This window comes from Populus trichocarpa, chromosome 16 (assembly GCF_000002775.5).
Source record: "Populus trichocarpa isolate Nisqually-1 chromosome 16, P.trichocarpa_v4.1, whole genome shotgun sequence".
Classification (NCBI taxonomy): Eukaryota; Viridiplantae; Streptophyta; class Magnoliopsida; order Malpighiales; family Salicaceae; genus Populus; species Populus trichocarpa.
In genome coordinates this window covers 6725595-6869773 of record NC_037300.2, presented here as the reverse complement: position 1 = coordinate 6869773, position 144179 = coordinate 6725595, and the positions used below count along the sequence as shown (strand labels likewise).

The 144179-nt window shown below is 33.2% G+C and overlaps 8 protein-coding genes, 3 long non-coding RNA genes and 1 pseudogene across 15 annotated transcripts; 8 read left to right on the top strand and 4 right to left on the bottom strand.

Moving 5' to 3' along the window:
- The first annotated feature begins 32247 nt into the window (after window positions 1–32247).
- LOC112324516 (uncharacterized) lies at window positions 32248–33608 on the top strand. Its single transcript, XR_002978418.2, has 2 exons — window positions 32248–32628; window positions 32737–33608. It is a non-coding gene; the product is annotated as an uncharacterized LOC112324516 (long non-coding RNA).
- Window positions 33609–51734: 18126 nt separating this feature from the next.
- On the top strand, window positions 51735–54925 carry LOC7467612 (lipid phosphate phosphatase gamma). The gene is made up of 2 exons (XM_002323422.4): window positions 51735–52540; window positions 54546–54925. The coding sequence occupies exon 1, from the start codon at window positions 51844–51846 to the stop codon at window positions 52510–52512; it is 669 nt and encodes a 222-aa protein (XP_002323458.1). The 5' UTR covers window positions 51735–51843; the 3' UTR covers window positions 52513–52540; window positions 54546–54925.
- Window positions 54926–56697: 1772 nt separating this feature from the next.
- On the top strand, window positions 56698–63570 carry LOC7467611 (importin subunit alpha-9). The gene is made up of 11 exons (XM_002323421.4): window positions 56698–56991; window positions 57206–57428; window positions 58236–58389; window positions 58730–58832; window positions 59159–59343; window positions 60283–60362; window positions 61346–61496; window positions 62110–62191; window positions 62271–62329; window positions 62408–62713; window positions 63033–63570. Exons 1-11 carry the CDS (start codon window positions 56940–56942, stop codon window positions 63204–63206), a joined length of 1569 nt encoding a protein of 522 aa, XP_002323457.1. The 5' UTR covers window positions 56698–56939; the 3' UTR covers window positions 63207–63570.
- A 1889-nt stretch (window positions 63571–65459) lies between these two features.
- LOC18106212 (elongation factor 1-alpha-like) lies at window positions 65460–68454 on the top strand (annotated as a pseudogene).
- A 2459-nt stretch (window positions 68455–70913) lies between these two features.
- On the top strand, window positions 70914–73303 carry LOC7467609 (beta-1,4-xylosyltransferase IRX9). Of its 2 annotated transcripts, none has more exons than XM_002323420.3 (3): window positions 70914–71861; window positions 72475–72703; window positions 73020–73303. In XM_002323420.3, exons 1-3 carry the CDS (start codon window positions 71176–71178, stop codon window positions 73176–73178), a joined length of 1074 nt encoding a protein of 357 aa, XP_002323456.1. In that variant the 5' UTR covers window positions 70914–71175; the 3' UTR covers window positions 73179–73303. The 2 variants fall into 2 exon arrangements, with proteins under 2 accessions (XP_002323456.1, XP_024442920.1); XM_024587152.2 differs by having other exon boundaries at window positions 71021–71861; window positions 72448–72703.
- Window positions 73304–87072: 13769 nt separating this feature from the next.
- LOC7465303 (protein IQ-DOMAIN 2) lies at window positions 87073–91031 on the top strand. 3 transcript variants are annotated; one of them, XM_024587877.2, is made up of 6 exons: window positions 87073–87411; window positions 88009–88086; window positions 88185–88496; window positions 88729–88950; window positions 89406–89525; window positions 90025–91031. In XM_024587877.2, the coding sequence occupies exons 2-6, from the start codon at window positions 88012–88014 to the stop codon at window positions 90730–90732; spliced, it is 1437 nt and encodes a 478-aa protein (XP_024443645.1). In that variant the 5' UTR covers window positions 87073–87411; window positions 88009–88011; the 3' UTR covers window positions 90733–91031. The 3 variants fall into 3 exon arrangements, with proteins under 3 accessions (XP_024443645.1, XP_052303956.1, XP_024443644.1); XM_024587876.2 differs by having other exon boundaries at window positions 87074–87411; window positions 87988–88086; XM_052447996.1 differs by having other exon boundaries at window positions 87073–88086.
- On the bottom strand, window positions 89108–90066 carry LOC127904434 (uncharacterized). The gene is made up of 2 exons (XR_008057611.1): window positions 89922–90066; window positions 89108–89627 (listed from the first exon to the last, which is right to left on the bottom strand). It is a non-coding gene; the product is annotated as an uncharacterized LOC127904434 (long non-coding RNA).
- A 3116-nt stretch (window positions 91032–94147) lies between the features above and the next one.
- Window positions 94148–98232, bottom strand: LOC7465302 (uncharacterized). Its single transcript, XM_002322824.4, has 6 exons — window positions 97492–98232; window positions 97100–97291; window positions 96768–97007; window positions 95472–95689; window positions 94884–95138; window positions 94148–94511 (listed from the first exon to the last, which is right to left on the bottom strand). The coding sequence occupies exons 1-6, from the start codon at window positions 97901–97903 to the stop codon at window positions 94254–94256; spliced, it is 1575 nt and encodes a 524-aa protein (XP_002322860.1). The 5' UTR covers window positions 97904–98232; the 3' UTR covers window positions 94148–94253.
- A 746-nt stretch (window positions 98233–98978) lies between these two features.
- LOC7467608 (putative pentatricopeptide repeat-containing protein At1g26500) lies at window positions 98979–102969 on the bottom strand. The gene is made up of 2 exons (XM_024587323.2): window positions 100941–102969; window positions 98979–99582 (listed from the first exon to the last, which is right to left on the bottom strand). Exon 1 carries the CDS (start codon window positions 102508–102510, stop codon window positions 100978–100980), a length of 1533 nt encoding a protein of 510 aa, XP_024443091.1. The 5' UTR covers window positions 102511–102969; the 3' UTR covers window positions 98979–99582; window positions 100941–100977.
- Window positions 102970–105651: 2682 nt separating this feature from the next.
- On the bottom strand, window positions 105652–107682 carry LOC112324508 (uncharacterized). The gene is made up of 2 exons (XR_002978393.2): window positions 106915–107682; window positions 105652–106423 (listed from the first exon to the last, which is right to left on the bottom strand). It is a non-coding gene; the product is annotated as an uncharacterized LOC112324508 (long non-coding RNA).
- Window positions 107683–128079: 20397 nt separating this feature from the next.
- On the top strand, window positions 128080–133503 carry LOC7467606 (interactor of constitutive active ROPs 2, chloroplastic). Of its 2 annotated transcripts, XM_024587833.1 has the most exons (6): window positions 128080–128266; window positions 128697–128761; window positions 129734–129841; window positions 130887–131061; window positions 131328–133014; window positions 133101–133503. In XM_024587833.1, exons 3-5 carry the CDS (start codon window positions 129822–129824, stop codon window positions 132996–132998), a joined length of 1866 nt encoding a protein of 621 aa, XP_024443601.1. In that variant the 5' UTR covers window positions 128080–128266; window positions 128697–128761; window positions 129734–129821; the 3' UTR covers window positions 132999–133014; window positions 133101–133503. The 2 variants fall into 2 exon arrangements, with proteins under 2 accessions (XP_024443601.1, XP_002323453.2); XM_002323417.3 differs by lacking the exon at window positions 128697–128761.
- A 1326-nt stretch (window positions 133504–134829) lies between these two features.
- Window positions 134830–136578, top strand: LOC7465301 (40S ribosomal protein S23). The gene is made up of 4 exons (XM_002323416.4): window positions 134830–134991; window positions 135786–135941; window positions 136052–136178; window positions 136269–136578. Exons 1-4 carry the CDS (start codon window positions 134987–134989, stop codon window positions 136407–136409), a joined length of 429 nt encoding a protein of 142 aa, XP_002323452.1. The 5' UTR covers window positions 134830–134986; the 3' UTR covers window positions 136410–136578.
- The last annotated feature ends 7601 nt before the right edge of the window (window positions 136579–144179 follow it).

Sequence of the window (144179 nt, the reverse complement as noted above, 5' to 3'; positions counted from 1 at the left end):
TTTGAGTTAAATGTTGACTTGGTCTTGTAGTCATTACCCAAATCGTTTTACAATTCATTATGAACTATCCCATAAACAAGTTGGATAGTACATTACCAGAATTGTTTAATATGCTTAAGACTGTTGAAAGGGCACTTAAGAAGGAAAAAGGCCTAGTTCTTCTAGTTTGGTCTTCTAGAATATCTAAGAAGAAGGAAAAGAAGAATAAGGGTGTTGTCTCTCAAGTAAACAAACCTACTAGGGGTATCAAGAAACACAAGGGCATTTGTCATCATTGTGGTAAGGAAGGACATTGGAGGAGGAATTGCAAGGAATATCTTGCAACCATGAAGGCAAAGAAGCTTAATGAAACTTATACTTCAGGAACAAAAAAAAAAGTAAAAGATTAGTTGAAGGCAAAGTGAACCTACAACTCAGTAATGAAGCAAGGGTTACTGCATTAGCTATAGGAACTAGTTATTTTTCTTATTATCTAATGGGCTGATACTAGAAATTTATAATTTTTATTTTATTCTAGTATTTTAAGATATTGTTTTCATTTTATTTAGTATTAAATGGATTTAAATTTATCATTGAGGACAAATGTTGTTCTTTTATAATATTGATGTTTTTATAGATCCAGTAATTATATGAATGATTTGTATATACTTGAATTTAAAATATCTAGGTTCAATATAAATTGTAATATATATTAGAATAAGTATTAAGAAACTTCGATTGGATCGAAGTGGTTAATATTTGACCAAATATTTCAAGGATTATCTAAAAGAGAAGAGATTTTCTACACTTCTTAGAACACTACATCTTTATGAAATATATTCCTAAGGCTAAAACATTGGATGTTTAGTAGGACAAGTCATTCATCAATGAGATAAGGGTCTCTCATAGAAGCTATGACTTATCTCACATAGAAGCTATGAATGACATGTTGCTCCTAATTGATGAGTCTGCCAATTACTTGGAAGTAATATATGATATTTATTCCAAGAAATAACTTAAAGCTATGGACTTCATATACTAACCAAGTTTAGAACTTGGTTGATCCACCAGAAAGGATAAAACTCAATGGATCTAAGTGGGTCTTTAAGAGAAAGACTAATATGAAAAGCAATGTACAAATCTACAATACAAGCTTTAAGGAGAAGGAATATTCAATTTTGATGGTATAATAATCAACAATAGTGGTGGAGCTATCGTAGACAATTAAAGTTGTTGTCTGTTAGATAGAACAACTAAAATAAAAAAAAACAGAATTAGAGTTAGCACTCTAGGCATAACAAACCTTATCTACTAAATAGGGATTTATGAGATTTCTCATGAGTGGTTTGTGTAGATTATCGTTGAAGGCTGGACAATTAGACGGCTTGTGGTTTGCGACAAACTAGCCATTCAGGAATTATTTAAAGCCAAAAAAGATCAGATCTTCATTTAATAAATTCCTAAACAACTTTAGATCTGTCTAACGAGATTCTAGAGACTCTCAAATAATTTTATTTCATAGTTTTCATTGCGTGTATGATATTCAAAAAACCCAAAAAGTCCATTTTTTAACATGAACCTTAAATTTTAATTTTAACTTGTTTGTGTCAAAAAGTAAATTATTTTTGGAAACAAAATCCATAAAAAGTTTAATCTAAGCAATTGAATTGCTTTCATACTAAAAGTTGAAAAATATTTCTTGATATTTGGTGTATATTGAAAACTAATTAATTATTATGAGGAGTATATTTTGTTTCAATAAATATTGTTACATATAATGTACATATTTGTATACAAATATGATTTTCATTATCATAACTACCCACAATACCAAAGTTATTGTTGAGGTGCAGATCTTTTGTTAGGTATGGTCCCTTCTCTTTTGAATTATAACCTATATAAATTAAGAAAAAGAAGGACAAATACTTAAAGTCTCTTATGTCATATAGATGACTAGGTATAAAAGCTAATTTTGACTTATTTTCAAGTTCGTGGCCAACATATATTAAGAGAAAAGGAGAAAAGATGGCAGCTTAAGCAGTCTATGTTCAAACTAGGATAAGCAGTTGATTCACTATTGGATCGAGCTGTAATTTTAACAAGAAGTTTTGCACAAATAACTCTTCATTTAGTATGGTTGAATTGAAGGTTAGAGGTGTTTAAGTTGGTATGTTCTTAATAAAAGTGTAGTTGTCAATTTGTAAGATTTTTCTCAACTTTTTCTCTTAAATTTTGATGTATTCCAATAATATGTTGTTCTTGATGATTTATGTTGTAACCCTTACTCTTTAACTAAGAAAAAACAATTGTGTATCCATTATTGTTATTAATAGTGAAAGTTTTTAAGTGGGCTACGATCTCGTGATTTTTCCCCCATATTGGAGCTTTTCATGTAAAAATCTTGGTGTTGATATTTTTTGTGATGGTTTGTCTAGTTTGTTGATTGGTTAACAATATTTTTAATTGTACAATAACAATAATAATAATAATAATAATAAAAAGAATTAAGACTTGTAGATTGTAAATCTAATTGTATTGGTTCTTTTTCCCAACATCTCTAATAAACTTTAGAATGATTTACAAATAAATTATTCATAATGAAATTTCATAAAAAAAGATATATCAATTGATAAATGAAAAAACATGATCTCATAAATCAAAAATGATTGATCTCATAAAAAAAAGTAATTATCACATATATACAAAAAATAATTTTGTATAACATTACTCTTTGAAAATAATTAAAAACCTCTAGTTCTCTACCCAAACAAAAAAAGAAATGATCTATGGATTTTTTTTTTCTACTTCAACTTTATATTACTGAATTGTAAAAATCATAGTTAATAAAATTGATGAAAACTCCAACACACACATATAAAAGTAATGGGAAAATTTTAATTTGAAGTATGTCAATTGTAATTATTTTCACCAATTTCTTAATTATGTGAAAGTACTGTGGCTTGTATATTAAATTTTTCATATTATTATTTACGTGATATGGATGAATTGCAATTCTAGTGAAGAATTTCAATATTTACTCTACTAATTTTTTTCTTTAATGTTTTTTCATGATATTTCTTTAGTAGATATATTGGTGAGTGGTGGTAATAGTTTCACTTAAAATATTGAAAATGACTTATTTTTAAATAATTTAATATATAATTTTTTAAAAAAAATATTTTATTTTGTAAAATTATTTTTAAGATGATAATCAAAAGTTATTATATGACTGGATAAGAAAATATTATAGGTCCGTATATATTATCCTAATAATCAAGTGTGGAGTTAAGATTCAAATACAAACAAGGGAAAAGAAAACAATTTCATGATAGATATTGCATGTGTGCGGCATCGCAACTATCATCTTCTCAGATCGGGATTATCGAGAATAATATAGGTGGAAAAGACAATGAATTCTTATCTTTTATCAGTAAAAGAAAGGGAATGAGAGTCGTCACGTAGTATTTTGGTCAATAGAAACCCTAAATGATCTCAAAGTCTAGGTAAAGGGACTAATTAGATAAAAATAATATATTAGCACCCCTAGTACGCCTTACCTAAGGTAAGCTACATTATCTATTTGTCTGATCTACTAAGATAATGTTGTGTTTTCTAACCATTGATGTATTTAAGGTTTAAGAAAAGTTTTTCTCAATAAAAATATATTTATCTTATAACATTAAAACCTAACAATTCTAATGCAAAAATATAAAAAATAAAATGAGCTATCTTTTTTAATTAATATCAGGAATACATCTTACGTATAAGTTCATAATCTCTTATATTAAAAGAAACAAAATATTATTTTTTGGTGTTTTTGAAATGTAGCCCAAGTTCTAACGGATAATAATAAACTCATTATGATACCCTTTGACTAATTCTTTTTCTTCAAAACGTGATAAAAATATGATTTTTTAATATAAAAAAATATGCATAAACTTTTTAGAATTTGGCCAAGAAAAAAATAAAATATATATTTTTTAAGGTTTTATTTGGCCAAAAAAAACTTATTTTTCCTTGTAATAAAACTACTAAAATAGATCTAAAGAGTGCTTGTCAAACATACCCTTAAAAAAAAAAACCTTTAACAAAAACTTGGCAAACCAAACGGGGTCTTAAGCCCTTGACTCAATTTTGACCCAACTAGGCCAATCCAACCGGGTTGAACTGGAATTTTTTATTTGACCATAAACCGAATCAAAGATTTTGATTTGACCAAAGAACAACCCAAAAACAAAATCAAAGTAAAAAAAAATAGATTAAACACAAAAATTCTTGAACGCAACGGATTAAACAAAAAAAAATAAAGAACACCAAGAACACTAAAACCCAAACCTAGTAACGTGAAACCCAAATCAGACTAGATATTGTCAAAACAAAGGCACATACATGCTAGAAATCATGCAAAGATCAACAATCTAGCATCTATTGACTACAATTATTACTTAAACATCATAATTTTGTCAAAATAGGTTTTGATTTCAAAACCGAAACTCTAGGATTAACATTCATAAAAACTTGTTATTGATGCAAATAAGCTCTGGATTATTTACTAATCAAGCATAAAGAAGCGTTATGTGCAAAGAAATGAATCATAATTAGCCCGAATCAAGGGTTTAAGACAATGTTCTTCTCAAGAACAAGAAGAACATGCCCAAACTCAACCCAACAACATGAAGTCCTAATTATACTAGATATGGTCAAACAAAAGACACATACATGTTAGAAATCATGCAAGTATCAATAATTTAGCATCCATTTACTTCAATTATCAAATAATAAACACGATTTTATCAAAATGGGTTTCGGTTCAAAACTGAAACCCTATGATTAAATGCCATCAATCCTTTTCTCATTAAAAATCTGTATAGAATCAAATTTTTGCCTCAAGTTAGAATTTATATTTTTCTTGTATGAAAAAAAGCAGGTCGCTACTCATTTATCACTTTGCATGAACGATAAGATTGTTGTTTATCAACTCATGTTGTGTATGCTTGATTAAAAATGATTTTCAAAGGCACATAATGGATTGAAGAAATATATGCTTTTGAGGCTTAAAAAATGTTTAAGGGTTCAAAGCCTTATGATCACTTTTTTCTACCTCTTTTCTTTTATGAAGTCGACTTATGGACTTTATTTGGATAAAATCTCTTTCTTAATGAGAAGTCTTGCTTTGAGATCTTTGTCTTAGTCTTGAAACATCATCAAATCATCATTCTTTTTATTTTACTTCTTTTTTTTCTTCTTTCTTTTATTTTTATTTTTTTACTTCTTGTTTCTTGTCCTTTTTTTTTCTTTTTATGATGATGCCTCCTAGTGTCAGGTTCTGACTTTCATAAATCTATGTGTGTATTTTGGTAGTTTGCTTACATTTCTTTCTTACCCCTAGTGTGGAGTGTGATTCTAGTTAGGGTTTTTTGAAGAAAAACTTATTCAGGCTCAAATAGGGACAACAAGGGATATATTCTTAGAAAGTAAGGGGATAACAAAGATGTCATTTCCTCATTTCAAACACAAATCATTAGTATCGATAAACTTTGTCCTTGTAATTCAGATTCGTTACCAACCATTTATCCATGTAATTCAGAGATAGGTTTTATCTCATAGTTAGCTTTGGTTTGTTTGGTTTGATTACCTTTTATTCGAGAATTGCTTAAACTCCATCTTGAGCCTTTTTTTATGATTCATTTCTCGTGATCATGCACAAAACTAGTTATTTCAAGATTTTTCTTTTAGGAAAAGGATTTCAAATGTTGTGAGATCAAGCAATTTATAAATAAAGGTTCTTTACATGAAGAATTCATTGTCAAACTTCACTTTGTTGATTTGCAAGAACATGAATGCATCATGCATAGTATCCTAAGAAAACCTTCTTCAATACATAGGGACCCTTGTAATTAGGCGCCCCTTTGCTCTAATCTTTTCCTGGTAAGGATATTATTTTCTTCAGCATAAGATCTTTTTTCCAGAACACTCAAACCTTCTTGTCATACACCTTGACCATTCTTTTCTGGTAATGTTGGTGATGACAAATCACAGTTATCCCTTTCTCACTAATCAAGTTTAACTGTTCATATCTCATTTTGGTCCACTTGGCCTCTTTTTGCTCAGAATCTATCAATACTCTCAACGATAAGATTTCCACTTCCAATGATGGGATGCCTTCATTCCATATACCAAAGAGTACAAGGTAACTCCCGTTAAAGTTCTAACTATAGTTTGATATGTGTGAAGGACGAATGACAACATCTCATGCCAATCTTTGTATGTGACCACCATGTTCTGAATAGTCTTCTTGATATTTTTGTTAGAGTCTTCTACAACACCATTCATCCTTGGCTTGTATGATGAGGAATTGGAATGCTTGATTTTCCATTTGGCACAGAGCTCTACTATAATCTTGTTGTTGAAATTCTGAGCATTATTAGTCACTATCTTTTCTAATAGACCATATTTGCAGATCAAGTCCTTTTCTATAAACCTTTTCACCATTTTTTGTGTGTTACATGAGCATATGAACTAGCTTCTATCCATTTTATGAAGTAGTTGATAGCCACAAGGATAAACCTATGCTTGTTGTTGGCTTTTGGGTTAACATGCACAATCACATTAATTCCCCACATCGTGAATGGCCATGGAGATGTTAGATTAAATAGAGGAGCTGGAGGTGTATTGATCTTATTGTTATATACTTGACATATATAACATTTTCTCACATAGTCTATGCAGTCTCTTTCTAATGTTATCATGAAATAACTAGCTCTTTGTATTTTTCCTGCCGTCACGTGCCCACTAGCATGAGTTGATCAGATCCCTTCATGGACTTCTCGCAATGTATTTCTGGCCTTATCCTCATTCAAACACCTTAGTAAGGTTCTGTCGGATGATCTTTTATACAAGACCTCCCCATCTAAGTAGAAATCCATACCCAATCTTCTCAAGATTTTCATATCTATTTTAGATGCTCCCACGAGATATTCCTGGTTTCGTATAAAATTCTTGATATCATAGTATCAAGGGTTTCCATCTATCTCTCTTTCAACTGAGCAACCATAAACTGGGAAATTTTGAATATCAATTTGTACTGGTTGTACCTTATACTCGAAGTCAATTCTAGTCGTGACAACTAATATGGCCACAGCATCAACAAACCAATTCCCTTCTCTTCCTAGATGGGTGAACTCTATCTCTTCAAACATTTTTGCCACTTTGGACAAATATTGTTGGTAGCATCTCAACTTTTCTTTCTTTATTTTTGACCCTCCTTTCACCTGGCAGATAATCAACATTGAATCACCATACACATCTATCTTTTTTATTTTTAGCTTTAATGTAGCTTTTAAACCAATGATGCAAGCCTTTTTCTCAACTGTATTGTTGGTGCATTCAAAATGTAGATTAACCAAAACTGGATACTGCTTCTTATTATGAGATATTATTATTGTGTCAGCTCCATTACCATATACATTTACTGCCCCATCACCATATACATTTACTGCCCCATCTAATTAGATGGTCCATCAATTTTTCTTGTTTTCTTCTTCCTCGATTAACAACATATTTTCATCAGGAAATTCAAAATCCAATGGCTCATAATCTTCAATGGCATTTTCAACCAAATGGTTATCGATCGCGCTCCCTTTCAAAACTTTCCTCATCATATACACTATGTCGTATTCTACTAACATAATTTATCATCTTGTAATTCGACTTGATAGATATGGCTTCTCATAGATGTACCTCAAGATATACCTCAAGGGATACACATTTGAAATCAACCACGTAGTATGATACAAAATATAATGTCATAATTGTTTTCCCACCCACACCAGTGCGTAAAATATTTTTTCTATCATCGTGTATCTAGACTCGCATTCTGTGAACTTCTTACTCAGATAATAAATGACTCTTTTTTTCTTTCTGGTTTCATTATGTTGGCCTAGTACACATCCCATAGGTACTTTAGTCACTATCAGATATAGTATCAAAAGCCTTCCTGATACTAGAGGAACAAGCAGATGCGGGTTCTATAAGTACTGCTTGATTTTATTGAAGGCTTCTTTACACTGCTCATTCCAAGTTCTAGGATATTTTTTCCTCAATAGCTGAAAGATAGGCTCACATGTTGTTGTTAGTTAGGTTATGAACCGGGCAATATATTTCAACCTACCTAAGAATCCTCTGACCTTATTTTTTTTTATCTTAGGAGAAGGGATAGATTAAATGACTTTCTCTTTATTAGCATCCACCTTTATCCATATGTCACTTACCACGAATCCCATTAACTTCCTAGAATTAACTCCAAGTGAACATTTTATAGGGTTGAGCCTCATTTTGTACTTCCTTAATCTCTCGAATAATTTCCTTAAAACTTGGACATGACTCTCTTCTTTCTTGGACTTGGCAATCATATTATCCACACACACACCCCAATTTCTTTGTGCATTATATCATGAAATAGAGTCACCATGTCCCTCTGGTAGGTGGCTCCTGTATTTTTAAACACAAATGGCATAACCTTGTAGCATAATGTTCCTCATAACATGATAATGGTCGTTTTCTCCTTATCTTTTGAAGCCCTTTTTATCTCATTCTACCCCGAAAAGCCATCTATAAAGGAATATATGGAACTGCGTACAACGTTGTCAACCAAAACATATATATGTGGAAAAGAAAAGTCATCTTTAAGGCTAGCCCTGTTCAGATCCTTAAAATCCATGCAGACTCTGATCTTCCTTTTCTTTTTTGGTACGATAATTATATTAGATACCCATTGTGGATATGTAATTGCTTCTAAAAAATCAGTGTTATATTGCTACTTAATTTCTGTCTTGACTTTGATCCAGAATGTCTGAATGGGTTCTCCTCAACTTTTATTTGAGTGGTTTGTGTTCTTCTACTAGTGATACCTTGTGTATTATGATATTTGTATCCAAACCAGGCATATCCTTGTAGGACCAGGCAAAAACTTCTGTATATTATTATAACATGACAATTATTTATACTCTTTCCTCATGAGTAATCAAGGCTCCTATTTTCAGCTCTTTCTTAACTTGGTCATCACATATGTTTATGGTTTCAAGTTCTTTTGTAGCAAGTTTCCAAGCCTGTTCATGCTGCTCTATTAATTTTGCGAATTCCTTGATATTATTTTCATCCTATTCTTCTTCTTCCATAGTTACCACATATTCATTATAGTTTGGCCATTCATTCTCAATGTTAAGTGTTTGTGATGTTGTGGAAGATCTATTTTTAGGATTCTTAAAAGTAGAAAATGTTTGATGTAAATGCACAAGTAAAATAAAGAGACAATTTTAGAAAAATACATGATCTTATTATTCAGAAAAGGTGGTGGGCTCAATAATAAAGATAAAACCTAATTGATATCTTGAGCCTCGATTGTCAACCAGAAAAAGAAAAGGCAAACAAAAGCAATGATAAAAGCATTTTAAGAAAGCAATGCTGGTTTACATTTTAAAAACCATTGGAGCTTTCCATGTCACCTAGTTTTGAAACTTCTCGCCCTTAGTCAGCTTTCATATGAAGGTCTTACTGAAGATTTCTTCTAGAGTATGGATGGTTAACTACGGCAGCACCTTATCCTCATTTCTAGTCTCTATCTTTTGATCATCTCCTTTAACATTATCTTTCTCCAAGGTATTCATGTCCATTATAGATAATTTCTAACCAAGGCTTTCCATTCTTTTGTCAAGTTGCATCAGATATTTAGCCTTTTAAAATGAAACCCTAATCGGAGCGATGACCAAATCTTCTTCTTCAAGCTCTCTTCCATCAATTTTGGTCATTCTCTTTTTTTCTTTTCATACCAGTAGCCCAACGATAATCCTTTTTTTTTTTTTTTTTTGCTTATATCTAAGCCTGAATATCTAATCAACATATTTGACCTTCATCAGATTAAACCTTTTTGGCATTCTGGTGTCAAGGTTATATTAAAATGGAATTTCATGTTCCAAAAAGCATTTAATTGCTATCCTCGATGCTTTTAAAATCTTTAGCCTTCTCAGCACCGTGACCTTAGAAACCCACTCAATGTTTACAATTTTAAAATTATGGATGTTCCCGTCCTTGCATTCTTTTGCCTCAATGAATGGTATAACCATGTTCTTTACCATAGAAAATGTTTCTTCAACCTTGACAGTCACCAATATCCCATTTATGTTGTACTTCAAGCATTGGTGCAATGACGAATTTACTACCCCAACTGTGTGAATTCAAAGCCTTCACAATAACATACTATAGGAAGGGTGGATATCTATCACTTGTAGTGTCACCAAGAACACTTATGGCCTCACATATAGTTCTATTTCTAGGATCCCAATTATCTATCTCGGTGAGCCATCATACGCTCTCACCGTCATGGTACTAGGAATCTCTTTTAGCATATGTTTTGGAAGCACATTAAGAGTCGAGACATTATCAATGAGCACTTTGCCTATAAGGCAATCTTTGCATTTGATAATGATGTATAAGGGGTTTGTTGTGTCTAACTCATCTTTTATGAAATATAGGTAATTGGGCGCATGGATTCTCCCTACCAGATATTCTATAGTTTTATGCTTAATGTTCTAAGGTATATTAGCCTCATTCAGCACCTTTTGTAAAGCATTTTGGTGTGGTTTAGAGCTGAGTATCAATGATATAAAGGAGATGTTGACCAGGTTTTCTTCAATTGATCTATTATGCAGTATTCACTATGTTTTATCAACTCTAGGTATTCATTTAATTTTTTCCCAGTCACAAGTTTGTTAACTTCAAGTCTCTTGTTAAGATTTGTCACTTCCTTGCCTTTAGGTTTTCTTAGATCTTCAAGCATGAAGTAACGACCACTCCGGGTCAACCCACTGATCTCATTTTGGAAGAAGGGAATAAGATTTTTGATGTTGGAGGTACAACCATAATTGTAAGGCATCACATTATGATCTCCTTTATTTGCACAAGAAGGTTTAGTCAAGATCAGTTTGGGTGGCCCATTAACTTTTGGTTGGTTGGACCCTACATACCTCTAACTGTTTCTCTTGACTTTCCATTATTCTTACCTCATTACTACCTTTCATGGCCTCAATCCTTAACTCTTCTAGGGTTAGCATTCTTGTAACCTTTTGGCAAAACTCAATGCACTCCTCAATGTGATGTCCCTTCCTTTCATGAAACTCACAATGGTCACCTCTCTACAGATGATATTAAACATCATTTTTTAAAATTTCTAATTATACCAACATGTCATACAGTCTTTTTATAGATACCTTCAGCACCTCGTTTTTACTGCCAACTTCCACCATACAGATGCCACTATTAACTACAATGTAGGTAGGTAACATATTTGAATTAACATTGGGCGAATCCTTGAAAGTTACCTATCCTATCTTGATGAGTTCCAACAGCCTTTTATTGAAAGCATAACAGGTTTCAATACCTTAGCCAGAATTGCCAACATGATATTCACAAGTCAAATCTGGCTTGTACCAGACAGGAAAAGGTGGTTGTAGTGGTGGCATAAGGATAAGAGATATATGTCTAATACTAAACAATTTAGTATACAAATCTTTCTAGAGCATAGGTAATGGTGGTAGTTATTCTAGGATATTTCTTGTGTTTGGTTTTTGGTAGTTATTCTAGTTATTTGATTGGTTATTTGATTGATTGGTTTTATTTTGGGCAAAACGTTTGGCTAAGTTAATACCAGTAACTTGAGAGGTAGATGTTTGAGGGTTATGGTAGTTTGCTTTTTTGTCCTTATACCAGCCTTCCAGATTGTTCACATCACTCTCCCTTTTCTTCTCGGCAAAACCTTTTTTTCCACCGTCTTATTTATACGTCCAGACTTAATCCCCTGCTTTATTTTTTCAACAATACATATAACATCATAGAAATGCTAAGACGAGTTACCCATTAAATGTTCATAATAAGGGGACTTGAAGTTATTGGAGAACAAATTCACTATCTTTGTTTCTATCAAAGGAGGTTGGATATAAGTGGCCTCATCCTGCCACTTTTATGTATACACCCTCACAAACTCTTGGTTTCCCTTTTCTATTTTCATAAGGTTAGTTCTGGTAGGGGCAATTTACTGGTTAAATTTGTATTGCTTTAGGAAGGCCTCGGCCAAGTCTTTCCACTTCTTGATCCTGGTATTTTCTAGTCTCACATACCAATTTAGGGTGGACCCTTTGAGATTATCCTGGAAGAAATAGATCAATATTTTATCATTATAGATCACTTCAGTCATGTTGTTGTAGTATGATTAGAGATGGGTGTTCAGAAATTCTAGTCTAGTGTACTTGATGAAGTCCGACACTCTAAAATCCTTTGGCACCATAATGTTTGGCACTAAGTATATTTTAGCTCCTCGTATAGGGTTAAACAAATCATTTCCCTAATATGCTCTTAATCTCTCTTCTATAGCAGACAACTTGTTATATTTCATAGGACCAGTAGATTTATCATCATAGGTTTCTTCAGTTGTTAAATTCATAACGACCGGAGCTTGAGCAAGTTGGACGGGGGGGAAAGGGATAAAATGTTGCGTAGTTGCTAAATTTTCCCCCAAGTTCTAAGATGTATAAGAGACGTGAGTTGTTAGTGCTTCTACAGGAGGTTGTGTAGACGTTCCCTCCCCATTCTTGGATCTTAAAAATTGCTCGAGTAGATTGGTTATTCAAGCAACTTCATTCTTTATTGACTCTAACTTATTTTGATTATGTGATTTCAGAAGAGTTCTCTCATTATTCATTCTTTTTTTTAGTCGAGTAGGGGATCTATGTTTCACAATCTGTAATGTATGTGACAATTTATGAGTAAATATGTGATTAAATGCATGACCATGATGCATGTATCAATGTATATTAGATATGGATTAACCTTTCCGAATTGATTCATGACTTTCATAATTCCTTGGGCAATATTTTTTATCCTAATTTGTTGCTATAAAGGAGCATTTGCCAAGCTCTTATCATGGTTGAATCCCAAAACACATTAGAAAAAAAGATGGTGACCTTCTCATAAATAAAAGAGTCTGTACATCGTTTGAAAAATTTCAAAATTGAAAAGCCATATACATCACTACTCATAAAAAGTATCTCCTCTATTAGCTATGTTTCTAATGACAGAAGTGATGTACTCATATGTTCTCGGTACTTCACAACATCATTTCCAATTTGGATGTCATGTTGTTTCAACCTTTCAACATGATGGGCTATTTAGCCAATCTGCTTTGTCATTTATCTTATTTTGTCATGGAACTAAGTATTATCGATGATCAGTACTTCATTATTGGTTACTAAAGCCTCATTGCTTCTTTCCAGCACACGTGTCGTAATTTCCAACTGTGCTACCTTAACCATTACTCTTTGCAGTTCCTCCCTCTCAATGTCAAGCTCGGCTACTTTAGAGTTAATTTGAACCGTAATCTGTCAATATAGTCTTCACATCCTTGATGCTTTTGCTTAGTCCTAATTAACTTTTTCTCTATCTCAAAGTAATGGCTTCTCAATTCTTTTAGCTCCTCCTCTCGGATTTTTAGCTTAGATTGCAATACCATGATCTGTCCTTTTGAAAACTTAGCTCTCTTCTAGTAGTCTTTCATATCAAACTTAGTGGCTTTCCTAGCGCTTCATTCTTCCTCGAACTATGCTATATATTGGGATTAGATTATTTTTTCCTCTTCTATGGCAATCCCAGCTAACCGAATTTTCTATTTCTCAACCTTCAACTTCTTCCTAAAGTTGTCCTTTTTTTTTTCAAGGAATCTATTATTTTCTTATCAGTATTTATCTTGACTTTGGCTGACCTCTTAACTTTGGCCAACTCGTTTTTATTAGTACATGCTTATTAGCCAACTCATCGTATTTGGTCATTTGAGTTCTCAACTCATCTTGGATACCCTTGGCTATTTCTTTGGCTACCTTGACCTTTTTCTATGATTTTTTTACTACCCATTGATCATTTGTCAAAACTATTAGTTGTTTATCCTTTTTTTTCAACTGTTGGTTTAGGTAATTCCTCATCTTATCTTCCTTTTCCAACTGTTTTTCCAAGAGCTATAGTTGTCATTGCTATGGCTGATGACAATTCTGCATTTCTCAACCTGCTTTCTTAACTCTTCCTCGTTATCAATCCTTTTTATTTTTGGTTGCTCCATTTTTAATTATGAATTTCTAGGCTTTGAGAATCCTATCATTCCAGAAAGCTCTTCATTTCTCTAAATCGTGTAATTTTAATTGAATGAGAATTCAACCCCACTGCCTTTTTTCTTCATCACCAATAGAAGTCTTTCTCATCTTGTCTAATAAGTTCCATCTCTTTGAGGGATGATTGATGTCTAAATATACTGGTGAAATCTATTAATCCTAGATTTCTCGGTACATGCTGCATTTTACCCAGTTGTCTTGTTACAAACACAGGTGCATAATTGATGTATCCAATTACACCAATCAGAGGAACCCATATCTTGCTTCCATAGCTCATTATATAGACCATGTTATTCATCTATGGTGCTTTCCACTTGAAGTTTCTTTGTGGTAATGTGTTATATTTCTATATCCATGCTTTCTCATCCAAATTCTTCCAAGTCTCATATATAGTAATATTTAATGGTCAGAAATCAAACCACCAAAAGTTATTGAAAATATCCATTAGTGTTTTGATATGACTGATAATCCATAAATGCAACATCAGGATACAATATCTCATGGCTCCTTTCTCATGCATCTTATAATGGTTGAGTAATGGCATGGTTTTAGCCAAAATTGTAGCAGAATGGTTGACTTGATCATGCTTATAATCTATAAAAGCATTTACAGCTTGTAGACTGATGACTTCAATTTTAGATGGGAACAAAACTAAACCAAATGGCAAAGGCCACAAGCTTGTATCATTTTTCTCCTAATTTGCCTTCCTCGACATTCTTCTTCATTCTAGCTTCGATGATTTTCACCTACACTGGCTGATTTTTCTTAAGCTTAATAAATTGACTACCTCCGAAACTATGTCTTCGGATTTTCACCTAAGGTAGATCTTATGGTTGTTATTTAGAAAATTTAGGATCCTTTCATACTCCTCCAAGATAGGTGTCATATTGATGTTCTCAAAAGTAAAACACCTATAATTGGGATCCTAAAAATTCAATAGGGCTTTTACAACCATTACTTGTACTGAAAGTTTCATTAGTTGTGCAATCCTACCATTTCACCTCTCAAAGAGAGTCTCGTTGATGTACCCCATAATGGGTAGCAATTTCTCCAGGCCATTCATCATGTGATTTATCTTAGTAATGCATGACAATCCACTAACATTGATTATTGGATAGTTTACCTCAGCTACTTATGCCAGCTCAGAATCATAGCCAAATTCTTGAGAAGATTGATACTTTACAAAAGTCAAGATCTCAATTCAAGAATTCTGCAATGCAGGATTAGCATGGTTAGGCTTGCCTTGATGCAAATTATAGGTAGCACATATAAACTAAGGACAAGTTCTATTCATTAAATGAGCATAAGTAGATCTTCTACTTGGTCTAGAAAAGGTCTCAGATCTGCCCAATGATGGTCTTCATAAAGATAGTATGAGGGCGTTGCAAGGAATAATTAAAGGATATATATCCACCATTACTATACAGACACTCAGATATTAGTTGGGTATTTCCTGTATCTAAACCCTAACCAATAGTCATAAGGAAAATTGTTAATCCCCCACCTAACCTAGAAATTTGTGTGTGCTTTTAAAAATTAAAGTAAGTGATGTGTGAGGCATTAATCTATATCCAATATACAAATACATGTGCAATATATATATAAGCATAAGAAGAATACATGTTGATAATAAAAATGGATACAAAGCAGTAAAAATTTAAAGCATAAAATGAATAAAAAAATAGACTAACAAAAAAATAAAACACAACAATCACATAGACAAACAAAACTTAGTTCATGAGACATCCCTAATAGAGTTGCCATTTTGTTGCACATGTGTGGTATTGCGGCGATCATCCTCCCAGATCGGGATTATCAGAAATAATATGAGTGAAAAGAGGGAATGAAAAAAAGAGGGAATGAGAGTTACAACCTAGTGTTTTGGTTATTTGGTTATTAGTAAAATTTTAAAGCATAAAATGAATAAAAAAAATATTTACTAACAAAAAAATAAAACACAACAATTAGATAGACAAACAAAACTTAGTTCATGGGACATCCCTAATGGAGTTGTCATTCTGTCGCATGTGTGTGGTATCGCAGTGATCATTGATTAGTACTTAAAAGTGCATTTTTATCAAGGTTTTATATCATCATTTTGCACTTGAAGTATCAATAACTCCTTAACTAGAGCATGTTTTATAATAACAAGTCTGATAATATAAGATACCTTTAATTTATGGTAAATGTTCATTTAAAATGCAGGCCTATCACATAAATCAAATGATTGATTGATGAGTTTAACTACTGAAATTGAGAAGACAAAGAGAGGATTAAGCTTAGAAAAGAGATGTTGGTTGAATTTAAATTGGAACACCATTCGGTTATTGGATCATAACTGGAGCTGTAGAACTTGGATTTAGGTCTCGTTTATATGGATAAAAAGCTAAGATATAGGCCTAAAATTTTCATGGGAGTACAAGATTCAAAAGGACCGTTTTCAAGTTCAAATTGTAGCAACAACAGAGAAGTCGGAATCTGTCATGCAGCCCAAACACTGTTCATTGTTCAGCCCATATCTCAAGTTCTAGATGTCCAAATGACCTCATTCTTGTTTCGTTGGAAAGCTGAGACAACTTCCCAGAACTTTCATGAGGACTATCTATTCAAATTCTGATGTTAGCAGTGACGTTTTCTGCAGACAAGAAGATAAGGATTGTTACCAAGTCAAGAGGTGGCCACCCACTCAACAATTAGTCATCAAATCGATAGTTCTAAATTTTGGCCTATAAAAGGAGGCATTTGTCATGCATTTAGGCATCTTGGTATTCAGATCAAGATCACTCTTCTTGTATTTTGTAATGTTCAAGTTTTATTCCATGTTATATTTTCCTTAATCTCTTGTTTATGCTTTTCATTTCCTTTACTATACTTGTATAATTATGTTCTTATCTTGTTTATCTATGTTTCTCTTATTTTAATATTCAGCTAAGTTTATTATGTCAAGGTAAAAATGTTACACTAATGGTGTAAGAATAAGTATAGTATAAACTCAACATGGACTTTAATGTTCGATACTAACATGTTTTGTATTTATTATCTTACTCACTCTTAATACATTGCTTGTTAAATGGTTAATCTAGATTGGTGTTGAACAACCCTTGGTACAACAAATACTTGGCACTTTCATAACCCAACTGTTTGGTATAACCGACACCTGTGCTATGAAAGGAACTTGATTTGTTGTTAACATAAGTTATCACCATGAATACTTGACAACATTTATAAGTATTGGCATTATTCAAATAAGATAATTAATATAATCATGTTAATAAATTATAATTCGATTGGAACCTCCTTTGTGTGTGGTTTCCATTTGAATAATAAAAAGAGTTTATATTATACTTATTTGAAATATCATTATTGGATCCTCTAACCTTGACAATTGTTTTATATTTGTAAATCCTTACATCAATATCGCATCTCAAAGCTCTCTTCAACTCCTTTTCTGTTATTATCTATTTCTTTATTTGTAGTTTATACAGTTAACCTCCCTGTGGTTCGACCTCAATCTTGCTGGGTTATTTATTACTTCGACACTGCTACACTTGGGAGAGGACATCAACTCTTTGATCGTGTCAGTAACCTTCTTCCTACCATAACCAGTCGTTCCCATCTTCCTCTCTACTAAACCGAGTCTCCCCACTTCTCTTATTAACACAAACCTTCAACTCCTCACCAGACCATCCCTCTCTACCAAACTAGTCACCACCTGAACCAGCCTCTCCTCTCTCAGCCGACCCACAGCTATCCCCATATTCCCCCTCACTTTCATTTCCCTTCATTTCCTTCCTCCCTTGCAGCAACCTCCCCGCATACACCATTTCTCTTTTTCCCCCTCAGCCAATAGATCTTCCCTCATCAGCAAATACCGTCCTACACTGAAACCTCCCAGCCCACAGACCTCCGTCTCTTCCCTCACCGTCAACCATGAGCTATCCAATCGCCAGATCTGCCACCTGCAAAAGAAGAAAAACAAAACAAACCGAGGAAGAGAGAAGGCAGAGAAAATTAACAGATCTAAGAAAGATTAAAATCAAAAGTTGTTTATGTTTCTTTGTTTTGCAGGTGACGATGGCCCTCACCGCCGGCAGGGAATGGAAGAGGGAAAGAAGTCAATCCAGATCCCCCCTTGTTTCCCGGTTTTTCTCGCGGTGACGCGTGAACCCATACACTGCCAGTGGCAGTGGCGATGGCGAGTGGAGCAAACCCGCCGCCACTGTTCCTGTGACCCGAAAATTTCCAACACTGTTCCCAAGTCCAAACAACTTTTTCCAGATAATTTTTTTACCTTTGAAATGTCTATTTTGTAATTTTTCGATGTTGAAATGTGTATTTAAATTGTTGTTGGATTACTTTGTAAACATGTAATTCTGAACATGTAATTGGTGTGTGAGTAAACGTAGTGAAAAGAGAATGTGTGGGTGTTTGTTTGTTTTTTATGTATGTTTTTAAATGTTAGAACCCAAAAAACAAAAAAGATTAAATGTTTTAATTTGCATATGGCCTGCTCTCTAAAACAAAATATAAAAAAATCACATTGTATTTCACATGAAAATTTAAGAATATGTTTTTGTATATATTTTGTGATTTAATAACCAGTTTATTAAAACCTTGAGAATTTGGCCTATATTTTAAAAAATACCAAAAAAAGATTTTGTTTTCTTTTAGTATCCAAGACTACGAACTTATATGTAAGACGTATTCCTGATTATCATATAAGAAGATAAACTGATAATAAGACAACCCGTCAAAATCTCAAAAACATTTTAAATCATAAAGTAGCTTACCTCAGATGGGGTGCGCTAGAGGTGTAATACTTCCCTAGCCACAACCAGTCTCTTACTTGTGAATTTCTAACAAAGACTAGTACACCCGGGTTTCCTAATAATCCTGAATTAAATACTAGATGGCGACTCTCAAATCAACAAACAACGACGAAACCGTCATCGACGCCACGCGGGCACTGCAACAATCATGGTAGGGTTCAAATTATGCCTGAGCGAAGAGAATTTAATGTTAGGAGGGATGTTATGTGAATTAACATTAATGTGGATAAGTTTGTGGCTGGTAATACGGACATGAGTGATGTTAATTTTGGAGATGTGTCCGTGAGACTTTGGGAATGTTTTGGACAACAACAGAATTGTTAGTTTGTATGGGAAAGATATGGTGATAATTTTGGTCAGATGGGTAATTATAGGTACCAGGACCATAATGTTGAGTTAAGTGGAGATTTAGATACAATTAAGATGAAAATATTGGCTTTTCAAGGGAAGAATAATCTTGAAGTTTATTTAGAATGGGAGAAAAAGGTAGAGTGGATTTTTTAGTGTCACAATTATTCGGAGCTCAAGAAAGTCAAGTTTGTTATGATTATTTTTACTAATTATACTATTGTGTGGTAGGATCAGTTAGTGACAAACCGTATGAGGAATTACAAGAGGCAAGTTGGTACTTGGGATGAGATGAAATCTATTATGAGAAGGAGATTTGTGCCTAACTATTATTATAGATAATTATATTAAAGGTTGCAAAGTTTGAGTAAATGTACAAAAGAGTGTTGATAAGTACTTTAAGCAGATGAAACTTGTTATGATTTGGGTTAATGTTGAGGAGGATAGGGAGGCTATTATGGCTAAATTCATGAATGGATTTAATCATAATATATCTCATATTATGGAGTTGCATCATTAGATGGAATTAGAGGAGATGGTGCATATGGACATGAAGGTGGAGAAACAGCTTAAACAAAAAGGTACCATTTGGTAAAGCTAACCATTAAGCCCTTCAAAACCTTGGAAACCCAATTAAAGGCTAACACACTAGGGATAGTCCATCATATAAGAATGAGGAGGGCAATGTTGAATACCCTAGAGAGAAGAAAGACACCTTGACTGTTGTTAAAGGTAACAATATTACTCCTACTTCTCGTAACCGTGACATTAAATGCTTTCGTTGTCTGGGTTTTGGTAATGTTGCTTCATAGTGTCCAAAAAAAATTCATGGTTATGAAAGCTAATACTAAGGTTGAGACCGATGGGGAGGATGAAGAGAAGAAGATCCATTATTAAAGGATGTTAATGATATTTGTCTTAAGTATTTGGTTGAGAAATAGGCACTTATGGTGAGGAGAGCACTGAATATACATGTCAAGGTGGATGATTTAAAAGGTCAAAAGAAGAACATATTCCACATAAAATGCCATGTTCATAATAAGACATGTAGCTTAATTATAAATGGTGGTAGTTGCACTAATGTAGCTAATACTGAATTGGTGAGAAAGTTGAACTTGCACATTGTCAAATATCTTATACCTTATAAATTACAGTGGTTGAATGATGATGGTTAAATGAAAGTGAATAAGCAGGTTTTTGTTGCTTTTTCCATTGGTAAATATTATGATGAAGTGTTATGTGATGTTGTGCCAATGCAAGCTAGTCACTTGCTGCTTGGTAGACCATGGTAGTATGATAAGAGAGTTATACATGATGAAGTGGCAAATAGGTATTCTTTTGAGATGAATGAAAGACCTATAACTTTTGTATCTTTGACACCTAAGTAAATATATGAGGAGCAATTAAAATCGAATAAGAAGAAGATGGTTGAAAAGGAGACCTTATATATCAGTGAGACCTTCTTTGCAAGAGAGAATGATACAAACCAAGTCAGGTCCGAATTCGGCCTTAAAATGTATGCTGACAAGTTTTACGAGATCAAGCATATCTCTCAAACCGTACATCATAACGAGCTGGCATTTTATATGGAGATACTAAACACATGGAAATATATTTTGGTAACTTTTCAAGACAAATAGAGTTCAAGAACATATTCTTTCAGAGAGTCAAAGTTACTAAATAAATCTTGTCAAATCTGCAAAATTAGACCTTTATGTACTGTTTGAGACATATTGGTAGTTACCAATGACATTTTTCTGCGATTCAAGTTGTTCTTGAAACTAGACATCTTAAGCTTTTCAGCTATATATGGTAGGCTCAATAATTCATCTAGGCAAGAAAGAATGATGTGTTTTAAGTCAGGACTTAAAATTTGCCAAGAATGTACGAAAATTAAAGATTCAGACTACATAAAGAAATTTTAACAAAAAGGATAATAATTGGTTGGTAACATGTGTGGATTATATCAACCAATGACATTCAAGGAGATTGTGCATCTTGAGTAACAACATCCTACCATTGATGTTGATGTTAACATAGATTAATACATGCATATATGCATCATTTTATCACATTTGAATGTGACCATATTTTGGGGCTCTCTTGTATGTGGTACGAACTCCATGCACTGTAGTATAATAAATTGGGATGTATTAGTTCTTTTTTTCAACATAACATTATATATATATATGTATATATATATATATGTTTTATTATGTATTAGGTAGTGTTTTCTCATGATACCACCTATGATGTTGTACACTCCATTAAGGACATTTGGTTTGCATCTTGCTATTTTGAACTAGATGTGATCAGGGGAGGCTTCACATCTTAGATATTGCAATAGTCGAGGATGAGGTAGCTTTGTGAGGACAAGGATATACATGTTTTCCAAGACACAATTCGGATGATACGGACTCGCCTACAAGTAGCATGCAACAAACAACCATGAACTAATTATTAGATGTAGTTAGATATAATTAGACATAATATAATTGGGTTAATGTGATTCTTCATTTATATTTTTCAATGATAAGTTTGTATTTTATTTTATTTATATAGGTATAATTGGTTAGGTTTACACTTGAAAAGATTATAAACACTTAAATTATACCTTAAATATTACCAAATTGGTTGTTTGAAATATAAAAATAAGCATTTTCAAGTGCAAGATTTAAATCAAAGATTATACGCCATGCGAGTATAAGATAAAAAAATAAAATCAATCGAATCTCAATTGATTGCGCACTTTCCATTAACACAACAAACCAATTGAAATCCTGATTGTGTTGCTAGAACAAACATAACCAATAAATTTTTTTATTATTATGTTACTTCCAGTAACACAACCATAGATTTTAGACCCGGTCTGATTCAAGGCCCGGATTTCAGATTTTGACTGGATCACTAGGATGTCCGAGTCAATTCTTTAAAAAAAAATCAAAACGACGTTGTTTTAGTAAAAAAAAAAATCAACGGGTTGCAACCAGGTTTTTGACCAGGTTTTGCCGGGTCAAGCGGGTTGTCGGGTCAACCCGCCAAGTCAGCTGGCTCACACCAGGCTTTTCCTTCCCCTGTTTTTTCTTCAACCCGACCCAATTGCAGCCCCGGATCGGCCGGCTTCCGGATCGACCTGTCGAGTCGGGTTTTAAAACAATGAACACAACCAACAAAATTATTCTATTTTTAAAAAATATATATAATCATGTTTATCATGTTGGGCTAGTTTGCATTTTGCAAGATTATTTTGCCAAATATGAAATTTTCCACAGAACTAATGGAGATTCTCCCGTACAGCCCCAGATGTCTGAATTTATAAAAATAACCATAATTATAGTTTACAAGTTTCAAAAAACTATCTTCATTTCATTTTCCAAGATAAAATAAACAAAAGGTAGTAATTAAAATATTTAATGTGGTGGTAACTAACAATTAATTAACTACGTGGAACCCAACCTTCTCTTCTTCCAGAAACTCAATTCCGGATCAAGCTTCTCACCAGTTCTCGCCGGTTCAGATTTACTTCTTGTGAGTATCAAAGGCCGTACAGCGGAAACCACCTCGGTATTTGACTCTTTCATGTTTGCAGAATTTGCAATTCCCTCCCTGATTGAAGTGATAGAGACTTCAAATTCTTTGAGAAAACTAATCTTTACTTCCATTTCTGGATGCAAACTTGATTCTTTATCAGATTCTTCAGAAACAGGCTCTCTTAACGACGTGGGACTTCCATTTTCTATGTTTTCCTGCTGTGTACTACACTGTTTCTGCTTTGTTTTTCCAATCTCCGATGGTGACCCCCAAGATCTTCCCGCTAAAGAAGAACGGTACGGTGCAGATCTGCATCTAGTCAGTAAAAAAGCATTCCTTGGTGGTGTAATAGCTGTAGAGACATAAATTTTAGCTTCCATTTCTTTTTCTTGTTCACTTTCTTGCTCAAAATCTTCACTTCTGACACCATAGTTTGGTTCAGCCTTTGAAGAATTACAATCCTCGCTAATTTTGCCTTTTCTCTTAAATCCGACACGAAAGAAATGAGCCCATTTAGGCCAAGAAGGTGTAAAAGACTTACGCTTGAGTTTTCTTCTACTTAAATGGTGATGACAAAGTAGGGTTTTTTGGATCCATTTGCACAGGCGTTTTTTGGGCTTTCCGGGCCGGATATTGGCTTGTTTGAACCGCCTGACCCGGACTTGACCCATGCAGGTGACTTTTGGAGAGGAGGGTTCTTGAGTTTCGATTGTTGTATTTTTCTTTCTAACAAACATTGGACTTGAACGTGACCTACGTCTACTTCTGCTACCAACATTGATTCTCAAGAACCTCATCAATGGTGGTGGGTAGTACTTCTCTGTCCGACCCGGACTCGATAATGGTTTCGTAGACAACTTCATGTTTTTAACTATATTTTGTGTGTGCGTGTGTTTAATTTTGTCTAGTTTGAGTTCTAGGGGTTTGCCTGGTTTGCTATGGCTTTTTGAGGTAGGGAAGAAGAAGATACGTGGAGAGAGTTATTGCTTTGGGCTGGTTGTTGAAGCTGGGATCGAAACGAGGAGGAGAGGAGAAGAGAAGACAGTGGTCACCTTGTTGGAGCTTCCTGCTTCCTTTTGATTTTGTGCTGTTTTTTTTTTTTTTTTTTAATCTCTGCACGGATGGGTGAATCTGACTGTAAGATTTTTCTATTTCGAGGTTGTAGGCCTTCTGTTCGGTTTTGTCCTTCGAGGTCAGCCAGTTATTTATTGCTAATTGATAAAATTACTTATTATTAACACCATGGCATGTGCATATGAGGAGTGTATATATATATATACATACACTTGTGTATAATCGTTGGTGATTCGTACCGGTCAATAATAAATTTTAAAAAATATATATAAAAAAAAATATTTAAAATATAGAGAGTGTATTAATTTATTTTTGGGTTGGCGGTAACCCAACTCAATTGAATCCTCTCTGTAGCAAGGCTTAACACTATTGGATCCCATTGAGTAGCAGAATTCAACTCTATTGAAAGAAAAAATATTCAACTAACCCAGCCTCAAATGAAAAAGAATTATCATCACCCAACTTTTATATAATATAAAAAAAAAGTCTCATCATTTTATCTTCTCTTTACCGTATGAAAAAAAAAATTACATAAGAGAAAAGAAAAAATGTAAAGAGGCAAAAAAATAAAATTGGACATATCTGAGTCTGGCTGCGAGTCGGACCCAATATTATTAGATTAGATTGCGAGCCAAGCCCAATATCGTTGGATCTGGCTGCCAAACCGGATCTGGCACCTATTAGAAGTGATTTGGATTGGGTCTGCCTGTCAAGCCAGACTTACTAGCTTTTGATACAGAAAACAGAAAAGACAATGCCCACAACAACATTTTTTGACTAAAAAAACAAAGACAACGCCCTCATAGCGTTGCGGTGTCATCCACAGTGCAAATATTCTATGTTTATAGTGTGGTCCACACTATAGTGCAAAAGAGTCTATGTCCACAAAAAATATACAATGCGTTTCTCATACCTGCCAAGCTAGACCTAGCACCTGTTGAAAGCGATTTAAGTCTGGTTACCAAGCCAGATCCACAAACTTTTGATATAGAAAACAGAAAAGACAACGCCCCCAACAATACTTTTTTAATAAAAATAAACAACAAAAACAACGCTCATACAGCACTAGAATATCGTTTATAATACAATGAATCTATATTCATAGTAAATATATAGTGGTTTTCCCATGCTTTTTAAAGTATAGTGTGTGTTTGTGTGTGTGTCTATATATATATATATATATATATATATATATATATATATATATAGTTCACTTTCCTACCTTATTTTAAAAAATTATAATTTATATCATGAGATTTACATGTTAAATGATAATTTACATCTCAACTTCATTTGTTGAAAAATTATAAAAGTAAATATTTGAGTGTTTAGAAGTTTGTCATTATATTCATTTTAATTACTAAAGAGCACTTGGAGCCTCATAACAATAAAATTATCATTCACAATTCATAATTACAATAATGTTATCCATAATACTCAGAAATAAAAATATTCCATGAACACAAATCCTTTTCAGAAACTTAAGCAAACAAATTCTAAATTCCTTGAGCATAACTCTCTATTTTTATCTCCCCTTATCAGCTCAAAATTCCAGATGGATTGTTAAGAGATATATATTCCCGTGATGGATCATTAACATATCTCTATTCGAAAGCCTTAAATCTTTTTACATAAAAGTTTTCACAGGAGCGTGGAATACAAGATCATTTGTAACCAAGAAAGGAATAAAGATAGTGAATGACAGTGCTGAGTTCTTCTAGTACAATGTTAATTTTTTTCAAGGTTTTCAAAGTTTATGACTTTCTAACTCTAATTAACAAAATTCAACTTGAAGCTCCCTTGTGTTCATGAAGAAACCTATATATGACAACTCTGTTCAACTTACCCCTACAAAGAGAAAATGTCAGGTAGATTTTTCCTCATGTATCCACAAAAAAATTAGAAACTAAGAAATCATCAGGAGTGTGGAAGCCTATGTTGTGATGAAAAATTATTTGCGGTCATAATCCTAATAATGAGCGTTTTTAAAACCAGTACTTATTATTTATGTCCAGCCTCATAATTTTTCCAATCAATGAATTTTTTGTTTTGTGAAAAATTATAAAGATCATCTCTAAAATTTCATTGATCAAGATTTAAAGCTCATAATTTGATAGCAACCTAAGACTCAAAAACCAAGATAAACCCATTAATCAAGACCATATCTTGATCTCCCCCACCAATTATATCGAGAAAAAATAATAAATAAATCTTGAGAGGTGTAGATCAACTAGTCAGACTTTAAGTTTGCTCCTCAGAGGTCACCAGTTCGAGTGTCACAAACCTCATAATCATTAAAGACTTACATAGTCGTTAACTTCAGAGCTCATGAGATTAGTCGAGGTACATGCAAGCTGATCCGGATACCCACGTGAATCTAAAAAAAGAAAATAAACCTTGAATCAATGTTTATTAAATAAGAAAAACCCATACAAACCCCATCTACCCATTAATCCATCAAGAAAAGACTTTAGGATCCTAACCTCAAATTCAAATTGTTTAAAAAGATCCAAGAAACCTTTTGCATCCCAAAACCCTTTAGTTGTAAACAAATTAAATGGATGAGTTCTACCTATCATTTTAACTTGCAAGTTACCAGGAAGAGGAAGCGAAAACAAATGAGGATTTGGTCATTAAAGTGAGCAAATTGCATAAACAAATGGAAAAGAGAGACTATGATCTATGATTTTTTTGGAGAGAGAAAAATGGGACAAGAAAGAGAATGAATGTGTCATATATCATTTCCATACCTTTCTCATATATATTATATATGAGAGAAATTTCATATTTTGATTCTTTTTGAAATTCATGTTTGACCTAAGATATAAAGTATAATTTCTCAAGATATAACAAGAAAATTAAAAAGTAATCAAACTATAGAAAGTTTTTTTTTTTGTAATTATCCCAAGAAAAAATAGCAAATCATCACTGGTAAAAAAAATTATAAATAGCACAATTTGGTAAAATTCACATAGAAACAATAACATTTTAAGAAAATAGTTAAAATTGACTCAAATAAATTCAAGGAAGAAAAGGGAGAGAGAAAAGGAAAGGAAAGGAAAGGAAAGAATGAATGAATGAAACCCCATAGGCATGTTGAATCTTTAATGATGACCCCCTCGGTATCTTAAAAAAGATCTTGCGAGATGAATACAATAATATCAAAAAAGGTTACCAATGGTGACCGGAGTGGAACACATCTGATGTAATGATCTAAATTTCTTAAGTATGTTTTATCTTTCAATTAATTAGATTATTGCAAAATGGATTATAAATTTTTTTCTTGAGTTTTAGTAGAGTTTCTCCTATATAAAAGCTCTACCATCAAAACTCGATAATACCAAGGAAGGTTACCAATAGTAACCGGAGTGGGACACACACATTGTAACAACCAAAATTTCTTAAGCATGTTTTCTCTTTTAATTAATTATATTATTGCAAAATGGACTGTAAGTTATTTTTTTTTCTTGAATTTCAACAAAGTTTCTCCTATATAAAAGCCCTTCCATTTAAACTCAAATCACAACATGTCATCTCAAAAATGATCTAGGCTCACCATTCATCAAATTCATCAAAAACATGTTTATACACTTTTTATATATACAAGATAGCAACCATAACATTTATTTCAAAACATACAATATCATCAACATGTGATAATTCTTCATTTCCCTTCTTCTTTTAGTTTATCATAGAATTCATATGTAATAGATTTAGTTATATAACATAATTTAATTTAGACAAAAGTCTACATAATAAAAAAACCTAAGTTAACCAAAGCCGGGTATCAAAGTTGTTGTGATAGAAGGGATATACCTTTAAAACACATGAAAATATAGAATATATTTTAAATATGTAAATAACAATTCCAACTAGTATCTTTATTAACCTTAAAGAGTAAACATGGGATTAATTTTCCTTTTACAAGCATGTACAAATTATGCTACATGTCTAGTGTAATTCATTCTCTTAATCAAAAGTTAAGCCTCCCCTACTTCTATTACTTATTACTTATTGCACCACCATTTAAATATATAGTTTATGATTGCATCAAATATGAATCCATTTTTGTTGTTGTGACTAGCTTAATCATTCAAAATATCCCCTACTCATATGGCCATCTTAGTTTTTATTTATTTATTTATATTTTGTGCTTTTAATTGGATTCATGTTCCATATTTTACATTGAATCTATGTAAAAATAAATATACAAAACATTTCCTTAACAAGATGAGGTATGGCAATGGATGCATACCCGATGCTCCTGCCATGTGAGCTCTTCTTATAGCAGGTCTCACTTCGGATGTCCCTCCAAATATTCAAAAAGGTATTTAGGTCAATACCTAATTATTTGTAACCCATTATCACAACTACTTATTCACATCATTGATCCATTTTCATAATAACATTCATGAATATTCTACTTTTGTTTACCAATTTCATTCTTTCACATTAGCATGCATCATGTCACTCTTGCATACCAATTCATTTTTTCATACTAAGATTCATTATATCACTCTTGCTTACCAATACATTCATTTCATAATAGCATTCATTATGTCACTCTTACTTACCAAATCATTCATTTTTATAATCCTATTCATTCATAATCTCATTTAATGCCTAAACTTTTTATCATCCATTTTTGCAATCCATTTTAATATCCTAACCTTTCATCATCCATTTCCATAACTCATTTTATTGTCTTAACTTTTCATCATCCATTTCCATAACCTATTTTACATTCTAACCTTTCATCAACCAATTCCATAACTCGTTTTAATATCTTAACCTTTCTTCAACAAAACTCAATGTCTAACATTTCATTAACCTTTTATGAAACAAATGGTAATCTTTCAATTTAAATAATTCTTTATATAGAAATTAAACATACCTAACCTTTTCAAACACATCAACAATGACCCAAACACATCATACACTAATTTTACAATGACCATGATCAAATTTAAACCTATAAATCATCATCATCACATGCAATTTACACAAATTCAAACTTAAAGTTTGGAATTCCCCAAATTTCCCTAGCCATAGTCAACCATCCATGGCTTCGAAATCCACGGTTGACCTCCAACACACCTACTTATCTTATCTAACACAATTTCAAGAACAATTCACCCTAAAAATCCAATCAAACCAACTTTCCGACTAACCCTAACATACCTTTTTTTCTTTAAAACAACCGGACCACTTGAACATCATTTCCTCTTCAATTACAAACGTATAATAATAAATTCAAATGAAGATAAAGCTTTTTACCCCTTCTAATTAACTCAATTTGGTGGTTTTAAATGATGGAGCTCAAGAACATCACTCTTTCTCCAATAAGAAATCCCCCTCTAAACTACACTAACCTCCATGTCTCTCTTTAAATCTTCTAGTTTATGGTGCTATGAAAAATTTAAAACACACTAGTTACACTCATTCCACTAATTTTTCAAGTGAAAACAACAATTTTCTAAGCCTCCTTTCTCTTCCAAAATTGCAAGCCTTAATTGTAGAAAAAAAAAGATATTTTTGCTCTCTAATTTACTTTTTTACCCTTAAATTCATATCACATATGTTTAATTTCTCCATTTACAAATTTACCCCTTTAGTTTTATACCACACATGTCTAATTTTCATCAAATTTCCAATCATAAGTATTTTTATATAATTGTTTATTATTATTATTATTATTACTACTACTACTACTATTACTATTATTATTATTATTGATTAAGGTTTTACACTATTAAACATGGGGTTTACACACGCCTCCCAAAGATGACGAGTGGCTCACTTGTCTTTAGAGGACGCTTGTAGCCCTCTCCAGCCTCCATTGTTAACTTTTCTAGATGTCGTTGAATTCTTCTCTTCAAAATATTTTTTATGGTACTAGATATATTGTCATCAAAGCTTCAGTGTGCCTCCAAGAATTTATTTATTTTTCCTTTTCTCTCTCCTCTCTTCTTTTTGAATTAATGTTAGCCCGTTTTAACCATTTCTTTAGTATATTGCTATTCCTAACTATGATTTTTACCAAACTGTGCTACTTTCTAAAAAAACTTTGATTAATACTAGTTTGCTAATTTTTTTCCAAACTATGCTAGTTTTGTTCTTTTTAAAAAATCATTTGGAGTTGGAAAGTTGTAGTAGTGATGATATGTGTTAGATGTTGGATAAAAAAACAACTAAAATAGAAAGAAATTTCACGGTATCCATACAAACATTTTCCTATTCATCGCTATAGTGAAATGAAACTTTTACCCTTAACAAAAAAAAATCATAAGCCTTGGATTTAGGGTTATTTTGGTCTTTTTATACGGTCCATCATTGGTCATTTAATAATTGTATAGGGGTATTTATGTCTTTTATATAATTTTTAAATAGTTAAATTACTTAATTACCCCTAATTTCAAAAAGTTTAAAACGGTTAGCTAAAGGTATTTTTGCTTTTTTCTTTTTCTTTGTACAGTTAAAAACCATCTTTTTCCTTGCAATCAAGGAGAGATGAATCATTGATCAAAAGTTACTTGGGTCTTTTCAAATAGGTTTGATGGTGAATATCATATGCATGGGGAGTAATTTGGCCTTTTCTCTCTTGAAATATTATATTTTTTATTCAATAAAGTTGATGACATGTGGTGGGAAGCTTCGTGCCTTTTAGGCGGTACACATAAAAAAGATCAGACCAGGTCAAAGGGTTTTTAGTAGGTTTGTCAAGGGCTAAATAGATTTAGATTAACCCTATTTTTTTACTAGATCAGACCAGGTCAATTGTCCCTCTATTTTTATTGGAACCCAGCACGGTCTAGGCATCGAATCACCTGGGTCACGGGTCAAACTGTTGGGTCAGGTTTTATATAGGTCATCTATCAAGTTATCCCAATCTCATTAGTAGGGCTATAGGTTTCGAGGGTTAAATCAAGTTTGCTCGCACCTTATTACCCAACTTACATATTTATCATGCAGTCTCGGGTTTGCTAGAGTCAATTTTTTTGGCTCTTTTTTACCTAATCACATGCTTCTTAAGGTTTTTATTCTGGGGTTATCATTGTAATTTTATTTAAAAAAAAACCCATTTACCATTGTTGCCAATTTTGTTTATCGTCTCATTAAAATAAACCAGCTTATTCAACTCGTTCAAGACTATAATTTGGTGCTCATTCTTCTTATTTTTTGTCCTTTTGTTAATTGTTTTATTTCAATTTAACTCTCCGGTCAAATATTTGTTCTCGACCGCTAATTTATTTTTTATTTCGATTTTCACCATTATTCTTTTAATTATTTTTTTTTTTAGTTTTAGGTCCTTCGATATTTTATTTATTGAGGATTGGACTTCTCTGTTTTTTCATGTATGGTGTTTTCGTTCTAATGAATCGTGTAACAGGTTTTAAAAGTTATCTATCGGACAATTTTCAAGCCAAACCCAAGGATCAACTCGTAGCAAGTCCTGAATCATGAGTTAGGTTGGTAGACTTAAATTAACTCGGGTTAACTCTTTTTTTATATATATAAAATGTAAGAATGATACTGTTCTTTTTTAAAAAAATAAAAAAATATCAACGAGTTTTGACTAGGTTTTTCCATAGATAATTAGTATCAATATTATAACTCGGGTTATTAGATTTTTGTTATTTATTTTAAAAAAAACACACTTACAACATTTAAATATTTTATAAAAAAATAATTTATACCCGTGACATACCGCAGTCTCGGCAGCGTGTTTGGAAGTGTGGTTGCGGTTGCTTTTCAAAGTGTTTTTCACTCGGAAAAGCATAAAAAAAAAGTATTTTTTTTATTTTTTAAAAATTATTTTTAACATCAACGCATCAAAATGATAAGAAAACAACAACAAAAAATATTATTTTAAAAAAAATATTAATTTTTTTCAAAAAAAAATTAGAACAAAAAATCAAAGATGATCTTGGAGAGCTAAATATGAGTGGTTTTTGTTAAGTTCTATTGTTAGGATTGAACAGGTGAAGGTCGGTGGAGTGAGTGTGTGAAGGGTAGTCCACTCATTCAGTCACTCCATGATTGGTAGGTGATTAAATTATAGCGAGATGTTAAATTACTTCATTTATTTATTACTCAAACAAACAGGATTCTTTTACTTTAATCAAGTAGCATTCAAGAAAATGGGGTCGTTACAAATGATACTACCCTTGAAGCCTTCAACCTGGATTGTTGATTGATCGATCCTACCAATTCACTCAACAACCATTCTTGCTGAAGCTTAAAACTTGGTGGAGCTCCTGATTTCTTAGGAAACATGGCTGTTCCCTTTTGATATTTTATTCGGGGGAATAAAGCCATGCCTGTGTGATTCTCCTACTGCTTCACACGTCATGGACATGGTATGGGCCTCACTCAACTCTCAGCAAATTCTACATCACTAGATTGTCAAACTTTTCTTAGACTTTACTCCACGCTGATGTTCGATCACGGGTTGTTCGAGCAGATGAAACATTCCCTTTTTAAATGCTTTTATATGCACAGGCTGCAACTGTGGAGGGGGGCAAGAAGTTAAAACGGGAATTCCAACCCTAATTTTGCTAGATTAGCACAGCAGTTTTTTACACAATATAATAGCAGTTCATATAGTTCCATTGCTAGTTCTTTCTTGGTGATTAATATCACTGTTAAGCAAAGACATGGTCAGTAATCTTCTCGTCGGTGATGTAAAGCATCTCCTTACTATCTACCGTAAATTTTGTTTCCCAGGCTTTTCTTTTCAACTTATCTCAAAATCCATGTTTTTCTAGGTTTGAGACTTTTGAAATCTTGGGGCCTTTCAACTTGTCAGTGGCAGTGCTCTCCATATTTCAACTTGACAAGATCATTTCAATGAAGAGGGTGGTGGGCACAGTGAAAAGTGAGGTGCTTTTTAATCAAGTAGGGAAGATGAAAATTCACAGGTCGCGTATGTGCTAGCTGTCCAAAAACATGTAATGGGGTCATCTCCCTATCTTCATAGGACCAGCAAAGGCAAACCCACCATGGCTCCACCAATCTATAATGTCTCTGCACAAGCAACCACCACTGAACCATGAATTTATCTTATCTCATGCTTTTCCAGTCTTATCCTGAAGTACCCAAATAAGAACAGGAGCTTCAAGTGCAATCAAGTAATTCGGCAATGTGAAACAAACTGCTGAGCAATGATCTTTCCCAAGAAGAGAACAAAAAGTCATCTGAAGTTTCAGGTTTCCTTTCTGGGGGGGGAGAGAGAGAGAGAGAAAGAGAGTTTTAACCAACAAGCTAGCTGGCAGTATAGCTAGCAAAAGTCAATCAAGAAGCACTCATTTTAGTGAAAGCTAGTTGATTTCTAGACTCTAGGCAGAAGATTAAAGGTATCATAATAAAAGAAAAATAAATGAATGAACAAACAGAAAGCAAAGTTAACATTAAATTGAATGAAATTTCAATTTAATGAGGGTCGACGCACGAATATTGATTACTGAGTTCTAGTTCACTTGTCCCACTAATTCTTCGGGCTGCTCTCCTTTCTCTTCCTGCCTTGTATCCTGCCTGATTCTTTTCTCTCCTAGTCCTACGTCAGCATACCTGTAACTTTGGCAAGTACTGAGGATCTATTGTCTTTGCATGAATCTGGTTTGCAAACTGTTTACCCCGACTGTTGTTGCACATGACTGGGTATGTTTTTTCCAACATGGAAATTTAAGTTAATAATTGAACCTTTCTAATGATAGCAGAACCCAGTGCATGGTAAGAATGATTTGAAAGCCAAGACGTGATGGAGATTAATAGAACATAGACAAAAGAAGGAGGACTTCTGCTGCAACTTTAATTACCTCACAAATATACAAGTTCCAGGCAAAGGATATCGTAGCTGTAGCAAATGAAACAAACCCTAGCATTTCATAATAAAAAATGTTAAGGTGAAATACATAAATTAAAAAAAAAATAACTTCATGGAAATGGCAAAACGCTAAGTGAAATTTTGATAGAATTAATTTGGTAAAACAAGAAGAAGAAGAATAACAGAGTGGAAAGAATGTTTAAATGCTTGATTGATTCTCTTATTCCTCTTCTTTGCTGCCTAAATAGGCCAGCAACATTACAACTGACAAAGCACGAAAATAGCAATAAAACAGGAAATCCTAACAGATTGGCTCCTAACAGAATAGCTCTGAAGACATGGAGCACCCACTAACAGCCTTTTATTTATTTGACCGATTCTAGTGCAACAGACACCTTACTCACAATTACTGAAATAATCCTCCTGACCTGACTTGGTCCACTTCACATGTAGCTCCAGGTGTGATTCAACTTGTACTCCACGTGTGATTCATATCATTCCCCCTCCCTTGGAGCGACCTTGTCCTCAAGGTCAAAATCTGGATATGATTTGGAAAGTCGCCATAAGTTCTCCCATGTTGCATCGTCACGGCAAGCACCCTTCCATTGAACCAATACTTCAGTTTTTGGTCTATACTTGCCTTTCTGAACCACCCTTCGATCCAAAATAACTTCAGGTTCTGGTAAAATTTGGACATCAGCCGAAACAGGAGGTAATGACACGATAGGTAATTCGAGCGGACCAAAATGTTTCCTGAGTAAACTCACATGGAACACGTTGTGAATTTGTGCGCCCGCGGGCAAGTCCAACCGATATGCCACAGTCCCTACCTTGGCCATAATTTTGAAGGGACCAAAGAATCGAGGAGACAATTTCAACGAACTCCGGAACGCAACAGATGTTTGACGATACGGCTGGAGACGTAAATAAACATAGTCTCCTACCTCAAAGGAAACCTCTCGTCTGTGACGATCAGCCTGACACTTCATCCGAACTTGGGCAGCAACCAAATTCTTTCGAAGATCACGAAGAATGTCGTCCCTTGAACGCAACATATCATCCACGTCCTGAACCTTGGCAGTACCTGGTATATACGAAATCATAGAAGGCGGAGACACACCATATACAGCTTCGAAAGGAGACATTTTTGTTGATGAATGGACTGATGTATTGTAACTGTACTCAGCCCATGGCAGCCACTCCAACCATTTTTTTGGATTATCATATGTGTAGCAGCGAAGATACTGCTCAAGGATACGATTTATTACCTCGGTCTGGCCATCCGACTGAGGATGATAGCTGGAGCTGTAACAAAGAGCAGTGCCGTGCAACTGGAAAAGGGACCGCCAGAAATTGCTGAGAAAGACTCTGTCACGATCACTGACAATTGAGAGAGGCATACCATGTAACCGCACAATGTTAGCAACGAAGGCCTTGGCAACCGATAATGCGTTTGTACAGTATTGTGTAGTCATATCCCATAAGTTTGGGCAGCCATCTAGCTTGAGAAGGAGTAGAAATACGTTGCTCCAGTAAGTATTTTAAACTTTGATGATCGGTTTTGATGACGAACGGCTTGCCCAACAAATACGGTCGCCACTTGCGCACAGCTTTCACCACTGCCAACATTTCCTTATCGTAAGTTGAGAGTGCCTTTGCCGACCCTTTCAAGGCTTCACTAAAGAACGCAATTGGTTGATCATTTTGTGACAATATAGCCCCAAGACCTGTCCCGCTTGCATCACATTCGACAACAAAGGGCTGCTCAAAATCTGGAAGTCGCAAAACCGGAGGAGTAATAAGCGTTGTCTTCAATTTCAAAAATGCTTCCTGAGATTCAGTTGTCCACCGAAACCCATCCTTGGTTAAGAGCTGTGTTAGAGGTGCAGCAATTGAACCAAAATCACGAACGAATTTCCTGTAGTATCCTGCCAAACCGAGGAATCCGCGAACCCCTTTTGCTGAAGTCGGCACAGGCCATTGTTGGACTGAATTGATTTTATTGGGGTCTACCGCAACCCCCTCCCATGAAATTCGGTGGCCTAAGTAGTCAACCATTAAAACCCCAAATTGGCACTTGGATGCTTTGACAAACAACTGATGAGTGGTTAGAAGTTGGAGGACCACTTTAAGATGTTGTAAATGCTCGTCCCAAGACTTGCTGTACACTAGAATATCATCAAAAAAAACCAAGACAAACCTCCGTAAATGAGGTCGAAAAATGTCATTCATTAAGTTCTGGAATGTTGCGGGAGCGTTAGTCAAACCGAAAGGCATCACAAGGAACTCGTAATGACCGTCATGAGTGCGGAAGGCAGTTTTGGAGATGTCGTCGTCACAAACCCTTATTTGATGATAGCCAGACCTCAAATCTAACTTCGAAAAATATTTTGCACCTTGCAATTCATCCAATAACTCGTCAATAACTGGAATTGGAAACTTATCTTTAATTGTGATGTCGTTGAGAGCACGATAATCCACGCAAAACCGCCACGAGCCATCAGATTTTTTTATCAACAGAACTGGTGACGAAAATGGACTCCTGCTAGGACGGATGATGCCGGATTCAAGGAATTCACTCACCAATTTTTCTATCTCATTTTTCTGATAATGGGGGTATCGATAGGGCCGCGTGCTGACCGGTGGCTGATTTGGAAGTAAAGAAATATGGTGATCATGACTTCGTACTGACGGCAACCCGGATGGCTCCTTGAACAAATGATCGAACTCTGTTAACAACCGCTGCAGGTCAACTGGAATGTGCGTGGGTGGTTCCAGCGGGGCTGTTGTTGATATCATATGAATAAAAAATCTGGGGCCTGAGTGGTACAGCAACTCCTTTTCTGTCATGGGAGCTAATTCAGACCGGTGTAATCCTAGAATGGTGTGTGACTTCCCTGCATGACAGAAGGACATGCTAAGTTGTTTGTAATCTGTCTCAATCGGACCCAATGTTTCCAGCCATTGCACTCCCAAAACGGCTTGACATGCAGCAACGGGCAACACATAAAAATCAGCTCGAATTAGCAACCCCTGGATAGTGAGTAGAAGCCCCATACAGCGCCCGGTACACTCAATGATTTCTTTGTTTCCAACAGTTACCCGAAACACCTTGTCACGGATTACTGGTAACGCCAGTTTGGTGACAACCGCTTGATCGATGAAGTTATGAGTACTTCCTCCATCAATTAGGACCGTGACCTCTTTGTTTCCTACTTTTCCAATCACCCGAAAGGTTTGAGGGTGATTTGTTCCGGCCAGAGCATGGAAAGAAATTTCTGGAATGGCCTCTTCTCCATTATTCTCAATGTCCATGTCTACATCGGCTGGACAATCTTCAAAGAGTATGTCTTCCATCATGAACAATTGTGGCCTGATGCACCTGTTTCCAGGAGCGAATTTGTCATCACAATAGAAACATAACCCCTTCTCTCGTCTCTCCTTGGCTTCCTGACTGGTGATGCGTCGAATAGGACCTGGAAACTTGTTTCCGGTTGGTTGGGTGGCAGGTTGCATTGGAGGTGGTCCCAGAAGACCCACTGTTGTTGTTGGTTGTGCCCTATGATTGTAGTTTGGCATTGCCGAACGAAAATTGGAGCTGGGCTTCCGCTGCAACAGATTCCTTTCTTCAATGAGATGGGCTACACTGATGGTTTCTGAGAGAGTTTTCGGTTGTTTGACTCGTACATCTATCCGGATGTCATCCTTTAAACCTGCAATAAAAGAACCGATTAAAAAATTCTCAGGCAGCCCGTCCACCTTATGTGAGAGTCGCTCGAAGACTTCTTGGTAGGCTATAACGCTGGTAGTTTGCTTGAGCCTAGACAAAGCTTCTGACGGATCATCGTAGTCTGTAGGTCCAAAGCGTTTAAGAATAACTTTGGTGAATTCCGCCCAATTCATTGGACCTCAATCCCTTGTGAACCAGCGATACCATTGTAAGGCAAGCTTTTCAAGATGGAATGACGCCAATTGCACTTGCTGCGTGAGTTCGATTCCTTTGAACTCGAAATATTGTTCTGCCTTAAAAATCCACCCGGTAGGATCTTCATCACCACGATATATCGGAAAATTCAATTTGAGTTGAGTCTGATGGTGAATTCTGTCAGGTGCCTGATTCTGAATTCTGTCACAAGCATTCGGATATCATTCGAAACCTGGTCGTGTGATGGTGGTAGGACTGCTGCCAGACGTCTCTCCTCTTTCAAAGAAATTGCCTTCCCTGTCTTTGGAAGTATCTTGGCGGCTAAGTCGAAAGGCTTGTAGTTCAGCCATGACACCCTGTAATGTTGACGTAACCTGGGAAAAATTTTGTTTTATTTCATTCAAGTCGTGTTTCATCGCATTGACGTCTTGTTTTGTCTCATCAAAGCTGGACTCTGACGGGTTAAGATGTCGGTGACTTCAGTTCGGAATTCTGCATTTGATTTCGAACGTGTATCCATGAATCGAAAACAAAGGCTCTAATACCACTGATAGAATTAATTTGGTAAGACAAGAAGAAGAAGAATAACAGAGTGGAAAGAATGTTTAAATGCTTGATTGATTCTCTTATTCCTCTTCTTTGCTGCCTAAATAGGCCAGCAACATTACAACTGACAAAGCACGAAAATAGCAATAAAACAGGAAATCCTAACAGATTGGCTCCTAACAGAATAGCTCTGAAGACATGGAGCACCCACTAACAGCCTTTTATTTATTTGACCGATTCTAGTGCAACAGACACCTTACTCACAATTACTGAAATAATCCTCCTGACCTGACTTGGTCCACTTCACATGTAGCTCCAGGTGTGATTCAACTTGTACTCCACGTGTGATTCATATCAAATTTACACAAATCTATCTCAAGTCTCGAAGGTAGGTTCAGAATGCTAACGAGGAACACAGTCAAGCATTGGGTAAATTTAAGAAAGGATCAAAGTGGGTACTTGAAGGACTCACCTTGCCCAAATTTAGCCATGTTACTTCATGTCCAGAAGCTTCAGTGCCGGACCAGGGAAGTTTTTGCAGAGTTCAGACTCGAGCCGTGCTTCCAGTTGATCCATTTCAAGCACTTCTGGCTCTGGCTCTGGCTCTGGCTCTGGCTCTGGCTCTGGCTCTTCAGTGAGAACACTACTCGGGTATTCAACATCATCAGCAATAGGAAGCCCACACATTTTCATATCACTAGATTCTCTATCCACCATGTTTTTTTCTATTAACCACTAGTTGCATTTTTTCAGTACTATTATCTTTCGAGCTTGTAGCAACATGTGCTGATTTTCTTTTATAGAGTTCAGTTCTTAATTCATGAATAACTTTTGACATCACCTCCATGGAAGTGCTTAGCTTACTAATCTCAGCTTTCCCAGTAGACATCATGTACATGATTCCAACACCAAGTCCCCAACCAAATAAAGGGCTGTCTGCATATTAAACGATGTAAATTGGCATGTCACCATCATTGTTCCACAACCATGCTGAACATAAACAAACAAAAACTTGTAAAAAAGAAAATTACTTCCATATAATGTAAAACAACAAAATTAGCACAAATTATAATCGTATCAATAGACATTATTTCCTCGCAGTAGGTTTGTCAAAAAAACAATGGTCCGATCAATGTCTTTTCATCAACCTATCAATCAATTCTTAATATTTTAACGAGGAACTTCATCATGATTTAACAAATGATTTGAACTTTTTGTTAAATAATTAAAAGGCTTGACACATTTCTCTATACATTTAAACTAGTATACCCCCATCATTGTCTTTACAAGACAACCGACCCCATCTGCAATCACATTTCCCGTAGCAAAAAGACGCATACCTTATCACCTTTTTATTCTTTAGAAGTCAAGTATCTCTTGTGCTGAAACCACTTCCTTGCAATTTCTATTTAACAAAGCATCACCAAATGCATTGCAAAATTAACGGCAAGTTCCAATTCGAGAAAAAAAGTACGAAAAAAATTGAAGTTCATAAGCAAAAACACAACTCGTCTGTCACCAGCGAAGAGTCAAATAAAGCAGTAGCAGCAGGAGTGCATTCTTGGAGGTTTTCCTCTTCCTCGCATTTTTCAATTTGTGAATAATGATTGGTAAAAATGTGTTTGGCTATAAAAGCAGTGGATCCTGCGACTAGTGCGGTTAAGAGTATTATTGCCACATTACTGGATGGAGATCAAAAGTAGAGAACCAGTGAATGTAGTTTAGAGAGAGAGAGAGAGAGAGAGAGAGAGGTAATTGCTGATTAGAGTGTGCATTATGAGAGTTTAGAAAGGAGAGGAGAGGCGATGTTAGGCGGTTGACGGAGACTAGTGCTGGTGGCTGCCAAGTTTGGTTTGGTCTCACTGTCACCGCTCGCATCACATGCTTGCTTCCCGCTAGTTTCTTTAACTTTGATTTGGAAGTTAAATAATTGGGCTCTGACGGCTCAAGCCCATTGTAACAAAACCATTTCATTGGCATAATAGAAATATTCATTGTAAAGCTGTCATGAGCATTGTTTCTATTTATGCCTCATTTTTTTTATAACAAAAGTTAAATGGTATGGAGAAATCGTTCTAGATGAAGAGATTTTTTTATTGTAAATTATAATAATAGTTTTATTTTTTATTTTTTATTTTTTCGCTAGCAAATAAACATTTCTTTGTATTCTTCACAAGGATATTTAGGTTTTTCAAATTTCCAAGTACAGTCAAATAACACTTTTAGCCTTAAAAAAGATTAAAAAAAAAAGGTTTTTTCTTAGAGAATATTTTGGTATTTTAACATGGATATTTTTGTGTAATTAAGAGGACTATGGGGTGTTTTAGTATTTTCATGATGTATTTGTTATTTTTAAATCGAAAAGCTATGGGCACATGTTCCTCACACCCCAACGAGTGGACGGCGCCCGCACCATTAAGGAGGCGCGTATGACGCTTTCTAGTAGCCAAATCTGGTCATCCGCAGCCAGGAGTGATCATTTTCGGTTTGGTTCGGTTTTTACCTTTAAAAAACAACCAAACCGGAAGGCAAAAAAAAAAGGGACCCAAACCAAACCAGAACCGGTCCAAACCGACCGGTTTCGGTTCGGTTTGGGTCCGGTTTTTTGGGTCCAAAACCGGAAAAACCTATGGTTATTTTTCTGGCTTCGTAATGAGCTTTTAGTGGATTTCTGATGGGCTTATAAATGATGTTAATAATATCTAATTTTCTTAAAAAATTCCAAAGTATATTTAATTTTTTTGCCACTAAATATTCATTTATATTAAATTGTTATTGTCAATCTTGTGTTCAATATATTTTTTACCTTTCTAATTTTTTTCTCCTTTTTTCTCCTGCTTCAAAAACATTTAAATAACACACAGTCACACATTAATAAGTTAAAATTCAAATTAATCCAAATTACAAACCAATGCCTTCAAAAGGCTTAAAGAAAAAACAAGAAATAACATTATAATAAAACAATATTGTATACTTGTAGGAGGAATTTTGACTTGGTCGACAACCTGAGGCAAGATTGAAGTTTCATTAGCGATAAATATCAAAGATTTGAATAAGAATTTGCCATATAAATAAAGAGCACAAATCCAGCAGTAGTATAGCTTATTAAGACCAGAAATAAACTGGCATCATCATTCATGAAGCCTAATATTGTCAACATAATTATCCATCATAAATCAAGCCACACTTAACATCAGCACTAAAATCAAAATTATGCATTACCAATACCTTTTTCTTTATAATCAATCTTACCAAACCCGACTTGCAGAGGAAAGAACTAGTTGCACATACTCTAGCAACAATAACTTACAAACGAAAGGAACTGGAGAGAAGCAAGAATTACAGGTGTATATGTGCACACGCATACGAGACAGAGACACACAGAAAGAGAGTTTCACAACCACTGCAAATAAAAAGATAGTTCATCTTCCCAATACATAACCTTTATGCTTGCTGGTTACTACTGAAATTTGGAAGACTAAAGTGTCTAGAAGAAATAAACAACATTTTTCTCAAATAGATTATAGAAGAAAATAGAACAAGGCAACAAGCTGCATGTCTAAAATAGAATGTCCCCACTATATATCACCAAGCCACTTGAGTCAATTTCTTAGTTGGATAGCAACACAGTAAGCCATCAAGATTTTAAGATATAGTTTTTTGTTAAGATTAAAATTATATTTTGGCGAGCAAAGGTGAAATTTTTTGGATATTAATTCTAAGATTTAAACTTAAAAAGTAGATGAAAAAAATGCATTTGAATTAGATTCCTTTCTAAAAAGAAAAAAAATCAATCCAGCAAATTCCTATAAACCAATTCATAATCATGCAATATCTCAAAGATTCCCTTCAAATCGGGTCTGTTATATCGCAGCATCAACCCACCACTCAGACATTTTTCAAAGAGATTTGAAAACTATTTCCCCAGCAATCGGCTAATCCATCTTTGTCAGACTATGTTTCAAGTTTCAACTCATATAAACTAATTCATAATCATGCAATATCTCAAAGCTTAAGCCACAGTAAATAATGGGGTCAATTTTCAAAAAGCTAACTTCGAATACAAACTTTTTTTGTCAGTTCCAAATTTCAATCTACCAGTGAAAAAGAAAAGAAGGAAAAAAAATGAGGACATACTGTTTGCGATTGATTGTCTTCTGAGAATCTGAGACAGGGACAACGATTCCAAATTGTGTTCTTTCGTCCACCTTCATTTTTACATTGTTCAAAATAATTAACACATCAAAATAGAAAAATAGAAACAATATAAAATCAACAAGCAACAATTAATTAAATCTGTAATTACATGACAAGATTACCTGAATGATGTAATCGGCTTTGATAGAAGCAATAGATTGAAGAAGATCTGGAAGCGGTAACAGTTTCGCCACCTCACACGCACGGCGGTTTCTTTCGAGATTCAAAGAATGGTCGTCCGAGAATAGCATAAACTCGTTGACTGGTGAAGAGGAGGCGACTGTTAATGGGAGTAGGGGTGATTGGAGGGGGCGGCTGTGTCTGTGAAGTGTGAAGTGTGAAGTGTGAATGAAGATTGAAAGGGTTGGAGGGGAGGGGGCAGCTGTGTGAAAGGGAAAGCAAATAAATGGTCTGCTAGGGTTGTTGAAAGGGAAAGTAATGGGAGGAGGCGGCCCGCTTGGTTTATATTTTTTTTTCATTCCTAACCCGAACCGGTTCGATTTGGTTCGGGTTGGCCTATTCAGGCACACCAAAACCGGAAACCGAACCGAACCGGACATTTTCCTAAATATTTTAACTGGTTCAATCGGTTTTTTTTACCGGTTCGGTTTTTTCGGTTAATTTTTTTCTGGTTTTCTCGGTTAAATCGGTTTTCCAGTTTTTTTGCTCACCCCTATCCGCAGCCTAACTAAATGCGCAGTCGTACCCTCTTCCACATGGTGTGGCGCGTGTAGATAGATAATGATTGGATTGTCGTTGATGATCTATTATTTGTGTTTTTTTCTTTCTTTTCTTTCTTTTCTTTCTCCTAACAACTAAAGTGCACAATTGTCCTCTTTATTTGTTGTTTGTCAAATCAGGCATGTTTATCATTTTCACGTACCTTGGGTCTGGCATGATTGTCAACTCACGTACCTTGGGTCTAGACCCAATCATCTAGGCCTAGCAACCATCTAAGACCCGTGCGCCTGGGCTTGCTAAACCCTGCCTAGGTCTGGCAACTATGCCAAAACCACACCTAGGTCAAAAAAATTTAAATTTTTCAAAAGCATGATTGGACTTCAAAAACAATCACTGCCTCATTCAAGCAGGATTTTTAATTCATATGCAGTAGAACTTAATTGTAAACTATTTTTTTGTTTATGCAACTTATTTTATAAATTTGTTATATTCAAAGAGGAAAGAATGAAAAACAATATTGAGTTCTAAGTGATTTATTTCAAGTCTACAAAAATAAATTTTCTTTTTTTGTATGCATTGTGGATGAAAATATTAATTTTATGTTTTCATCCAAGTGTTGGATAGTTTTTTAAAGGGTTTATGTTTTTTTTAATTTGCGATTTTGTTGCATGATCTAATTGTAAAAGTTTGTTACAATGAGAGTTTATTCTACATTATAACTATTAGTATATACAAAAATTTAAAATATATGATCATAAGAAAAAACTTTTGAACTTTTGAATTGATACATTATGTTGTAGGAAAAGAAAATATTGTATATGTAAAAGACTTATTGTCCTTTTGACTATCTTAATTTGTGCAATTTTATAGATAATTTCTTCACTAAAATTAGATATTAATAAAAAGCATTGAGTGAATTTTAGGGATACATGTGGTTAATGTCCCAAAATAAAAGAAAGAAATATAAAAAAGATAAATATATTTGGTTAAAAAGACAGATGAAAATACAAAATAAATATGTTTTTAGAACAATTAATATTTCTATATTTTCAAAAAAAAAGACGCATGGGTCTAGCGTGGTGGCCAAGTCTAGGCGCGGAGCTAGCATAGTTGCCAGACCCAACGCGTTTAGGTTTGGTATTGATTCTAGGCTCAAGGCGCTTGGGTCTAGCATTGGTTCCAATCTAATGTACAAGGTTGACCACATAGCTGAAAGATAAAGATATTTGATTTACTAGTTATCTTTGGCTTTGTGTTTGCTATAGCTAACTAATTTACCACAAGTCATCTAGTTTATTATAGGTTTTAGGCTTTATTACTAGTATGGTTATCTAGTTTACTAGTGGTTTTAGATTTTTTTAGTTACAAACACAAAATGTTTTACATTATTTTAAGGTTAACTTTTCAAATGTGTTTTTTTATATATAAGGAGTTGTTTTCAAGAGTCAAATTAAATCCTAAAAGGACTTGAGTTACAATAACAAATCAACCTAAAACTAATCTTAATCTTGTTAATTTATTCCAAGATTCTCATAACTTTAAGATATATCAAAAATTCTTGAAATAACATGAATGATAATTAAACCCATAATAACATAAACTTAAGGCAATAATTAGTAATCAATTAATGGTTTGATTAATCAAAATCAAGAGTAATGGATACCCTTGGAACAATAAATTCAACAGTAGTGATTCAACAAATAAAAAGGAAATGGAAAATACAACACTATATATTTGTTTTATATCAACAATACATAATCTTATTAATAAAGAAGTTTGAGATAATAAATTTTAATCATCTACTCAATGGTAGAACTAAAGGAGGAAATTAACGATACTAAAAGTGATGTTTAAAATTTATGACAAAATGAAAATATAGCCAATCAAAATTAAAATACAAGATGTTACAGCATATAGCTTGGGCATCAAGAAACAACCAGATGAAAAATCATGGTTCTATAATATTATATGGTATATTAAGAATCAAGAATACCAAAAAAACATAACTGAGAAAGTAAAAATAAAAAAATCGTTAGAAAATTATCAATTAATTTCTTTTCCATTGAGGAATTGTTTTGTCAATTAAGACATGACATAGTCTTGCTAAGATGTGTTGATAAAGAAGAAGTCAATAAATTTTTTAAAAAAAAGTCCATGAAAAGGGCTTATGCAATTCATATCAATGATCACATGATTGCTAAATAGATTGTAAGGGTAAGATATTATTATTCATTTATGCAGATTGACTATATAAACTATATGAGAATGTGGCATAAATGTCAAATATATATATATAAGTTCTATACTTCTTTTACACTTTTGAATAACCTAATAGCCTCATGGCCCTTCTCAATATAGGCATGGATGTTATTAAACATATCTCTCTAAATACCTCTAATGGGCATCAACTACTTCATTAAATTGGTAAAGTCAACTTCATACACAAGAATAACAAAGTGAGTTATTCTAAAAGTTTTTTAAAAAAATCACATGATGTCAATTATCATATGATGGCTAGACATATTGTAAGGGTTGTACAATATTGTTGAACTATGAAGATTGATTATATAAACTATATGAAAAAGTGTAGTTTATTCTTCTAGTGTATGTAATAGAGGTTTGGAATACCATTTTTAAAAGTCTTAATGAAAGAACAACTATAAAAACCTAGGTGGATAAAAATCTTTTATGACCAATTCAACTTCATAGAAAAAAAGGACTTGTGTTGTACTATGCCATGGACAATTACATCAATGGATAATGATATAACAAAAAAAATCCACCCTTAGTTGTTCAAATAAAGAGACTTGTTATTAAAAAAAGCTTTTTGCAAGCCAAAGTGACGAACGCAGGAAATGAACCCCTAATTTTAAAGAACATTGTATGATAAAAAATAAAAATAAAAAAAAACATTCTTGGAAGGATGATTTATCCTAACCATTATAAATTGGAAGGAATTCTTAAGCTCCATCAACTCTGATGAAATAAAGAAATATTATGTTTATAAAACACAGATTGACACATAATCATTACGAGAAATTAAGTCATGGGATAATTTTAAAAAATAAGAATATTAAAAAATGATTGTGACTTATAAAGATTGGCATAACATGTTTTTATTTTCCTTGTAAGCACATAATTATTAAGAATATTAATACATTCATACCACGACTCATTATTCTTGGTGTATGGTATGAATGTATTTTTACCACTAGCAGTTGACATGTCATTTTTAAGAGTCCTAATGCAACTATAAGAAGTTGAGTGAATACAAATCCATTATTACCAACTCAACTTTATAGAAGAAAAAAGACTTGTTGCATTATACCGTACACAATTATACTATAGAAGAATGATGCAAGCATAAAACAAATGGATCCCTATTGATTATTCAAATATATGAACTTGGCATTCATAAGCTTCTTATAAACCAGAGTAACCAATGAAGAAACTAGGCCTCTAATTATGAAGGATCTTATAAGGTTAAAAGATCATTCTTACAAGGAAAATCATTGTTGAACTCCGTTAGCTCTGATAAAGTGTAAAAATATTATGTTTGAAAAATACATAACATATAATCTTTATGACAAACTGAGTCGATAATAAATTCCTTGATTTATCTAGAAAAGATTTGATATTATACTCATATGCACAATTCTTATCTGGATTTAATGTCAACGAATAAATTTTACTTGATTGTATTTTTTTATAAAAAAAAATCGAACTATGAGGGTTATTCCATGAATATTGTTTAAAGTAAAAGGACTAATTTGAAGAAAAAATGATGAAAGCTTCCTAATCAAGCTTAGCCGACAATAAAAATTTTCATGCTCGCGAACGAACTAAAGAATCAATGAGCATCAAGCATTTTTCCTGAAACTGCAATTAGTTTACAATCAAAATACTTCCATACAATCACTGCACATACCTCAAATAAAAAATAAATCAAGAATTACAAATACCCAATGTATAAGATCCTCAATTTTCTTCTTTTCCTTCTCTTCATCTAGTTTTTTTTTTTTTTTTTTTTTGTGCTTGAATTTTAATGCTACTAGTCATGTGCTTGATGTGGGGTTTAGTTTTTCTCTTCTATATTTAGGTTAAATAAATGTAAGAAAATTAAAAAAAAAATAATGGTTGACGTGAACAAAAAGAAACAAAAACAAAATTCTATAGAGGGCTAAGTTAATGGGCTTACAAAAATAAGGCCCGAACCAAATTATTATTCGGTTATTTATTTTATTTTCAGTTTTTTTACAAAAAAAAATCTATTTTTTAATCATTATTTTTTTTAATTATAAAATAAAAAACTGAAAAATAAAAGAATGGCTGTAACTCCCTCTATGTATTCAAGAGATTCTTCATTAAAAACTTTTCAATTTCTCAATCAATTAAGCATTCTTCTCAACAACATTATACCTAAATCTAAGCACTTGTCATCAATTGAGCAAAAAAAATTAATATTATGATCCAATCATTATCAATAAAATGAGTTGTTAAGCAAATGTAATTAATTAATTCTTTTTTTCTTGTAGATCTTCATGTTTCCATGGTGAGACATATGTACTCTCTGAGGATTTTGTACTCAAGAATCTCTTCATCCTTAATCTTTCATCTAAATAGAATTCATAGCAGTCTCTCGAAACCATTAACTGTGATGGAATCTTGAATCTGGGAGATGCAAGGGACATGAACCTCCCTCCCTCCCTCATCAGTAATTGAATTTGATTGGACATTCATTTAAATTTGTAATTGCATCTACCTTTTATTTCTTCTTTTAAAATTCTATTTTCTTCTTCTGTAGCTAGAGAACTAGGACTAGGCTGACTTGACCTGTATTTTAAAAATATTTTTGAAAAAATTTAAATTTTATTTATTTATGTTGTTTTAAATTAATATTTTTTGGTGTTTTCATATCATTTTGATGTGTTGATGTCAAAAATAATTTTTTTAAAAAAAATATTATTTTAATATATTTTCAAGTAAAAAACCACTTTGAAAAACAAACATGACCACATTCTCTAAGTATGAATGGTGCCTTAGGACCATTTTTCCTTAATAAATTAGAATAGATTTAAGCGTGTTTGGGAGTGTAATAGTAATTACGGTTCAAAGTGTTTTTTACTTATACATATATCAAAAAAAAAATTAAAAAAAAAATTATTTTTAACATCAGCATATCAAAATGATCTAAAAATATAAAAAAATAATTTTAAATAAAAAATTAAATTTTTAAAGAATATAATTTCAACAACATTCTCAAACACTGAATTAAATATCAATGTATGTTTATATTAAAACTGAGGACTGGCCTTGCTTGTGTCCATGTCCTAAATCACTAATTTTAAAGAGGGACTAATTCTCAACTCAACATAAAACACTGCTTATAAAACGATATCATTAGGATAGAAAAACATGTAACAACCTACATCAAGTATAGGGTGATTTTTATTTTTGTTTTTCATTTATTCGTAAACATATTTTAAATATCATTGCCATAAATACAAGTTACACAACACCTAGACTTGTGCGTTTAAAAATTTAATATTGTTTTGGACAATGCTTACAATACGGTAATTATATTTATTTAATCAGTAATTGACATAAAAGAGTTAAGTTATTATTTAAGATAAGAAAGAAATAATATTTATTTAAAAAAAAAAACAAAGTCTTAAATGAATATGGATTAATAAATAATTTCTTGTTAAGTCTAAACTTTAAAATATTATTTGGTCATTTGGAAGTAGTCATGATCAGCGGTTAGACAATTGCACTCAGTTTTTGTATCTAAATGCACTTGCAACTGAATCTAATTTGCATTGATATAGTGTCAAAGTATAACATTTATGTCATAAAAATAGAGAGATAAAAGGAGAAAAGAGAAATAATATTTGGTTATGGTCTTAAGGATATAAAAAACTAAGATTAAAGTTGTTTATAGATATAGTTAGATCGGGTTTGGATACATAACTATGTCCAACCTAACTTATGATATTTTACAAATTGTAAATCTGATTTATTCAAATTTTTTTGGAATAGAGTGGGTTGGATATATCGAGTTGGGTTAATTTTTGTGTGGATATTATAAATATCTACATGCAAGGCTTATATTGCTAATTTTCAGGGATTGAGTTTAATTAAAACTAAGATTTGAATAAATTAGGTCAAAACCTATTATAAGTTGTAACAAACAATAAAGGCTTAATACATTAATGGATCTATTGACTAAAATGAAAGAATCAATTACAAACAAATAGGACATACAACAACAAATTAAGCTCTGAACAACAAAAAACACTTAATAGGATATATAAGGTATACGAGTTAGGTCAAGTTAACCGGGTTTTATATAAGAACCCCGACCCTTGACATCTATTTTGTAGATTTTTTGACCCATTATTATATATAATGTTCATATTATTTGACTTTAACGGGTAAGATCAAGTCAAATAATAAAAATATTGCAAATAAATTAATTCTTCTACACACTTCTTAACAAAGACAATGAAAATTAAAAGAATATAATCTACTAAGTATTTTCTATTTTAAACAATAAGTTCAAAACTATTACAAAGATAAATTTACCTATACAATCAAATATATTTCTGCTTTCTTTTCCCATTCTTTTTGCTCTAGACACTTACTAGCCATTTGATCCACGCTCCGTCACGAGTCAGATGTTTTTTTCTCTTACAAAAAATTGTGCATATAGACTTTTTCAACTCAATTTTGTCTATATTTTTTTTAAGTGTAAACTGAAAAGCTCATGCATACATGTAATCAAATAAATCGAGAATTATGTGTGTTAATAAACAAAAAAACATATTAACGAAAACCAAAAACAAAACTTAAAAAATCAAAAGACAAGTATAGATCAAAATATTTAATCTTACAAGACAAAACATTTACCTGGTTGTGTATACTGAATTTGTTTATTAAAATTATTTTTTTATTCAATCAAATGATATTAAAAATAGAAACACATATTAAATTAATTAATTAAAATAAAAGTAAAAAAATATCATGTAAGACTACAAATATTAAAAATATTATTTGAAAATAAACATTTTTTATTTTAAAAAATAAAGTTCTTGTGAAAGATAAAAAAAACAAAATATAGATGAATTAGTATAATATTTTAAAAAAATTAAATACACACAACATTATAAAAAAAATCTCTATCCAAAAAATGTAAAATAAGAAAAAGAAAATCATGAAACACAAATTTAAAAATTATTTAAAGAAAAGTTGTATCAATAAAAGATATTAATAAAAAATAATACCAGAAAAAAAATAGCCCAGTTGTTGTGACTTAATTCGTCAAACTTGTGATCTAAATCATGAACTCAATCGGGTTCAATATTTTTTTTCTCTTAAATTTATGTTCAATCTAAAAAAAGAGGGCCAAAAAGAGCCCAGTGTGCCTGGGCCACTGAAATGAAGAGACCAGGAGTGTTGGCGGACCATCAAGCCCAGACCCGTGAACTTGAGCTTATTTTTATTTTTTATTTTTTTAAAAGGGAGGATGACTTGTCGTCTACCTCTATTTTTTTTAAAAAAAAATTAGTCAGCGACACGTCACCTGCCAAGGTAGATCTTGTCGAAAAATCGAGCAACTAGTCTTTTGGCCAAAAAAACCCAATTTTCAAGCTATTTCAACCCAAAAACATATTTACAACACCCACAAACCATTCCATCAACTCCAAATATCCAAAAAAATGGTCCAAAAACCTAAAATCAAACCGCTTTAGTTTCGTCGTTTTCGGCTCAAATCTAGTTTTTCATGCAACATCAAAGCTCTAAACAACCACCATAAAGCTCATTTCATTTCATGGAACCCATGGATGAAAATTCATTTTGGTGGGCGGAAATGGTGTGGATGATGACTTTCTCTTACATCGTCGGATTCCAGTAATCCCCCTCTCTTCTCTTTCTAACCAGGGATTAAAAAAATAACACAAATAAACTCGTGGACCATAATTGATTGCTTAAAATTTAAGGGGACCTAAATTGTATACATTGTGTTATTTTTAAAGATTGAAGACCTAAGTGTATTTTTCATGCAATCTCTAGCACGTTATCCATGTTTGACTTCTTTTTATTTGAATTCTCTTTCTTTTAATTTCACACTTGACTAAGAATTCAGATACAATTGACCTTTAATTATGATCAAATCACACAAAATAAAAATTCAAGGACCAAAATGAATTATTGAAAAATACATAATGTCATCCATAGTGTTTTGTGAGTATGTGAACAATGCTGGCTCAACTATAAACACCCCAATAGTTTTAGTTTTTTTTTTCTAATTTCTAAAAGAAAGGAAAACAAAGACATTATTCTCTTCAACGTCATACAATTTTCAGATTTAGACATATTTTTATGAGCTTATTTGGTATTATGATAGCGGTTGTTTTTCAAATGATTTTTTATTTAAAAATAAATTAAAATAATTTTTTTTTTATTTTTTAAAATTTATTTTTAATATTAACACATTAAAATAATTTAAAAATATAAAAAATAATTAGAAGGAAAAAAGATAAAAAAAAATTTAAAAGAGTGCAGCTAGACTGTTCCCATCCAACGTGTGTTTCGTGGTTCCTCCGTTGATTTATCCTTCCTCTTAAAAACTGTCATTGCCCTCCCCTCCGTACTTTCCCCAAAAAAAAAAAATCTAGATCTCTCTTTTAACTCTCAAAAATGTCTAATACGCCACTAAAAGCCGTGACCCTCACTCTCGTTCGCTACCAAAAAGGAGACCAAATAGGCCATTTCTTAGCATGGGTATCACTGATCCCTGTCTTCATAAGTCTAGGCGGTTTCCTCACTCACTTCATATTCCGTCGTGAACTCCATGGCATGTTTTTCGCTCTTGGTCTTCTTATTTCTCAATTCATCAACGGAATCATTAAAACATTCGTCAAACAAGCGCGACCTGAAACATGTGCTCTTCTTGACATGTGTGATTCTCTTGGCTGGCCTTCTAGCCATTCGCAGTACATGTTCTTTTTCGCTGTTTATTTCACTTTGTTGACCCTTGATGGAATTGGGTTTTCGGAGATTAAGAATAATTGGGCTGTTAATTTTTTTCCGTGGTCATTAGCTGTGTTGACCATGTATTCTAGGGTTTATTTAGGGTATCATACGTTCGCCCAGGTTTTTGCTGGGGCTGTTTTAGGGTTTTTTCTTGGGGCCGGGTGGTATTGGGTCGTGACTAATGTGATTTCTGAGTATTTTCCGATGATTGAGGAGAGTATGTTTGGAAGGATGTTTTATGTGAAGGATAGTTCCCATATTAGGAATGTTTTGAAGTTTGAGTATGAAAATGCAAGAGCTGCTAGAAAGAATATGGATGCCAAAGCTGATTGATTTGGCTAGTTTTGAATATATTTTCTGGGTAAGTGAAATCTGATCTTTATTAATTTGGCTTTTTGCTGGTTGTTTAAATTCTGATTTTTTTTCCTTTTAGTGCCATGCGTGCTTATTGTTAATGTTTAGTTCAGATCACTGCCTTTTGTGAATTTGATTGAGATTGAGATTTTTTATTAGGTTAGAAACAGCAGCTTTATATTTTTGCTGCTATCTCAATTTCACTGTTTTACAGTGAACCATTGTACCACGAGATGATTTATTAACTTGGCGTGAAAGAAAGAAAGAAACAGCTGTTGAGAGTTTCTCTATAGGAACAACACACAGCGCTAGGGAAACTCTAGAGAGTAAAATACAGTCTGACTGTGTGAGATACTTTTCCCTGCAAGTATGGTACATCCATCTAGCTGCGCTGTGTTGTTGATGACACTTCTAACTATTGAGAATTGAACTTGTTAGCATTTATGTGGCAATTTTTCACGAGTGTAAATTCCACATCCGACCGCCATTTTGTGTGATGCTAGAAGATGTAATCCCTTGATTATCTGTCTTGAAAAACTGATGTGGTACATGTTTTCCACCCTGCATTTTAGCTTTTGTATTGGGCGCGCTTTCCTTGTCACCCACCTGATTATCTCATTTCACTGTGATGACAATGGCACTATTTCTACTTGTTGGCTTAATTGATTCATTAGTTAATCCCTTTCCAGAAGCCCTTCCATTCTAATACATTTATCCCTTAACACTTTTATTCTTTTCAGTGTAAGGGATAAGTTCTCGTAGGATAGTCCCATATGCTTGATCACTCAATGAGAAGCTTGGGATTTGTAAACTATGCAATAGGAAAACTACTCTCTTCTCTTAGAAGAAGAAAATGCTAGAAAAATTTATATGACTTTTAACCTTTCTATAGGTTTTCACTGAAGGATTCTTTTTCTCCCTTTCTTCCTTTGCTGATGTCTTGCGCCCCCCCACTTCAACCGTAAGCTTTTCTAGTGGCCTCAGATGACATTAAGTTTCTCCAGTGTCAAATGTAGCCCTTTTTGTAAGTATTTGTAATGTTGAAGTGCCCTTTAGAAGAAAATGTAGTTCCAGACTGTATCTAAGCAAGGCACGAAGCTCGTTGTATATTTTGAGTGATAGTTGAGTTGAGCAAATCTGGATTTATTATATTAGAATGCTAGCACCTGCTTTTTAATCTCTCGTTAGTCGGAAGCTGTTCTGAAGAAATAATACTCAAAGGTAAAATCAAGAAAGGATTAAATTTGAGCAAGACAGAATATCTATATGCTAATATTTCGGAACTCATTCCACTTATCTCAAATTGGGAGAACATAGTTTACTTTGCAAAAAGACTTACATGGCCTGCCACATTTGATAGAATTTCAACTATATATATATATATATCTTCACGTTGATTAGGAAAAGGTTTACCATGTTCATTGAATTGGATATGCTGGGAAATCTTGGTGTCAAATAATTAAAGTAGTAACAGTTCATGGGGTAGTGACAAGGCTGTCAGGCCAAATATGAGATTACAAGTTAGGAACTGTTAAAATGAATTCAATGTTTGAATGATTAACTAGCATGATCATAGGTTATTGAAACAAGAGTGTCAAGCTGAATGTTGGATAACAAGACAGGAAGAATAAAATGAGTACTTCACAGGGTTGAATCATTAAGAAGTAGCATGCTTATCGGATAGTTGAAACAAGGATGTAAACCTGAATGTGTTATAAAGGACAGGAACATTAAAAATGCGTGCGTGTGTGGTGTACTATGATTATTACTAAACATTTCACTTATAATTGAGTTCATGTGGTGCTGTGAAGTGTGCATATCTGTGCCAAGCTACCATGAGTACCAAATCAATGCTAGAACTGTGCTTCTGAGGTGCTGTGTGTGTTTGTTTGTCTTGCATATAACTGCACAAAAGAAAATCTACTATCTACTTATTCACCTCTTATGGCAATATCTGATTTCTATGCCCTTCATTGAAAATGCATTTCTTGCTCCATTTTGCTGGTTGACAGCTCCAAAGATGCATTCAGGAGTGCCATTCCTAGTATGAATGACACGATTGAGCAACTGGAATTCTTCTTCGAATCGTTCTATCCGGGAGCTCACAAGGGAAGCCGCCAACTGGAAGAGCTGGTGCTCAGTTTAGATTGCTTTATATTGGCAAGGATGAGCGTCTTTGTCATACTAGAGCTCGGCTGTGCTGAAAGGAAAACCACAGAAAGCATAAATATTTTATACTTGATTTTTAGAAGTTTACTATTTTGTGATGTTTCTAAAGTAGTTTTATTACATGATAGTACTTTTCCTCTTATATGATGCTTTATGATACGTACTGAACATCTGGATCGTTTGGACAATATTATAGTAGTTTTCACATTATTTTTGGATCAAATCTGAGTGGAGAAAAAAACCCAACCTCGCTCGAAGGGTTTTTTTTTTTTTTTTTTGTTAAATGATCTGGTTAGCCCCTCTACTATTTTGATTTTGTTAATGTTACCCTTTTATTTCATGATTGTGTGGTGTGAACCTTCCTTCCAAGCCAAGCAGCTGAGTCGATAAAAACTATCAAAATGTCCCAAATTAGATTGGTGAAGCGCTTCGCTCTATCTGGGACGTCCTAGAACAAAGATATGCTAACATGATGAGGCAGCTTGTAAAGAAAGTGCTTGGTGTTGATAGAATGGTTTTATATTTTACGATTACACAAGAAATTAAGACAGAAAGGTGTTTTAATGAAGTGTTTGCATTGTGCTTTTTTCAATTTATCGTAGATCCTTTTGTGGTGTTTTCTTGAGTTGGTTATCTCTAATATCTGCATATTATTAACAATTAAAGGTTTTGATTATATTTCTCAACTTTATTCGAGGCTAATTCACATTAGTGGTATAAATATACAATTAAAAGGAAAGAAACCCAGCTGAAAACCAAAACAAAATAACATGGCTTTTTTGGAATTCTTGTAAAAAACTTCACTTTTGTCAACGTATTCTCTGTTCACTTCTCTTATGCCCCTTATAGTTTTAGCATTTTAAGTTTTGATACAAAACTTCATTTTATTCCTGTTTTAATCCCTAGTTTATAAGATAAGTAAAGAGAAAGTGATTGGTTGGCCGATCACATTCTAGTAACAATTTTTTTTTTTTTCATTTGACGAGAGGAGTTTTGTTGAGTTGTTCTTTATCCTTTATGTTATTAGTTTTTTGAATTGAGGTGATTTTTTTGATTTTTTAAGTGATTAAAAGTTGGTTTGAAGTTTACTTAGATTTTATATGGTGTTCTCTAGATTTTTCCAAATAAAAATAAAAAGTTTGAAAATAAGTTTTTTAGGTCCTTTTAGTCTTATAAAGTGGCTATAGTCATACTAACAAAGCACACATCATCTCTTAGAGTAGATGAATCGAGTTTAATAATATTAGTAAGATATTTATCGTGTTGGTGCACAGGTTGAACATTATTTTTATAGTTTTTAATACATTTACATCAAGATTATCTTAACATTATTTTAAGAATTTTAAACAACATGATGTATATTAAAGGTATTCTTCTTTTTCTTCTTTTTATCCTTTTTTATTTTTAATTAGAGATATGTCTTTTTTTTTTCTTTATTTCAATTCTTCAAAATGTTTTGATGATTGTTCTCATTGTTTTTTATTTTTATTTTTATTGAATAAAGAACACATAACAAAAAATTCATATTATTTTTATGAAAAAAAAAACTGAATAAGAAAGGAAGAAATTATACTATAAAATTATTTTGTTACAATAGAATTAAAATTATTATTTTCCTTAAACATATAATTAAATAAAAAATATTAAAGGGCTCCTTAAGGTATGTGCCAAATTTCTTAATTTGTATTTATCATTTAATTTTTTTATTTAATCTTTAATTACTATTAACAATTGTTTTAATATTTTATATAATTGATTTTTTATTAAATAAATATATACAATTCTTGAGTTCAGAGTTAATTTTTTTTATATATATATATATATATATATATATATAAAGGTATTGACAAAGCTCGTATATTCTTTTCGTTAAAAATTAAATTTTAATCCGAACACGGATAAGTGAGTTAAAAAAAAAACTATAACAGAACCAAAGTACAAGGTAGAGTTCATAGAATTTTTTATAAAAGAGAAAAATCCATCAAGGTTTCTCAAATAAATTGAAAAAGGAAGAAGAAGATAAAAGTAGGGGCTCGAGAAACATATCAAACTTTTACAGGTGCTACGCGTTAAATTAAGGAAGGAGCCATTTTGCAATTTGCTAAGAAATAAATAGAAATCAATCGAAGGCGCGTGAAGTTTAGAAAATCCCTGCAATTTGTAAAGGGTTTTTGTTTGCGCTCTTCTCTCTTTTTCTTCAAATTCAAAAACCTCACTGAAAAAAGCAATACAAAAAAATGGCTGAAGATGGATTGAATCCTCACCGAAGAGACCCTATCAAGTCTTCAGGTTTCTCTCTCTCTCTCTCTCTCTTCTTTTCTTCCCTCATAACTAGTTTTTTTTTTTTGTAAATCGTTCTACTGTTCTGTTTGGTTGCCGAGAAAAAAAATTGAACTTTTGTAGAATCACTTCTACCGAACAGACTTGTTAATTTGATTCAGCACAAGGATTTATATATAAATACATATATTGCTGGATGCGTATTTAATTTTGCTGTGGATAGTTGGTAATGTTGCGGCGCATAGGAGGAGGCAAAATGCGGTGGCGGTGGGGAAGGAAAGGAGAGAATCGTTGGTGCGTGCGAAGCGTCTTTGTAGAGTGGGTCCTAGTTGTGATGATAGTGACATAAGTATTGAAAATGACATGATAATTGATGAAGAGCAATCAATTTTGGAGGCTCAAACTTCGTCGGCAGTTGAAGAGTTGAAGTCTGCTGTTTCTTTTCAGTATGTTAAACTTTATACCTTTTTTGTTTTCAGTTAGAGAAGAACCTCTTTTTTTTTTTTTTGGTATGCAGATGCTCATTCTTGTTATGTTCCTGTATCATAACTCTGTTGGTTAAGATGAGTATAAAAAATTGGGGATTTTAGGGGAATGTTAGTGAAATGAAAATAAATGCCCTGCATGTGTTCGTGGATTCGTGGGGGTAATCTTTGATAGATTTTTCGCAGCTTACACCCTCCCAAAACCTATACCTGTTTTCATACTCTTGTTATCAATGATATGCTAATCAGGACTATGCTATCAGCCAGGTTTTCTTGAGTAATGCATATCAATTTCCTTCGGGGAATAATTTAATAAACTGACTACTAAGTTTCATGCCTGTATATAATTCATGGTTGCTCAAAATAAAGTAGAAGCTAGCTTTCCATTTTAAGAGGATATGAGAGATTGGGTATAGAAGTATGAACTATAAAACTTTGAGATATACTGATCAGTGATGAATGATAACCATGTTTGATTAAACTTTGGGAAGCTCGATGCCATAAACTGTTGCTACTGGGAACTGAATTTTCATATGGAAATGTATCATAAGGATCAGGAAAATGTTTGAAGAACATTTGCTTAATGTTATTGCTAATGAATATATACGTATAGCTTCCTAACTGTTCTGGCATTGAGAGACATGAATCCAAGCTCTGTTTTCTTCTTCTGTTTTCAGCCCATACCTCTCCTTTTCATAAACATGTTGTGTCATCGAATCTCTAAGTCCTTTTGGAATTTGTTTTATATTTCTATGCTTGAACCTTCAGGGGAAAAGGTGCAATGCAGAAGCTAGTTGGTGCCCTCCGGGAGATGAGACGTTTGCTGTCAAAATCTGAATTCCCTCCTGTTGAAGCTGCTATTAAAGCTGGAGCAATCCCCTTGCTTGTGCAGTGTCTCTCATTTGGCTCTCCAGATGAACAGGTCCAATGATGGTGTTTTTTTTTTCTTTTTCCAGATCAGTTATTTGATACATGAAACTGTTCAGCTTTATTAAATTATGAAAAAGAATCGTTCTCCTTAGTTAAAAGGTGTCTGTGTGGGGTGTGGGTGGGATTTCTATCTATATTAGGTTCTAATAGTCTACTAGTTGTTTCTTTTCTTCTTTCTTAAATTGCAATGCATGTTGAATGAATGCTCAGTGCTTGTCAGAGAAACACATTGATTCTTATCCACCTACCTTGTCTAGGAACAAAATTTAAAACGTACAGCTTCTTATGAGGAGTAATGTAAATTCGAACACTGATTCTTGTCTTGTCTGCAGTTACTTGAGGCAGCATGGTGCCTTACAAATATTGCAGCAGGAAAACCAGAAGAAACAAAAGCATTATTGCCTGCTTTACCACTGCTTATTGCACATCTTGGAGGTTTGTGACAGCTGGTGCATCCTTTTCAGTGTCAATAATGTTTTTTTGCTTCCTTGCCTTGATACTTTATGATACATGTATGTTGGTTGTGGTGATTTGAGCCCATACTGGGACAACAATATGAGGTAATTCTGAGTTATAATAAAATGCCACTTTAACTTGGAGAATTGAAACATTCATTTCCCAAAACTTATTAATTCTGAAATCTTTAGCCTAGTAATTCATGGGCATATGTTTAGTTTTTCTTTTCCTTGTTTTTTGTTTGAAACTTTAGTGGATCGATATGCTACTTTTGGTTTGGCATTTATAGTTGCATTTCTGTGTAGAAAAGAGTTCCTTACCTGTGGCTGAACAGTGCGCATGGGCATTGGGAAATGTTGCTGGTGAAGGAGAAGAGTTGAGAAGTGTTTTGCTATGTCAAGGTGCCTTACCACCTCTTGCAAGAATGATGCTGCCAAACAAGGGTTCAACTGTGAGAACAGCTGCTTGGGCATTGTCAAACCTAATCAAGGTTTTGAACGTTATCACTATGAACAACTTGTGCATGTGTTTGTCACTTTTGGCTTATGATGCTATTGAAAAATTAGAAACATGTCCCAAAGAGAACGTCATCCCCTAGAGATGTTAGTTCTTTTGTCAACAACTCAGAGGCTCCTTCCCAAGTAACCTACTTTGAGAGGCTGCATGCAGGGATCTCTTTTTTATTGGAAAATAAGTTCGAACCAACTTTGAGAGGCTATATGCAGGGATCTCATTTTTAAATGGCAAATAAGTTCCAAGCCAGAATGTTGCTAGGATTTAGTGTTTTATGTGGTGAGATGCCTTCAATAGTTGGTGCATCATGCAATATTTTCTTAGATGTGATGCCAGAGAATTCATAGGTGCAGTTTGTAGAAACCCCAGTGTGATGCTAAATGTTCATGTATTTTTTAGTAGGTTATCATGTTGTTTTCAAATATCTGTTAATAGTACAAAGTTATCAATTAGTTTTCAGCAAATACAACACCTGCAGCCCCACTCTTACGCCTTCATTCATTTATTCTAGTATCATATTGGTTTTTTCAAAGATACTTAAAATTCTTTGTTTACCTACAAACCTGGTGTTGAGTTTGCGTATAGCATGCACCACAATTCTGTGACAACTTCTGCTTCATCAGTTGTTGAGTTCTAGGCTTTCCTAAACAAGCTTTAAATTTCTCTGCCTCAATCAATTGCATTCCTGATCTCTTCAATTGAAGGAATAGGTCCTGAGCCACTCTTGTGATTAAGGTACCCTTCCACTATTAGGGTGATAGGCGCCTATTGTACCTATTCCACTCTTATGATTAAAGCACCTGTTGACTTGGTAATAAACATAATAAGTTCATTGTCTGATATAATTCGTATCCACATCATTATGCTTGTGTGCTAAATTTCATTTACAGCATAGCTTCAGTGTGTTTGAATGCAGGGACCAGATCATAAAGCTGCCACAGAACTCATTAGAGTTGATGGGGTTCTAGATGCAATTCTTCGGCACTTAAGAAAAGCGTAAGTGGTGTCAATCAATCATTGTCATTCGAAAACTTTTGGACTGCCTTTTCTGAATTTTCTGTTGTGCCCTTTTCTTTAAGCCTTGTGGTGACCAAGGTGGCTGTCCATGTTTACAATCTGATCAATATTTTAGTATCTTTCTGTTTTTTTCAACTTTATTCCCTCTTCTAATGCATGTTAAATCTATATAGAGGCTTACCCTCATGACCAGGAACCATTTAAAATAATTCCTTATGAGGAAAACACATTTTAGGTGATAGTCGTTCTTAAGCCATTTGAAAAAATGGCAATTAGTTGAAATTAGTCACTTGATAAGAATTTGTGATTTGGTTCTTAAGCCATTTGAAAAATGGCTCTCAATGATTATCTTCTATCCCGTTAGTCATTCAAAGCTCAGTTTTTGGTACACAAGGTGCTGTTCATCAACAAGCAGCTCATGCAAATTTCACTTTTGCTTCATGGCATATACCCATGGTTGGCCTAGAAAAGTTTCTACATCATGTATGCCACACTCTTGTTCCAATATCTGCGATTGCTTGTTTATTTTAGATTTGCTTCATATCATTTTCCTTTCCTTTTCTCTTACAAATTTAAATTTATACTCTGTTGAAGAATCCCATGTAAAAGGTACCTAACAATCAGTTTTGCTTTTTGTTGGTTAGCTTATTAGACTATACTTTAGAACACAAGAATCGTGATGGTAATGTTCTTGCTGCAATCAGTTGTAGTTAAGTTACTAAAAAATGGCCATCTGTTTCTAAGGTTCTGCTAGTTTTTTTTTCCTTCTTTTATTGGGTAGAATTCCCTTGCAAGTTGTTGTCTATAGCTCCATCCTTATATCTTGTATGGGACAATATTACCATCTCTCATCTCTCTTCTCTTTGATCTGGGGAATAATTCTCATTTCTTGAAATAATTTTATTCGGTTTTTTAGAAAATTTATACCCAAGTTTAAAGTAGTATTTACTTGTTGAATTCAGGGATGAGGAATTGGCAACTGAAGTAGCATGGGTGGTTGTGTATCTCTCAGCCCTTTCGAATGTTGCTACCAGTATGCTGGTTAAAAGTGATGCCCTTCAGCTGCTTGTACAAAGATTAGCATCATCAAATAGCTTGCAATTGCTTATTCCGGTACATTCAATATGAGATTTTACATAGCTTTTGTTGATCAATGTTGTTGTCATAAATCTTTATTTTGTCACTTTGAATATAATGTCATGTAGTGGCACATTATAATGTGTAGAAAATATGTGAAATATTTTTTTATGGGGTTCTAAATTTTAAGCCATTTGCTGGTAATGCTTTTGTCTTGAAAAACCCAGTCCAGTGAGTTCCTCAGTTTGATCTTTTTATATATATAAAAAAAAAATGATGGTGTGAACTTTGATTTATTCTTGTAGTTCAAAAGGAAAATGAATTCTTTCAAAAGACTAGAAGAAAAAGAAAAAAAAAATGAGCTCTTTAAAACTAAACCTAACTTAACACTATTGTTTTACTATTTTGTTGTTTACAATATGGAAATTAGCATTTGTATACTTAAACCAGACAGTTGATTTGGAAACTTTACAAATTTGCATTTTCTTGCTATTTCAATAATTTCAAAAGATACTAATGAAATAATTAGCTGGCTAAAGCAACCATGTCTTAATCAAGTTATGTGATGCTTTGCCAAATGGATTTGGGATGTATATAAATTTAATATTTCCTTGTCTTTGAATAATTTGACAAGTAATTTCCTATCCAGGTCTTACGAAGTTTAGGTAATGTAATAGCTGGTGATTCACACACAATAGTTGCTGTTCTTCTTCCTGGGTGCGAAATCACAGGTCAGTGGAATACCTCTCTTGCTTAAATTGGGAAAGTTTAGTCTTCCATTTCTAAAATATGAAGTTCCCTGAAACTCAGATAATGTCATTGAGGTCCTTGTAAAATGTTTGAAGAGTGAGCACCGAGTCTTGAAGAAGGTGAGTTAGCATGTCTTAATCACTTTGACATTAACCTTTATAACTTGTTCTTACTGGAATTTTTTACCGTTGTTCTAGGAAGCTGCTTGGGTATTATCTAACATTGCAGCTGGTTCGATTGAGCACAAGCAGTTGATATATTATAGCGAGGCTGCGCCTTTATTACTGCGTTTACTTTCAACTGCACCTTTTGATATAAGAAAGGAAGTAGCATACGTTTTGGGTAATCTCTGTGTTGCCCCAACAGAAGGTGATGGAAAGCCAAATTTAATCTCAGAGCACCTGGTTTCCCTTGTTGGTAGAGGATGCCTTCCTGGTTTTATTGACTTGGTTAGATCTGCCGACACTGAGGCTGCAAGACTAGGTCTTCAATTTATGGAGCTGGTAAGGAAACAGTTCCTTGTAAATGTATCTATTTGTATGTGACTTTACATCAAGAAAGATTGCGTTGTTTCTTGCTTTATGGTTTGCTTCTAGTTACTGAAAAAAATTAAGCTATTTTTCCCATTGCTAAGATATGGACCTAGGATTGGTTTGGTGACTCGTGAGATTTCCTTTCTTGTCCATAAAACTACATGCGAGCAACAAATTCAATTTAATTTTTTTTTAAAGTCTAACGTGGGTTTTTTTATTCAACATATTATCACTTGATGACCCACCCAAACCCTTTTGATCATCATTCATCTATACATTGTCAATGCAGGTCTTGAGGGGGATGCCAAATGGCGAGGGCCCGAAGCTCGTTGAGCGAGAGGATGGTATTGATGCCATGGAAAGATTTCAGTTTCACGAGAATGAAGACCTGAGAAATTTGGCAAATGCTTTAGTTGATAGATACTTTGGCGAGGACTATGGGCTTGACGAGGAGGCTGAGTGATGCAGGCATTGCGAAAAGGGAACTTCACTGCTCATACAATAGACCTCTTTGATTTTTGCATGGCCATCTTTTATGCAGTGTACTGCACATCAATGAATCTATGGTTTCATTGCCTCCAGCAATCTAGAGCCTGATCCATGGCTTGCGCGGGTCACAACATGTTGTATATTGAAGGTTTTAGTGCCGCTGCTTAGGAAATTGTTGTCTTGTTTATCCTAAATTATGCAAAGTTTGACAAACTTTTTTTTCAAAATTTGTTTATCATGTGTAACATTGATAGCATGCAGCATACATAACACCCAACTAAAGAAATTGGATATGGCTTGGTGGTGTGGTTTTATTTTATTTTTATTTTTTTGATTAACGTGGGTATTCGGGTTAGCTTGCTTGTATCTCGACTAATCTTACGGACTTTGAAGTTAATAACTATGTAAATCTTTAATAACTCTGAAATTTATAAAATTTGAATTGGTGATCCTAGAATTGGTGATCCTAGAGAATAAATCTAGACATAAATTGAGCTCACGTGGTTGGATAGAAATTGATCATTGAGCAGAGTCTGTGGACTGCTTCTGACAGGACAGATCGTGTCTTGAATTTTTAGGGTTCTGCATCTGCATATGATTTAACAGCATTGAATAGGATAGAAAGAAGATGGAAGGAGTTGAGACAAGAGAGAGAGGAAAAAAAACCTAATTTATTTTATGTTTTTCTCTATATCCTAGCATAGCAAAGAACTATTACAAATAATGAAGAGATTATGGAAAGCAACATAAAATAAATTAGATTTGATACCCACAAGCTACTGCCTTTTCTTCTGCTTCTAGAAAATCAAAGGGTAACCTCTGTACATGTCTACCTCTGCTTTGATAAAAAGGAGATGAAGCTAAGGTTTAGCGCTCAGACCATCACTGCTGCATGAATCAGGGCTGCAATTACAAGATTATTATTGTTATTTTTACTGTCCTGTTGGATAAAACAGGAATCTTACGTGTGAATTAAAAATAAATCAAATCCGATGTTCCCTAAAAACGTGATATGCACGAACAACACTAAGGAAATGCATATACCCGCGGATACCCTAACGTAATCTAGACTGAAGAGATTAGGGTTGTGTTTGTTTTTTATAAATTGATTTTAAAAAAATTATTTTTTAAATATTTTTATATTTATTTGTCAATAAAAAAATTGATTAACGGAAAACACTTTCCAGTTAAAAGAAAATTTGACTTGGTTTTCAGGAAAGTGTTTTCCTTATATTTTTGGACGGAAAATATTTTCCGGAAGTTGTGAAAAATTTAGAAATGTCATATTATTTGCTGATTATATCAAATTTGGTCCTCAAACTTTTGATTGCTATATATATTTTGTTTTGAATATTTGTTTTTCAATTTCATCCCTTAGAATTTAATTTTTATATTAATTTTGGTCCTTAGTTTTATAATTGTTATTTGCTTTTACCTTATTATTTTTTAATTAAAATTTTTTATTTATCAAATTTGGTCCTCGTTCTTTTTATTGTTACTTATTTTATTTGAAATAATTTATGAAATGTTAATTATTATTATTTTAATTTTTTCATCTTTCAATTTTTTTATTTTTTAGATTTGATCTCTATTATTTTGATTATTATTTATTTTATTTGAGATAATTTATGAAATTATATTTTTTTTCAATTTCATTCCCATTCAACTTTTTAATTTGTAACATTTGTTCCTCATTATTTTAATAAACTCGAAAAAAATAAAACATCAATAAGTTATTTTTCAGCTTATTTTTCATGACATAACCAAACACTGGAAAGTGTTTTCCAATTTATTCTCCATTACACTACCAAACATCGGAAAATAATCCACTTTTCCGGAATTCACTTTTCAAAAAGAAACTACTTTCCAGCAAACAAATGGGGCCTAAAATGTGTTTGAGATTGTAATAATAATTATGGTTTAAAATTTTTTTTATTTAAAAATATATTAAAATAATATTTTTTTTATTTTTTAAAAATTATTTTAGATATTAACACATCAAAATGATTTAAAAACATAAAAAAAAAATTCAAAATTTAAAGAAACAAAGTTTACAAATAAACTCTTGTTTAATTTAAAAATATAATTAATTTTTTTAAAGTACAATCTTCTTAAAACACAAATTACACCTCATAAAAATAAACAAAAAAAAATTATACTTTTTACATATTGATCCATTAAAAAAAAAATCAACCACACTTATATCTGAAACACCCTCTTAGTGTCAGTATATAATGCAGCAAAAGCCTTAAAACTCCCCCTCTTTCGCTTGCTCTCAACGTTGCTCCCTGTAGCTGCGAGAGAGCTCCTTCGTTTTTCAATTCCCTTTCTTTAAGGTTTGATCCCTACTCTCTCTTTCTCTACATTTAGTATTCTGTTATGCTTACTTGTCTGATGTGATTCCTTTTTTGATTGATAGAAACCTTTGATTTGATGTATTATATGTTTTGGTTCTTATGCTTTGCTTCAACTGATGTTTACTTGTGGTCGTGTCACATTTCAGATCTGATGATTCAGTTTTTGTTATTTTTAATTGATGTAAAAACTGTTTGTTTTGATTGAATTCTGACTGTGAATTCGTTTTCTTTTGTTCCTGTGTTATGTTTATATCGTTTAATGTTTTGTTTCATCACCAATCAGTTGTCGTTGCTCTTTTCATTTAAGGATCTTGATTTGATTATTTTTTTATCATATAGTTTATGTTTGTATCCTTTTCCATCGGAAACAAGGCAGAAACAAACTGAACCTTGATATCAGTTTATATTCTTTTTGACCTGATCTAAAGTGCCTGCATCTAATGGGAAAGTGGTTTTCTTGACTTGTTCAGTGGCTGTACTTTAATGGTAAATTCCATGCTTATGTGGCGTGGAGACCTGGGCTCGAATCCCAGCAGTCACACCCTTGATATGAGTATTTTTTTTAAAACACTAAAAAGGGTATCGTTATATTTGTTGAACTTGAATTTACTTTTTTTTTTCAAGGGTTATCATTTTTTAGTTATGTTTGTAAGCTGTGATTATTTGTGAATACTTTTTATGCTAGTTTGGTTCTCTTATTGCACCAGTAGTGTTGACTTGTTGTGTTGCCTTATGTCAAGGTAATTGTTTGATTGTGGTGTTTGTTTTGCTATTGTTGAATTATGATTTGTTGCATTTTAAGAATTAGACTGTTTAAATTACATTATTGGTAATATGTCTTTTGTATGTTATTGCTTCCATTCATGTTTTTATGTATTTAGTAAGCCTTTGTTTTTTTATCAATTTCAGCTTCTCTCCCAAATTTTATCATGGGTAAGGAGAAGACACACATTAACATTGCGGTCATCGGCCATGTTGACTCTGGCAAGTCAACCACCACTGGTCATTTGACCTTCAAGCTTGGAGGTATTGACAAACGTGTCATTGAGAGGTTTGAGAAGGAAGCTGCTGGGATGAACAAAAGGTCATTTAAGTTGCCTGGGTTTTGGACAAGCTTAAGGCTGAGCGTGAGCGCGGTATCACCATTGATATTGCTCTCTGGAAGTTTGAGACCACCAAGTACTACTGCACTGTCATTGATGCTCCTTGTCATCGTGACTTTATTAAGAATATGATCACTGGTACCTCACAGGCTGACTGTGCTGTCCTCATTATTGATTCCACCACTGGTGGTTTTGAAGCTGGTATCTCCAAGGATGGCCAGACCCGTGAGCATGCCCTACTTGCTTTTACCCTTGGTGTCAAGCAGATGATTTGCTGTTGCACCAAGGTAAAAAAAATTTCTATTAATTTGTTCAGCTTTTTCTTTGATGCTTCATGTATACTTGAACTTCAGTTGTTTAAAATTTTAAACTCCTGACCGGTGCTTGCATTGCTTTTGTTGGCTGTTGTTTATAGATGGATGCTACCACCCCCAAGTACTCCAAGGCCAGGTACGAAGAAATCGTGAAGGAAGTTTCCTCTTACTTGAAGAAGGTTGGTTACAACCCTGAGAAGATCCCCTTTGTCCCTATCTCTGGTTTTGAGGGCGATAACATGATTGAGAGGTCTACCAACCTTGACTGGTACAAGGGCCCTACCCTCCTTGAATCTCTTGACCAGATCAATGAGCCCAAGAGACCATCAGACAAGCCCCTCCGTCTTCTACTTCAGGATGTCTACAAGATTGGAGGTATTGGAACTGTACCTGTTGGACGAGTTGCGACTGGTATCCTGAAGCCTGGAATGGTTGTGACCTTTGGCCCCTCTGGGCTGACCACTGAAGTTAAATCTGTTGAGATGCACCATGAAGCTCTCCAGGAGGCCCTTCCAGGTGACAATGTTGGTTTCAATGTTAAAAATGTTGCTGTCAAGGATCTCAAGCGTGGTTTTGTTGCTTCTAACTCTAAGGATGCTCCTGCCAGGGAGGCTGCTAACTTCACCTCTCAGGTCATCATCATGAACCACCCAGGTCAGATTGGAAACGGATATGCTGCCTGGAATGGTTGTGACCTTTGGCCCCTCTGGGCTGACCACTGAAGTTAAATCTGTTGAGATGCACCATGAAGCTCTCCAGGAGGCCCTTCCAGGTGACAATGTTGGTTTCAATGTTAAAAATGTTGCTGTCAAGGATCTCAAGCGTGGTTTTGTTGCTTCTAACTCTAAGGATGATCCTGCCAAGGAGGCTGCTAACTTCACCTCTCAGGTCATCATCATGAACCACCCAGGTCAGATTGGAAACGGATATGCTCCTGTCCTTGATTGTCACACCTCACACATTGCTGTCAAGTTTTCAGAGATTTTGACCAAGATTGACAGGCGATCCGGGAAAGAGCTTGAGAAGGAGCCAAAGTTCTTGAAGAATGGTGATGCTGGGTTTGTGAAGATGATTCCCACCAAGCCTATGGTTGTTGAGACCTTTTCTACCTATCCTCCTCTTGGTCGTTTTGCTGTGAGGGACATGCGCCAGACCGTGGCTGTTGGTGTCATCAAGAGTGCTAAGAAGAAAGATGCATCTGGTGCCAAGGTCACAAAGTCTGCAGTAAAGAAAGGTGGAAAGTGAAGTGTGTTTTGTTAGGCTAGTCTATATGTCTCTGTTTCAGCTGTTTTGATTCTCCAAGTTTTGAGGACGGATTACCATTTTGGTTTCAAGTTATCCCTACCCAAACGAGCATGTAGTTTTTTCAAGTTATCCCTACCCAAACGAGCATGTAGTTTTTCTTTTATTATTTAATTGAATATTTAGAGTCATCTAGGACTTCCATACATTCCCATCTTTCTACGAGATCCCAAGGAATGGACTTTTTTCGTTCCAGTTGTCTGACGTGAACCATGCTTGAACCACACTCTTAGCTTCGTCTGTTTAGCTTGGAAATCAGAAAACCTAATGGGCCCTACCCTGGCCATTCAAAGATTATTCGTGTGTAGAGTGTTCCTCCTTTTTATCTCCCTTCTCATTTATATTAAAATCAACTCTCAATCTTTTTTATACTCATCTCTGTCGAACACGGATCTTCATTTGAGGTCCTCGTAATTTCTCATCATAATTGTAATTTCATATATAAATTATATTCTAATCATCAATTTCTAAAATTTATTTATAATTAAAATACACTTAATTAATCATCCCATTTTGATTTATGACAAATGATTTTTATGTATGTAACCCATTAAATTTTCTAATAAGTTGATCCAAATATAAATTACAATCCTAAATAAAATAGGATTAATTAAACAAAATAAATTAATTTATTATCAATTCAACAATTGATAGATTTATATTTGATGATTAAATACAATGTATAGCACCCTGTCATAATTTCTCAAATATTAGAAAAGTCATATGAATTTAACTTAACTATTTAGTTTTCAGTTTCTCGGTATAATTAATATCTCTTCATCAACAATGTTTTGATTTAGACATTATAGCAATGAGTGTGTCTGCTTCAGCAAATTATGTATATTCTCAACACTATAGTCATTGATTATTTGAATAAGATTTGAAACTTTAGTCCTTGCTGTTGATTCCAGAATACATATTGATCCTTAAGTATTTTTCATTTTATCAATGTAAGGAAAAAAAAAGGTTTAATATAATAGAGTTTTAATCATAATAAATTCTAAATAATATGATTAAGTATCATAGATTGAGTCTCTTTCTCAACTCTGTTAAATTCTCAAAGTTGTCTAAGATAATACCTTATATTTCTAATAAAAATCTCAGAAATTCTTCGTAATAGTGTTATTTGTCCTACTAATAATTCTGTATAATTAATACCTACTTATTTTAGTTTTTATGCCATTTAATAAAATCACTGGCTTCATTCATTTAATAATCTTTCTAACCTTTGCACTGTTCTTTCACAATATCAATAAAATACATTTATGTTATTCATATAATATAAACAACATATAATAGAGAAATAGAATGTTCTTTAAAATATATGAATTAAATTATATACATGGAATAATCTCACCTCACCTCACCTCACCTCTTCTCTATTCTTTTTTCTCTTTCCAAGTTATCAATGAATAAAATATATGATTTAATCATTTATTAAGTGGTTCAGTGATAAGAGTTTGAAATTAAAGGATTTTTTTTTTTATGGTCTTAATTTCGAGCCATGCGGTTACTAATATGATGACCAGTGGAGACTTACATGATCGTTAACTTCAGGGCCTGTAAGATCAGTCGAATTACACGCAAGCTGGCTCAGACACCCACGTTAATATATATATATATATATATATATATATATATATATATATATATATATATGACCAACTTCATGATCTTACTCGATAAATTCATTTTAAAATATGAAATCATCATCACAAGTATCCATTTAAATTACTTAATGAATAATATAATTAACTTAATTATTTCATATACACCGGTCACTTTCTAGTTTCTGTAACTATATATTTTGAATTTTCAATTCTTTTCACTTTCTTTTGATGGAAAGGTTTTTAATTCATAATAATTGGATTGGACTTGTCTATTTTCTTTAGAGATTTATCAATTGTGTTTTTTTTTTAACATTTATTAAATTAAATAGACTAGAATAATACTATACATACCTTATCTATGATGTATTTAGTATTGCGTTCCGTTGAACAAATTTTGAAATTTATTTTTGTTTAAAATTAATTTTTTTTATGTTTTCGGATCATTTTAATGTGCTGATATCAAAAATAATTTTGAAAAAATAAAAAAAATATTATTTTAATACATTTCTGAACTAAAAACACTTTAAAAAATAACTATTACCACAATTCCAAACACCCTAGATCAACATATTAAGACAGCAAGGTCAAATTAAAGGGTAATAAAAGGAGAGTTTTTTTTTTTTTTGGTTGGTCGGTTTTGGACCTAATCAGACAATCAAAAAAAAAAATCATGGATCAAAATGTACGTAATTCAATCATGGTGTGTAATAGATTTTTTATATGATCATGTGTCACCAGCTAGGTCTTTTTCCAAAATTCTAACAAGAGGTTGGTATATGTAATAAAATTATCTTTAAACAGACACAACTCACACCCTCTATAATTAATCTTAACAACAAGTTAATATAAAACAAGTTTTTTTTTTTCCTAAATATATTTTGCTGATGGGTAGCATCCCACCAACTATCTGGTGCAGATAGCAACTCAAGTCCTTCCCAACGAACATATTTTTCCATGATTTCTTTCACTTCAAGTGACAACTAAACGAAGCAAAGCCTCGTCAAATTAAAAAAAAAGGGTTCCGAATAATCATAATGTGGCTTTTGAGTTTGCCAGTACCTGTCATCGACCATTTAGCCTCAACCTCCACAAAAAAACACACAACTTCGCTATAAAACGACTCCTTGTATATTAATTGTTGTCTTCCACATCTCTCAATCTCTCTCGAAGAATCCCTTTCTTTTTCCCCAAAACTCAGTGGTCAGTATCTGAGCCAACAGCTTGGATTTTGATCACGTTTTTGAGGGGTTTAGCTTGATGGGCTCTGTGGAAAGATCAAAGAGGAGAGTTCAGTTATGGAAGAAAGCTATAGTTCATTTTGGTTTGTGTTTTGTTATGGGGTTTTTTACAGGTTTCGCTCCAGCAGGCAAGGCTTCAATTTTTACTAGTCATGTTGCTGCATCAAATAAATCGCAATCCTTGCCGCAACCTGTTGAAATGACGTTGCACCAGCAGGCAGCAAGTACACCACATGCTAGTAATGTCAACAGAAGTTTGATAGCTGAAACTGCAGTACCAGCTCCACCAAGCTCTAAGGAATCTGAACATGCAACATTCTTGGGGAAAGAAGAAACAGAATCCAAGTTAGCGCCAAGACGACTGGCAATAATCGTTACGCCAACAAGCACTAAAGATCCGTATCAAGGGGTTTTTTTGAGGAGGTTAGCTAATACGATCAGGTTGGTTCCTCCACCATTATTGTGGATTGTTGTGGAAGGGCAATCAGATTCAGATGAAGTATCGGAGGTCCTTAGGAAAACAGGTATTATGTATAGGCATTTGGTGTTCAAGGAGAATTTTACAGATCCCGAAGCAGAGTTGGATCATCAAAGGAATGTTGCATTAAGGCACATTGAAAAACACAGGCTGAGTGGGATTGTTCATTTTGCCGGGCTTTCCAATGTTTACGATCTAGGCTTCTTTGACGAGATTAGACAAATTGAGTATGTTAATTTTTCTTACCTCCTACTTCTTTGGTGCTTCGCAAGTTGAGCTTTAAAATTGTCAATGCTATGCTTTAGGTAGGGGTCACTAAGAAATTCAAGAAAGAACATGAAATAGAGATAAAAATAAAACAAGAAATGCCTGGCTGGTGGGTGGAAATTTTAGAACTTGTTAAACAAATTCCAATGGGAGACTTGAAGCGTGATTGCTTAGGTGTACCAAATCTATATATTTTAAAGTTTATAAACAGATTTTTCTACCAGAAAATGTATGATTGGGCAGGGGAAATTAAACAATACCATTCTAAAGAGTCCCACATTTTTATTTGATTTTTGACTCTTTCAATGGGTGGTTAGGCTAAGTGATTTGTCTATCAAGCAAAGGGGGGCAGCTTGTGCTTCATATTCGTAGTTATGTAGCTTTCATTTGTAGAAAAATGAGGTCTACGTTAACTAATCGCTCTGCAAAAACTTAAAAAAAGATGAATGATGGAATGGAATCAATAGCTGTGCCAGATATTCAAGTGCCAGAATTCTTCTAATAGCACCAACAGATTCATAATAATTGCTGATTGATTATCGACAGAACTTCCTTTCGATGGATAATATGCAGGGTGTTTGGAACATGGCCAATGGCATTACTTTCAGCAAACGAGAAGAAAGTGATAATTGAAGGACCTGTATGTGATTCCTCGCAGGTTATCGGCTGGCATCTAAGGAAAATGAACAACGAAACGGATAAAAGGCCTCCAATTCATATTTCAAGTTTTGGATTCAACAGCTCAATCCTCTGGGATCCTGAGAGATGGGGTCGCCCTTCTTCAGTCCAGCAAACCTCACAGGTACTTGTGCCTATCTAACTTAAACCAACCTCTGAAATCATGACTAGGTAGGTCCCTTCAAACACATTAAAAGTAACTAACCTTCATGTTGCAAACGAACTTGTCGTGGTAGCTAGAATATAAATCTTCGATGAATCCTGTACAGGTTTTTTGCGAATTTGCGAATTCCTTGAAATAACTTGTAGGATTAGTGCATAACAAACCTGGAAATCAATGTGATATTTAAAGGATAAAGAAAACGTCCCAAGATGTCAAGACTTTGGGCCTTTTTTACTTCCTCCTCCCATTCATTTTTGTTTTCTTCTTTTTCTTACAGAACTCAATCAAATTCGTCAAACAAGTAGCTCTTGAAGACGAGACAAAGTTAAAGGGAATCCCACCAGAGGACTGTTCAAAAATCATGCTTTGGCGTCTTAATCTTCCTACTTCAAAATCACCAAGTTATCAGGAAAATCAAGAAGACAAAATCGTGTAGAGAGATTCAAAGATATTGATCCTATGATGAGCAGATTACAATTCTTTACATGTATAAATCCTCTCTTTTCCTCCTTTATCTAGTCTGTTTATAGCATAAATCAATGACCTTTGGATTACACAGAATCAACGTTATTCAGCAACAAAAACTAGATTTCTGAAGAAGTAAATCTTAGAATGAGTGTCCATGTCTGGATTCCCTCACTTGAAAAGAAAAAAATTGAGGGAGTGATTTATCTCAAGGAGTAGGTAATCTATAACTTGACTTCCTACTGCACAATCAATTTCCTGACACCAGAGATTAAATTAGAGCATAATAACTTCGAAAGCTATGTATTTGGATTGAAAGAAATGGTCACATCCATGATGGAGACACCGTAACCAATTGACCTCTACATAAAAACCACTTGTGCCTTCTTTAATCCCAATATAATAAAAAAATGAAGAGGTCAATTCTATTTTTTTTCCGACAAATTCCAGTCGTCGGTGAGTGGGTTTTCCCCTGCGTTCATAAAAATAATTTAATTTCAAGTATTTAGATTCCCTTGAATCTCAATCCAGAATATATATATATATATATATATATATATATATATATATATATATATATATATATATATATATCACCTTTAGTAAAATAAAAGGAGGTGGTATGATGGAAGCAGGTAGCTTGAAACTGTTAACAGCATGTTGTCAGTCAATTGTTAGGTTCTTTCAGGCAACTTTACATACCAAACATGAATCAATGTCTTAATCATTAATATTAAACATGGGATAGCTCACCAGGTAAAGTAACTGACCGATCCGGTACCTTGTACAGATTAAGTTTCATGTTAAATTACGTTTCGTTAATCAAACTCAATTAATATGATAGATTAACTTGTAATATGGTAAAAACTGAATAAGTTATAATTTGACTTTTTAAAATTGTTTTTCCAAAACAACACCGTTCCGATCTTAAATAAAGGATAATTTCAAAACAACATTATTTGAACAAACATGATTTTATAACTATGATTTTTATATTGGTCAACTAACTTTATTGGTTTTAAAAACACAACCACCAATATTACATATCTTAGGCTGTTTTACTTGGCTCTGGGCTGTGCTTCGTTACATGCTGAATCAAAATCCAATTATTGTATTTAAAAAAATACAAGCATTGTATTTTTTTATGCATATAATAAAATATTTGAAATGAGAATTAAAAACCTAATCAATGTATTAGATAAAATTAATCAGCCATCATATAAGTTAATAAATAAATAAAAAGTTAGTGTGGCCAGTCCGACTTAACATGTCAAGAGCGAATTGGTCGGCGCCCTACCAAATAGCTATTTGGTTAAAAAAGATTAATGTCGCCACTATTTTAACATCTAACTAACCCTAGCTCAAATGCGAAACAACAAAATATCAAAGAACTAAATCGCAAAAAAAATCCAAAGAGTAAAATGAAAAGATGGAAACTCTTTGTATTCACATGTATTAACTCGTGAAATTGACGATCCGAGTAATGGACATAACCGTAATGACTTAATCTGGTCAAAAAACTAGCCTCTTTCTTTTTCCTTCCCTTGTCGTCCTTCCAGTTGGACCTTGATTGAGTTCTAATTGACCTAGGGTCTATTAAAGAATGAAGATGATATCTTAGAAATAAATAAATCCGAATGATGAAACTAAAAAAATATTAGCAAACAACTAGGGTGAACTCCTAAACATGAGTTAACTTACAAATCTTTATCCCATGGAATTTTAGATATGGGTTCAATAAAAAAACTCGATTCCCAACCAATTTAATATTGGAGGATAAAATCTAAAACTTATTTAAATTTAAAAAAGTTGTCTAAACAAAAAAGAACTATAATAAAAAAAATGAGAATCAAATCACATAGGGAAAAAATTAGAGGATGAAATTGTAAAAAAAACTTCAATTCTAAAAGTCATCTAAAAAATAGCAATAAAAAGAATGAGGATCAAATTTAAAAAAAATATATATATGAAGGACGATGAAATTGAGAAACAAATAAATGATAAATGATGAAATTAAAAAAACATTAGCTTAAAAAAGAAAGGAAAAGAAAAGAAAAGAAAAGAAAAACAAAAAACATCAGAAGAATCTTTTAAACTTGGGTTAATCTTCCATACTCGTAACTCGTGGAATACTAGATCTAGGTTCAACTATAAAGCTCAATTCCTAGCAAATTTAATGCTAGAGGATGAAATCACAAAAAAAATTAAAAAGTTTTCAAACAAAAAGGAATTGCATTAAAAGAATGAGATCAAATCACATGGGAATAAAATTGAAGAAAGTTGAAATTGTGAAAAAAAATTCAATTCTAAAAATTATCTAGAACAAAACAAACAACAAATAAAAGAATGAGAACCAAATCTAATAGATAAAAACTTAAAAGGAGATGAAATTAAAAAAAAACAAATAAATATTGAGGGATAAAACTAAAATACAATTAGCTTTAAAAAATCAAGTAAAGTCGAATGAATCCCCTAAATCTAGGTTAATCTTGCAAACTTGAAGATGACAGAGTATTCTATGCACTGACATGTGCAACGCAAATGTCATCCAAATTTTTTTTTAAAATAATATTTTAATTTATTAAAGTGCTAAATTGCCATTAAATCAATATTATTATAACAAAAAAAAATACTAGGGTTAAAAGATGAAATAGCCCTTGGAATGCAATTTATTAATTGGATATATTTTTTTTTGTGATTTCATTGTGATAGCCATAAGGAAAAGAATAAAATGACCCTGGAAAGAAGTTTATTGACTTTTGCTTTTAAATAGTAATTTAGTAATTAGACCGTGGTGAAAAAAGCTAAAAGATTGAGTTGCCCGGCCCGATAAATTCCATAATGATCAATAATCACGTGAAAAAATCAAATTACCTCTCCAGAAACAAATTCATTGATTTTTTTAGCAAGAATAATAAAAAAAACAATTACAGTATTACAGTACTAGTAAAATATGCCTATTAATTACCATAATATTTTTACCTTCTAGTTTAACTTTTTTGTTATTAGGATATTGGAGCCTTTTCACTAGAGATGACATGCTGTACAAACAAATTCATTGATTTTTTTTCCTTGTTCATCCTGACTTTTTAATTATTCCTAATAAAATATTATTTGAAAAGTCATTCAACACACATATCCTTTCTTGATTTGAAAATTCTACCCTATATCTATTTTAGTCATTTAATAACGAAGGATTATCATTTTAATTCAACCAAAAATAATAAAAATTTTAATTTATGTTATATTTAAATTATTTAATTTTTGTTAGGAAAAATTTATTGTTTTTTCCACATTGTAAAACTAACACCAAGAATTGTTTTATATTAAAACATCGAAAATAAACAAAATCAACCTCAACTTCATTTTTATTTTATTTGAATCTTTTTGTTATAAAATAAAAGTATTGGTAATAAAAAATAATTTAATATTAATATTATTTTTCAAGGAAAAAATTACATTAAACATCTTATAATTCAGCCAATTTTTTCTTTACTTTTCCTCTATTTTAAAAACAATTATGGTTTATATCTTAAACTTTTTCCGACTATTTTGAACCATTGAAATTTAATTCAATTTTAATAATTAAATCAATTCATGTATTTGAAATTTTTGAAGGGTATTAATTTGAATCTCAAATAGAATTCAAATCATAAAAAATAAACAAAAGCAAATAGATGAAAGACTCTTTGATTTGCAATATTAATTTTAAATAAAAAATATTATTTTAAAAATTCTCATATTTCTTTTCTCTCAAAAACCCTATAATGTTTTTGGTAACAATTGTTTTTCAAAGAGATTTTTACTCGGAAAAATATCAAAATATTTTTTTTAATTTTTTAAAAATTTATTTTTAACATTGACGTATCAAAACAATAAAAAAAAAACTAAAAGAAATTTCTTCAAAGTAAGAAAAAATTTAAATTTTAACAAAAAAAAAAAACAAGTTGAAAGTGCTCTTTTCGTCTCTTTGACATCCCTTCTGCCTCTCTTTAGTTCATCTTTTTTTTTTTTGCAAACCTTGCGCTTGGAACAAAGTTGATTGGAGAAAATTGATGTTCCTTGGTGTGGTAATGACAATAGTTGGAATTATGGTTTCCGCCTTTGCATTTCCCCACACAGTGAATGCTAGAGGTGGTTCCTCCATCCACCTCTAGTACGTACGTATTCAAGAGAGGCTCTTACTGAAGCAAGAGCTCAACAATTTCCTTTCCTCCTGTTTTTTTCTGCTGCAGTTCTTTCTTTGAACACTGTAGCCTAAAACTTTTCTTTGGAAATTATGAGAAAAGGAGGCTCTTGTGATTGATGATGTTTAAAACTGTCTTTGAATGGAAGAACAAGATGATGCTGTAGCTTGCTTGCCTGCATGTGCATGCCATGTAGTTATGCCATTCGATCGATCTGATCATATTTCTAATTCCAGGGGAAACATCTTGGCAACATAATCCGAGACACTCGCACTTATTATCACAGCCAAGAATATTCCTCATTATTGAAAGGGAACATTTTTAATTCATGTTTGACCTCTCTTGGCATTAAAATCTCAGCGGTGGCTACTGGCTAGTGCTCTTGTTTCCTCGAAAATGCAGCTGGTAGGGGCAACAACATTAAAAAAACAAAAAATAAATAAATAAAAGTGGCAGTCCAATCAATTTATACCCAATTAGTTCTAGGTTGCATCTCCTCCATCATCATTGATGTTTTATTTTTTAGTTTTAGTTTGCCAGCATAATGGACCAGTCATTCCTGTAATATTTATTCACTTTGAAGATATACCATGTAATTTCAAATTAAAAATAAAATAGTTAAGCTTCTCAATTCAATTAAATTCTACAGATATTCCAATTAGCATAATTAAATAGTTAGATTAAACGAAGGGAATCAAGAAATCTTGAAAAACATTGGCATAACAACAATACATATGCCAACAAATACATCTTTTCTCAGGAAGGAAATTTAATGGAGATGTGATATTTGAATTCATTTGCCAAGTTCGTATTTGAGGGGGAATCCCAAAAAAAGACCGCTATGATCTGATTTCTTTGGGTGTTTATGGGTTTAAGAGGAGGAGATCGATTTATTGCTGGGTGGTTCAAGTTACTGTTGAGAGGGTTATGGCATGAGGAGATCGGGTCGATGGCTAAGTGGCTGGGTTGGATTTGTGATTGGAACAAAGTGGTTGGGCGATGGTGCTTTGGGGGGCTGCTGGGTCATGCTATGATAGCGATTAGGGGTTGTTAGAGTAAGAGACCATTAAGGGGAACGATGGGTGCTGCGTTGGCGGCAGCGCTAGGCTTGTGGCAGTGGCTAGTGGGTATGAGAGGAAGGAACGACAACTAGTCTTGATGGTTAGAAAAGTGGCCGTCGATGGTGATTGGGAGAGTTCTGTGATCGAAGAGGCAATATAGTTATTATGGTTTGGCCAGAATCCGGCGAGAAAAGGCAAAGGGAGAGACTGATGGGTTTTGGCAGCAGGGAAGGATGAAGGGGGCTAGGTTTTTTTTATGGTGTTTCAGTCCTGTCTCTTCTGGGGTCCCTTTTGTGAAGAGGGTAGATTTTTTTAAAAAAAAAATTAAAAATTAATTTTTAAAAAAGATTGGAGGCAAACGACTAATGAACAAATGACTAAACTATCTGATATGCTTAAAAAGTTATCGGTAATATTAATTGATGAAGAAAAACATCAAATAGAAATTAGATTTTCTATTTTTGCGTCCCGGCTGTTGCATGATTAAGCTTGATTGTCAGTCCACAGTTTTCCTATAAAACATGTTTCCTATTAAAATTAGAACCTTTCCAATACTTAAGTCAACAAGGTTTAGAGGAATATAATGTATGAAAAAAAATGCAAGAAAAATATATATGAAGATAAATAGTTTATTGTCTAGGCCTCAAATGACATGACTAATTTGATTAGCTTTTATCATCTAAAATCACATGATTGATTTTTATAGCCTAATGTAAGTATATATTGTGAGTTTTTAATGATTAAATGGAGCTTCAATCTTTATTTTTACCCTAAGTATATTTATATACCCAGGTCTAGAAATTTCTTTGTGGAGAGAAATAGTGTATAATTTGTGGAAAAATTGATATTTATCATTGACTAGTTATGGTAGTTATTGATTATTGTGTCATGTCATGATTGTTGAGTCATGCATATTATAATAAAAATATTAGCGATGAGGAATGCTATTAGTGCAAAAAATAATATCTTTTTTGTATTGAAAAACTTGCATATGAGTTGAAAAATTTATGTGCATAAAAAAATAATTTGGGCAACTCCCAAAAATTCAAATAAATAAATAAATACATAGAAGGGGATGCTTGTATGGAAGTTGGACAAACAAGGTCAATATCGAGTGTTGGGCTGAAAACTAAAGCTGTCCAGGCTGCAATTTTGGGCTGCAATTTCAGCCAATTAGGTTGGCATGTACACGAGGCTGGAAAATTAATTCTTTTTCTTTTTCTTTTTTTAAAAAAGAAAAAAAAGGAAAACACCCTGCACCATCACCAACGAAGCTGTCCAGAGTAATTTCAGAAGCAAGCTCCAAGATGGACATGAAAGCTGAGCTGCATTTCCTCCGAATTTTGTTTGTTTTGCACGATTAGATTACCAATAATTGCTCCTGCTAATTATCTCTTGCCGATCCTAGTTGTTTCCTTCTCTTTATTTTCTTAATCAGATAACTAGAAATGGATAGATAACCAAACACATTACTTTACTTTACTTGGTTTGCATTTCTTATCTCATCACTGTAAAGCCCATTGGAGGAGGAGGCATAGCTGTTAGGTTGCTAACAGCCATGGCCCTACACCAAGCCAAGATTAGCATCAAAATGCTCCACACCAGCTACAATTATTGGATGAGTTGTTGAATCAACAAGGCATGAAGGCTACTCATTAGGATTTGATTATGCCTTCGAAATTGGTTTATTTGAGTTTTCCACTGCCCCACCCCACCTTTAGGGTTTATACGACTCAATCATAGAAAACCAGGCCTTCTTTCATAATCAAGCAACCAAAAATGAAGAGAAAACAGAGGAGAAAAAAACAAAAACCAGCACAAATTAACGTTGCAGTCACAGGTGGCAACGGCTAGTGAGAGCGCACACAGATTTATGTCATTTTCGGGTGATTGCTGAGAGACATAAAGAAGGCTGAGAAAGTTAGAATTTGGATAGAGATACATAGTAGAATCGCGCTTAAGTCGCAGTGGTATTTATTATTCTTCAAAAAAGCAAAAAAATAATAAAATAAATATGGATCACCTATGCATATTATTTATTTAATACAAGGTATTTTTTGAGTTTATCAGAATATGAAATTTTAGTGAAATGAACGTCTCGTATTTAAAGAGTCCTTGTCCTTGAGATATTGAGATATGTGTCTGTATGTATTTACAACAGGAACAAAAAACAGGAATGTTCTAGTTTAAAATGTAGATATACAATTCAATTGAATAAAACTTTAATTTTTGTTTGTGAAATAGTCAGAGAATATATTTATTATTAAAAAAACAAAGTTTAAGAAAGATACCCAAAACAAAGGAAAGGAAAAGGACAACTTTTTTAGAAATTATAGACTTTCTTAGAATGACCCATTTAAGTTGTTTTTCCTTGGAAGGAATAAAAAAAATAAAATTGAAATTTGAAGTTCTAAATATTTTGTAATTATTTTCTATGGTCCATCATAACCAGAACTTTTTTTTGGTATTTTCATGACAGGTTAGTGGGCTTAATTGATAATGAGCTGAGCTGATAGTCCAATAACTTAATTTAGCATGAATATAAGAGAAATGGTCTTAAAAGCTATGTATTATGTTTGTGTGTTTGCACCAAATAGAAAAGAATATGAATGTTAGAATACTAAAATGTTAAGAAAATGTTTTCCTTATGGTTCATGGACATATGAACAATACCCATTTTCAGTGTGATAAAGAAAAGAAAGAGAGGGAAAATACTATGACCCCTAGAAAAATAACAATAATTTGGATTTATAGATCCTAATCAATGGCAATGTTCTATTCATGGAAAAAAGAATCTAATTGTGTGGATTGCTAACTAAGTTTAAATGAGTATAAGTTGAGACAACCACCACTTAGTGGATGTAGTTGTAACAGAATGACATAGATACGCCAGAGGCAAGTGGTTGTATTTAATGCATGTCCATTTCATCTTTATAATTGGATTCAAGGTTTTAAGCCCTATCTGGAAGAGTACATGGTCGGCCTGCCAAGAAGAAAAGCACAAGGTTGGTCCTTCAAAAAGAGGTGATGTACGTCCGATTAAATCCTGTAGAGAGCTAAAGTCAAGTATACCCACATTAGGCATCTTTAGCTCAGGGGAGATATAATATCTCACATCGACGGGTGAGGACTTGAGAGAGGGCCTTATATGAAGCATGCTCAGTTGTGAGGCCCGTGGGTCAAAACGGACAATCTTGCTAGTGGGGTGGGGGGTGTTACATGAGACATCTCTCATCACCTACTTAAGTCAATCTGGCTGACTTGGTTTGAAAAATAAATTAAGAGCAGTTCAAGCATTATTATCCTAGAAGAACACATCCTTCTTCAGTTGCCTCATCTTTTAAAGTAAGGTTCACTTAGTTTGAGATAAGACGGTTTTATTATACATGTGATTTGAGCAGACCCTACCTTTTAGATGTGAGGCATCAAGTTTTGACTAACTGGTCATCTTGTTTAATTAGCCAACATGCCTTCTGAAATGACTAAGGCTCTACTGTGATGTCTCTAAAATTTTATTGTGATATTAAACTTGGACATGCTGTAACCACACATCTATAGAAAAATGTTGTCTTTATACTTGAGAAAAATGGGTGCCTATATACTCGATTAAGGTGGCTCATTGACTTTTTATTTTGTTCGGGATTAGTATAACCTTAACCTGGATGAAGGTGTCTTCTTCATCTTGTTCAGACTAGGTTGTCCTTTCATGATTGTTTTGGAGACCATCGCATGCAGGTTAGATATTGCCCTAGCCTGAATAAAAAAATAGAAAGCATGTTGTACCCGGGTAAAGGTGCTCTATCACCTTGATTAGAGTCATATGGAGAAAATACTTCTTTATTATTATATTTTATGGAGATCATCTTTGGCAAGTCATATTGAATTTTTTCAGACTTCTCATGAAGAATCTCTCATGAAGACTTTCATGGATATTTATCACAGAGATCCCCATGGAGACTCGGTATGATGATATCCCATAAAGATTTTTTATAGAAATTATCATAGATATTAGTCACAGAGAATCAATCTTGTATCCGAGATAAAGAAAGTCTTTAAACTTGGATAAAGTTGTTCTTTGTATGTAGGAGTTGATAATGCTTTGAGTTTGGACTAGGTCGTCTCTATACCTGAATAAAGATACAAATCGAGACATATTATACCAAGGCATAAAGGAAAAGCTCTCAACCATGATGGAACATCTTATGGAGAAAATTCCATTGTGAATATTCTATAGAGAAAATGACATGGCAAATATTTTATGGAGACTATTGTGTAAAGACTATTTCTTGGATATTATACTTAGTGATTCACCATAGAAATAATCATATGGTGACCATTTCATAGAGACTATGCATGGTCATTCATTAGGGGATCTTCGAGGAGATCACTTATGAAGATACGTTTCATGGAGATATGAAGGCTTTTCATTTGTGATCCTTCTGTTCAAATGGAGAATTTTGTGTACTCGGGTAAGATTGTGTCTAGGTAACCCTATGTTTTACCCGGGGATAGGGAATCGAATGGAGACATGAAGATGTTTTTATAAAGACATTTTTATGAAGGCATTTCTTGTTGAAAGTATTGGAGGCAATCATATGGAGATATATTTTATGAAGACATTATAAAGTTATTCCACGATGAATACCATAGAGATTGTGGTACACCCAGAGCACGTGTTCTCTCACCTAAGTTAGAGAGTACCCTATTCAAATAATTCATAGAGAACAACATATAAAGATGATATCATGGAGATAATTTTATCATTTTCTTCTACCCGAATATGTTTTTTCATGATCTGTTTCACCTTCAAGAGGGTCTTCCTATTAGGGAGAGCATGCAACTCTCTCTACAAGGTTGGGTCATTAACCCTATTTGTCAAGGCTTTAGTAACGACTAGTTATATAAGGTCATCTAGCCTTAACATCTCTTTATTAAATCTTTTTTAAATATATTATAATGCTTTCAATATTTTATTTTATGATAGTAAAATGGCTTAATTGAGCTATTTTTAACTTGAATACTTGTACTAAAATGAGCAATAAGCTTTCCACGAAGATAATATAAATCAAGTATAGAAGCCAACTCTAAGTTGTGATACCATGCTCGAGTAAATCAGATAAACGTGGCAAACAAGGATCTTGCATATGGCATCACTATCTTGTATGATGAGCTTTAAGCTACGATGTATATTTTGTATGTGTTCTTTTAGGTTTGCAAGCTCATTGTGGTTGTCCAAATTCATTTTTGTGATAATGAAGTCCTTGGAGAGACGAATATCCACTCTAGTTTAGACAATGAAGAACTTATCACCTTGAAGGGGTTGTAATATTTTTTATAGGTTCACATGATTATGACTTTTAACCCTCTTCAGGGATTTTATTTTTGTATAAAATTGCGTAAGAAAGACTCTAATGAGGAGTAATGGTGATGTTAACGGCTATAAGTGCTTAATGATTATTTTTTGAACTTATAGAGATTGTGTCTGGAGTATTACGGCTATAAGTGCTTAATGATTATTTTTTGAACTTATAAAGATTGTGTCTAGAGTATTAGATCTTAGATGCTCTTCTTGATGGTGAGAAAGACTTTGAGATGGATTCTAAAAGTGATGGCACTCTTATTTACTTTCTTACACATCGTTTTAAACTGTCTTTTCTAGAAAATGAAGATGTCTACATGTATTTAGTGGTGCCAGTGGTGGACCTAAAGACTATGCTACCTATTAGGGAAAAGGCAATACCCTAAGTTGCTCTTTCATGGCCAAGAGAGCCTTAGTAAGAATTCACACTTGTTGGGTAAGTTGTTATAGATTCAGAGACGTTAATCAAATGCTTGTAATAAGGAGCTCTTTATCCCTTCTATGTCTTAAAGTTCTTGGATTATTTGTAGTGAAAAAAGATAAAGAGTTAGCAAAAAGTAAAGGAGAATGAAACGGCCTTTGATTGATGTTCCCACCGACTCTGCTATTAATGAAGTCTAGAGCAAACTTTTGGAAATATTGGGCTCGAAGAGTTGTTGATGATGGGCTGGGCTGGGCTGGTAGTTCATGAATTCTTGTAAAACAAGTCTCTTATATAGTATAAAGGACCCTTTGATACTTAAGTTAACATAAATCTAGGAAAAGTTTTGTTAAAGGTTATGTAGTGTTTGTGTGTTTATAATTGTTATAGGAAATAATGAAGAAAATGAAGGTCAAACCACCAAAATGCAAAAGAAAAATGTTTTCCTTCCCTTGTGGTTCATGGGCGTAAATTTATATCCATGAACCACACCCATTTGCTAGATGATAAAGGAAAAAAAAAAAAAGGAAAATGACTACAACCCCTAGGCAAATAAGAATCATTTGGATTTATAAATTCTAATGGGCGGAGGTGTTCTATTCGAGAGAAGAAAAATTGTCACATAGATTACTAATTGAGTTTAAACGAGCTCAACATGACAACCATTATTAAGTGGGTGCAATTGTGATTGAATGATGTAAATGTACTAAAGACAAGTGATTATATTTAATACATGTATATTTTATCTTCGTAGCTAAACTCATAGATATAAATTCTATCTAGGAAAACACATAATCAATCCACCAAAAAGAGGTTAGGTAGATTCAAGCAGGTCCCATGAAGAGATGAGGTCGTGTATTCTCAGTTCGAGCATCTTAAGATCATGAGCATATCCCTCATCACCTGTTTAAGTCAACTTGACCAACTGACTTGATGAGAGAAATGTGTTACAAGTAGTTCAGGCTAATAATTGTTGGGGGACACATCCATCATCAATGATTAAATCTCATTTCCATTTGTCAAAATATCAGTGTAGATTAACTAATTATTTGGAATTTCTAAATTGTAAAAAATCCCTTAAATATTTATTCTCTAATAAGCCTAATACTTTCCCTTTTATGAATGATTTGATGTGGTTAGATGACTTGATTTTTATTTTTACTTTGGTTTAGCAATTCAGTAAATTTTTTTATAACTATAGTTAGCAAATTTTTGAGTTGTTTAATGCTAATCAAATAAGGTATCGTTTGTTTGTGTGACCCAGCTGTACTTTTTAAATTTTTTTACCTTAAATTAATTTTTTTGGTGTTTTTTTTAAATTTTTTATGTGCTTATGTCAAAAATAAATTTTAACAAAATAAAAAAAAATATTTTCAAGTAAAAAACACTTTGAAAAACAATTTATATCACAATATCAAACACTACCATATCAGCTTGGTTTATGTAGAGTAAACATATGACTAAAAAAAGAATCTTCTATAATAGTAACATAGAAGAATGTAGAAATCAAACAATAAGTGAATTATCACTCTATACTTTGTATTTTTAATATAATTATTAGCTAATTTATTTTGTATTAAAAGGTTAGAGCTTAGTTCATTGAGTAGCATTTTACTAAAAAAATATCTATTTTTTTTTTATCACATATCAAAAAATATCTTGAAGATGGACAAATCCGAAAACTCTTAGATTAGGTTATATATATAACTTAATGCTCATTTTCCCCATTAAATCATAATTATCAGGCTCGAAAAAAAAAAGAAAACCAGGGTTGCAATTGATCTAGGAAGACCTGGGCGACCTGCCGGGTCAACTCCAGGACCCGCTGCAACCTGACAAAGACTCGTCCTTTTTTAAATAAACAAAAAATTAATTTTCAAATACCTATTTATTGAGAGGTGGAACAAATTCTCTTGGGTGATTGTTTCCAAAAACAAAGTAAATAATTTACAAATGCACTAACATATTTATCTATAACAGGAACATTTGTATTTTGGTGGGGGCTCCCTAAACAAACTAATATTTTTGCCTGCTAAGCTAAAACATTAATGCACAAATACTTAACCTTAACCTTAGATATATTTTTATCTAGGTGGGTGCTCCCTAAAAGAAGGCATCTAAAATAATAGTTTTATTTTAATAGCAAAAAATAAATTACTACAAAAGATAAAAAGGTGTGTATATATATATTATATTCAGAAAAATTTTTTATGTTTTTTTAGCATGGGATAAAAGATTTTTATTAGTTTAAATACTTAAATTTAAAAAGTAAAGATAATATTTTTACGATGTGAGATAAATTTTTTTTTTGAAATAATCTTTTAAACTTTATTATTTATAATATATATAGTTTATATTCATATGAATTGTTTTTTAATTTTTTTCATGTTAAATATTAAAATTTTAAATATTATTTTTTTAATTTTTTTAAGATAATCCGGGTCAACTCGTGTGATTAAAAACCTGATCTCTTAATCAAGTCAACCAACTCCCGACCGGGTTTAATAACTTTAACTTTTGGTTTAAATAGAAGGGATTACAAGTTTAGTTTTTTAATGGTTAAAGAGCATATTAGTCATTTAAAAAAGATAGTTGTTGTGTATTAACAGTGAGAGTGGTAATAGCCTCAAAAGATTAAAAAAAAAAAAAGGAAAAAAAAAAGGAAAAAGATAATACAAGTTGGTTCTGTTGAGTAAGAGGGAGTTGTTTTTAAAGACTTGGTAATGCTTACACATGTTGGGTTAGATCTCAAGTGTTAGTTACTACTGTACTTTAGTGTTTACAGACAGTAGAATTTTGTTCCCTGAAAAACTGGAAAGCTTTTAAGAATGAAATAAATGTATCAAAATTATCATCGTTGCACCGAAAGAAACGGAGCGATACATCAATGAAAGTGGGTCCCATTTTACCAATTCAGAGATGAGAGTAGTGGGGCCACACTTAGCTGCTGCTATACCATTCCCAGCTGTGTCCTCTTCACTTCCTCTTTCCTCTCCTTTACACTCTTTCTTCATCATTGAATCAAACCAAAGAAAGAAAAGATCTTTCTTGTCAAATAAAGCTTTTCATTTTCTTCTCCTTAGTAATCCCTTTTGTTTTCTACTCTGAAGAAGAAGAAGAAAAAAAGAAGAAGATAGAGACCCATCTGTGATTTCAACAAAGAAATCTGCCCACTGGTACTTTGCTTGAAACTGAGTTTTTGTAGATGGGCTTAAAATTTTTGGATCTTGGTCTCGGGGAAATTGTTGAAAAAGTAGACAAAATTTCTGAATTGGATGTTTGTCGGTGGTCTTAAAAATATATTCTTTCTTAAATTTATTTCTCTCTTTTGTTGATGAGAAAATGTGGGAAAAACAGCAAAATCTAAGTTCTTTTTCTTTTTGCTATCTATTTTAGTTTCGATACTTGGTAATAGTAAAATAGTTGCTTAATTGTGCTACTTTGTTGGCTGACTTGACAAATATTGTGGGACAGAGAGAAACTGGATTAAGTCAACAATCCTGCTATTTTCTTTTGTCATGAAAAAGTAAAGTTGTATGCATTGTATACATGATTTTCTTAAATTTCTTCCTTTTTTTACCATCATTAGTCTTGCCAACGTAGTTTTTCATCTCTGCTTATGGCAAAGGTTTTTTGTTATTAATCACACTTGTAACTTTACTTTTCTCCGTTTAAAACATGTGTGATCTGGTAATGCATAAGATGCACAATTTATGTTTCCAACTTGATCTTTTGATTTGATTCTGAAAAAGGTTGTTTTGGGGAATGATCAGAAGATGGGGAGGAAAGGAAAATGGTTTTCTAGTGTAAAGAAAGCTCTTAGCCCTGATCCCAAGGAGAAGACAGACCAGGTATTTAGAAGGATATGGTTTTTGATTTTGAATCGTCGGTGGTTTTAGAAAATCTCTTGTGGTTCTTTCTCTAATACTTTTGGTTCTATTGTTTTTAGAAATCAAATAAATCAAAGAAGAAATGGTTTGGAAAGCAACAACTGGATTCGGATTCCACTTCTTTAGAAAATGTCACAATGCTGTCTCCTCCTCCCCAACCAGAAGAAGTGAAATTAATTGAGACAACAGATGAAGTGAACCAGCATACTTTCCCTGTTCCAGTTGCCACTGCTGCAGTACCTGAGCCTGCTCCGACTACTGTCCAAACCAATATTGAGGTTGTTCAACTGACCAAGGTAAACAAATATGCTGGCAAATCAAAGGAAGAAGAGGCGGCAATTAAGATTCAAACAACATTCAGAGGATACATGGTATGTGTTTTGCTGCATTGCCCTTGTTATTGATGTTGGAGCAAAAGGATAATTAACAATTCATATAAACTAGTTATTCATATGTTTTCTTGTAATTAGAGAAGAATATCTTTTGCTTTTTGCATTTTTTTTAATTTTTTTTCGTGGGGGAGGGATTGAAAGTTCAAACTTCAGTGGTCTTGTCAATTTCAAGTGATAAGCTATATTTTCATTTCTTCTGATTTTATTTTAGGCCAGAAGAGCATTGCGGGCTCTGAGAGGGTTGGCGAGGCTCAAATTTCTGATGGAAGGGCCTAGAATAAAAAGGCAAGCAACACATACCCTCCGCTGCATGCAGACTCTAGCTCGGGTGCAGTCACAGATTCACACAAGGAGGATCAGAATGTCAGAAGAGAACCAGGCCCTACAGAGACAACTCCTACAGAAGCATGCCAAAGAGCTTGAAAACTTGCGGGTCTGTTCTATGTGTTTATTCGTAATATTAGCTGTTCAAATTTCCCCACTGAATTCCTGACTTATTTTTTGGTTTAGTCATCATGGATTTGCTTGGCTATGTTACCATGGATAAGAAACTCGTAGAGGTTGTTTGGGAATTTGTAAGCCTTGTTGCCTTGTTGAATACAGACTGATATTCATAAAGTGCTGTGAACAGAACTAGTGGTACTGGATAGAAATTTTTTTCTTTAAATGGTAAACGAACGCCAAATTGTTGGAACCCTATGCATTCTAAATTTTAGATTTCCAAATGACTACATATCTGGACATTTAGCAGGGCATGCAATGTTTTCATGTAAGTGCCTGGTTTAGGATCCCTGCCACATATTTCTTATCTGATGAACTAACATAGAAGCTCTAGTGCTTCAGTCCCTGTCCCTTGTGCTGAGAATGAGTGTACTGATGTTGTAACAGATTGGAGAGGAATGGGATGACAGTCTACAGTCGAAGGAACAGATTGAAGCTAGCCTGCTAAACAAGTTTGAGGCCGCTACGAGAAGGGAAAGAGCACTGGCTTATGCTTTCTCTCATCAGGTGATCAATTTCTCTAATTCTTTTACTTTGCTGGAAGGTGTGCAGGCTCACATAGATGAATAATGAAGTATGAAAGGACAGCTGACCTGGCTACTTCAACATCTGAAAAGTTACAATTTTATGTAAAATAGTTTTTTAAATAGCTTGGTAGAGCTCATATAGATAAATAACGAAGTATGCAATGACAGCTGACCGAGTTTTCTTGAAAGTTAAAATACATTGAACAGGTCTGTTAAATAACTTGGTTATTCGTGCATGAATTTAATCATTTGCTTGGTCAAGCTAACAAAATTAAGTAGATAGTAGTTTGCAAAATGGTGTGGTGTAGTTTTCATGATAGGAACACGATGATGCACAACTATATATGCCATGACTTAACAGATGATCTGTGCGTACCTTACGCCAGACAGAAAGATGTTCAGCCTTTAGTTAATTTCATAAAACTTCAATGACCATGTGTTTCAAGAACCAAGTCTAACTCCCATAGAATCCTTGACAGCAAACTTTGAAGAATTCTTCACGATCTGCAAACCCCATGTTCATGAATGGGAATCCTTCCTGGGGTTGGAGCTGGTTGGAACGATGGATGGCAGCCCATCCATGGGAGAGCCGGAGCTTGATGGAGAAAGAACACAATAACGACCACTCATCTGTAAAGAGTGCCAGCCGCAGCATTACTGGAGGAGAAATAAGCAAATCTTATGCTCGCTACCAGCTCAATTCTGATAAATTAACTCCAAGAGAAAGTGAAAGGCCAACCAAAACCACGAACCTACAGTCCCCATCAACTCCTAAAAAGCCAGCTGCTTCTACAGTTGCTAGAAAATTGAAGTCAGCAAGCCCAAGGAGTAACATTGGGGGCATTGAAGATGACTCTAGAAGCATGGTCAGTGTTCAATCAGATCGTAGTAGAAGGCATAGCATTGCTGGTTCATTTGTGCGAGATGATGAGAGCCTCGGAAGCTCTCCAGCGCTTCCAAGTTACATGGTACCTACACAATCTGCAAGAGCAAAGTCCAGAATACATAGCCTATTGGGAGCAGAAAAGGACGGGACACCAGAAAAGGAAAAGGGTTCCTCTGGGCATACAAAGAAACGGCTTTCATACCCTCCATCGCCAGCCAAAGGAAGGAGGTATTCTGGCCCCCCAAAGTTGGAAAGCAGCTTCAATGCAAGAAATAGCGTGGCTGCTGGCGAGGGAATTTAATTTAAGTGTTGATGAAGTTGGGCAGAGCAATTGTCTGTTTTAAGAAGTGGAGAAAAGGAGAGGACGCAAGGATCATTTGATTCCTGAATCATCTGCTTCTACTTCTTCTGTTAACTATTTATTCATTGGTCAGAGAAAGATCTGCAGTCTTTTTATTCGTTCTTTTCTATTTGTTTATATTTACTCTTATTTCCATTGTTTGAGGTCTTTATATTTGTACTGAAAAATAATGTTCAATATTGACTTTGAGACGATGATTTTCTCTCTTTTAAGAACGTTCTTTTAATCTTGTTGATTTAGAGCGTGATTTGGAGGTGGGTAATAATTATATTTTAAAATGATTTTTGCTTGGAAATATAGAAAAATAATATGTATTTTTATTTTTAAAAAATTATTTTGATATAGTATATCCAAATAATTTAAAAATATAAAAAATATTTAGAACATAATTATAATTATATGTTTAATTTTTTAGAAATACAATTTAAAACGCAATTACAAATGTATGTTCACTTGCAATTCCAAATGTCTCTTTACTTTATTTCATTGATCAGTCTTGTAATGATAGATATATGTGCTTTTGGTCATTCTTGAACTGATACGTTGATAAATGGCAATCCGGATCACGTTGAGTCAGCTCACATTTCCTGGCGCTGTGGGATTATTAATTTATGAGCGTTAATGTTTTCTATAATTATTGTGGCATGTGGACACGTGGTGTCAGGCTTAAAAAATCTATCACCTAGTTATTAGATTTATTCAAAAGGTAAAATTTTTTGCAATTAAGTTGAAGAAACATGTCTCCATTTGGTGGGATAATTTGAAGAAACATAAAGAGTGTGAAGGGAAGAAGAGATGAATTGTGACATGGAAAAAAATAAATGAGCTGACAAAGAAATTTTTGCCAGAGGCTTATAGAATAAATGCTTTCCATAAATTTCATAATTTCAGACAAGAAGGGAAGCTCGAGCATTTGATGTTATGGTGTGATATCATTGAAAAGTGGAACAAACCATAGCTTGCTATTTTGGAGGGATTCCTGTAGAAATTTCTAATATTTTCCAATTATAGCCATATTAGATCTTCAATGATGTCTTTAAACTTGCATCCAAGGTATAAAAGCAGGAGAAGAGAGAGTGTCATCACTAAAACTATACCGGCCCTAAAGATGTCTCCTTCTAAAGTAGCTCTCAGATATGACAACATTTCTCAATCTAACCATCTTGTTAGTTCAATTGTAAATTCAAAATAATATTTTAAGTGTCGTGGATATGATCATATAGTTGTTGATTTTCCAAATTAAAAAATGCTAACTTTTGTGAAAGAAGCATTTGAGAAGGAAGTTGAATTTGACTTTTCCAATAATAAGACTAGCTTGAGCAATGAAGAGGAAATCACTTATAGAGATAAGGAGGATATGTTTGTTATCTAGAGGAGTTTAAGTGTTGTATATTCAGGTGATGATTGGCTTTGTAATAGTATATTTTCATATTTATTGCACTTCTCAAGGAAAGGTATATGATGTTATCATAGACAACAAAAATTATGAAAATGATATCTCAAAAAACATAGTAGGAAAAATTAAACTTGATACCAAAAACTATCCATATTCGTATAAGCTCAAGTGGTTGCATACAAAAATTGAGATGAAGGTAAATAAAAGATGCTTAGTTGAATTCTTATTTAGTAAAAATTATAAAAATATTATTATGTGTGATGTTCATATAAATGTTTGTCATTTACTATTTGGTCAACCATGGCAATATTATACAAGGGTTATATGTGATGGCTACAAGAAAACATATTGTTTTATCAAAAATAAGTAAAAATTATATTAGACTCTTTCAAAATAAAAAGCCACTTTAAACCTTCTCAAACATAGAGAAATAATTTGCTTTCTAAGTCCTAATTTAATGAGTTTTGGAAGATTCTCATGTGACTTATGCTTTATTGGTAATTGAAGAAAATATGATTAAAAAAAAAATTCCAACCATTTTGTAGCTTGTGCTTCAAGAGTTTCAAGATGTTATACCTAATGAAATTTTGCCAAATCTTCCTCTAATATGAGAAATTCAACATTACATCAATTTTATTTTTAGTGCTTCCATTCCTCATTAATCTTCTTATAGGATGATTCCTAAAAAATATGAAGAACTACATAGGCCAATTGATGAACTCTTGTAAGAAGACTTGATAAAAAAGAGCTTGAACCCTTGTGTTGTCCCTATGTTACTTGTGCCATAAAAAAAAAATGGTTTTTAGTGCTTAATTGTGCATTGATAGTCATGTAGTGAATAAGATCTTCTTCAAATATCGATTTCTCATCCCTCACTTGATGATTTACTTGATCAACTTTATGAAGCTACTATCTTTTTTTTTTCCTTTAAAATTGATCTTATAAGTGGTTATCATCAAATTTAGACGAAATATAAAAATAAAAAGAAAATGGCTTTCAAAACAAGGGATGAACTTTACAAATGAATGGTGGTGTCTTTTTGGCATCTCTAATGCTCCATTTAATGTTATGCGTCTTATGAACTATATATTTAAATTTTTTATTAGGAATTTTGCTGCTATTAACATACAATAATAAAAATAAGGAGCATTTAGAGCATATGTACCAAATTCTCAATGTGCTAAGATAACAACATTTGTATGCCAAACTTGAAGAAATGCCACTCTTATATTGATAGTCTTATGTTTTTTTTGCTATGTTGTCTCCAAAAATGGTATTAAAGTTGATCCAAGCAACTTGGAATCTATTACCATCTAGCCTGTGCCGAATTCCATTATTTTATCAAAGATTCATCGAGAGATTCAGCGCAATATACACTCTTTACAATTACTGAATACCTTAAAAAAAAGGGCTTTTAAATGGATGAAAACGGCAAAACAAAGTTTTTCTCAAACCATTCAAATTCTCACTAAAATATGCAAATAGCTTTCCAATATTAGGATCATCACAACTTACTTCGAACACTATGTGGAAGTATGGTAAGGCAAGAACAAGCAAAAGATGTCATGCTTGGAAAGACCAAGGGTGGTGGATCTGCATTTTAGTGCACGTTGACTATGTTTAAACGGCCATTTACAGATGGTCAGAACGCGGCTTCTTTTACAGTCATCTCTATATTCGTTGTTTATTAATAATATTCACACACAAAGAGCCTTCAACATTTGGGGCAACTGTTTCTTATGCCATTTTGTGTTTTTGTCGTTCACGATCATCATGCATCAAAATCAATTATAAGAAGGTTTTTGATCCGTATTGCTCGCTACTCCCTCCTATATAAAATCCAAGTGTTCCTTAATTTCCTTCTTTATTGAAAGAGGTTGTTTGCTTCGTCCGTCGATGTTTCTCATGCTGTCTTGCACGCATCCATCATAAAATTGCAGGTGCTAGGAAGAAACAAAATTGACAACTGGAAACAAATCTGTTTATATTATTAGAACCTCTCCACTGACCTGTGGTATTTACATTGATTTCCTTCATGCTAAAAGAGTATAACTGTACTGATGTATCATTTCCTGGCAGAACCAGTAATGGATGATGCCTCTTCCGCCACCGCTTCAAGTGAAGTCTCATCGATTTCCGCCATCTTGTTGAGAGGACCCAGGGCATCTCCAAAAAGAGTAGAGAATATCTGCCTATGGCATTCTTCACAGAAAAAGTAGTAGGAGAAGTGGCCTTCATTTGGGAGTTTATGCAAGATGGCCCGAGGTAGAACCCGAGTTATGTAATCAGTCATTGATGACGGCACTGCTTGATCATCCATCCCCTGTTCAGCATCAATCAACACATAAAATGAAAACAACCTAGGTTGCACTCTGCAATGTTAACTGTATAATTAAATCAGTGGAGTATTGTGTGCTTTAATGCTTGAAAATTCAACAAATTTGACTGCGCTGCCACTAAGGTGTATTCCATTACCAAAATAGAGATGGTGATCTCAGAAAAATACTAAAAGGGGCAGGAATTTTTCAAATTATAAAACAGTATGCTAATGCTGGCTTTACTAAAACAACAGAGTCTAACTTAACTTCAAAACAAAACAAAGTATGCTATTCACTTGGAAATCTTATACTGTGAGCTATGAATCAGGATGGTGAAGCAGCCACTATCATGAAAGAAGATTTCACATTTCACAAACCTGCCATATGTGTATTGGACCAAGGAATCCTGCCCATTCACATTCTTCCTGACTGTACATGGACCTGAGCCAAAGAAGAATGCCATTCCTCAGGCACTTTCTCTGCACGTGAAGATCTGCTAGGCTGAAACCCCAGTTTGACACCTGCAGCACAGCTTCCTCAATGAATGGTTTTGCAATCCCCAGGCGTACCGACTCCTCCACGTCCCTATGCCAAAACTCCTCAAACATTGGCCCCTCGATCAGAATTTCATCCTGGACGTGTAAAGCATATGTTATACAAATAATTAACAAAATAACATCCATCACAACTAGTTCTAATTTATGAAGGCTATCCAGACAAGTAAATTGTCAGATGCATCTGAATCAGAAACTGCTATTTATTTCAAGTACACAATAATACAAGAAGGAAGTCATATGTTTCCACTCATAATAGTGGTTGTCGTTTACTAGATGAAATCCTCATAGGGGAACCCATCTTGTAGTAACAACAGAAAAAGGTTGAAGATTAGAAACAGGTGATGCAACTGGAGAAGTCTGGCAAGGCTTATATACTCTGAGAAGTAACTCAAGCTAATAAAAACTAACCTTCTTTCCAAGTGATTGAGACATCCACTTATCAATTCGACCATGATTTCCAGACAGGAAGCTTTGGTGAAAAAAATAAGGGAGGAACTTCGGGAATTTCCGAGCCAAGAAGTACAATAGCTTCCTTCTTGATGACCACTGATCCCATGTTCTTCTCATCTCTTCCTTGGTCATGCTTGGCTCATATGGATTAATCATTGGAGCAAACATGGCAGCACCTGGCAAATTCAGTAAAGAAGATCATGATAAGTTACATCATATATTTGACATTTATCCCATGAAATATTTGTTAAATAACCATCTCAACCCAATAGTTTAAGCTGTTAGATTAAGTCCCAAGATATGATTTATATTATTCTCTAACGCACCCCTCAAGTGAAAGCCCTTTGGACTTGAAATTTGCACAGGTACATATTATCTTGTGTTTAATTTTTATCAAATAAATAGGGATGGTGAGATTCGAACTCGTGACCGCTTGGTCATTAAGGCTCTGATACCATGTCAAAGAACCAATTTAACCCAATAGCTTAAGCTGTTAGGTTAGGTTTTAAGATATGATTTATATTATTCTCTAGCAATATTGACTCCTAGTTCAAATACTAAGAAATACCAATTATGAAAGATATGTTTCATTAAATTTTTATATCTATCAATATATAGTCGTGATCTGAGAACTTGAAACTTCCGCTCATGAGGCAGGTGGGGGTGGGGAGATGAGATGAGGGGTACAGAAATGCTATGCTCGCAGTAGCCAGAGTGTCCAAGAAGTTCAAAGCTTCCTTCATTATAAATTCAAATTATCGCATATTGTACAACAATAGTACCATCCCCTATCCAGGGAACTGCCTAGTGCACATGCATGGTACCATTGCTGCTGATCCCAGACCAAAATCATTACATTGATCCTGGCTTTTTATTTTTCTAATGTAAAATTAATCAATGTGATGAAGGCTAGTGAATGGCATTTTCTTAAGCTCCGAATTCATCTAACTATAGCTAGCCATGTACGAAACATTCAGCTAGATACGATGTTGCTGCAAGGCTTTAGTCACTGCTAGGCAGATTTCCATTCTCATTCTCAAAACTCAACGTTATCCTTGCATATGCTGCCAAATCCAAACCACTTCCCAACTTGAATTTGGTAATCCAGTGCCAACTAACTATAACTAAATTGAAAATATACTTACCTTTGTTGACATTATCAGGCCAGAAAACAAGAGAATAGCATAAGATTCCTATGAAAATAGAGGCCAAGTACCTAATCATACATTTATAAAAATAAAAGAGTTGGCGTACCAGCAATTCTGTCAGGAATGTATCTAAGTGCAGCCCAAGAATGCATGCTTCCACTGGAGTAACCCAGGACCCAAAACTTTCCAAGAATACCGACAGAATCAGCTAGGTAGAGCATATCCATTGCCGATGAGTTTAGATTTCTTCTGGTATGAGGATCACTCTCTCCAAAACCAGGAAGGTCATATGAGACCAAGCGCACACCAAACTCTTCAAGCAGTGATGTTTTAACTCCAGGTATACCTTTCAAAGCACAAGGCATTAAAGACATCAAATTAATAAGCCAGCTGGTAGAGTCTAGTAATTCCCAGTTCCTCACCCATAGCATACCATACCTGCAAGTCGAGAGGAAAGAAAAGAATGGGGAGCAATCACGGAAAACCTTGCCCTGTCAGCTGGAACGCCTTGCTCCAGATAAGCCATGTGTCGACCATCAGGGAGCAGTATGCGAGTAGCACTAGGTGGATGTACACGCATTTTCTTTACAGACGGAACCAAGCTATTATTTGTGCTATTTCCACTTATGGCTGCACATTGTTTGCAAACAACACAACAAATTTTGTATGTATGGTCAGTCCAGTCACAAAGCATATTAAATGAATGAATAAATAAATAAAATAGCAAAGAATTTGTTCACATTCTCAACACATACGCAGATCCAAGTTAAAACAACAAGCTGCATAAGAAGATGGAGAAATATACGTGTATCGATAGCTGTGACGATTACCTGCAAGAGCAAGGAGAAGGACGAAGAAAATGACAGGCCAAGCAATTGCAGGGTCACGATCCTCAGGCAAAAACTCATTCAAATACTTTAATCTACCCGACGCTTTAGCCATTGGCTTTCCTAATTTTTGCACAATGAACGAATCTTCGCTCACCAAATTACTCTGCGTCACTATATCTTTACATCCCTTCCCTAAATCCACCAACATCTCCCCCCACGACTTCAGAAACCCCGTCACTTGCTCCTTCAAACTCTCCGTTTCCGTCTCCGACTCCATCATTCTTGTTGAAGCGAGTATCGGCGGTGGAGCCGCCATTATACCGATAGGTTCTCCAGTGTATTGGATACCACTGTTCTCCACTAAACTCGCTAGCTCGTCTTGCCACGTGTTCACTCCTCTCATATCCACCATTTTCACTGAAACAAAGGAACAGCACTAGTACCGCTCTCTCAGTCTCTCTCACACACACATTATAAAACGACAGAGAGTTCGCTTTACTAGCGTGAGTTTCAAGCCTTCATCGAAACCAGCTAACCGACCATTATTAAAGAAGAAGAAAAAAAGAATCAAATCTTCTTCTATGAATAGAAAAGAAGAAAGGCAAAGAAATATAAGGGGAAAAAAGAAGAAGAGTCAGTCAGTCAGTCTCTCCCTGGTGTTGCTGCTCTCCTCTGTACTTTTGACACATTCTCCCTCCCTCTTCCTTTATTTAATAGTAATTATCAACTTTTTTGCAACTTTTTTTTTTTTTTAATGGATTGACCAATCCTCTCGCTCTCCCTCGCTTATCACTCCTCCTTTCTCGCTGCTTGTAATTGTGTTGAACCTTTTGTATTTGGAGAGAGACGTGATGGTATGTTTCGACCGTTGGATGCCATGGAAGGTGACGCTTTTGCCACGTAACTCACGGCCAATACTCGCACGCCGCGCGGTTAAGGCCTTCGTAAAACCGGCTATGCCGGTGCGTGTCTGGCGGCTCGGGGAGTTAGTTAGTGTGGGGACGACCATGATGATATTTCACTGGTGGTAGTTGCGTACGGCGCTGATGTGTCAGTGAGAAATATGTGGTGGATGCATGTGCACGGGAATGTTTTTGCAATTTTTTTTTTTTAAGCCGTCTTCCTTAAATTTTAAGCCCATTAACGGTTGCATTGCGTTTGCTTGTTTCTCAAAGAAATATTAAATTAATATTTTGTAAAAAAATTATAATAAAAAAATCTTATTTTAATAAATTTTTAATTAAAAAATACTTTTTTAAAAAAAATCATCCACCACATTATTGATAACATACAGTAACTAAGTAGTTTTTGGCGGTGACGACGCCGTATATGATATCCCATGTGCTGCTCAGGCACTGGGATAGGAGCTGCTCTCTTCTATTATTGGAATGAAGGGAGCATCTTTTATTGGTGGTACCAAACTCAATTATTGAAGACTGATTGAAAGAGACAGCTATCAAATTAACGAAAGATAATAGACAGTCCCCTTTCTGGCGGATGATGATTTCTTTGTTAATAATCATAATTAAATCAAGAGATGTACAGATTAGTGCATGAACATTTCATATCCTCCCATGATTAGCTAATGGTGGGAAGAAAATCTTTTTAAGTCATTTCCACGCCAGTATTCTGCAAGCCATGATTTGCTGTCATGCGAGCAAATTGCAATTCCTCTTTACGTCGCACAGAAATATTGGTTTCTTGGGCCAACGAAAGCGCATTGTGCTTCCACACCAACTGGTCTTGGTCTATCCGCCTACCTGTACATCATGAACAGTCTGTCTCCCCTGCCTGCCTGCCTGCCTGCCTGCCTGCCAACCAGCGAGCTCCATGCCTTCAAAAATGTCATGGCATGTGCTGCTTTTCCACTGCTGACAGTACAGCTACATCACTCGAAACTTTTAGGTGCTTGCTACAAAAGGCCACAATTTCATGTCAAGAATGAATCCCTAATCCACCCCTGCTGGTACTCTTCTTCCAAGATTGCCACAAAATCGCGTTTCAATTTGCTTCTCCACCGAGCCTGTCGTCCTTGATCGCTGGTGGCGACACTCCCCCACGGGCTTCAATCTCAGAACCGAACAACTTCACCTGCATAACACAAGACAATTCAGCGTCTTTGCTGGTGGAAGTATTTCAGCCATTGCAAAACAAACACAAGCCAAGACCAAGTGAAACAAAGTATCATCATAGATTAAACAAGTCATATTTAAATAACAGTATATTATTCAATATCATGAAATATAATATGACCGAGACGTGATATGATCACTATCCCAGAACCAAATTTCCATCCACTTGGTGCAAATAGTAGAGAATTGAAGCCTCCGAGTACACTTTTCTAACCTCTTACTTGTACTTAGCAAGTATCTTGTATAGCCATGCAACTTATTACCATTTGTGAGTCATTAAGTGATAAAATGCCTCCTCATTACCATTTGACAAAGATGATCTTACAATGATATTAAAGATAGTATTCAAGTTAAAGAAGTACAAAATAATGAAGAGAGAAAATCATTCTTCTTTTATCAATAATAGCAGATGATTAAAAAGAAATTCTTGCGACAGAAAAGCAATTCAAGTGTTTCAGTTCAATCAACCACTGAATTAAAATCCCACAGTTGCTACACAATTATCTTAGTATCATACAAACTTCCAAGTTAAGAATGAAAGAAATTTTCAACCAGATTCTATAAAATCGAGGCCTGGTACTTCATCCATAATATGTTCCTTTTCCCACAAACTCGGTATAGTAAAATACTCTCTCATGGCTTTGAGCAGTAGAATAGGAGTGGAATGATGATACATGTAATCAATACCACTACTTTGAGTTGCTCTCTAGAATAGCAGAGCTGTGCAAATGGAAAATGTGATATCAAGAGATTAAGCAATTGATCTAATACATCTTCAACCAATTGATGATAAGTCTGAACAACAGTAATGGAAATGAATTTACAAACAAAATAATGTCACATCCAAGAAAATGACTTCGATCCATATAATCATGTGATGGAGAAGCAAAAGTCATGAATGATGTGTAGTACTCTACAATTTCAAGTGGCAGTGATCAGTGATGGAAAATAACATTTTACTATAACAGGCATGAAATTAACGTGGATATGCCAAATATAACGATGTTGAAAGGGAGTATAGAACTTTAATTTGACAAGCGACGCTTTCATATTTCTAAATTTCTTCTCACTCAATCCTTTCATCAGCTTTAAAGTATATCATATTTTGGCAAAGGGGGATTAGAGGGTCAACGACAGAGCATCCTTTTTATCAGGAAGAACAAACCAGTTAGGATTGGTGTTTCTACCACAACATTCCATGAGCTAAAAAGGTTGAAAGGCCCAGCAAGCAGTGGATGAAACACACTTAAAAAGTAACATAAGAAAATAGCAAAACAGACAAAAGAACCCATTAAAAACATTACCATATTACTTTACCTGCACATTTGAAAATGTAGCCAATGCAATTCGCAGCTTATTCGGAGCCATTAACTAACTCAGAACGTCTTCTCCTCCTCTCTCTAGTAGCCATTTTCTCCCCATACCTCTGCAGTATATCCGCCAAATCAACAAACCCTGCCTCCCTCAATTTCTTCCCCACCTCCTTAAACATAACCACACCTTCCTCACTTGAATAATAATGCAAAAACTTATTGTAATCAAACCTAGGCACCTCAAGTGATCCTTTCATTGTCCTCTCTACGTATTTGGTGGCTTCTAATGACTTCCCAGCCTTAATCAAACCTCCAACAAAAATAGACTCAAAATTCACAAGTGGGTCTGGCCCCTTCCTCCCTCTCTTCCCTAAATGCCCTTGCAATAGCATAATATATGTGTGCATTGTAGGCTCACAGCCTCTATTAATCATCTCTCTGAACACCTGTGTTGCTTCACTCGCCCTCCTTGACCTTACGAGCCCCTTAATCAGTCCATGATACACGCTAATGTCTGTTTTTTCAATCCTTTCGACAACTTTATGAGCCTCTGCATGCCGGCCTCTTGTTAGAAGGCCATAAACTAGGGACCCCAATGTTGAATTATCTGCTTGAATTCCTCTCTGGCGCATTTCATCAAACACCATCTGCGCTTGCACAACTTTACCTTTTCTACACATCCAATCAATCACAAGCCTGTAAGTGGAGAGCGCTAAATCATCCATTCTATTCACCCTCATCGTCTGAAACACCTTCAAAGCCTCATCATACTCATTCCTCTTGAAAAGTGTCTCCATCATTTTCTCAAACACCTCGATCTCCGGCTCGATGCTCTCGTCCACCATCAAATTCCAGATCTTTGAAGCCTCGATCAACTCACCAACATCACAGAACCCCTTAACCAACCACCCATAGGTAACCCCGTCAGGCCTAATCCAATCCTTCAACTTCAAAACCACAAACTTTGCCTCCTCAACAAGCTTACCCTTGCACAAATTCTCCACCACCTTGTTTAACCTCTCAACTCTATACTCGCATCCATGCTCATTCATAAAGTGAAAGAATTCAGCACATTTTTTCAACTCCCTTGCTGAAGCTAGTGCTTTCAAAACAATTATAAAAGTCTTATCATTAACCAAACCACGTTTTGCCATTTCCTGGACAGCACCCCACAAGAGATCAAGGTTTCTTGATCTTCCAAAGATGTCAAGCATCTTGTTTAAAGACACGGAAGTGTGAGTGAAACGTGAACAAGGCATCTGTTGTGTGTATTGAAAGAAGCGATGCACGGGGCGCCAAGAGGCTGGGAATTTGTTGCAAACTTGGAGGAAGAACTCATGGGTAAGGTTGAAATCAATGGAGGAAAGTTTGTTACGGAGTTTGAAGTCTGAAGAGTCTTGTTGTTGGAAGAGGACGGTGCAAACCCGGAGAAGGTGATCTTCATTAACTGGGGATGGTGAAGATGGGTACGTTTGGCTTGATTCAGTAGTTAAGAGGCAAAGACAACGGTGGTGCTGGCGGTGAGAGAAGGAGTTAAGAAGGGGTTTCATGAACAAAAAACGCATCGTGATCATTTCAATTTTTGAATGAGAGAGTGCTGTAACTCAGTTCAAAGGACAGCTACTTTTGCAGTGGCTTTCAACACCTGACGCCAACTTATTTACAAAAAAAAAAAAAATCAAGTCAATTATAGCAAGTTTTGATTCGGATAATAACTATATCTGAAGAACAAAACGGACTTTAAGTGCCATAGATGCCTTCATACAAATGATTCATTCATCAATAAAAGTCTCCTCAACGGCAGGCAATTCATCAAACACCTTAGATTCTGTTTGAAAACCCATACCGGAACTCATACAAAAGAAAGCGAGCATCTTTTAAAAAGTAATTAAGAATAGCACTAGGAATTTCTCTACAGAAATTGCAATAGTATCCGGGTTCTCATCCTGCCTGGTATCTTTTTTTTTGTTCAGACACGGTGCTCTGATTTGTTCACTCTGTTCTCCCTCCCTCCCCCATCCGTCCATCTTTTGCGCTTTTCTATTTATGGATAGAGTTCATTTTACCACATTGTCCTTGCTTCAGTATCGAATGCTGGTTTAAATATTGGAGAATTTGGTATTTACACTTGAAAGAGACTGAAAAACCGTTGCCTCTTTGCTTTCAAGGTCATAGAAATTAACAAAAACTTAAAAAAGATCAAACATTCAACACCGAATCGGTGTGTTGTGGATTCAAATGATACAAAGGGGTAATATAGTACTTTTATAAGATTTATCGGTCAAATGATCGACTACAAAACGATTTTTTAATATTTTTTCTAGTATAATACAATAACTAAATTATTTTTAAAAATAAAAAACTTTAAACTAATATCTAGGAATTTTTTTATATTTTTACTTTTTAAAACATAATAAAATAAATAAATTATATTTAAAAGCAAAATTTCTTAAACTAGCATCAAGCTTTTTTTTTTTCATCTTGATTTTTTTAGTTATAATTAAGTTGACTAATGAACAACTATGTATTTTTATTAATATAAAATATTATTTTAAAAAAAAATTGATTGACACGTACAATACATGCATCAAACAAGTGGAATACATTTGTGACCTTCAGGTGGTGCATGTTATGTTGTCTTCTAGCCAAATAATGTCTTTTATAGTGGCATTGAGAGTGGCACATCAAGCTCTTTCAAGTGATGGGGTGTTCTAACTGACTCTTTTTATTTTCCTCTGTATTTTTGTTTTATCATCTCGATTTTCACATCTACTCTTTTAAAAATTAAATATGTCATGTTAGTTTGTATTTGTATTAATATTGGTTCTTATTCTTTGGATTATTAGTTATTTTACTTTTAATGTTTTTTTAAGTTCATTTTGTTTTTCAATTTTATCCCCCAACTTTTTATTTTATTTAATCTTTTTATTCAATAAACAAAATTTTTATAAAAGAATTAAAAATAAAAATCATAAGAACAATAAGTGAAATTGAAATATTAAAAATAAAAAAAACAAATATTTATTTTTTTGAATAAAAAAACAATTAAAAAAAAAACAATCATTACCAATAAACCATCCATCAACTGTCGTCGTGTTTTACACCAAAAGAAAGAAAATGCGATAGAACTTCTAACTACACGAAGAGAGATGAGAGGATAGGTTTAACTACCAAGAAACGTACAATGCGCTATCTAAAAAGCACGAATGCTTTCCACGCACTGACGCATTTTAAGCACCAAAGGCTACTTGTATAGGAAGCACTGCATTGTTTCCCGTCTACACAAGCCCACTTCTTGCAAGCAATTTCCAGCAAAACCTTCACACAGTGAGCGGCTTGTCGTGAAGATTAAAATAGAACGAAAGGTATACTGAAAAAAGAAATTGGTCCGTAAATAACCCCTTCAATAGATAATGATTCTCCGTCATAAAAGGATTGTAATTACCAGTTGCGATCGACATTTATAAGTTCCTGCAGAATATGAGGCAGTAGTACGTGTCAGGATGAGCAACATAACATCAGAACGGTACTCGTCCACATGTCCAGGAAACTATTGATTTTAATCTATCACTTTGAGTCTCCCCTTCTTTACACGAACATGCTGGGCTTTGAATCAGCTAAAGGGCTTTGGACGAGAAAGCTACAATCTTGATAGAATGAGGAGCATCCTGTGTCCAAGTGTTGGGATCATCTAGCCTACTGGTAGCATGTGCTACGACATTACTTTCCCTTTTAACATGTGAAAAGGAGAGAGAGAAGCAAAGTTTTGGGACAACATCTGAATATCCTCAAGGTTGGGCAGGCTCATAAATCCCTGAACCAATGATAAGCAGTTGGTCTCTACCGTGAGCCATCTGCTGGTGGAATCCATGGTCCTGTAATACTTGTCCTGCATGCGAATCTGCGTTGGAATGGAATTCTCTTTTTGCGTAACCAGAGATAAGAGAAATTTCCATGGTCTTGATATCATCACTATCCAGCTCCTTCAGTACTTGGAAAACAGCAAGTTCCTTGAGGTCCATAATGCCCATAAAAACCCAAGAAAATGCATATTTCACCGACAATATATTAGGTGACTCTTCACCGCTGTAAACCAGCCCAAAAACTAGTGTATTAATGTACACTAGTGGGATATGCAAAGAAACTAGAGGACCAGAATTCCTTGGCAACAGGGCATGTAATAAACACATATGTAGTGTCTTCATGAGAAGCTCCACATCTAGAACTGGGAGTTCCAGCCAATATTCATTCCCTAGTAGAAAGGTTCAGCGGGGTGGGTAAAGCTTCGTGCAAGAGACGGCATGCATGATGTTTTGCTTTAGGTGGAAGAAGGAGAGGAGTCCACAGTTTAGACCACCAGCCAGTCAAATCAGAAACATGATTTGACTGAGATCCACCTGTCCTTCCAAACCCTAACCACCAAAGAGTTGTTCCCAAGAGACCATCTTCAGACCTACTTGCCCATGTATAGCTTGGCCGAAAACCAATTTTTGCAAATAACAAGGTGTTTCTCGGAAAATATCGAGAACTCAGCACAGAATCTGGTGAAAAGATCACCCGCCAAACTTTGAGTGTATGAAATATGATTTAATTTGTCATGCCCTGAAGCCAAAAATCATGAAAATTCTCCATTTGTATAATAACTCCAAATGTTTTATAAGCATGCAAGGCATTTTAACTCTAATTAAAAAAATTATACTTAAAATAATACCACATTAAAAGAAAAAAAATACATTGAATTATAAATTAACTAAACTCAATATAAATAATCTCACATCAAATAATCTAACTTCAAAAATAAATAAGATTAAATATATTACAAGTCTAAGATGATAAATTTATCAATTATTGAAATATTTTAATCTAAAATCAACTAGCTTCCAAAGCAACCACTTGACATTCTAAATCTCTTCCAAATCATCTGGAAATAAATAAATAAATAAATAGAGAGAGTGTGTCACATGCTCAGTAAATAACAATTCATTTCTCTAACTGAATCAAACATGTCAAAACTTACTGATACATATGAGTTACAATCAATTCATTAAAAGCATATTTATAAATCATACACAAAGAACTCATTGCATACTATAACTAGGTGTCATTCTCATCATAACACTATTAGAAGGCCAAATCTCGGTGACCTAAAATTATTACCTCATCATCTTTTTTCAATTTTTTAATTTCATTATTAATTAAAAATAATTTACCAAAAACATATAAAATCACATTCAATGGTTTTCTATCAATCCAAGACTCTATTAGTATAGCACTCACTCCTTAAAAATGATTAAAAATAAAATATTATAAAAATCCTAATTTCTAAACTTTTCTTAATAACCCTTATATGCATACAAAAACTCACTTAAAAGGTAACGATATAGAACACGCACCTTAAATTCATGGAGAAAATTTTTTTTGTCATAGATAAATCCTCGTCTTTGATCTCCCCCTCTCCCTCTCTATGATAATATAGGTTTTGATTGTCTAACAAAATAAAATGTAAATTACTCTAATGTGTTATTTTCTTTTTATTCTCTGAATTATTTTGTAATTATTAATATAACTACTATTACTTATAATACCCTTAATTAATAAAAAGGACATTATAGGAAACCGAATCAATTATATTATATTTATTATTATTATTATTATTATTATTATATATTAGTTATAACTCAATGTTCGACAACACATATTGGTAAAAAAAACAAAGAGAAAATGAATTTGAAATTTGAATCAAGACAACAAAAATTAGAAATTTGAGGACCTACAAGGATGAGATTATAAAATTGAGAGTCATTTTGATAAAAAGAAAATTGAAAGAATCGATAAGTTTGAGAATTTAATTAAACTTTAAATTAGTTTAATTAATAAAATTGAGAGTTTAATTAAAAAATTGATAAGTTTGGGAACTTAATTAAGCTTTGAGTTAGTTTAATTAATGAAATCAGGAGCTTAATTGAAAAATATCAAACCTTCAGTGACCAAACTGAAAGATGGCCATTCCCATCCCAAAACCACGCCGTTCAAAAACACTGTGCATCTTCTTCTTCGTCTGAAAGAGAGGAAAGCCCGCCTGCAGAAACCATAACCTCTGGTCAGGTCTCACTGCCCTCAGACCAGACTTGGACGTATACCGAATGGTCTACCATCTGACCCCTTTCCAGCCGACTTTCCTCCACCGCCACAAGGTGCCAGCAGGCCGAGGAAACCGCCACCAACGGTCCAGCACTGGCAGGACTGTTGGTGTCCCAATCCAACCAAAACACAAAGTCTCAGACCTTATCATTATCCTGGGAAGATAAGGTGCAAAAACCAACAAGAAAGAGAGAGAGAGAGAGAGAGAGACGAGGATCCAAATACAAAAACAAAAAAAACAGAGCAGGAGAAAAGACAGAGAGAACAGGAGAGGGAGCCAGAGAGGAAACACAGAGATTAAAAAAGGAGAACACAAGAAACCAGAAAGATAACTTTGCTCTCCCTCACAGCAAACCACTGGTCTAACCTAGAGGACATAAAACCAGAAAGAGGAAAAACAGAGAAAAAAAAGCCAGAAGAGACGAGAGAGAATTAACCTGAAAAAACAGAATAAAAAAGAACAAAAAAAGAAAAGACGAAAGAGCATAAAGGAAGCCGAAAGAACAGAGGTTGGAATCCCATCTTCTTCCCAGAATCCCAGCAACGAGCACCTGCAAGGTCTTCGTCCAGAACGTCCTACCCCCAGGTAAGTCTTTTTCTTTCCCTGCTTTTGAATTATAATTACCTTGGTACTGTTGCAAGCATGCGTGAATAATTCACGCTGCCTGCAACAGTGTCCAGCCGGGTTGCTGGCTTGAGCCAGTAACCAGGCTGGGCCAACTGGATCCAGTCCAGTTCATACAGTTGAGATAGATCCAGCCTAAAGGCTGGGCTGGGCTTGGCCTCAGGCCTAACTGGTTAAATTTTATTTTAGGTTAAAGGTATATTTGGAAAATACATCCTTATATTTTTTTCTTTTTGTTTTGAAATCCGGCTAAATGAGTCCTTTTGGATATTAAAAAATTATAGAAAATTTTGGATGTTCTTTTTTATTTATTTACGGGTCTCTCATAATTATTTTTTTGTTGGGTTTGCTGTATGGTTTTACTGTAAAATATAAATTTAATATGTGATATATATATATATATATATATATATATATAATGTAATTTCAAGTAAAAAATACGCCTAAGAACACACTCGAAAACACCTTCTTTATGTAAACAACGTAGGACAGGTTTGAATTTTGAAACTTGAATGTGAAAGAATGTTTGAAATAAACTATCTTTAATTGCGAAAATAACTAACAGTGTCAGTGATCCAAAGCAGTTAATTCTTCTTGTCGGTATATATTTGAATAAGATACCCTCATCTAGAGGTCTTGGGTCCACGCAATTTTGGTTTGATGCAGATTGCTTCGATCGCACCTAACTCCTTAGAAAAAGTTGGGACAGATCTCTCTCTCTCTCTCTCTCTACATATATTTCTTTTTTTCTTTTTTTCAAGCCTTAAAGAAAACAAAAGATATTAGAACGTAAAAACTTTGATACATAATTATCAAAATATTTTAATGGTGATATATTAAATATATTTTTTAAAAAATATATTAAAATGGTGACACATCAAATCTACTCGGGACAACAATGATTCATCTCTGAAACCTGCAATTTAGGACATGAGATTATGAAAAAACTATAGAATCCACATCAAAATAAATTAAAAAAATTAATTATAATAAATCAAATATTGATGGCTAAAAACAAAAAAAAATAAATTAAAAAAAAATAACCCAAGTAAACTTATATCGATAACGGGCACAACGCCACATGTCAATCTAATTTTTTTTTGGAAGTAAGAAGAACAAAGTTTAAAAGACTCTAGGATTTCCATTAAAAAAAAAGAAAGAAAATCAGTCTATTGGGTTCAATAAGTTCAATTAATTTAATAACATAAAAAAAAGCAACTCTAATTTAATCTTTTAAAATAGTAACCCGTGAAATCTTAAACTCAGACTCAATCAAGAAACTCAATTCCTAGCTCAAAAAAACAAGAAAAAAAAAAAACACAATGTCAACTCATGTTAACCTATTAAGTCTATGATCCAAATCATTTGACTACAAGCATCAAATTTAAAAAACCTAGAAGCTAAAATTTTAATTAATTAAATATTAGAGGATGAAATAAAAAAAATTATACAAAGGGATAAAAAAAATAACAATTATAAGCCAAAAAAAGGTTTCAGCCCACTCGCGTCAACACACCAAATACACAGGTCAGGTTATGAGATTGGATAATCTGATAGAAAGAAAAATAAAAAAAAATCATGAAATCAAATTTTTTAAAAAACCATCGTTAGCTTACAAAACTCGTGATGCAAGCCATTTGAATAGAGGTATCAAATATGAAAAAAAAAATCACAAAACTCAATTCTTAACAAACTAAATATTGAATGATTAAATAAAAAAAAAATCTAACCACACATAAGGATCTAATAGAAGAAAGAATAATTAAAAGCCAAAAAAAAGGTGTGAGTCCAATCGGATTAAACTGTCAAATTTACAAGTCAGGTCATGAGATCAAGATAACCTAATAGAAAGGAAAACAAAGAAAACAATAAAAGTCTTTTTTTCTAAGAAAACCAATGTCGAGTAGTGAGATCAAAAGAGAAATTAAGTCCAAATACGATGTCAGCATGTGTTAGCTTATAAAACTCGTGATCCAGACCATTTGATCAGAAGTGCCAAGCATGAAAAAAAACACGAAGCCTAATTTTTAATAAATTAAGTTTCAAATCATGAAATTGAAAAAAAATAATCATACAAAAAGATAAAAAAGAAAGAGTAGCAATTAAAAAAATGATGATCAATTTAAAAAAAAATGATAGGGTGAATAATTTTGAATTGAAGGGTTAAATTGAAAACAAAATAAATCACAAAATAATTAAAAGAATCAATCACCAAAACAACGAGGACTAAATTAAAAAAATAACAAATTAAAAATATTTTATCAAATAATGAAATTGAAAACTTGAAAATTCACAAAAAGAGAAAGAAAAAAATTAAAAAATATAAAAAAGCATTATCAAAATTGAAGAAACAAAAAAATAATAAATCTAGAATGAAGGGTAAAATTGAAAACCTATAAAAAAACTAAGAATAAAAATTATAAAAAAAAATTAAGAACTGACATTCAAATACGTGCAATTAAAAAATACTATCATGAAATTTTAAGAATTTAAAATTTGAATCCCTACTCTTAAACCCTAAAAACTCTCTTAACCACTTTAATTGAACTCATATTTGGTATTTTTCTTAAGGATTTAAAGGGAAAAAAATCAAAAACCCTTCTCCCTTTCTCTAACAAGGAGAAGAAAAATGCATGTATTTATAAGTTGGATTTTTTTTATTTACCACAATACTCTTATGCCCAATTCAGTATTTTTATATGCCCAATCTCGATCCACTTTTAAATTATCTAACATAAACATCTAGCTCTTTAATATTTAATTTCTAATTACTTAGCAATAATCCATTTATATTTTCAATTAATCCATATCATTTCTCGGTTAATTTACAAAAAAAAAATATATATTAAACCGAGGGTTCACACAAGATCAACAATCAAGTTAAAAATGTTTTTCCAGGTGTAGGAATGGCACCAGAATCAAACTTTCACTCGCCTGGAACACTAGAATTCATGCATACACACATGAGAAGTTTTCAGCTTCATAGTGCACCTGAGACTGGAATGGGAAGGGAGCAGGTGGTTCAAGAGCGTGAAAGGAATACTCGTGACAACTTATCTTTGTTGGTAAGGATTATGGTATTGATATCAGCAAGACCACAGGAGGCGGCTCTCCTGAGAGGCTTGCAGATAACGAAGATGAGCCTAGAGGAAATTCAGTGCGTCAACCCTATTCTTCATTAGTGAACAATGCTGTTAAAATCATGAATGATGGGGTGAACATGACTACAGAACCTGAGCAGCCTGTTGTAAGAGGCAGTTCTCATGAGATGCTACAGTTATTCAAGATGAACCTAGAAGAGATTCATCCCAACCAGTAAATCTAACGTGTCTTGGCCTTGGAAGATATGATGATCAAACTCTGTACTACATCATTGAACAATAAGGTCATAATGAATGATGTAGAGAACTTGGTTAGAGAGCCTGGGCATCCTGTTGCGAGAGATAGCTATCTTGAAGGGCTTCTGCATGTGTTATGGTGATGGGAGCAGCGGAGATGCATTTCCAACTAAAAAGCTAGTGGCTGAAGAGTTCGAAAAACATAAGAAAGCTATCTGGTCTTGCTTAATGAGTGATGAGGCCTCTTCAAGTCTTGCAGTTTACGGGATTTGGGGGTGTGGGAAAAACAACATTGCTCACACATATCTACAATCTTCTTCTAAAACCACCAAAACCTTTCCCTCATGTTTCCTTGATCACTGAATCTCGGGATTTTAGCATTTCTAAATTGCAGAATCTCATTGCCAAAGAATTTCATTTAGATCTTTCAAGTAAAGATAATGAAATGAACAGAGCGGTGAAGCTGTCAACAAAATTAAATGAAATGAAACAATGGGTTCTTATCTTAGATGATTTGTGGAACTATTTTGATTTTGATGATGCTGGAATTCCTATCCAGGTAAGGGGATGCAAGGTCATTCTTACTGCTCGATTGCTTGGAGTTTGTCAACGGATGCTCTGTCAAAGGATGATCGAAGTGGAGCCTCTTTCAAGCGAAGAGGCTTGGAGTTTGTTCATGGAGAATCTTGGATGTGACACAACACTTCCTCCATGAGTGGAACAAATTGCAAAATCTATCACAAGGGAATGTGCTGGTTTGCCTTTAGGAATTAAAACAATGGCTGGAGCCATGAGGGGAGTGGTTGACGTACGCGAGTGGAGGAATGTTGTTGGCGGAATTGAAAGAATCAAAGGATAGGCAAGATGATGACATGGAACCTGAGGTATTTCTAATATTGAGATTTAGCTATACACACCTAAAGGATTCAGCACTGCAACAAGATTTTGAGGTTGATAGGAATGACTTGATAGGTTATTTGATCGAGGCAGGCAGAATTTGACAAGGGACATGCGATGCTTTATAACCTACCTTCTAAATGTCTGCTTACTAGAGAAGGGTAGAAACTCAAGTGATGGATATGTCAGGATGCATGATATGATTAGGGACGTGGCCCTCCACATACTGCAAGAGAGCTCTTCAATCATTGTTAAGGCAGGAGCACAATTAAGAGAATTGTGGAAGGACAGAGAATCTTGTCAGAGTTTCATTAATGAAAAACCAAATTGAAGACATTCATTCTAGCCCTTCACCAAAGTGTCCTTCCCTTTTAACTCTATTGCTACGTTATAATGGAAAGTTGCAATTTATTGCAGATTCTTGATATGTCTTATACCAATATTGAAATATTGCTGCATTATTGCTCGTTGATTGTGAAAAGTTACAGCATCTACCATCGCTAGAAAAGCAAAGGGCACTCAAGAGTCCAGATCTCAGCTGATCAACTTCACTTGAAAACATGCCTCAATGCGTGGAATGTCTAACCAATCTCAAGTATCTTGGACTGAATGGATGTGGCCAAAAGAAGTTTCCTTGTGAGATATTACCTGAACTCTCTCAGCTGCAAGACTTGATAATTGAGGAGTACTGGGATGGAATGTTTGCTCCAATAACAGTCAAAGAAAAAGTAGAATGCTTGAGGAAGTTGGAAACTTCGGAATGTCATTTTGAAGTTCACTCTGACTCTGTGGAGTTTCGTGACAGGACCCAAGAACTAAGCACATACAAATTCTTTGTAGGACAATGGAAAGACATTGATTATCACAACTCCCGAATAACATTGAAGAACTGGCCATTTATAATTGTAATGATGTGATGAGTTTATGCGATGTTTCATCATCAATAAGGTATGCAGCTGAACTAGAGCACATCGACATGTCCCATTGCAATAGCATGGAGAGCTTGGTAGATTCTCTTCTCCACTGCCATTTCCATCTTGTTTTTACCTTGTGGAACCTCAGGTGAGACTTTCTGTGATGTTACTGGGAGTCCATAACTACCCAGTGGACCTGAAGCTGGTCTTATGATAGAATTGCCCCAAGTGTTCCACTTGATTCTGCTGTTTTGCGTGTAAAATTCTTGCTAATGTGTAGTAGTTCAATTCCATTATGTTATCAGCTCAATTGGAGAAACAAAGACCACTTTTCTATTGCTAGGTTGATCGCTAGGTGAAGTAGACTGTTTTTTACCTCTAAAAGACACAAAGGCCTGGTAATGCCTCGGCTAGTTTGCTTGCGCAGCTGCTTCATTTGGAGGCACAGTTGCATTCTCTGTAGCAACTTCTCTGCTTGCATACACGTAAATACTTTAATTAATAACATGACAAATAATTATGCATATTCTTATTATAAAAAGAATATAACAGTTGATAATTGGATCGTAGATATAAAAAAATATATATTAATATTTGTTCACGAGTGTAATAGGAAAATATTTTTTGAAGAGGAATCAAAGAGACGTTCATATGGTAAAATATACCTAATGCTAATTAAGTCAAAACCATAGCCATATATATCCAATTAAAAAAAAATCCACTTTTATAATCTTAGAATTCAAACAGGTTAGACTTTTATACAAAGCAACATTAGAAAAACTAGTATAGAGAGAATATTTGAATTGAATATTAATTGTTTCTATTATTATATTCAAAATTCTCATAATGCCCATCAACAAAACAATAAATATGTGCAAAATTAGAAGCGATTTATTTTCTTTTATAATATTGAAGTTAGGGGTGAGAAAAAAACTGAAAAATCAATTAAACCTAGAAAACCGGAAAAAATATAACTGAAAAAATCAAACAATGAAAAAAACCGATTAAACCGATTAAAATTTTAAAAAACCAACCGGTTCGGTTCGGTTTTGGTTTTATAAGCCTGAAACCGAAAAAACCGAGCCGCACCGAACCCAAACCGAAAAAACCGAGCCAAACCGGTTTAAACCGGTTTTTGTTCTAAAAAACTGAACCGAAACCGGTCGATTTGAACCGGTTTCGGTTCGGTTTCAGTTTTTTTAAAAAAATTCAATTTAATTATATTTTTTTAATAAAAACTGAACCGAACTGAAAATAATCTCCTCTAATTAAAGTATTGAGATGCTTAAAAAGGAAGCCAAACTTTGAATTTTTGTTAAAAAGAAAAATTTAAAAAATTTCCCTGAGGAGTGATCATGTCCTGTCTTAAAATTGAATGTGCCATGTTGCTTTGCTGTTCAAGGAGAATTATCAACATTAAAAAGCAGTACTATCATAGCTGGTTGCTTTCATTCTAAACAAAGCAAAGGCCGTGAACACTTGGCATCCTCCCTTTAGTTTGGATTTAACCTACAAAAATCTTAAAGGTATAATAATTGTGAAAAACACAATTGATTCTTCTTTTTTTTCAATTATTAGACTCGAGATTATTTATTTGACTAATTCTACGGAAACTCGCGAATCTCCGTTTGTTATGGCGTTTGTTATCGCGGTGGAATATAGTAGATTATGCAAACTTTCTCTTACATCTTTTGTAGTGCAGACCGAAACTTTTATACTGTTCTTTTTTTTTCACCGCTCAACAATAGCAAACGCCATACATTCTCAATAGAGTTGTAAAAAAAAAACATGGGAAGAAAATATTGTTCATATAAATAGTGAAATCACCCCAAGTTTTTTTTTTAATTTAATTCTTTCATATTAAATTAATTTAGGGTTGGGCTTGGTGATTTGATTGGCTTGATATGGAGTCTTTGCGGTGTCGAAAAATTAATAAAATGCTCGGTTGATGCTTGTTTTGAAAAATTAAAGTCAATTTTGTTATTTTTTTTCTCGATTGAATCCTTCCATGTTTTTTTTTTGTCATTTGATTTTTTTTTTAATTTAACTATTTTACAGTAAATTGATTTAGAGTTGGGTTTGATGATTTGTTTTGGCTGGCTTGGTATGAGATCCTTGCAATATCAAGAAACAAATATGATGCTCGGATGATACTTGACTTGGTAAAATCTTTTTTTTTTATTGAGTTTTTTTATTGTCAATTTAATGAGTTATTAGCGAGATTTGTAATAGAAAAACAAAACTCAAAGAAAAAGGACAAAAAGAAGCAGAGAAACCACATAAAATTCACCCAAATAATCATTTTAGTTTAAAGATTTATTTTTTTTATTTTTCAGTCCCTAAATTGAGAGAAAAGAGCAAATTTTATTGGAAAACAACGAACAAAAGAAAATGTTATTGATTGATCATATTTCAGCAATCAAAACAAACGATATTAGTGTCGATGATCTATTTATATTCTAATTGTTTTTTTTTTTTTACAAATGAAGAAGAACCCGTGACAATATATATATATATATGTGTGTGTGTGTGTGTGTTTTTTTTTTTAAAAAAATGGATTTTAAATTATTTATTTTTTAATAAAAAACAAATTTATTATTGCATGATTAAAAAAAAATATTTGAAGACCTCGCCGCAATATAAGGTTAGATAATATTTTTATCTTAACTTATCAACTTAATTTTTTATTTAATAAATTTTTTATTATTTATTAGCCATGCTCCAATTTTGAATGGTCCCCTTGTTTAATTAGGTTACCCCAACAAGAAGGGCGACGGCGACTACTTTTTTCTATTCCTCAATGCCCCAAATAGGAAGGCAGAGCATCCGTGCATGCGTGGTTGAAAGTAGGAGCACCGCCCCCATTATTGCGGATGCTTGCTAATTAATGAAAGAAAATGACCCCTCAAAGCAAATGTACCCAATGAGAAATCTATTGGAGACTTTTTTGTGAAACCAATTTCGTCTCTCAACACTCAATCGCCTCGAAATCTTAGGTTAAGATTTAGCAATTGCTTATTCTTTAGGCTTTTATGGACCTACATTTTATATGGGAATGATAAAATAATAATACTTCATTCTTTTTTTTAAAAGTCCAAGTTAGAAAAAGAAATGTATGGATTTTCTATTCAAAACTTTAAATGTGATTTTTTTTAATAGAAAATTTTTAAGTTTGTATTAAGTTTGGAAACATGTTTTCTGTGTTTTCATAGTTTTTTTTTACAAATTTTATAGTGTTTTCAAATTAAAACAAATGAACGAGTTAATTATACAATATTCTTTATTTATGCAACATAAAACATTAAAATTTTATAGTGTTTTTCTTTATATTTTTATATTTTGTCAATGTCACAAAATTTATTTTTATATTATAAGTCTAATATAAAATACTTTTTTTATTTAACAAGTACAACTTTATCATTGGAGACATTTAAGGGGGGAATATAAAGAGATAAAGGAGGTAAATATTTAAAACTAGTCTTACATATATTTTAAAATAAGAGGTTGATTATATTAAATGAAAAATAAAAATAACTTTAGTGTTTCATATATGAAATAAGTTGTTTTGTGTTTTTTTGTGCTAAGTCAACTAAAATGTTATGTGTGATTATTTTAAAGACAAAAACTAATCAATTCTAATATATATATATAAAAAATAAAAAAAATAAAAACTAAATCTCATCCGTAGAAATATGGCAACCTCATAACTCAACTCAAGTGAAAAAAAAATAACAAAAAAAATAATAAACACAAAAAATAGAAAAGAAACACATAACATAGCATCATACATGCAAAGCTTTGATTATCAAAGTAGAATTGACTTCACATCACGAGTTGCACCACTCATACTTTGAACCTAATACAGCTGAAATAAAAATCATGGGCACACATTTAAATTCTCATCATCCGCCACCATCAATTAGAGATTTTTATTTACCATATTACACACACACACACGAGTCTCCATATAATATATTAGTTCATATGCATACGCTATGTTGCGAATCAAATCAAAAAACTTTAAACATACAAAAATATCCAGATAGCAAGGAATTATTTGACATTGTTATTAAACTCAGGCCAGCGGGTTAATCTTAAAACTTCCTGACCTAACTCCTTGCTTAGCCCAGATTTAAAATTAAACTATGTCAGAGTTGTCCCGATGTAACCCAATCAACTTGGTAGGTCTAAAAACAATTTAAATGACATGTAAACAATATGGTTTGATTTTAAAAATAAATTAAGATGATTTTTTTTAATATTAAGATAATAACATATTGAATCAACCTGGGTAAACAACAATAATCATTTGTGTGCGCATTAAAAACATTTATTGTTAAATCAAAACACTTCATACTAAGCATTATGAAACACATGTAAACAACAAAACCAAAAGGATTTGAAGATAAATAAAAACAAGCAGAACATAAACAAGCAAATACAAACTACAATAATCATGTGTATTGTTAAATGAAGTAAATTTAGATAAGAATTTTGAAAAGAAAAGTTTGCATTTAAAAGATAAATTAATTGATTCAAATATGAAAATAAAAACCAACCATGTGCAAACCCGAATCTTTAAGTTTCAAATCAAAATTGTGATTTTGTATTGACTGATTTTTATGCTAAAATAGATTATTTCAAATTCAGAACTCATATATAAAAATTGATTTTTATGAATTTTGAAAATAAACCCATAATAAATTGATAATTTTGGAATTGAAATCATTAACCTGGAACTATGATTTTTATATAAAAACTAAAGCTAACACCACATCGCATAGAATATGAGTTTGAATATGAATTTAAAAATAAAAAATATGGTGTTTTTATAAAAACTAAAACTAGCACAACAATAAATATATTAACAACTTCATATTCAATTAGTTTGACATAAAAACTTACCTTTTGACATGAATTCAACATGAGAAACATTTGAATAGAAAAACAAACACGCAATGAATTTACAAACACCATAATATATAAATTTTTAAGATTTGGAGTGAAAATAGTTTTTTTTTTTTTTTGTAAAAATCAAAACTAATGCAACAATAAACATGTCAGTAGGTTCAAATCAAACAAAACTATCATAACATTTTAAATACCCCTTAAATTCACAAGTTACTAACAAACAAATAAAATAGAACATAAAAACTCATAATGAAATCACACCAAGACCAATCGTTATGTCTTGGATAATATGATATTGCACAAATCCAAGCCTTTTAGCCTCATCACAAAGCATTGATCACTATCGTATTTCTTTTCAGAATCCCCAATTGGTCTCCAGCTTTGAGGCGCATAAACCAAACACAATAAAAGCTCTTTAACATGTACAAATGGATCTAATTAATAATTATCAAATGGTAAATGAGTAAAAATATAAGAAAAAGATAGAAACTCACCTCATAAGTTGCTGAAAATATGTTGGAGAGCATACAGATTGGCATATCTGGCGATGCGTTATGGTACACATGCCAGTGCCTCTAGGCTTAGTTATTAAGCATATCCATATTTTCTTGGTCTCCTCTACTTATTGATAATGGTGGTGTCATTCACTACCAAACAATGAGAGAGATGAGTGCTCTCTTTAACTTGGTTTCTCTTTTTTTTCTTTCTTTCACTCTAGCTATTAGAGATGAGGGTGTTTGGTTGTCATTGTTGGTGGTGTTCGAACTAATCATGATGGTTTGGATGTGTTCTAATTTGATGAAGCAAGGATGTGGTTTAAGTTGTGGGGCTAATTGTGGTGGTTTTAGATGAAGAGAGTTGTAGTTTACGTATTTATGGGTTTTTATAGTGGTTGAGGGAGCTAATAGTGGTTATCGTGGCAAGTATAATGTCGGATGACAGATCTGGCTCCTAAATCGAGGGGGGTTTTAAAAGTGTTGGGAAATAATTATAAAATTATGATTAATAGTAGGGGTGTTCACGGTTCGGTTCGATTTGGTTTTTATCAAAAAAAGTAACCAAACCGAAATTTTTTTTTAAAAAAAAAAAAACCGAAACCAAACCGAAACCGGTTCAAACCGACCGGTTTCGGTTCGGTTCGGTTTGGTTTTTTAGAGCAAAAACCGGTTTGGCTCGGTTTTTTCGGTTTGGCTCGGTTTTGGCTCGGTTTGGCTCGGTTTTTTGTCCGGTTTTTTTCGGTTCAGTTCGGTTTTTCCGGTTCCAGGCTTAAAAAACTGAAACCGAACCGAACCGATCGGTTTTTTCAAAATTTTAATCGGTTTATTCGGTTTTTTTTCACGGTTCGGTTTTTTCGGTTATTTTTTTTCCGGTTTTCTCGGTTTAATCGGTTTTTCGGTTTTTTTGAACACCCCTAATTAATAGGGTTCAGAAGTCGCCACCTAGTATTATGATCACTAGAAAATCTAATGGTTTGCGAAAGTCTGGGTAAGGGGATTAGTTATGCATGGGGAAAACGCATCACCCCCAGTGTACCCTACCTATGGTAGGTTGTATTGTTGATTGATTTTTTTTTCTATGATCATGTTTCTATTCGTTGGTCTGTCTAAGGTTCAAGAAAAATCATTTTTAGTAAGGAGATCTTTATCTTATCAAGCTAAAACTTAACCACTCTAAAGCCTAAAAAATATGTAAACTACATATCCCAAATTTAAACAAAATTCCTTTTGTGGTGTTTTTGAGATTTTTATCAAATCCTAATGGATAATCACAAACTTGTTGTGATACCTATTAATTGATTTTTTTTTCTTATTTTTCAATGTATGATAAAAATAAAATTTTTATTTTTTTGTATAAAATATGCATAAAAATTTTAGAATTTGGTCGTATGCTCACAAATAAAAATATATTTTTTGTATTTTTTTCAAATAAGGAGTTTTTTCTTGGAATTTTAAAGGAAAAACAGGTATATTTAATATCAAGTCAGTATCTTACATGTATGTTTATAACCCAAATATTAAATAAAATTATTGGAAAAATAATTTTAAAATGACCCTTGATTTTTTTCAGGATTCTTGGAAATTATTTGGGATCTGTTCGGCAAAAGTACAAAAAATAAAAAAATAAACATTACTTTAAAATTAATAGGGTGTGTTTGTCAAACACGTCATTAACTAAAAATTCGAGGCTTAAAAAGTATCTCAAGGCCATGTTTAACAAACACGTCTTAAGAACAAAATATTATGCTTTTTTCTTTGATGAAAATTGAACATGCCAAATACTATCTTATTGAAAATGGACTCAGTCTAGTCATGTAGGTTGGGCTTCCCAGCCTAAAGGTCCAAGACCATAAACACGGCCCAAAAAAAAAAGAACGAAGGTCAAATAGGAAAAAACATTTGAATTCACTCAAGAACACCAAGAACTTATAAAGAAACCTAGAAACTAAGATCCAATATAAGACAATATTATGTCAAATTGAAAGCACATAAACATGTATAATCAACATTCAAGCAACATTTTAAGGTTGGATTATCATAATAATCGATCTAATATCACGATTATTAAATTTTTTGCAAAATATAAAATGAAAAAAAAGCAAAGATCAAATGTCAAGATTTCAATGTTTTTAAATTATTAAGACCCTAGATTAATGATCAACAAACTTATACGTATGTGCAAGAACCAACAATTGATAAAAAAAGACAAGCAAATCATGGACCCAAGACAAATCTTCAACGGATGAACATGAAACCTAGAAACCTAGAATCTTTTAAAATGCAGAAAATACAATAAAACCCTTAATAAAGGCCTAAAACCTATTCAAACAAGTAACATACACTCATGTATGCATGCATGCTTAAGCTTTTAGAAACAACAATAAACATGTAAACATTAAAATGCATATAACTCAAAGCATATAACTTACTATCATTATACAAACATGCACATATATTGTTCTTATCAATTCAAAAGCTCATTCAAGATCAAAATATCCTTTATGGACTTCCAAAATTTGAACAAAAACACTAGGATGGGCAAGCATTTCTATATGTCTCATTTTTTCATATAATCATCAAACCACAACATATGTTTTTCATGCATAAAAAACAAGTATTCAAGCATCAAAAGCATATCAGTAATCATTTACTAAACATCATAAAATGTCAGATTAACAACTAAAACTAACAAACATATTGTTACTTGTATTCCAAACAACTTGAATATATATCCAAAAACAAATTAAAACATGGTCGGATCAAATCAAAAGCATCATGAACAACACTTGAATGAAAGGTTTAAAGCTTAAAATGCAGAGGGAAAGGGTATTCTAAATGAGTTCTACCCCTCTATCAAGTTGAATAACTTACCTTCAAGAGATGGTTTCAACTGGTTTCTACCTCTTTTGTTTGATTTGAGCAGATTTCAATAACCTCTTCCAAACAACTTTTCTTTTTTCTTCACAATATTTTCTTTCTTACTAACACACAGTCTTTGCCACCTTTGTTTCAATTCTATTCTAACTATTTTATTTATTTTTATGTATTTTCTTTTTACTTTCTCTATGATATTTCTCTTTAGGATCCCCCTTTCTTTTCTCTATGATTTCCTTTTCTTTTATAGCCTCAAAAGAGCAAGTGGTTGTGAAACCATTTGTGGGTTTGGAGGTGGTTTTTCAAAACTAGATTATAGGTGATTCTTTTTTTTGATATATTAGAAGATATTTTTCTCTCTTTTTTTTTTCCTCTCTCAAGGTGTCTAACAAACTCTAGGAACTTCTAAAAAAGGTTAGAAACTTCATAGCTGAAAGATAGCTAAAAATGGTTGATTAGGGGTGCACTTTCCATTAATTAATCATGGTAAGTAGGGGGTCATTAAATCTAACAAAGATATAGATCCTATAGAAGGGATGTTATTCTTCAACCACAATCAAACCATGATTGATTTGGTGTCCTATAGCTTTCTCACCATCGATTCAAAGTTAAGTGTAACGCTGTGAAATTCTACTGAACTAGACAAGGTTGCCTGGGGACAAGAAGTTAAGGGCTTCCACGTGGAAGATGGAGCACAAACATAAAATAAAATAAAAAAAAGGTGGCATAAACTTGTAAAGGGGAATCTCCTCTATCAAATGGTGTTAGTTGGAGTTCTTGAAATAGTCGGAGATGCCACATTCATTCATTTATAGGTGGTAATTCGACTAGCCTTCTCGGCTGAAGAAGACAATAAAACAATGACAAATAATGTGTCATATTGTCACTCGATTTTTTCATTAAAAACAAATGGCATGTCCTTTATTTAAACCCTAAAAATTAGGGTTTAAGAATTGATATTTTGTAAATTTCAAGTTGATCCTTGTTGTTTCAATTGTAGTGCATGTATCCTTAATTGACCTTAAAACTTTTTATTTTTTGCAATTGCACATCTGAAAACTTTGATTTAACTCCTCTAATTTGAGAGCCTTTTGTTAAATTAGTTATTGGTTTCCAATTTTTTAATTTGATCCCTATCAACAATCAAACTTTTAATTTCTTTCAAATTGATCCCTGATATGGATTATTTCAGTCCTTCAACATGTATGCTTGTTGCACTTTGGATCTTGGTTCTGAATTTTTTTAATTTGGCCCTTAATTGAAATCTAAACTTTGACTTTCTTGCAATTTCACCATTGATTTCATCCAATTATGCTTGTAAAAAGTAATCATGGTTATCTAAAATTTTAATCTCTTAATTAAGCTCAAATTAAGCTTCCAAACTTAAATTTTCACCAACTAGGTCCTTAATAACATTAATTTGACCCGTTAAAAGTCTAATTAAGTCTTTGCACTTAGTTAATTATTTTAGTTTTGTCCAATTATATAATGATATACTAGGTCATTTACCAATAAAATTTTATTATGATAACAAGTTGTCATTTGTGTCCATTATATAAAACATATATCAAGTCAATTACATATATCATGATAAAAATTTTATGTCAATTATATCTTTACAATATTCAACTCTCCAAAATGTCTTTCTATCAAGCTTTTTTAATCCAAATTAATAGAATTATATTTTCATTCAAAAGAATATACTTGAGTTATATAAGGATACAATACAAGAATTAATGAAAACTACCCAAATTGTTTTAAGAAGATATAAGAATCAGAATTATTTAATCATTAAAATTTTATTAAAATTAACATATTTTTTAAGAATAAAATCACATTCTTATGTAACTTATAGACATTTTTTAAATGAAAAATATAATTATATCAATTCGGATAAGTTTTATTTTTACAGGATTGCTTATTGAAGAATTGAATATTATATTAAAAACATAAAAATATATTGAAAACTCATTCATTATATAAGAATAAATTGCTTTATTTATCAATAAGTTTTTATTATGATAACAAATCAGCATTTTGTGTCCACTATATCCTTATAATATTCAACTCTCCAATAAGTCCTTCTGTTAATTTTTTAATATAAATTGATTTAATTATATTTTTCATTTAAAAATATCTTTTATTTATATAAGGATACAATTAAAGAATTGATTACAAATACTCAAGATATTTTAAGAAATAATAAAAATCAAAATTATTTAACCATTAAAATTTTAACAATAAATATTTTAATTTTTTTGAAAACTTAGAATTACATTTTTAAAATAAAAAAATATATAATTTTATTAATTTAGATGAAAAAATTAAACAAAACTAAATATCGATGAATTAAATATTATACAAATGTATACTAGACATAATTAAAAATATAAAAATACATTAAAAACTCATCGAATTATTTAATATGTAGTTCGTACAATTACTGAATGCTCCAAATCCGTGATAGCAAAATAACAAGCTAAAGTTTAGATACCTTGACCACATGTCCAGCAATTATTCGTTCTTTGTGTTTTTTATTCACTAAGGCAGGGAGGGAAGTTGTAAGTCAAACCATTCAGTTGAGTTGTCGCATTCTTTTTTCTCAAGTTAGAAATCACAGTTTCAAAATCTGATGGATACCCATTATATTATATTATTTAAGAGAGAGAGAGAGAGAGATGCATTGTAAAATAATCTTTTTATTCTTAAAATAATAATAATAACATGAAAATAGAGGGTTCTTTTGTCATTTTCAATATTGTTGCATAGTCAAAACTTGGCGTCTTTGGCATAATTTAACTCTTATGTTAAAAGGTATTTATGATATTTTATTGTTGGGTTTTTTTTTGTAATTAGTTTGTTGGGGTGAGGTTATTTCAGCATTTTAATAATTAAAAAGAATTAAAAAAGTCAGCCTCTTAATCGTATTTAGATGGCACGTGCGATTGATTCCAATAGACATAAAGGTCATTCCAGGGTGGCTTTAGCTTCATCTCAACGTCTCCTCCTTGGATATGTGGCAAATGCACTGATTGGAGGTTTGATTTGTCACCGATAACTATTTTTTTTCTTCTTCTTTTTTCCTTTTTCTTCCTCAGTTTTTGCGCCCTACCACCCGATTTTTCAAGTCAACTCATAAACTTCTATTTCCTTTTTATTTAATCTTTGTTTTTTTTTTTGTTATATTTGTTTTAAATAATTCATGGAATTACATTTTTCTTTAGATCTCATCCTTATTAAATTTTTTATTTTGTCAAATTTGATCCCCATTTTTATAGTCTAAGATAATTTTTAGAGATGTATTTTTCTTCGATTCCACCTTTCATATATTTTTTTCTTGGTAAATTTCATTCTCATTCTTTTTATTGGCTTTTTTTTTGCTTTGCAAAATTTTCAAGAGCGGTATTTTTTTACCTAATTTAATTCTCCAATATTTAATTGATTTGGATTTAAGCTTGTTAAGCCCGTGTCGAAGATTTCATAGGTTGCAAACTTTGTAAATTAAACTAGCTTCATGAGGTTTGTCTAAGATTGTTTTATTTTCTTTATATCATTTTTTAAGCTATTATTTTTCTTACTCCATCATTCAATATTTATTTAATTGGAGATTGAGCTCAATTTTTTTTCATGCTTTCTATGACCTTGGTTTATCTTCTTTTTTTTTTTAATTTAATTGGGTTGCCTTAGATCTTTTTATTTGTTATTCTTTGTTAGGTTTATTTTTTAAAATAAATTTTATTCTTGAATTAAATAGAATTGATTTATTGAATATAGATGAATGCTCACTTCATTTTGTTCTGTTTGATTTGCTTTTCAAGGACATTACTCTAGTGACTTCTTCTTATGTTGTCGTCTAGAATTTTGCAATCAGGTTTGAACCGTCTTAACAATAATTTTTTTTATGATGAGTGATGTCCACAATGGAGTTGATAGTAGATTGCCAACGTTTTTTTTTTTTTTCCTTTTCCTTCTGGGTATAATATTGGTGGCTCATTTGTTTTGGTTGATTGTTGCAAAATGTTTTTTATGGTTCGTCTGCTATCATTGCTTGTAGTTTAAATTAGATTATTAGATTACCCAGTCTTATAAAGTCTAATCGAGTTAATAACTCGAGTATCAAGTTTTTCTTACTTCTTCATAAATATTGTTATCGTCTCGACATCTCTTTTGTGTGCTAAGAAATTTTTGATTGGCCTGCAGCGCAACACGAGTTACCGTTTTAGTAATATACTGAAACTCCTTGGCATTTTCATTATAGTAGTGAATAGTGAAATGCCAAGGCATTTTACACTTTAGTCCTAAAAAAAAGGGAACTTTTTCTTTAGTTTTCAACTTATATTCTCTTTCAATTTCGTCTCCAACATTACGTCTATTGGGTTTTAGAATTTATAATTTAGTTTAATTTGTTTTTTATGGAGCTATCTCGATTTTATGACCCGAGTCGCGAGTCTTGTGGGTTAGTCATGTTAACTTAGGTTTTTTTTCCTGTTTTTTACATTTTTTTTTCTCAACTTCATCTTTTAACATTAGGTTGATTGAGAATTAGGCTTTATAATCAAAATTATTTCTTGATTTGCTTTCTAAGAAATTATCATGATCTCATGACCTAAGTCACAAGTTTTACGGGTTAGCCATGGTGACTCGGGTTTTTTTCCTTTCTTCTTATTGATTTTTTCCATTTTATCTTTCAACATTGGATTGATTGAGAATTGAACTTTATATTTTTTTTTATTTGCTTCCTATGAAGTTATTCCGGTCTCTTCACTTGGGTTTGACAGGTTAACATGAGTTAATTCGAGTCATTGATTTTGTCATTTGATTTTACTTTCAATGTAACCCTTTGACATTCAGTTGATTGAGAATTGAGCTTCATAATTTATTTTTTTTTATTTTCTTCATATGGGGTTATCATAGTTTTATAACCCAGACACATATTAAGCTGACCGACTTGGGTTTTTTTCCTCTCTTTTTAGTTGATTTTTTTTTCAATCTCATACTTCATTATTGAATTGATAGGGAATTAAGCTTCAAAATTTGTTTCAGTTGTGTTCTAAGAGGTTATCTTGATTTTATGTCGAGGTCACAAGTTTGTTTAGTTGACTTGAGTAGTTTTTTGTGTCATTTTTATTTTTATTTTTTTAAAATTTCATCATTCAACATTGAGTTGATTATGAATTGAGCTCCATAATTTATTTCAATTTATTTTTTATAGGGTTATCTCAGTCTTATGACTTAGATTTGGAAGGTTAACCTGAGTTAACTCAACTTATTTTTTTAGTTGAATTTTGTTTTCAATTTCATCCTTCAACATTGGGTTGATTGCAAATTTGGGTTGAATAATTTTTTATTATTTGCTTTCTATAGGTTATCAGGGTCTCATGACTTGGATAGTAGATTTGACAAGTTAATCTGAGTTGATCCGAGTTAATTTAATATGTTGTTGTAAATTTTTTTTTTATTTAATATGTTGTCGTAAAAAATTAAATTTATTAAAAAATCTAAAAAAGGTAAATTCACCATTGATCTCCTCGCTAAACATTGTTTATTGGAACAATTTTTTTTTTTTAATTTCATCATTTAATATACAAAATTTTTTTATTAGAGGTTAAACCTCATAATTTATTTCAATTTGTTTTTTACGAGGTTACCCTGGTTTTATGAACTAGGTCACAAGTTTGACGGATTACCTAGGTTGACTTGATATTTTTTTTTCGATTTTATTCTTCAACATTGAGTTGATTGAGAATTGAATTTCATAGTTTGTTTCGATATATTTTTTATAAGTTTATCAAAGTCTCATAACCCGAGTCATGAATTTGACAAATTAACCCGGATTAACTCAAGTCAATTTAATATATTGTCGTCTCAATATTAAAAAAAGATATTGTCTTGAATTATTTTTAGTTAAATTATATTTTTACTAGTCGTTCGGGTTGCTTCTGGATCTTTCAAGTTGACCGCATCACATTAAATTTATCTCACACGATTAATTTTTTTTATTAAAAGATATATTAGTAATGACAAAATATTTTTTAATATTAAAAGGATTTAATCTGATTTGTAACATTACACGAGTATATGTCCTAAGTGTAAACTATATGGTTGATTTACGTATAATTTGGGTACATGAAAACTTATCTAGAGATAACGTTCGAAAAAAAAATCCTAATGGTTGGAAAAATAATAACAAGGAACAACCAGCAAAGGTAGTCGTCGCAAAGAGGACGAGAGAGGTCAAAACCATTGAAGCTTTTCATGGCTGTAGATTTAAGAAACTAAGCTTAGCATTTTTACATATTAAGGGCTCAAGTAAAAAAATAATAATAATAATTATGTTTTTACTATCCTTTTTCTTGACATTATATTTCTCAAGAGTATATAAAAAACCATCTCAACCCAATAATTTAAGTTTTTAGGTGAGGTTTCATGATATAATTTATATTATTGTCTAACACACCTCCTTAAATGAAAGTCCTTTAACCTTGAAACTTGTACAAACCCACTTTATATTGTGCTTAATTTTTATCAAATACATAGAGATGTTGATATTCGAACTCGTGACTGCTTGATTATCAAAACTCTGATACCATATCAAAAAAACTATTTTAATCCAATAATTTAAATTTTTAAATAAGATTTTATAATATAATTTGTATTTAAGATTTTAAAATATAATTTATATTATTATTTAACAAATTAGTTTTATTAATATGCTCTGACAACGTTCCTAATCTTATATTGGCAACTTGTATAACGGAAGGGAAGGGATTGGGATTCCAAATCCCATGGCCAATAAATAAATATGATTTTTTTTTTTTTTCTCCGAGTAAAAACAATGAGAGGATCTTTGAAAATAGGAGAGCGTGGGGGAGCGCGTAAAAAATAATAACGTGGTCCACCCTAAATAGTACCTCTCCATATATTTGCTCTGTAAGCTCTTGCCTCCCACTGACAAAATATAGTAAAGACTGACAAATTACACGCAGAGAGAGTCTCGAGAACTGAGCGCACAAGCAACTAGCTACTCTTTTACTTCACTGTCTCCACCTCCTTGTTTGGTTTATCTACACTAGGGTTTTGTTCCCTATTTTTCGTTAAAAAAAGCCTCCTACAAGGCAGAGAGACATCTTCTGGTAAGCTCCGAATGTGAATTTGTTCTGGTTTTGTTTTGTTACACATTGTTTAGTTATGAGTTATTTGTCATATCTTGAGGTTATTTGGTTTTTTAGAGTTTTAATGTTTGGTTTTTTTGCGAGTAAAAGTTCAAATTTTTTCTTTTGTCGGTTCAAAGAACTTCTTCGGGTTTAGGTGCTGTCGATTTTTGAGCTGGGTTTGCTTTTTTTTTCTTCACCCTCTTTTCTTCTTAGTAATAATGCTTCTTTTGTGTTTCTTTTTTAAAGATATCTCATTATCTAGTAAAGTTCTGCTTCCACTTGAAAAATGCGGGTGGGGTTTCTGTGGTTGGCCTTAAGTTCAGAGCCTGAAGTGTTTGCAGACTTTTGAGTTTTGAAAGTTTCTTCAAAGAAGAACCAAGCCCTGAGTGGTTTTTTTTTCATGTGACAGAGTACCCTTGGGGAAACATTTCTTTGCTTAACGTAGATCTCTGTTTCAACACTCTCTGTGTTGAGGTAAGCTTGTTTTAGAACATTGTTTTGTAGATCTAAGCGTTTAAAACTCAAAAGAGGGAGAATTTACCATGGTTTAGAGTGCTTCATATGCTGTTGATAATTTGTTTTCAGTTTCCTTACTAATTTACTATTCTTCTTCTTCATCCTTTTCTTTTGGGGAGAGGGTAGTGTTTGGGGTGTACAAGGGTAGTTTCTCGTTTGTCAAAACTATAATTTCGTCAAGGATTTTAAGGTTCCGAAAATGCTACAGGATTTAAGAAATTTTTCCTTTTCAAATTTCCCTCCGGCAGTCGATTTTCTGGACAATGCCATGTTTATTTACCATTATTGTTACATTATACGTGCAAGTTTTGATTAAAAAAAACAGAGATGGTGTCTGGATATGGAGATAGAAGGTCTCTAATACGTTTTCATTTCTTACCTTTTGTAGCCGTGTTATAAAATATCTGTGCTTGTCATCAAATGGAAAATTTTAATGGTGCGTAGGGAGTGGGTTTGTCACACCAAATACACAAGTAGAAAGGCAAAAGGATTTTAATTAATAATGGAACTCTATTTTTTATATTAAAAAAAATGACACAGCAGTTTCCAAATGAACAGAGAATTTATGCCACCAACATCATTAATCTGGCTCTGGCCCATTGTTCTTTTTTTTGGAGCACAACATAAAGTGCTTGAGTGAAAAGAAAGGGATAAAAAAGGAAAGAGAAAAGAAAGTTGCAAAGATGGATTATGTAATCATGCGTGATGAGGTCTTCTGAGTACACCCTTTTCTTTGTTTTTAATTTTGTCTTGTGGTTCTGGTTGGTGGTAGTGGGGGTAGTTTCTGAGGAGTTTCTTTGAAGGCATTGTATTGTTTGTTAGGTTTTTGCATGCTTATTTGAGGTGGCTGTCATCGTTTTGAACACCACACTATCCTTCTTCTTGCATACATTTTTATATATTAGATTCTCTTTTGAATTTCTTTCTCAGCCAAAGATTTCCTCAGAAGAACTGCAAGTGGTGTGGGCCAGGTGGGATTTCAAGAAGAGTACTTCTTGTGAGGAGGATAGAAGGCATAATGCAGACACCAAAAGCAAAGTAAGATAGTCATTTCCTTGTTACAATGTTTTTACCTGTTCTTGGTGTTTGTTTGTTTCCAGATAATCTGTTTTCTCATGTCATTAACTGAATGCGACCTCAATATTCTGTTCATGTAATGTAGACTTGCTCATCTCTGCACTGTTTTTCTGATCTACTTTCAGAAAACTGCTTTCATTCAAGTCCATTTAATTCTATGATTATGATTACTTCTCTTCTGCAATTGATGTATTGGTGTTTTTAAAGTGGATCTAACTGATCATTCAATTGAATGGACTTTGGACTGGAAAAAAAAAATGTTACAAGGAACAGGATGATTTTTAGTACCATAACAAGAAAAGAAAGATCAAGTTCTGATACCGAGCTAACTGAATCCAATTACAAATTATTGGTTCTACTCTGCATTATAATGGAAAGTGGAAGAAAGAGTACAATTAATGTGGTTTGTGACTAGGGGACTCTTGTTAAGAATTGAACATTATACTCTCTTTCACATTTTGCTTTAAGGTTACCTGTAAGCCTTGTTTTTCCTTGTAATTTCGTTTTCTTTTGATTTTGGGTAAGAAACCTATTTTTTCTACCTCAACTGTCAACAAAGTTTGGCTACTATCTCAAAGGCAAATAAATTATAATAGTGAATCAGGTGGGGCATCTAGATCCAATTGGTGGGTGAATGTTGAATCCTAGCATGGTTAATCCATTCAATAGGTGGCAGGTGTTGAAATTTATCACCTAACAACACACTGATATACCCTGAATCCTAAGCATTGTTACTTAACCCATTCACGAGGTGGCAGGTATTGAAATTGTTTCACCTAATAACACTGATGTACCATGAATTCTCGCATGGTTAATCTACTCAAGATTCTGTAAATTTACAGCCCAGCTGCTAACTTATATAGCATCCTTCTTTCTTCTTTTCTCCTTGTATTTTATCAAGTTTTGACGGTTATCTAGCATCAGTTGCTGGAACTTGGAAGTAGGTCCTTTGATTTTCATGCATATCTAACTATACTTGTTGTCATTCACCCAACTTTGAGTGCAGAACCAGCTCTTTGGAAGTGCCTCAGAAGAAATCTCCCGCAACACCTCGAACTCGGCAACTCAAAACACCTGGATCAGAAAACAACTCTGTCTCCCCAAATCCAGCAAGTAGGACCCCGAAAGACAGAAGTCCTAAAGTCACTGAACGCAGATTATCTCAAAGTCCAGCAACTGAGGTACTCAGCTACAACTAGTTCATGTTTAAATGGAACTGCATGGGGGAGTTTTTTTACAGTTGGCCATGTCGTAGTCACAGATGCTTATTTATATTACTCTGTTACAAATGCCTGTCTCCCACCATTCAGGTGTTTTTAGACACAATTCTTTACTTTTAAATTATCACAATTGATTTTTCTTAGGAAGAAACTTTTCGTACTGATAATATTTTCATAAATTACTGTTGTTTACTCGCTTTGCTATCCTCTCTGTCTCGCGAGCCCAGAAGAAGCGCCCAAGCAGAATATCTGAATTGGAAACACAGCTTGCACAACTCCAGGAGGATCTGAAGAAGGCAAAAGATCAACTGAACGCATCAGAGTCATGGAAGAGACGAGCCCATCAGGAAGCTGAAGACACCAAGAAGCAGCTTTTAACCATGTCAGAGAAATTTGAGGAATCACAACAGCAATTGATGGAGCTTTCTAGTTCTGAAGATGTCCGTGTTCAAGAGCTCCGTAAAGTCTCCCATGATCGTGATAAAGCTTGGCAGTCTGAACTGGAGGCCATGCAGAAGCAGCACTCAATTGATTCTGCAGCCCTGGCTTCTGCCATGAATGAAGTCCAGAGGCTCAAAAATCAGCTGGAAATGGTAGTGGAATCTGAAGCTTCCCAAACAAAACATGCAGAATCAGCATATGCTGAATTACAAGGGCTGAGACTGGAACTAACTGAAACTCTCTCCCTTGTTGAAAAAATGAAAACTGAGCTCAGTGATACCAGGGAATCTGAAGCTCAGGCCCTGGAACTTGTTAGTAAAACTCAAAAGCAATTGGAAGAAGCAAATGCAACTGCTGAAATGCTGCAGGCAGATGACGTCAAAGCCATGGAGGCTTACAGGTCCCTATCATTGGAGCTGGAACAGTCAAGAGCTCAAGTAAAACCCTTGGAGGAACTTGTGAGTAAACTGCAAGCAGATCCAGCGAACATTTGTGGGAAAACAGTCATGAATCCTACAGGGGATGTTGAAGTTTTGCATGAAAGTGTAGAAAATGAGGAAACAAAACAGCTCAAAGCAGAAATGAACCTTTTGAAACATGAAGTAGGTCAGTTGAAATCCGCACTAGAAGCATCTGAGACCAGGTACCAGGAAGAATATATTCAAAGCACATTGCAGATTAGAAGCGCCTATGAACAAGTTGAACGTACAAAGTTGGAATCAGGCCACAGAGAGGCTGAATTGGAAGCTGAATTGAAGAAAGCCAAAAACAATATTGAAGAATTGAGGGCTAACCTGATGGATAAGGAAACTGAATTGCAGGGCATTTCTGAGGAGAATGAGGGACTGGCTTTAAAGATTGAGAAAAATCAGCCAAGTGAGAGGGAATCTGAACTTGCAATGGAGCTGAAAAAGTTAGAGCATGATCTGGCAGAGTTGAAGGCGAGCTTGTTGGATAAGGAAGCACGGTTGCAGAGTGTAGCAGAGGAAAATGAAACACTCTGGAAAGAAATCAAGAAAGGGGAAATGGAGAAAAGTAAGGTCAATGATGAAGCTGTTGCATTGGCAGAAACTGCAAGGGCTGCAGAACACGAGGCTCTGATGAAACTTGGTTATCTGACAGAGGAAGCAGATAAAAGTAGCAGAAGAGTAGCAAGGGTGACTGAGCAGCTGGATGCAGCTCAGGCAGCAAACACAGAAATGGAGGCTGAATTGAGGAGGTTAAAGGTGCAGTCAGACCAATGGAGGAAAGCCGCTGAGGCAGCTGCTGCTATGCTTTCAACTGGGAACAACGGCAAATTTGTAGAGAGAACAGGTTCTCTTGACAACAACTATAATCCTATTCCTGGAAATATGGGCTCGCCCTTCTCTGAAGATATGGATGATGACTCTCCAAAGAAGAAAAACGGGAACATGTTGAAGAAAATTGGGGTCTTGTGGAAGAGGGGTCAGAAGTAGCCAGGCTCTCTGTCAGGTTACAATGCATTTTATGGTTGTTATATTGCTTTGAGTGCTTTATTTTCGCACATCTTTTAATGTCCTTGTTCTTATTTATTACAGGGACTGGTTGGTGGCAGCTAAGTTTAATATGATGATAAATTTGTTTCAAAGACTAAGTTCTTTTGAGGACTACTGTATAGTTTTGTGGAAAATGATGAACTGAGGGGGTTCCATTTTGTTTCATCTGATGGTTGCAGTGGCTTTGATTTTCTCCACCATATCTAGTTCACTGTGTGAAGCAGTTGATCTGTGCTAGTATGCCATCAGCATGGATTATGTATTAATCTGTAACAAGTAATCTGAAAAATAGGAACACTTGTATTGTAGTATCGGAGACGATATGTTGCCGGAACTCCATTCCAAGTTTACTTTGGCCCATGAATTTGTGTTTCTTGTATTGTCCGAGACCAAGCTAGTTGTCTCGTCATTCCTTCATTGTTGTTATGTATTTTTGCTTGCTCGATGCCTCTGCTTGTTTTATTTCTCACAGCTATCCAATCCACCCCGCTGTATACCTCCAATAACAGCAATTATGCCATTGATCCTAAGAAACCCCCAGAGTGTTACAGTAGACAGTATCCATGAGCATGTGCCCATGCAATCATTCTTCTTCGTACAGTGCCGACATTTCTTAGCTGCCTACGATGCGTTCAATAGAAGGTAGTTTACGCTCTGAAACACATCGACATTCATCACAAGTGTGGAGTGAGGAATCACGGATGTTTCATTTTAGGCAACCAATAGGACACCTGATGTGTGCTTTACAGGGCCAAGCTTCTTGAAGGCAAAGAAATGGCTTCTTGATCCAAACCTTAAACTGCGGCCAAATTTGTCACTTTGATCTTAGGCTTTTGAACTCGTATTTCTATCCCTTTTGTCTGGTTTTTTCTTATCAAGTAATATGGGCGTACATACAGGCTTGCCATGCATTCCACGTCACATCATATATCTCTGACGAACTCAATGAATTTACATTTACGCTCGGGTCAAAGACTAGAAAACTTATAAAATCATAGCAATTGAATTTAAATATGTCAATTCTTAATACAAGCAAAGTTATAATGACCAGATTCAAGGCTCGGTTCATGGGTTAATCCGGGTCAATTTAAAAAGGTTTTTTTTTAAATGTCAAAAAAGAATTTAACCTTGCAACTTGTTAGATGAATATTATCGATTTCAATTTATTTATTTTTGTTCTTTTAAAAAATAACCTAAGGCATCATCATATATGAAAATAACTTAAATTAAAAAAGAAAGAAAATGAAAAGTGAAATTTCTTCCCTAAATTATGGCCAAATTAATACCTAAGGAATGCTCATCTTTGTTACTTCATAGCATTATAAGTGATAAATGGTCTTCTAACTCATGCTATGCATGTATTACTTAAATTATTTAAATATAAAAATTTGTTTATTATTTTCAAAAAATTAATTATTCTCTCTATCGAAATAATATTTTTTCAAATATAAAATCTGAATGGCCTTCTTTATTGAAATTAGATTAATTATAATCAACTTAAGTATGTAGTATATATATATTTTTAATTTAGTTGTTATAATTATAAATATAAATATTTGTTTTAAAATATTTTAAAAACAATTATTAATTATAATCAATTTATTTTTTCTAATTCTAAAAAAAGAAGATTATTTTCTGTCATAAAAGAATAAGGAAATGCTCTTTTCCTGTTTTTATTTCTGCTGGAAAACAAATTAACTTTTATGGGCCGATAAACAAAATGAAAAGCTACAAGGCCGAAGATAAGTCCAACAAGTGCTCATGAGAGAAATCAAACTTGCAGAAACAGCCCACTGCTATCTTTCTTATATACAGACAGCATTCACTTCTTTCTTAGGGTTAGGGTTTTATTCAGCAGCAGCAGCTCCTCCCCCTCCTCCTTAGCTTTCAAAACCCTCCTCGCCGTCCAACAACTTATCTCAGTAACCATGGGGTACGCTTCCTCTCCTCGATTCTCACTCTCCTTCAGCATCACTCTGCTACTTTACTGTTCTTGACTCTGGGATGTTTAGAGCTCCCTCTATTTGTTTTGCATCTTGTATTTTTTGGTATCTTAATTAATGTTTTCTCATAATAACGGCATGCTTGGTAGCTGAGAAAGTTGAAGATGGGAAAAAGTTGAAAAATCTTTTTAAGTTTTAAACATTAAGCCATGCTATCGGCTTATGAAAATATTGCCACGTGATGTTTAGTGTATTCCATTGTATGTTGAAACGAGTTTTAGTCATGGTGGATGCCATCTCCTTGTTTTGTTTCTGAGAATTAAATCTGGTATTTGTAAATTGGATTATGAGTAGGCTATGTAGTGATTAAACAGTAATTTTGGTTGAATTAGAAATTTATTAGGCTGTTCAATGTTTTGGTATTTGAATCTAGTTTAATTAATCCCTTTGACCTGTTAAATTTGAATCCATTTCTATCAACTTGAAAATGCATTGGTGGGATCTTTCCTGCCCTCCCAAAAGGGCGCGTCGTTTTGTTTATTTATTTTTTGAATAGAAACGAAATTAGCAGATTTGCAGGTTAGGGATGGTGAGGTTTCATGCCAAATCAAATTTAATGACCATAAGTCATCTAGAACTAGCATTACTTGTATTGTGTATTGTTTCCTGGTGAGATTACTGATATGGAAAGTTCCCTGCCTCTGTGCATAACTTGTTAGTTATTTAGGACAGTGTTTGGGTGTTCTCCATTTAAATTTGATGGGGATTTTTTTCTGAATTACAGTAAGACACGTGGTATGGGAGCTGGTCGCAAGCTTAAGTCCCACCGCAGAAGGCAGAGGTGGGCTGACAAATCTTACAAGAAGTCTAACCTTGGCAATGAGTGGAAGAAACCGTTTGCTGGATCATCTCATGCCAAAGGCATTGTTCTTGAGAAGATGTAGGGCTGCCTTATGGTATTTTATATGTTTTCATTTTTTGTTTTCTTCAACTCCAAAGTTTAAATGCTAATCTGTGTCAATCTGTACCATTGGATGTCTATATATGCAGAGGTATTGAGGCCAAGCAGCCTAACTCCGCTATTAGAAAGTGTGCTAGGGTTCAACTAATCAAAAATGGGAAGAAGATTGCTGCTTTTGTTCCAAATGATGGTTGCTTAAACTATATTGAAGAAAATGTGAGTGCTCTTTGTGCGCTTTAACTGATTTGGATCATTCATGGTCCTTTTGTGCTTGCCGATAACCTAGAACATAATTTGCTCTTGTAGGATGAGGTGTTGATTGCTGGATTTGGACGTAAAGGTCATGCTGTTGGTGATATTCCTGGTGTTAGATTCAAGGTTGTGAAGGTTTCTGGAGTCTCACTTCTTGCACTTTTCAAAGAGAAGAAGGAGAAGCCAAGGTCTTAGGTTGTCAATGGAGAGATTGCCGTTTTGTAATGCTTATTGTTAGTCTTTTTTAAAAATGGGAATGGCTCTAGTTTGTTATTGAGTGGATTTCGCGAACACTGTTTAATCTGCCTTTCAGATATTGTATTCAATTTCTGGTTTCAGTTTTCAGTCCAAGATTATCTCTGCAGATGCACGCAATATTTATTGGACTTGTGTAGTAATGAAATATGATGGTTTTTTAAATGGAAAGCTAGTTTTTCTCTTTAAAATAAAAGATATATATAATCTTTTTATTTTTGACGTTTTTATTTAGGATTAATTATAAAAAATCTTTTTAAGTTTACTCGCTTCTTTCACTCTCTCCATTAAAAAGTTTTTTTAATATTTTTATTTTGTTTCTGCTCTTGTGAAAATTTATATTAAATTATTTCTAAAATTGCTATTAAATTTTATTTAATTACTAAAAAGCTCTTGTATTGAATATTACATGTGGATACACCTTTGAAGAATCCGGTTCTCCAGAGTGAGACTTGAATCAATTTTGATAAAGATTGAATGTGCAGTGCATCGCTTTGGTTTTTGACAGAAAATCTAGGGACTTAGGGCTACTAGGGTCAGGACTAGAATTTAGAAATTGGAGATATCTGGACTTAGGGCTACTATCTGGGACTTAGGGTTAGGACTAGAATTTAGAAATTGGAGATATCTGGGACTTAGGGTTAGGACTAGAATTTAGAAAGTGGAGATAGCAGTGCAGTGCACAGCAGATTAGGAGAGCACTTGAAAAAATGAATTCTTGTAACCAAAGATACATGTATTTGGTTGGTTCAAAACGAGAAAAGGGAGAGATCAATTAGCAACTTGATTTGGTTCAGAACGCCACGAGAAGAGAGAGAACAAGAAGAGAGAGAAATTGAGATGGAAGAGAAAGAAATAGTGTCTAAAGAGAGAGAATTGTTGTTTTTGAGAATTTCTAATATATTTTTACGAGGGTAGTTTGATCTTTTTATTTTTATCTTTCACTAGGGTGAATAATATAATTTAAAATTTTAATATCTTTATATCTCATAAGATAATATTTATAGAATTTGAAGGAATTTAAGTGTAGTGAGAATGAGATTAAATACCCATGTGCTAGAATATGAAAGTTTAATTACACTAATTAGAGTATAATCAATGATTGATGAATTTGTAGTGTTTTTTCACTTAGAATAGATTATATATTATATAGGTTTGGATTCTCTTATAGATTTCACAATTAGAGAAGCTATTTTTATGTTTTTAACAAAACCTAGTCATTTATAGCCATTACAGTCTCACTGACGGCTGAAACAGTCGACCGGTTGAAATTGGCTAAGCCAACCGGTCGACTAGTTCCTGCAGATTCCTCAAGTGTTTATTACAAATAAACAAGTGGTCGACCTTTGTTTAAGCCAAACAATCAACTGGTTCATGCAGAATTCTAAATTTATTAGTTTTAACCTAGGTAAATTCTTAAAACCATCTATTAGGTTTTTAATCAATCCTTTTAAGTGTGCATAGTGAATGTGTGTGCATTTATTTTAATTTGTTCTATCAAGATGAGATACATAGATTTACATAAAAGCACTAAAATAAAAATTTAAATGTAAGTCTTCAATATATTTCCTTTTTAGACTTCTTGATTTCTTTATGAAATCCTTCATGTTTATTGATATGATGTTTGTTTAAATATGTTTAAAACTTGTTCTCAACTAAGCATATTATTAGTCCAATTTCCATATTATTGTTATTATCAATATATATAAGAACATAAATGTATGACCTAAAGGTCAACAATTTTTCTTTTTTATGATGACAATTAATATGTAACTTAGATATGAAAAAAATATATCCCCCTATCTTTTGCAATGTTGTAAATAGGAAACATTAACGATTTAGCATAATCTAAGTAAATATGAAAAGATTGTATTTTCAATAATAGCTTATGCATAAAAAAAAAATTGAATGTCTCCTTAAATATATGCATATTATTGAAATACATTTCTCCTCCTTTTGCAATTTACATACAATCTATACCCCCTTTGTTATTAACAAAAACATATTATAGAGAGATAAATATAAGCAAATATATAATGGAAATCATAATAAATAAGAAGTTCATTACATAACCTTCAAAACACAAATATCCATTACAAATAAAAATGAATAAAAATATAAAAAAAGCATGAAAAACAATAGAATACAAGTACGCTTGGTACATATTCTAGGGTGGTGGATAATGAGAGAAGAGATTAGCCATCATCATTTTCATCTCCATCACATTACCGGCTACATTCTCTTATGTCTCTCGAATATAACATATATTTGTCTTAAGCTATGTTAGATGGTTTTCCATCCTAGACCTTCAAGGATTAGTTGAAGCCTTTTCAGGTGATGAAGCATGCAGTTGTGTTTCAAACATTGCCTCAAACTCACCATAACTACCAACATGTTGTTCCTCGTCCTTATCATGCTCTTCCTTAGCATGAGTCTTAATTTGGTCTCTAGATACCCGAGCACAATCTTTATTTAACATAAATTTTATCTTAATGAGGGTTTTATTGTTTATCTCTATTTATGTTGAATATAGTGTCTTATCTGTACCTGTTAACAATATCTCAAAATGTTAAAAAATGGTAGTTAGACACTAACCATAGGGAAGATATTCTTGCTTTTGATCATGTGCCATGATCAAATTTCTCATCATGATGTAAGGTAGATTAATTGGACGACCTCCAATCATGCAATCGATTAAGCACAAATCCATAAAAATCACTTCATCAAAATGCCTTTTTTTAAGGCAAAATACTTTGTGCTATTATCCTAGGTAAAATATTTTATGCTATTATCCTAACCAAAATTCTAGGTCTTAAGAGCAAGTCTTGGCTTTTAATTTTTTCTCTAAGAGAGAAATCATATCTACCTGTATGCAATACAATAGCATTATCATAGACAAATCCCTCGATTGTACGTATTACTTTAACTTTAAACACTTTAGGACCTTCATTACTTATACCTAATATTTCACCTAGAGTGTCACAATCAAATACAATTGGTTTGTCTTGCAAACTACTAATTATTCAATATTAATTCTCATGTTTGTAAAGAACATCTTAATCAATTTTGGATATGCGGGTTTTTTTATATATAAACCCGTAGTTTTAAATATATCATCAATACCAAAAGCACATAGATCATTTCTTAATCCTCTTTCAATAGCAATAAACCTATAGATAAAAAGAACTTAGAAATATTTGGACAAACCAATTGTATTTGATTGTGATACTCCTTTGGTTCAATTGGTCGATCGGTTAACACAAAAATCAAAGTTTTTTGAATTTTATTTTTCAATGGTGTTTTATGAGTCAAAATATACTTATATGTCTAACTTATAGACTAAAAACCTAACTCCAAAATATACATGCTGAAAGGGTATACATTTCATCACTTAAATGTGTCAAATTTATTTCCAATAATGTATATTTATAAAAACAAAACCTTAAACATCTTTAGCATGAATAAAGCCTAAATTCCTTCTTATTTCACAAAAGCAATCTTTACTTAAAGACTTTGTGAGAATATTTGATAATTGATGTTATGTGCTCACAAACTGAAGTACAATATCTCCTTTAATCATGTGATCCCTTAGAAAGTGATGTCTCACTTATATGTGTTTTGTATATTAGTGGTGTATAGGATTCTTAGAAAGGCTTATTACACTAGTGTTATCACACATAATAGGTACATGATCAAACTTAAATCCATAGTTTTTTTAAGGTTTATTTCATCCATAATATTTGAGCACAACAACTACCCATCGCAATATATTATGCTTCAATTATTGATAAAGCTATAGAGTTTTGTTTCTTATTAGCCTAAGATACTAGTGATGTTTCTAGAAAGTGACATGTTCCACTATTATTTTTTTTACTAACTTTACACCCGATAAAATCAGCACCCAAATAGATAATCAAACTCAAATTGCTTTCTTTTGGATACCACAACCCTTAAATCAATTGAATCATACAAGTAAAAGAAAATGTGTTTAATAGCACTAACATGAGAATTTTTAGAACATGCTTGAAAACATGAATATAGACAAACACAAAATATAATATTGGGTCTACTTGTAGTTAAATATAAGAGTGAACAAATCATACCTTGATATTTGGTGATGTTTACATTCTTACCATTTTCATCCATATCAAGCTTTGTTGATGTTCATATAGGTGTGTCAACCCAAATCTTTTCAAAAGATACTTGTGCTTGCTTTGGTTGATGAATATGTCATCGTTTGTTAGTTTGATTTGCAATCCAATAAAGAGGTTAAATTCTCCCATCATGCTCATTTTGAATTCGTTTTGTATGCACTTTGCAAAATCCTTACAAAGAGATTTATTAATAACACTAAATATAATATCATCAACATAGATTTGCATAATTAAGATGTGTTTACCTTTTCTTTTAGTAAAGAGAGTGATGTCAATTTTGCTAATGTTGAAACCATTTTTAATAAGAAAGGTCTTTAGTCTATCATATCATGCCTTATATGTTTGTTTTAAACCATATAAGGGGCCTTTTTAAGTTTAAAAACATGATTGTAAAAATAAAAATTCTCAAAACCTTGAGATTGCTCAACACATATTTCTTCCTTGATAAAACCATTTAAAAATACACTTTTAACATCCATTTAAAAAAGTATAAAGTTGTCATAACATGCATAAGCAAAAAACATTGTAATTGATTCTAGTCTAGCTATTGGTGCAAGAGTTTTTTCATAATTAATATCTTCTTCTTGATTATAATTTTTTACAACTAGTCTAACTTTGTTTCTAACAATTGTCCCATGTTCATTAACTTTGTTCTTGAAAACCCACTTTGTTCCTATGATGGATTGATTGTTAGGTCTAAAGACTAGTTTCCACACGTCATTTCTTTCGAATTGGTTTAGCTCATCTTGCATAGCTAAGATCCAATTATCATCATTTTTTGCTTCAAGAAATGATTTAGGCTCTATATGCGAAACAAATGCAAGATAACCACTTATATTCCTAAGAGATGTTTTAGTCTTAGTATCTTCAAAAGGATTGTCAATAATTAACTCGAGATGGTGAAAACGCTTTTTTGGTGGCACAAAAGAGTTACTTATCATCTCTTATTGATTGCTTGTGCTTGGTTTGTTTTTGTTCATTCCTTCATTGTTGCCCTTCATGGAAGTTGTATCATTAAGACTCAAATATTAAACATTTTCATTAATGTAATTTAGAATCTCAATAATTTTATCATTTTGAGTTTCCTCAAAGGTGACATGCATGGATTCCTTAAGACAAATTGTTATATTATTATAAACTCTATATGTTTTGCTTGAGGAGGAATAATAATAAAAAAATTTCTACATCAAATTTTGAATTAAATTTGTTCAAATTGTCTTTGGTGTTGAGAATAAAACATTTTGAACCAAAATATTTGAAATATAAGATGATGGGTTTCCTCCCTCTTCAAAGCTCATAAGTCCTTTTCAACTCTAGTATCAAGGTAACACGATTTAAAACATAGCAAGAGGTGTTTATAGCTTCCGCCTAAAAACATTTTGGTGTATCTAATTCATTTAACATTGTTCTTGCCATTTCTTGAAGAGGCCGGTTTTTCCTTTCGACAACCTTATTTTGTTGGGGAATTCTATATGTTGAAAAGTTAAGGTGATATCATTTTTCTTCACAAAAAATTCAAACAAATAACTTATAAATTCTCCATTATGATCATTTCTTATGTTTATAATGGGAAAATCTTTTTTCAATTTCATCTTTAGATGTTAAAAACAAAACTCATATATATCTAGTAAAGTCATCAACAATCACAAATACATATCTATTGTCATTTAAGCTTCTAGTTCTAATTAGTCCAAAAAGATCAATGTACAACAATTCTAGAAGTCTTCGGTTAATGTGATTTTTTGCTTTTAAAAGAGGTTTTCACTTGTTTGCCCTTTTGGCAAGCATCACATAACTTTTCTTTCTTGAATGCAACATGTGGAAGACCTTTAACTAATTAATTCTTAACTAATTTAGAAAGAATTTTCATGCTTATATGACCTAGTTTTCTATGCCAAAGAAAATTATAATTAATGCTAACAACAAGATAACTTGTTATCCTTATACATGCATCAATTTTAATCATGTAGACATTACCTTTTCTATTTCCTACATAGATTACTGTCATTCTCAATCATCAAACAACATGCATGGTCAAACATAATCTTATAGTCTTTATCACATAATTAACTAATACTAAGAAAATTATGTTTTAAGCTATTAATAAGAAATACCTTTTCAATTGAAGGTGAATATTTACCTCCAATATTGCTAACTCCAATGATTTTACCTTTTGAGTTATCTCTAAAAGTGATTTTTCCTTCATTGATTTTGATAATGCTTGAAAACAATTAATCATCTCTGGTCATAAACCTTAAGCAAACACTATCCAAAAATCATTCCCCATACTCCTTTAATTCCTACACATAAAAACCAAGATGAGGTTTTTAGTACCCAAACCTTATTGGTTTCTTGTGGAACCCAAGTCATATTACAAGCTTTGTCCTTTTTAGTAGGACATGCATAAATCAAATGACCTATTGCTCTATAGTAATTACACTTATGGTTAGGGTCATATGATTGTTCGACTTTAACAAAATAGTTTTTCAAATAGTTTTGATTCTTTTTAGGCTGGTAACCTAAACATCTTTTGTTGAAAACACATATTTGGCGAGAAAGCATGATTTCTAGAATCTTAGAGCCTTGTGTGAATTTAGCTAAGGTAATGTTAACTTGTCTAAATTTTCTTTCAAGGATTTATTCACTTTCTAGTTGATTCACCTTATCAATATCAACAATGACAATACAAGCTTTCTTTTCCAAAGTTTCTTTGTTAACAAGTAAGTATGCATAGTTCTTTTTTATTTTACTATATTTGGAACCTAACTTTTCATATTTATCATATAAAGATTCAAAAGCATCATGTAACTCATTATAAGTAAGGTCAGATTCATCACCCAAAGTTGTACCTCATTATTGCTTTTAATTGCCATGAAACTTATGTTTACAATATGCTTTTCTTCATCGCTTGAACTAGAGTCTGAGTCATCACTTCATGTTGCTTTCATTACCTGTTTGTGATGACAATTCTTTTTCTTGTTTTGAAAAAGTGGACAATCAACCTTGATGTGTCCTGTTTTGTTGCATTTGTAGCATCCAAGTGTTTCCTTGCTAGATTCTTTCTTATTTTCATCTTTCTTAAAGTTTAAGAATCTTCTATTCACTTGCTTATTCCTTAGAAAATTTTATAATTGCTTTCCAATTAATGCAATATCCTTAATTTTTTCATCATCTTCTTCAAAATGATGAACAATTTTAAATGAAAAATCTTTCTTTGGCTTCTATTTTTGTTCTTACTTTTCCATGATAATCTCATATGTTATCAAAGAACCAATGAGCTCCTTCAATAGAAGTTTGGTGAGGTCATTGGTTTCTCAGATTGCCGTCACCTTTGCTTCCTAAATCTTTGGTAAGGATCTAAAAATTTTACTCACGATATCGACATTAATATAAGTCCTACCAAGAGCATCCAAACTATTAGTTTTAGTGGTTATTCTAGTAAACATACTAGTTATAGATTCATTTGGAAGCATTTTGAATAATTCATACTAATGAACTAACATATCTATTTTAAATTCTTTAACTTGGTTAGTTCCTTCATGTGTTATTTCTAATG

Bases quoted from the DNA above. Each gene is read 5' to 3' on its own strand.
- LOC7467612 (XM_002323422.4), top strand. From the start codon at position 51,844: ATGTCTAATACGCCACTAAAAGCCGTGACCCTCACTCTCGTTCGCTAC.
- LOC7467611 (XM_002323421.4), top strand. From the start codon at position 56,940: ATGGCTGAAGATGGATTGAATCCTCACCGAAGAGACCCTATCAAGTCT. The intron at 58,390-58,729 runs GTCCAATGATGG...TCTTGTCTGCAG, and splicing joins TTGGCTCTCCAGATGAACAG to TTACTTGAGGCAGCATGGTG. The intron at 58,833-59,158 runs GTTTGTGACAGC...ATTTCTGTGTAG, and splicing joins GCTTATTGCACATCTTGGAG to AAAAGAGTTCCTTACCTGTG.
- LOC7467609 (XM_024587152.2), top strand. From the start codon at position 71,176: ATGGGCTCTGTGGAAAGATCAAAGAGGAGAGTTCAGTTATGGAAGAAA. The intron at 71,862-72,447 runs GTATGTTAATTT...GATTATCGACAG, and splicing joins GACGAGATTAGACAAATTGA to AACTTCCTTTCGATGGATAA. The intron at 72,704-73,019 runs GTACTTGTGCCT...TTTTTCTTACAG, and splicing joins CAGTCCAGCAAACCTCACAG to AACTCAATCAAATTCGTCAA.
- LOC7465303 (XM_024587877.2), top strand. From the start codon at position 88,012: ATGGGGAGGAAAGGAAAATGGTTTTCTAGTGTAAAGAAAGCTCTTAGC. The intron at 88,951-89,405 runs GTCTGTTCTATG...ATGTTGTAACAG, and splicing joins AAGAGCTTGAAAACTTGCGG to ATTGGAGAGGAATGGGATGA. The intron at 89,526-90,024 runs GTGATCAATTTC...AATCCTTGACAG, and splicing joins CTTATGCTTTCTCTCATCAG to CAAACTTTGAAGAATTCTTC.
- LOC7465302 (XM_002322824.4), bottom strand. From the start codon at position 97,903: ATGGTGGATATGAGAGGAGTGAACACGTGGCAAGACGAGCTAGCGAGT. The intron at 97,292-97,491 runs GTAATCGTCACA...AACAATGTGCAG, and splicing joins CCTTCTCCTTGCTCTTGCAG to CCATAAGTGGAAATAGCACA. The intron at 95,690-96,767 runs GTACGCCAACTC...TGAATTTGCCAG, and splicing joins CATTCCTGACAGAATTGCTG to GTGCTGCCATGTTTGCTCCA.
- LOC7467608 (XM_024587323.2), bottom strand. From the start codon at position 102,510: ATGATCACGATGCGTTTTTTGTTCATGAAACCCCTTCTTAACTCCTTC.
- LOC7467606 (XM_002323417.3), top strand. From the start codon at position 129,822: ATGCAGACACCAAAAGCAAA. The intron at 129,842-130,886 runs GTAAGATAGTCA...CTTTGAGTGCAG, and splicing joins ATGCAGACACCAAAAGCAAA to AACCAGCTCTTTGGAAGTGC. The intron at 131,062-131,327 runs GTACTCAGCTAC...TCGCGAGCCCAG, and splicing joins CTCAAAGTCCAGCAACTGAG to AAGAAGCGCCCAAGCAGAAT.
- LOC7465301 (XM_002323416.4), top strand. The intron at 135,942-136,051 runs GTAGGGCTGCCT...CTATATATGCAG, and splicing joins GGCATTGTTCTTGAGAAGAT to AGGTATTGAGGCCAAGCAGC. The intron at 136,179-136,268 runs GTGAGTGCTCTT...TTGCTCTTGTAG, and splicing joins TAAACTATATTGAAGAAAAT to GATGAGGTGTTGATTGCTGG.